A 129,364-nucleotide genomic window follows, 5' to 3' on the forward strand; every position below is an offset into this window, starting at 1 on the left:
TGATATATAGGTGTGGGATCTGTTATCTTGAAATCTTGAAAGGTTGTCTCCCTTAGACTCAATTTTACCCAAATAATCCACATTTTAAAAAATGTTTTCCCTTTTGTCTGTTACAATAAAACAGTAGCGTGCACTTGATCCGAACTAACATATAATTAATCCTTATTGGAAGCAAAACCAGCCTATTAAGTTTATTTAATGTTTACATGATTTTCTAGTAGACTTAAGGTGTGAAGATCCAAATTACAGAAAGATCCCTTAACCGGATAACCCCAGGTCTTGTGGATTCTGGATAACCGGTCCCATACCTGTATAAGCCAGAATTCTTGGGAACTGGGGTTTTCTGGATAAGGGATCTTTATGTATTTGGATCGCCATACGTAAAGTCTGCTTAAAAAAAAACATTTAAACATTAAATGAAGCTGATAGGATTGTTTTGCCACCAATATGAATTTATGCAGGTCAATTACAACCAAGTACAAGTTACTGTTTTATTATCACAGAGAAAAAAGGAAATAATGTTTTAAAATGTGAATTCTTTGATAGAAATGAATCTATGGGAGAGAATGGTTTCTGGTTAACAGACCCGTATGATGAATTTCATGGCTGCCTTTCTCAGACCATTGTGGAAACTGAATCAATGGCAGCTCCATTTTATCATTGTTTGGCAGATAAAGAAATAAACAATGAGATTTAAGTTTCCCATAGACGCGACGATTCTTCTTGCCGAACGAACAATTTTAGAGAAGTCCGACCAATCCTTCGAAATTATCGTGCGGTTAGTGGGATTCCAACGATCGTACATGTTACGATTTTTTTTAATTTGGCAACTATTGAAGTCGAAGTTTTTTTTAAAAAGACAGTACTTCGATTATTGAATATTCAAACTATTTTACTTCTAATCGAATTCTAAGTAAATTCGAAGTCGTAGTATCCTATTTGATGGTCAATGTATCCAAAAAATTAGTTCGAATTTTTTTACTTCGAAAATTCCCTAGAATCCACTTCGACCCTTGATAAATGTGCCCCATATTGTATTCATTTCTAGTTTATACGTATGTTACAGTGAATTAAAGAAACAAATTTGTCAGTGCCCACAATATAGTCCTCCTGTATGTTTGCAAGAATCCATATGGAAGTGACCCCCTCTCAGTGGAGACATTATCCAGAGACGACAATCAGAATCATCATATATTAATGACTGCTAGAGGTGCTCTTTTATACCAGCCTATGAAATACAAGTCAGCAATGCAATATGGAAGTCACCCATTTTCAGGGAACCAGGAAAAAATTATGTAAAATCTGGGAAAATGTAAAATCAGGGAAACTTGTTAAAGTAACTTTTTCTTCAAGTGCTGAAAGGATATAAGCACAGGAGTCAGTTTAACTTTGAGAGATATTTAGTGTGTTAATAACAAGGGTTAAGCATTGCAGTGTTAATGTTACACTATGGGGGGATGTGCAAGACTCTCTGTCAGTCACATACACAAGCTAAAGCAATAAGTGATTGGTGCAGGACTGGATAAGGGGCAGACTAATTGGAATTGACCATTTACAGACAGAACCATGGCAAAATATACATCTGGTTAGTATTATAAACCTCTTTTTTTCACAAATAATAACATTCATAGTGGAAAAAAAACAGTTTTTGGGTAAATCAAAAATGTGGGTAAAATCCAGAAAATCGAAGTTTCACTGTGTGTGTATAGCCAGGCAGCAGGACATGTGTATTGTGAAGCTTCTCTGTTATACAGAGAATGTAGAATTATATGACTTGTGTTCATATGGCTAAAAAGCACCCAGATGTAGAGTCCCGCAGTGGGTCGGGTACCCGCAAGTTACCCACAAAAACCTGCGGGGTGTGGATATAGACACACGGATCGGCAGTTCTGCGGGTCGCGGGAGGGGGGGTCTTCTCAATTTTTACTCCTTTTTTCTGATCACGTCTACTTCGGATTATGTCACTTCCGGTTTACAATGACAACACTTACTGTTTTACTCCTTTTTTCTGATCACGCCTACTTCCGATGATGTCACTTCCGCTTTACAATGAAAGCACTTCCTGATTCTTGATGGTCAGCGGGTCCGGGTTGGGGATAAGATACTTGCGGGTCGGGTAGTGGGTCCAAGTGGGTAAGGGTGCGGGTACAGGTTCCAAAAAATGGACCCTTGCAGGACTCTACCCAGATGTGCCACCTCCAGTTCATTTGAAAAGGAAATACAACCTCACTGATTCTGGTCCTTTTAAGGTCGAACACTCTTGAAACAGTGGCACCAATGTTGTTATTGTGCAGGTTTCATTGAAGTTAATGGGAGGTGACTGGTGGCTTTTCTGCTAGCTGAAATGTGCTGGTGATTATATAAGTAATAGAAGCACCACCTATAGGTGGCAATAACACAATCTGGACACACCGAATATAGTGTTACAAGTGAGAAATTTAAAAAGGAAATCTTTTGAACTTTCTGTTAGTTTAAAGGGACAGTATACCCCCATTTTCAACATTGCTGCAATAAATAGGGCTTGTGCTAAAATTACTTTCTTCCTGTTCAAATTAGGAAATATATATATTTTTTTTTTTGTAACTTATAATTTTATTAAGGAAATATATTTTTTAAACAGGGCAACATTTGAAAATGAAACTATAGCCACATTCTACTTCCTGATGCAGTGAAACAAAGCAGTAGCCCACTGAAAGAGTAAGTTTAGCATAAGCCCTATTTCATACCTCCCAACATTTTGGAAGCAAAAAGAGGGACAAAAAGATTTGCAGCACAGAGCGCGGTGAATTTTTTGACCACATCCGTTTTTGTGGCCACACCCCCTAATTACCATGTCCATTTTAAAAAATTTGGCAGGTTATGAAAGTTTGAACACATTTCTGTGGTTTTATGTGTTCTTACAGTTTTGCGAATGAAGGTGAATTGCCCTTTAAGATGCAAGTCTTACTTCTCCCAAGAGATCTCCTTATCTAAAACTGTTACAAAAGTACCTATTTTGGGCTCTCTGCCAAAAGCCAATTAAGTTAGAAACTTTGTATTGTTTTCTGGCTGTTCAGTGCAGGAGATCAAAGAGAAAGTCGGGACATTTTAGTACCAACCCCTGGTTGAGCTGTCAAAAGCGGGACTGTCCTGCTCAAAATGGGACAGCTGGGAGGTATGCTATTCATTGAACTGGTTTTGAAAAACGGTGAGACTGTGCCTTTAACTTTACTCTGGAAATGGTTCTGTTTGTGTTTCCCACCAGATCTTTATTAAATAGTAAAGTACAAGACATACTGTATTAATAACAGCTACACAGTGTGGGTTAATGCAGCTATGAAAAATAGTGAGACCACAGAATGGAGGCACCCAAGAAATAATATTTATTTTTAGTAAACGCTCTATTAAATAATATTTATTTTTAGTAAACGCTCTATTTCTTTTCAGTATAGGGCTTTTGTGTCTATATAAAGAACTGAACAATGTCTTCTTGGCCTATTTGCCTTTCTTATTTTATTTCAACTTAGATTCCAACCTCAAGTATATAAATCCTGGGGACACAATATGCTTATTAAACAACCTTCAGTTGCCTTGAACATTAATTTAAAAAAAAAAAAAATTGACCAAACTCCCAACCACAAAAGGCCTTAATTTACTAAACAATCGGAGTGAAAAAAGCACATGCTTGAAAAGTCACAACAAAACCATGTGACAATTCAAATCATGCGACTTTCCCGAATTTGTCGCTCAACAACAATGACTAAATCCAGAAAAGGCGGGGGGTTTTTTCCCAGCAACCTTTTTGGATTTTTTGCAACAAAAAAGCCCGTCCAGAAAAATTCAACTGTTAATAAACGTACCTCTAAGTTTCTTTTCATAATTTCTCATTTATTTGAACCATTATAGGTTCAGATCTAGATTTACAGTTCTAGTGATTCCGTATTGCCCGTTACTCTGCCTCTATGAATGGTGAAGTTAGTGAGGCCTGTACAATTAATGGAGGAGACTGACAGAAATGCACTGGAGATGAATCCTGAACAAATTCTTTTTATTAGAGCAAACATTTGGGGGGGGGGGGGCTTTAAACGGTAGCAGTTTTGTATAGGAACCAGCAGATCGATTTGAGAAGCAAAGCAAATTTATAATAGTGATTCCTAGCTGCATTAAAGGCAAATTGGTGAAGCTATAAAAGAAATTGCAGCCATACATGGGGGCCTCCCAATGGTTTGCCCTATATGTTGCCAGATATGTGGCAGATTAGAAACTGGCATCAGATGTGTATCACATTGGCACAGCCTTCTCCTGACAGATCTGCATTGGTCACTACTAGGGTATTAAAGTTGCACCAGGTGCCATATGATTGGTTCTGCTTATTTAATGAACTTGTATCTATTTGTGAATGGTCATCTTAAGAACTCAGTTGTGCCCCTGATCTGTGGAGTGATAACCATGTGCATGCAGCTCCCTTATTTTCATTGTGGTCCCACTCTAATTTTTAGCAGGAGCAATCTCCTAAAGGACCAGTGGGCTAATTGGGGTCTTAGCTTATTAGTATGGGGGGGTTCAATGATAAGTGAAGACAGCCCTGCTCCAGTGTGGTCACAATCTACTCTTCTATAATGTATAAGGGCACTTTTGTCAGTCCTCTGATTGGAAGCAGGTGCCATTCCACTGCCACATGTAGTTTCACCCACACGTCACATTGTCACCTATTTTTTGGAACAAGGGGATGGCACCAATCGTGGCCTTTGGTATGTTCTGTTACTCAGCCTTGTTTCTTTTGTATTTTTGATACTTTTCCCCTGATGAAGACTACCTTGTGGTCGAAACGCGTACGTCTATTTATTGTATGATGTTATTTTGGCTTATAATAAATGTTGAACTTTTTATGGCTATAGAGTGTGAAATCCTCTTTTTCATTTTATACTGATGTTTTTGGGGACTTTAATTAGGAACTCTACGCTGGATTAGCACCTCGTCATCTTCTATTTGGGTGTGCACCTTCTAAACTTATTTTGATATGTTCTATTACTCAGCGCTGCCCTGAGGTGCCACCCCCCCGGCTAAAGTATCGGTGGAATTTTGGCTCTTAAATTTACCGGGGGCAGCAGAGCCCCTATATTTACTGCCAGTGCTTCCCATAGGTTGGCATTGGGATTGCATTGAGGCAGAACCACGTACAGTTCCTACACATTAGCTCCTGATAAAATCAAAAGGACTGGAGCCAGGATTCAAACTACAAGCATCAGCAGCAGTGTCCGGAGAAACAAAAATACACGAGCCAATCCAATGCATCCTGCATATACAGTAACAAGGCGGTGACTGGGCTCCAGCACAGAAGGTGGAATATTTATATAGTGGACCCATCAGCTCTCATATTAAAAAGAACATTTGTCACACTAAAAAGTTTATATGGACAATTTGACAAAAATAAGAAGTTTGAAATACTGATAATTGTTCCCCAATGGGTGTCGGTGCTCCTTTGTTTTACCTACAGAAGAACAATGAATCATTTTTACAGTCACAAAGCAAAGAGCCAGTTATACCTGATGCTAGAAGTGTATAAAGTGTATATAATATAGGCGCTGCTCCACCGAAATCCATTTTAAAAATGCTCCGTCAGGAAACAATAAGAGGGATCAATAAACAAATCCTTTCTTTGCCTACATTACTATTTGTTACAGCTGAGAGCTTGTTGTTTCTACTTAGCACATCTGTTTTTGGCTTGTTAACAAGAGTTGGGCCATATTGATTGAGAAACTGGCTTCCCTTCACTGCCCAATAACCTCTACATCACTGCAGCAAGTTCTGGGAGGGCTTTGTGTCCTTTATGTTTTGCTATGAACACAATAACCTTGTTGTTATACAATAGTGAGAAATATCAGCGTTTGTGTCACTGGAAGACCCAGTTCCAGGGTGTTGAACCACGACAATGTGAATGGAGGTCACAGGAAGGGATATTGCTATATGCAGTTGGTCTTAATAACGTGAGCTTAAAAGGAGAAGGAAAGCTACCAAGGCAGTTTATTGCCAATAAATTAGCCACAATAGTGCAAGTTATAACACTATATTTATTCTGCAGAATGCTTTACCATACCAGAGTAAACAGCTCTAGAATCTCTCTCTGTTTGTTTCGGATAGCAGCTGCCATATTAGCTTAGGGGCCGATTCACTAACTTCGAGTGAAGGATTCGAAGTAAAAAAAACTTCGAATTTCGAAGTGTTTTTTGGGCTACTTCGACCATCGAATGGGCTACTTCGACCTTCGACTTCGAATCGAAGGATTTGAACTAAAAATCGTTCGACTATTCGATAGTCAAAGTACTGTCTCTTTAAGAAAAAACTTCGACCCCCTAGTTCGCCATCTAAAAGCTACCGAAGTCAATGTTAGCCTATGGGGAAGGTCCCCATAGGCTTTCCTAAATTTTTTTGGTCGAAGGATAATCCTTTGATCGTTGGATTAAAATCCTTCGAATCGTTCGATCAAAGTATTTGCGCTAAAATTCTTCGACTTCGATATTCGAAGGATTTTAATTCCCAGTCGAATATCGAGGGTTAATTAACCCTCGATATTCGACCCTTGGTGAATCGGCCCCAATGTGTGACATCACTTCCTGCCTGAGTGTCTCCCTGCTTGTTCATAGCTCTGGGCTCAGATTACAGCAGGGAGGAGCAAACTGAGCATGCTCAAGCCCTAGCCCTGTAGGTTTTAGATAAAAACAGAAAGTCTGATACAGATGCCCATGTGTACACAATAGAAGGAAAGAAATGTTGTGTTTCTTTTGACAGAGGACTCAGAGCAACATTACTTTGAGGGTTTACTGGTGTATTTATATAGACCTTTCTGATAAAACTTACTTAGTTTTAACTTTTCCTCCTCATTTAATTATAGCATCATAAAAAAAATGATTGGTACCATCCAGTTGGTAGGTGGCCATATATTGGCTGACACTCTCTGCCATTGAAGCAGTCAGCCTTGGAGTTGAATGTATGGATCTCATACACAGTTTGGCTACCTTTCTACTTATTCAGACTTTGGAAGTTTAGAAAGTGAAAAGTAGCTGCAGCTCCTCTTCAGTTCCTCAACCAAGTCAAATACAGTTGTCATTTTAATTGGCTCGCTTGGCAAGTGGATCCCTTTCCAATATGGCCACTCACGCAATGGGCAAAATCAAACTGATGTGATTATTCTCACCCTGCGCTAAATAATTAGAGCATAGAAGCATCTGGTAAAAGCACATGTCTCCATGACCCAATGTTTCCAGCACCCCAGAAGAGAAGTACTTATTCTGATGTCAGTGTGCCTTTAATATAGTGTTTACAATAATGTCCTGTATGTGGAAAGGGAGCAAGTTAGCTGCGCATTAGAACAAATCACTCGTATTTGTAGGTTTGAGGCAAATGATTTATTGCATTAAAACAAGTACCGTGTAATCAAAAGAGAATTATTCCTGTGTGCATGTCTTCTCACTGGGTGCGCTACCAATCCCAGAACCCTTAGCTAGCTGCCAGATGGAACTGGATAAATGCATCACATACAGAAATACCATTAGAATGCCCTACTGCCAGGTTTACTTTGTAGACTTAATAAGGCAATAATCTGCATTAAAACTTATGGTTCAGGTACAATACAACATTGGGAAATGACAATTGCTCAAAATGACAAGGATGTCCAACCAGCTGTAACTGAACTGCACCTCTCAGAATCCCATTAACAGCTAAAATCATTTTGGATTGCTGGGAATTGCAGCCAGGAATCCTGCACTGGGGCCCCTGAAATCATATCCATCAACTTGTATTTCATTTCTGAGCTCTACTACAAATTAGGTGCAGTGGTATATCTGTAACTAACTGCACCACCAGAGGACAAACCTGCCTTCAATACAAATAAATGGATGCAATTTCCAACTGCACTGGCATAGTGAATACAACTGTGGATGAGGCCACAGCAAGAGGCTTCCCAGTTGAACATCCCTGGTGTATGGCTTGCACAGCATGATGGCCAGTGTTAAATAAGTCCAGCTAAATCTTGTATATAACACAGTGTGAACTCCCCTCCCCCACACCACAAGGACATGCTTCCAAAGTAAAGGAAGAGAATCTGAATATAATCATTTCATTTGTACAGCATGTAGATTAGATTAAATATTTCAAATTCACATCATAAGATTATGCCAGTGATTTCCAACAGACATAGGTGCCCATTTACAAAGAGTTAGGTGCAGCCCTTTGAGACACATGTATTGAAGACACACGGAAGTCTTGTATTTGTCTCCTGCCATAGCTCCCATAGCACCTTGCTTGCCCTGAAACCCCCAACTTGCTTGTTCTGAGTGTGCCTCAAACACCCATCCCTCTTATACACAGCGCTAGTGAATGCAGAACTGTATAGAGAAAGACGAAACTCATTCTAGGAGAGCAGAGAGTGCTTTCAGCTTTGCACCCTGCCCCAATTTCATAGGTGAGCAGACCATGTATTAACCATTTAATAGACACCATTGAAAACGATGTCATGTATATAAGGGTCCTTTATTAAAGAAAAGCTACTTTGAGTTGCATTGAAGGCTGCAGCTGGGAACTACATGAGAGCAATGTAACTGCACAGTAACTTCAGGGCTTGCTCACAGTGCTTGTGGCTTGGGTGGAGGTGTAAGGAAAGGACTGAGAATTGCAACCAGAATGTACAACCAACCAACTTACAAATGACATGTGCTTCAGCTTTAAATAAAGGGAAACTGTACCCTATGTATAAGTAGTATTCTCCCTCAGATAGAGCAGTGCTGGGAGCTGTAGTGCTGCTTATCCCTGGTCTAAGGTCAGTGCTTAATATGAAGGTTCCCGCTGATATGAATAAATACAAATATGCAGTGAGCGTACATTCTACAATAAGATGCTCCCCTCATACTGTACAGTCTGTGTGAAACCAAAAACAATTTGTAATTCTACCTGTTTAACCAGCCACATGGGCAGATAAACTGCCTTTACCCATATAATACAATGTCACCCTTCTATAATACATCAGTATCTAGGCCAGTGATCCCCAAGCAGTAGCTCGTGAATAACATGTTGCTCCCCAACCCCTTGGATGTTGCTCTCATTGCCCTCAAAGCAGGTGTTTATTTTTGAATTCCTGGTTTGGAGGCAAGTTTTGGTTGTATAAAAACTGCCACATAGAACCTCTTGTAGGCTGTTAGTCCTCATAGGGGCCAATCACAGCTCATAACTGGCACCCCAGGGACTTTTTTTCATGCTTGTGTTGCTCTCCAAAGCTTTTTAAATTTGTAAATGTAACTCACAGGTATAAAACTTAGTGGACTCCTGATCTAAGAGGACCATAAGCACTCACCAAAGCCAACATTTGAAATTTACCCAACCACTGCAGGTTAAAGTTGGGTGCGAGTCAGACTGGGGAAGTAAACTCCTCCTCTGTTCCCAAAGATTCCCTGTTTAGGAACTAAAGGCATGTACAGAAGTAGTGAAAAGAGCAAGAAGACGTGAGTACGGGTCGGGTGCAGGGCCGAAAATGGTCAGGTGTGGGTTAAGGGTTTTGCAGGTGGAGTTCTTCATTACCCATCACTAGTGCCTAAGGATACTGCCAGACAATCTGATTCTTGGCCTGCATTTATACAGAGGGGATTTCAGTGCTGATGAAAATAAGCCTCATAGATAGACATGGTGATGACAAGTGAAGCACTACCTATAGTGATCTGAGTGGTGATTGGCCTATCAGCTCCATGTCTTGCTTAGGAAACAGTACCCTACATAACTCTGTGAGAAGAGGCAACAGGCAGATTGATTAGCACAACTGCCCCCTCATAAATGGCACTTGAATGGCTTATTTTCCCTGACTGCTTGAAAGATTTAGAAAAGTTCACAAAGGATTATCTGCGGCAAAGCAAGATGAATGTGGCCACAAAAAGTGCTCTGGGCTGAGAGCATTAAAGGGATTCTGTCATGATTTTTATGATGCAGTTTTTATTTCTAAATTACACCATTTACACTGCAAATAATTCACTCTATAATATAAAATTTCATTCCTGAACCAGCAAGTGTATTTTTTTAGTTGTAATATTGGTGTGTAGGCTCCATCTCAGGGAATTTTGCCTGGTCATGTGCTTTCAGAAAGAGCCAGCACTTTAGAATGGAACTGCTTTACAGCAGGCTGTTGTTTCTCCTACTCAATGTAACTGAATGTGTCGCAGTGGGACCTGGATTTTTACTATTGAGTGCTGTTCTTATACCTACCGGGCAGCTGTTATCTTGTGTTAGGGAGCTGCTATCTGGTTACTAGGGATGCAACATATCCACTTTTTTGGATTCGGCTGAACCCCTGAAACCTTTGTGAAAGATTCGGCGGAATACCGAACCCTAATTTGCATATGCAAATCAGTGAGGGTAGGGTTGCCACCTTTTCTAGAAAAAAATACCGGCCTCCTATATATTTATCTTTTTTACCTATTAATAACATTGGGATCAACCATCATTTTTACCGGCCAGGCTGGTAAAATACCGGCCTGGTGGCAACCCTAGAGGTGGGGAAAAAGAGAGCTGCGTGGCTAAAAAATGTTTTACGTCCTTGTTTTGTGACAAAAAGTCACATGATTTTAAGGATTCAGATTTGGTTCAGCCAGGCACAAGGATTCGGCCGAATCCTGCTGAAAATGGCCGAATCCCGAACAAAATACTGGATTCGGTGCATCCCTACTGGTTACCTCCCATTGTTCTGCTGTTAGGCTGCTGGGGGGGTGGGTGATATCACTCCAACTTGCAGTAAAGAGTGACTGAAGTTTATCAGAGCACAAGTCACATGACTGGGGGCAGCTGGGAAACTGCCAATATGTCTAGCGCCATGTCAGATTTCAAAATTAAATATAAAAAATCTGCTTGCTCTTTTGAGAAACAGATTTCAGTGCAGAATTCTGCTGGACAGGACTATTAACTGATGCGTTTTGAAAAAAACATGTTTCCCATGACAGTATCCCTTTAAGGACAAGCTATGGCAACTAGGTGTGAGTGGCGCTGGCATGGAGGGCAGGCAGATACATTTAGAAAGAATTGTCGTGTATGAGTATGTAGGACATGGGTGGTAAAATCTAACTCCAGCTTATCCGGCAGTTTTCAGGCCTTGGATGCCCCAGGCCGGAGCTCATGAAGTTCCGTGGTACCACACAAGCCTGACATATACTGGTGGCTGGGCCCCCTCTCCCAATGAATGTACCACAACTGGGTGGGTACAGAGACAAAATGAACCGTACTGAATTTGGCATCTAGAAAAACAAGGGATACAATGAAAAGTTCTGCTAGAAAGTACCTCAAATCCCAGGAACTTTTTTTAGTACATGAGAGAGAAAAACAACATCAATTTACAATGTTAAAAAAAAGGACACAGGGTAACTTTGGCCTTCACATAGAAAATGTCCATTAACAGGAATGGAAGGGCTAAAGAGTATGTGCAGCATGTCTATAGAATCTCCGTGTGTGTCTGTATAAGGTTTGGCACACTGATCTCTGAGGCAGTCCTTTAGCATCCGTGGGGCGGAGTCACTGAGGCTGCTGCTCATTGGCCCACGTTCAGAGCCGTCACAAGCGCTGGCGGTGCTTAGACTGATACAATGCTGTCTCTCTGGTACTCACTGTAGTCATTGGCTTTTCCACTCACAGAAGCAGAGAAGGAACCTGCTCAGAGAAATAAAGAAATCACCTTAGTGCTCAGCCAGACAGAAAGGACCTGCTTGGGAACACAGAAGCCTCACTATTATTTATAACACTTTTCAAATTGTTCCACAACTTCAAACTGGGTAAAGATCAGGGCTTTGTTACTGTAGGACACTGGAGTAGCTATAGAGACAGCAGAACCCACAGTTGCAGGAGGGAGCAGACCATGTGACCTTCCCAGACACTCTCCTACCTGAAAGCTTGTAGGTTTCATGAGCCGACAGTGAGACACAAGGTCAGTTGCTGGGAGTGCGGATTGAAGGGTAGTTCTGCCACTGCTTTGTACATTCACTTTTTTGTTCCTGAGCCACTACATTATTACTTTGACCTCATGTTTGGGATCATTGTCCCAAGCTTTGCTGTATTTCCCTGAATTTTAGGGATGCAACAAATCTCAGATTTGGTTTAGGATTTGGCCAGATCCCAGCTTTATTTTAGGCAGGAATCTGCTGTATCTGAGTGACTGGGCAAACCAAATCTGAACCCTTAAAGGAGAACTAAAGCCTAACTAAAGAAGTAGCTAAAATGTTGTACATTATATGTTGGGTTTCTGTACCAGCAAGAGGCAACAACAGCCCTTCAGCAGTAAAGATCTGTGTCTCCAAAGATGCCCCAGTAGCTCCCCAACTACTTTTCTGCTGATTCACTGCACATGCTCTGTGCTACTGTTACTTACTGAGTTTATGGACCGACTCACAATATACAGTACACAATATAAGGCTGATTAGTAATTAATACAGATAATTACTACATGGCAGGACAGAAACCAGTAGGGATGCACCGAATCCAGGATTCGGTTCGGGATTCGGCCTTTTTCAGTAGGATTCGGCCGAATCCTTCTGCCCGGCCGAACCGAATCGGAATCCTAATTTGCATATGCAAATTAGGGACGGGGAGGGAAATTGTGTGACTTTTTGTCACAAAACAAGGAAGTAAAACATGTTTCCCCTTCTCATCTCCAATTTGCATATGCAAATTAGGAATCGGATTTGGTTTGGTATTCGGCCGGATCTTTCGCGAAGGATTCGGGGGTTCAGCCGAATCAAAAATAGTGGATTCGGTGCATCACTAGAAACCAGTGCAACTAATATCAGAATTTAATAATCAGCCCTGTAGCATCAGCTTATATTACAGGCCAACCTCATTTTCTGCTTGATAATTTGTTATGACCCCTAAGCTTAGCTTCTCAACAGCTGCTCAGAGCCCACTGAGCATGTGAGTGTCGCAGACACTTTCCAAGATGGTGACCCCCTGTGACAAGTTTGAAGTCCTGGATCATTGCTGCTATTGAGAAGCTGAAACTTTAGGCGGGTGCAATAAGTTCAGTATATAAAATATGCCATTTTTAGCCACATTCATTTTTAGGGTTTAGTTCTCCTTGAGTATAAGAATGCACAAGTGCCTTTTCTTTTGTCACATGACAACACAAGCTTCTTGCACTTCCCTCTAGTTGCACTAAGCACCATTGTGCCGGTACAGTCTGATCTGATGAACTGCTTGCAAGTGCCATGGGGGAAGCCTGGAGCTACTGCCATCTCAAACATGGTGATATTTGCAGGTTTCCACAGGCTTGTTGGGTGTGTCAATAGCTTAGCAGACTTACAACTAAAAAATAACCAAACACATGCTATTGTTGTTTTAACATCTCACGCCAGAAATAGGGTACTCTGACATTTTGGTCACAGCTTGCATCTGAATGACATAAACACGCACGCGCAATAGTGGCCATTTTCAAGCACTGGATAAAACACTGCACTATGAGAAAAAACATGTATTTGTGTTCCTTAACCTTTCTACTGTGTCTAATTTTCTTCTTGTTAAATACTGTAGTATTTTGGATGAAAAGAGGGACTTTTAGTACAACATCTAGGTTGTAAATTCATGGGACTTAAAGGGGTGGTACACCCGTAAGGTAACTTTTAGTATGTTATAGAATGGCCAATTCTAAGCAACTTTTTTTTATTGGTCTTCATTATTATTATTCTTTATATTTTTATAGTCATTTGCCTTTTTCTTCTGACTCTTTGCAACTTTCAAATGGGTGTCGCTGACCACCTTCTAAAAACCAAATGCTCTGTAATTGTTATTGCTACTTGGTATTCCTTATCTTTCTATTTGCACCCTAGCAACCAGATTGCTTAAAATTATTAACATTATTACTAACATGCATTTATATAGTGCCAGCATATTTTGCAGCGCTGCAAATGCAAATTGAAGAGCTGCTTAAAAAAAATGTTGAAATAACTCAAAACATGTAAATAATAAAAAATGAAAACCAATTGCATATTGTCTCAGAATATCACACTGTACATCATACTAAAAGTTATCTCAAAGGTGAAGCACCCCTTTAAGATGCAAGCCGTCAGTCATCTTATAAATCTTAATGAAGCATAGGGTCTGGACTGGGATTCAGAATAGGCTCTAGCATTTAAAGTACACAAAGGCCCACTAAACAGTGACTTCCTATGGCATCTTACAGCTTTTGCCAGAACCCACAGGTTGCCAGCCCAGGCCTGCATGGGGCCATATTATTTTACACCTGTGAATGAGGTGCCTTGTGCAGGCGAACCTCTCGAACACAAGAAAAATGTTAGGAAAACAAAACAAAACAAAAGTATTGTTACCTATCATCCAGGACCCTAGTAGTCTAGTCAGAAGGATGCTCAGGACAAGATCTGTTTACTTCAAACCATTCATCTATACACCTGAAAAGAAGAGAAAAAATAAAGATCAGGCCACGAAGTAACACAGTAACACACTTCCCATTCCAAGAAAGATGATATAAAATAGCAGGAAAGATGGGATATGTGAGTAAGGGAGGCAGAGGGGATGAAAGTGACTGTAGATCTGTAAGCACAGAGAGAGGTGGAAGAGTAGGTACAATCAAAGTAAGATGCATTTATTGATATAAAGGCAAATACTCCTATTCTGGGTATTGTTTTAGTGTCACTTTAGCCCTTTATCGGGTACACTGGCAGCAAATTTATTTGTCAGGAGTTACAAACATTATGCAGAACAAGAAAGAGTGTGAAGATCTATCATCTGTTTCTCAAGGCTGGATACATACATACATACACATATACATTAAGTAACTGACCTTCCTAGATATGTATTGTTCACCTGTTATTTGAGCACTGCTGGCCAAATGAGAAGAATTGGGAAAGTTGGAATTGCTATTGACCTCACTGCTGGTTCTGACAACCATTAAAGAGCTTGTTCACCTTTGAATGGCCGGGTCTTTTTATAACTTGTGTGGGGGGCATCAATATTGCGAGATCACCAATGGCTTTTTATAACGTAGGGGGGTTACTGTTTTAGCTCTTATGTCTGTTTGGCTTTTTTACTGTGGGGTGGGCGAGATGTGGAGTGGGGCTGGGGGGCGGGGACCAGGGGGCCCAGAAAATGTTGCCGTACAGAGCCTTGTGATTTCTGAATGCGGCTGTGTGTGTGTTTCCACAACAACCAACAGTACTTGCTGTGCCAGCACTTTACACAAGAGGTGTTTCTCAACTAAAACACACTGTAGAAAACTGCTCCATGTGTCATTACCTTCACCCCCAAATTATACATACCAGGCTTAATTGCTGACCAAGAATGTGCTACACAGTAATGAATGAACAATAAGAGGCAAGTTTATCAAGGCCAAGATTTCAAATTTAATATGAGTTTTTTAAAACCCCCATAAATTCGAAATGTCAAAATTTATTAATAAAACCGAATTTTTAATACTCTGGACGAATTTAAATGACCTAAAAACACTTAGAGTTCCCCCCCCCCCGATAAAAAACTCGAATGTCAGGAAGGCTGCAAACATCTCCAAATTGATCCCTTCACCTCTCCCATTGACTTAAACAGTAAGGGCTAAAAGCCTGGCGAGGCATTTTCAGGCGACTGTTGAAAAGCGCATCGCCTCGTGTGGTTAGCACAGGCGTTTTTACATAGGCGCCCATACAAAACTGTCGCCTGCGCCGGTCGCGGCGACTGGCGCGGCGCTTTGTCGCCGCGACCGCAAACGCGTGGCTATCTCCCCGTGTGGAATAGCCCTAATACGACAGGTTTTAGGTGGCGAATAGTCGAATTTGAATTCTTAAAGAGCCAGAGTATGATAAATCTCAAAAAGCAAATTAGATTTTTTCGAAAATTCTAACTTAAATTTTCAATTCAACCCTTGATAAATCTGCCCCTCAACATAGTGTCAATTGTTTCTGATTGCTACAAACAATAGAGATTTCTCAGGAAACACTTTGCTGTTGACTAATACAGTTAGGTCCATAAATATTTGGACAGACAATTTTTTTTCTAATTTTGGTTCTGTACATTACCACAATTAATTTAAATGAAACAACTCAGATGCAGTTGAACTGCAATTTTCAGATTTAATTCAGTGGGTTGAACAAAAAGACTGGCAATGACAGCCTGAAGTCTTGAACTCATGGACATCACCAGATTCTGGGTTTCCTCCTTTTTAATGCTCTGCCAGGCCTTTACTGCAACGGCTTTCAGTTGTTTGTTTGTGGGCCTTTCTGTCCACAGTTTACTCTTCAACAAGTGAAATGCAGCTCAATTGGGTTCAGATCAGGTGACTGACTTGGTCATTCAAGAATATTCAATTTCTTTGCTTTAATAAACTCCTGGGTTGCTTTGACTGTATGTATTGGGTCATTGTCCATCTGTATTATGAAATGCCTCCCAATCAATTTGACTGCATTTAGCTGGATTTGAGCAGACAGTGTCTCTGAACACCTCAGAATTCATTCGGCTGCTTCTGTCCTGTGTCACATCATGGATAAACACTAGTGTCCCAGTGCCACTGGCAGCCATGCACGCCCAAGCCATCACACTGCCTCTCACATGTTTTATAGAGACGTGGTATGCTTTGGATCATGAGCTGTTCCACCCCTTCTCCATACTTTTTTCTTGCCATCATTCTGGTAGAGGTTGATCTTGCTTTCATCTGTCCAAATAATGTTTTTCCAGAACTGTGCTGGCTTTTTTAGATGTTTTTTTAGCAAAGTCCAATCTAGCCTTTCTATTCTTGATGCTTATGAGTGACTTGCACCTTGCAGTGTACCCTCTGTATTTACTTTCATGCAGTCTTCTCTTTATGGTAGACTTGGATATCAATATGCCTACCTCCTGGAGAGTGTTGTTCACTTGTTTGGCTGTTGTGAAGGGGTTTCTCTTCACCATGCAAATGATTCTGCGATCATCCACCACTGTTGTCTTCAGTGGACGTCCAGGCCTCTTTGCGTTGCTGAGTTCACCAGTGCTTTCTTTCTCAGGATGTACCAAACTGTAGATTTTGCCACTCCTAATATTGTAGCAATTTCCTGGATGTTTTTTTTTCTGTTTTTGCAGCTTAAGGAAGGCTTGTTTCACCTGCATGGAGAGTTCCTTTGACTGCATGTTGTCTGTTCACAGCAAAATCTTCCACATACAACACCCCCACCCCTCAAATAAACTCTAGGGTTTTATAGCCCCTGAATTGAAGTGATTGTGTTTAAAAAAAAAAAAAAAAAAAAAAAGGCTTTCGTTCCTCACATTTTTATGCAATCTTTTTGTTCAATCCACTGAATTAAATCTGATAGTCTGCAGTTCAACTGCATCTGAGTCGTTTTATTTAAAAATCATTGTGGTAATGTACAGAACCATTAGAAAAAAAGTTGTCTGTCCAAATATTTATGGGCCTAACTGTATGAAAGTAGAACAGTAGCAAGAGGTAGAGATGACTTACCCTTTATGATATATACATAGACATGGCAGTCTTGCTATCGTGTCCCCTTGCTGCAGTTCTTCCAGGCATATTGCACACTCACCAGCATCTTTAGTGAGGATGTCCTCTGTGAAAAGTCAACAACAGAACTGTTATAATATGTAGTGGATAGAGAGCTGAATTAGAGAATAGCTTACACACACACACACACACACACATTCTTCATTCTGTCTAAACAAATATATCCCAATTAAAGTTTGTTTTGTGCCACAACCAGAGATTACAGTTCTCTCATTTTAATACTGAATGAGAAAAGCTTTTTCTCCCTATAGAAACACTATGTTTGCCTTTATAATATTTGAGGACAGCAAGGGAATGTTCCTTTGGCCACACCCTTTAATTTCAAAATATTCAAAATATTCATATTCAAAGGTGTAACCACACATATTTGCTGTCTTATTCAAAATGATTCCTATACTTTGTGCCTATTATCCCAGACAAGTAAGCGACTGCAGGCTGGGCAAACTACCCAAACAGGGCTGTAATACACTGCAATAGGTTTTAGGGATGATACAGACAAGAAAAGCTAGTCAGTACAGATTAAAGAAACAGTAACACCAAAACATTAAAGTGTTTTTAAGTAATGAAAATATCATGTAGTGTTTCCCTGCACTGGTAAAATGCATCTGTTTGCTTCACAAACACTACTATAGTTCATATAAACAAGCTGCTGTGTAGCAATGGCTGAAATTGAATAAAGGCTATATAGCACAGGATAAATAGTGGATAACAGATAACACCATTATGCTCTACAGAGCTTATCTGTTATTTGCTGTGTAACCTGAGCCTTTTCGCCTTCGAATGGCTGCCCCCATTGCTACACAGCAACTTATTTATATAAACAATAGTAGTGTTTCTGCAGAAAACACAGCAGTTTTACCAGTGCAGGGCAACACTACTTATATTTTTATTACTTTAAAACACATATTTTTTGATGTTACTGTTCCTTTAAGTCTGCATATAAACACAAAAAGCAGGTAACCCAGGTAACCCTGGCCCGTCCATCACTAGAGATCGACCTGCTGCACCCGCTGGACCTGGCATCCCCAAGTATGGCACCCGTTATCCAGAATGCTTGGGATCTGGCGTTTTCCGGATAACAGATCTTTCCATAATTTGGATCTTCATACCTTAAGTCTACTAGAAAATCATGTAAACATTAAGTAAACCCAATAAGCTGGTTTTGCCTCCAATAAGGATTCATTATATTTGTTTGGATCAAGTACAAGGCACAGTTTTATTATTACAGAGAAAAAGGAAATCATTTTTTAAAACAACACTACGAGAAACCCACAGTTCATACCTTACTTGTGATCCTAACCACTTAAATGAGTTCTTTATATTACTTTGATAACAATGGTACATTGGTGCAGTGGCACACAAAAAGATTTCAGGCATTTTGCCATTCTCCTTGAGAATCTCCTTAAAAAGTCCTACAAGATAGCAGTAGGACTGGTACCAGGCCAAACAGGCACCCTTACTTTAGATTTGCATTCTCACAATGTAAGAAAACATTTTTTACTTTTTAAGGAGCATTACTGAACCATGTGACTTGCCCACAAGGTACCATCTGATTGGTCAGGGCACGTGTACAGAGCCTTTAGCAAGGTGATCAAGTGCAGACAGAACACCAACCATGCTCAGGATCAAGACAGAGATACAAGATCCTTCTTCGGTCTCATCCAATTCAACTGACTAGGAGTCCTTGCAGCCTTCCCATCTTCTGCTCCCTAAAAACTCTGGAGGTACAACCTGAAGAGCAGACTCAATGGAGCTTATTATGAATGTGCCAGTTTATTACGGGATATTATACATACAACAGCATATCTTGTGATGCCCATGTTTGATGAAAATCACTTTATCATTGAGGGAGTGCAAATGGCAAATCATCCAGTAGGTGGCAGTGTAATGATAAGAAATGGTTGCAGAGAAGCTTAGCTCACGATTGGTTTACTCTTTCGCTTTTACAGGAAAGAAGGAATCTACATAGCAATAAAGGGGAGGTTAGAAACAATATAAAAAAGCAGTCTTGGAGCTTGACGTGTACTTTAAAATAATATGAAGCAACTGTTATAGGATCCCTCATCCTGAAACCCATGAATTACTAGAAGCTTGCCTCCTATTTTACATAAATAATTTAAAAAAAATTAAAAAAATAATTTAAAAAAATGATTTAATTATTTGTATGAATAAATATTGCAGGCAAAATAATCCTATTGGATTGTATTTTTAAATTAATTTCTGACTCAAAGAATGGTGATCCAAATTAAGGCATAACAGATCCTATACCTGTACTACAATAATGGCACAAGCTGTCTAAGGGCAGTGGCTGACTGGGAAATTTGTCTTTTCCACATTAGTAATTTCCAAATTATTATTTTTTTTACCCAATCCATGTACAGGTATAGGATCTGTTATCCAGAAAGCTCAGAATTAAGGGAAGGCCATTGCCCACAGTAATCAAATAATTTAACAATTTTTTTAATTATTTCCTTTTTCTCTGTAATAATCTGTGTTATCAGTAGCTTGTACAGGTATGGGATCCGATACCCACCGGAAACCCATTATCCAGAAAGTTCCAAATTACGGAAAGGATGTCTTCCATAGACTCCATTTTATCCAAATAATCCACATTTTTAAAAATGATTTTTCTCTAATCCTTATTGGAAGCAAAATCAGCCTATTGGATTTATTTAATGTTTACATGATTTTCTAGTAGACTTAAGGTATGAAGATCCAAATTATGGAAAGAACCGTTATCTGGAAAACCCCTGGTCCCAAGCATTCTGCATAACAGGTCCCATATCTATAGATACCTAGAGAAGTTGTCAGGTTGATAAAAGACTGTAAGACATAAGGGGATGTTCATTGTTGCTGTTTATGGGATCAGAGAAGGATGTTGTATCTATGATGCAGGAGATTTGATCTAATTATAATTGCAGTTTTTTGATACTGTGCCAGTACACAAGGTAACCTTGTCTAGTGACTTCCATATTTAAAAATATAGGGGGAAAATGGTCCATGGTATATGCTCTAATGATCTAATTGTGACTTTCCCTGCTTATTTTCTATGAATTCCTTAATGGTTTTTATTGGTAATTATTTTAGCATTTAGTTAGGGATTTCTCTTACTCTGCTGGCCTGTTTGACAATTTATAGTCAACGTAACTCTGCAGAGGGAGATATATTAGTACTCCCAGAAACAATTGTGGCTCAAATCATACAAAAGTGCAGCAATAACATTGTGATTGTGTCTTTTACTTCAATCTCAAAAATAAAAACAGTTACAATCTCACTACCTATGAAATTGAATGGACACTGTATCTTCAACATTCAAGCCAGTTGAAAATCAAGATTGAGAATTTTTTTTTTACAGAGATTTTGTGGTTGCTTGAAAACTAATGGAAAATTTCAAGACTTTTTTTCTCCACGATTTGTCACTGCAACTTAATGCTCAAAATTGCATATTAAAAAAAACATATAGCAGGGAAAGTCACATTTATCCACAACTAGCTGCCCGCGCAATTCCCATTTAAAGCAAAATTTAAAGCAATAATTTAATTTTCTTTATGCAGCAATTGGTTGTTCTGCACAGAAGCTGCTATACTGCTACGTTCAGTGACTAATAATGAACCTCAAAATCAAAAAGTGCCTGCATTTGACTAGTTATCTATCATGAAAAACAAACTTCAAAGAATACGGTCATGATTTTTATGGTGTAGTTTTTTTTTTTAAACTATTCAATATAAAATTTATTCATGAACCAGCAAATGTATTTTTTATAGTAATATTGGTGTATAGTGTAGGCAGCCATCTCAGGTCATTTTGCCTGGTCATGTGCTTTCGGAAAGAGCCAGCACTTTAGGATGGAACTGCTTTCTGGCAGGCTGTTGTTTCTCCTACTCAATGTAACAATGTGTCTAAATGGGACCTGGATTTTACTATTGAGTGCTGTTCTTAGATCTACCAGGGAGCTGTTATCTTGTTTTAGGGAACTGTTATCTGGTTACCTTCCCATTATTCTGTTGTTATGTGGATGATATCACTCAAACTTGCAGTACAGCAGTAAGAAGTGACTGACGTTTATCAGAGCACAAGTCACATGACTGGGGACAGCTGGGAAACTGACAATATGTCTAGCCCCTTGTCAAATTTCAAAATGAAAACACAAAAAAATCAGATTTCAGTGCAGAATTCTGCTGGAACAACACTATTAACTGATGTGTTTTGGAAAAAAAAACATGTTTACCTGTGACAGAATCCCTTTAAGAAACCTGCCGCAAGCAATCTATGTGTGGCATTAAGTATTAGCAAAATACCACCTTGTATTAAAAATATAAGTACTTGGGAGCAAAGCAAAAAATCAGTGTGCCTTTCAGTTAATAGAGGGAGTGGAAGTCAGTGGAATCACTATGTAAGGTAGAGAAAACACCCAGGGGCACATTTATCAAAGGTCGAATTTCGAAGTTAAAAACTTCAAAATTCGACCATCGAATTGGCCAAATTCGATCGTCGAACATTTGTTTTTGAATTTTTTTGGCCGTTTTCGGTCGAAGTAAAATCGTTCAATAGATCAAACGATTTTCACAAAAAAAACAAAAAACTTCGACTTTTTAAAACTTAGCCAAATTTTGGCTATAGGTTCTAGGAGGTCCCCATAGGCTAACATAGCAATTCGGCAGGTTTAAGGTGGCGAAGTCGAAGTTTTTTTAAAGAGACAGTACTTATATTTTCAAATGGTCGAATATTCAAAGTATTTTCAATTCGAATCAAAGTCAAATTTGGCCTATTCGATGGTCAAAGTACCCAAAAATTACTTCGAAATTCAACGTTTTTGAATTCGAAAATTCACTTTGAATTCACTTCGACCCTTAGTAAATGTGCTCCCCAGTGTCCCACTACCTTAAGGTTATAATAATCATTAAAGGGTATCCTGCCATCAATATGGATTTCCCAGTGCAATACTGTCCTTATAGAAGGGGAAAAACGTATCACCATAGAGCAGCATGGAAAAAAAGTTTTGCTGTGTTTCTGCGCTTCCTGAATAATAGCCATGATTTATTTATACAGCAACAAAAATCTTTACAATCAGTGTATAACAAACAGGGGGCCTAAAAACAAACAGTAGAATTGGAAGGCCCAGGGGAACAATCAATAAATGAGGTTGATGCTATTATTCTTTATGATGTGTTGACCTCTGGGGATCAATAGGCTTCATTAACCCAGTGCTGGCACTGGAAATCACAATTGGAGGATCACCCTTGCACAGCAAGAAATACAGAAAATGTGTCCTCTCTCACGGAATTAGACAGTTCTGTGCTGCAAGAGTGTGAGAGGGTTTTTTTTGTATGTGTGCTCCTCCATTACTAGTGATACCACATTCCTGACACAACCTCAGCAGAAAACAAATTTAAAACATAACATTTTTACATACTATAAGGCCTGTAATTATCATTCATTTACTGGATTTAACAGATCATAAAACATAAAAACAGCAATGAGGCACGTGCATAAGTCTATGTACCCTGTCAACTACTGACTTGTCACTTGCAACAACCCCTTAGGCAGAAATGACAAACCTTAAACTGCCTAACAGTCCTTATTCTTGCTTATATATTATATATTTTTCTCTCCATGCACAATGTCACTAGTTCAGAAATATTCTTAGGTCATCCGCCTGCACTGCATGTTTTAAGATCTAACACATTTTCAATAGTATTCAAGGTAGAACTGCACTGGATATTCCCAAAACCCAACCTCTTTTCAGCTCAAAGTAAAAGTAACATCAAAAAAATGAGTGTTTTTATAGGATGAATATATAATGTACTTTTGGTTCTGCACTGGTAAAACTGGTGTGTTTGCTTCAGAAACACTACTATAGTTTATATAAACAAGATGCTGTGTAGCCATGGGGGCAGCCATTCAAGCACAGGATACACAGTAGATAACAGATAAGTTCTTAAGAATCCCATTGTATACAGAGCTTATCCGTTATCTGCTGTGTATCCTGTGCCCTTTCTCCTTTTTTAGCCTTGAATGGCTGCCCCCATGGCTACACAGCAGCTCGTTTATATAAACTATAGTAGTGTTTCTGAAGCAAACACACCAGTTTTACCAGTGCACCACAAAAGTACATTGTATTTTCATTACTTGAAAACACTATTTTTTTGGTGTTACTGTTCCTTTAAGTTTCTTCATTGAGGGTCAATGGCATTTAGAATTTGATGATACTTACAAGAATATATTTTTCACTCTTCCCACACAGAATTCCTGTGGCTGTCACACTACCCCAAAGTATACCCATTACCATAATATGAAAATAGAAATTATATCCATTACCATGCAATGTGTTCTTTTTTTTTCAAAATGCAATAATTTCTCATGTTTTCTCTCCAAACTTAGCACTGGTCATTTACCCAAAGGGCTACATTTTTGTTTCATCAGATCACAGTGCTTCTGTGTAAAATACCTCCGGCATACGTAAGCACTGTGCTCCGTATTTAAGAAGCTGAGTTTTATGATAAGATTGCTGGTAAAGTTACCTAATAACATTGAAACCGTGTTAGTGCACACATTTTTGTAATGAACTTTTGCATAACTGACACGCCTAAATGTCTACAGATCTTGTCATTAATTCAACCTTTGTTCAACAGGACCACAGTAAATGGGACTTGTCCTGAAAATGTGTTCTGCCTATGCCTTTAGAAAGAAAGCTACCGAAGCAGTTTATTTCTAATAGATTAGCCACAATAGTGCAAGCTATAACACTATATTTATTCTGTAGAATGCTTTACCATACCTGAGTAAACAGCCCTAGAACCTCACTCTGTTTGTTTAGGATAGCAGCTACCATATTAGCTTGGAGTGACATCACTTCCTGCCTGAGTCTCTCCCTGCTCACTCATACTGTAGCTCTGGGCTCAGATTACAGCAGGGAGGGGAGGAGAGAGGGGAGAAAGGGGAGGAGGAGAGGAACAAACTGAGCATGCTCAAGCCCTAGCCCTGGCGGTTTATGCTGAAAACTGTTAAATTCAGCAAATATATAGTTGCACATTAAAAGCTGCAGAAATAAGCCATCAAATTAAGGGTTAATGTCATACTGGGTTTATTCTTGCCTTGTGTATAAGCACAGGCTGAGAAGCAGGCCCTCCACTCATATCTTGTTTGTGTGTCCCAGGAGCTGGCCTCGCTGCAGATACATCAGGGATCCCCAACCTTTTGGGGGGGAACACTAACATGAACAATTTTATTGGGGTGCCAAATAAGTGCTGTGATTGGCCATTTTAAAGCCCCTGTGTGGCAACCTACATCGAGGCTCTATTGGCAGTACACCTGGATTTTTATACAACCAAAACTAGCCTCCAAGCCAGGAATTTAAAAATAAGCACCTGCTTTGAGGCCACTGGGAGCAACAACCAAGGGGTTGGAGAGCAACATGTTGCTCATGAGCTACTGGTTGGAAGTCACTGAGATACATGAAGGTGATTTAGTTGCTGAAATGTGTGAATATGTATTTCAGCCCCACAATGCGCTTCCTGTGTGTGCACCCAGGCCAGAAAAGAAGACTGAAGATATGATGCATGTGTGGCATTAACCTTGATTGGATTCCATGTCCAGCCTTTGAGCAGGGGTGGCAAACTTTTGGGAAATTTCTGTGTGACTACATTTAGACCTTTAATTTGTAAGGCACTGCTATCTGTATAGCAGGAGTCAAATTTTAAGAAGGTTTTAGTGAAAATTAGGGTGCACCGAATCCAGGATTCGGTTCGGGATTCGGCCTTTTTAAGTAGGATTCGGACGAATCCTTCTGCCTGGCCGAATCGGAATCCTAATTTGCATATTCAAATTAGGCATGGGGAGGGAAATTGCGTGACTTTTTGTCACAAAACAAGGAAGTAAAAAAACATTTTCCCCTTCCCATCCCTAATTTGCATATGCAGTATTCGGCTGAATCTTTTGTGAAGGATTCGGGGGTTCAGCCGAATCCAAAATAGTGGATTCGGTGCATCCCTAGTGAAAATGCAAACAAAATTGCAGCCTTTGTAGATGGATTTTCTAGACATGTCCCTGAATTATCCAGCGATCTGGCAACCCTACACTACAACCCTATATCGCAATGCAAATAGACTGAACAGTAACTGTATATAGAATACAAGCTAAGTAAAATTGCAGCTTACAGTTTAAGTACAAACCAACCTGACTGGGGTTTGATGAGAATATGGAGTCATTCTGGGCTCATATAAAGACTATTGGTGGCCTATTCCTCCTCTGCGCTATTCTTTCATTCAATCCTTGCTCACAGAAAAAAAGAAAACACCCCTTTAGGATCTGTTCCCTTGCTATGATTTTTTTCTCAGATATGTAATTTATGCTGGCATTTAGACATTTCAATTAAACAGAACATCATGGATCAAGAACGAGCTGACTGCATTGAAAATGAAGATATGTCTGCCATCCCATGTTATCGGTGGTATTTAAAGGTCATCTGAATGAACACTCTGACAGAAAATGATCAGTGCAACAGAGCGTTCAGTTAGTTAATGCACAAGGAAGGCATATATATCTATAAATCATTAGACGTAGAGAACTGCTATAAAGTTTAATTGTGTGTATACCTTTCTTCATCCATATTAATGTGGTATTGCATATTCCCATCATGCCATCCAGTTTACTGTAACTGCTTAATCTCAATGATTAGAAACAAGCAGATCCACTTTAAACAATTTTCTGATTACTGGATTTAACTCTTTGGAACCATTATGTCAACTTCATCTAACATTATGGGGCAGATTTATCAAGGGTCGAATAGTAAATAATTTTTTTTTTTTTTTTTTGGTCAAAACTCTTAAAATCGAATTGTGAATTATCCAAACTCAATTTGAATTTTAATTCAAAATTTAATTTAAATCCGATATTTATCAAACCTATACCCTGGGAATAATTTGAAATCAACACCTTAAACCTGCTGAGTTCCTGTATAAGTCAATGGGAATTCGAGTATTTTCCACCTTAAACCTGCTGAGTTCATGTAGTAGTCAATGGCGGAGGTCCAGTGACCAATTTGAAGATTTTAATAGCCTTACTGAACTTTTTTTCGGAGAGAAAAAACTTAATTTGAGTTTAGTCGTATTCGAAAGTTTTCGAGTCTGTAAAATCTGTTCAAGTTTTAGACATTCAAATATTTTCTTAAATAACAAGTAAAAAAAAAAAAAAAAAAAGTACCTGAATTTTAAATTTGACCTTTGATAAATCTTCCCTTATATCTTGTCCAATCTAGTTAACATTAAGGGCAGAGACACACGGTCAGATTCGGGGAGATTAGTCGCCAGGCTAGTCGACTAATCTCCTCTCTTCGGGGCGACTTCCAGCGGCTAGAATGTAAATCGACGTCAGGATGGCACTCAGAGAACTTCGTTTTCTGAAGTCGCCCAAATTTGCCTCACAAGGAAACTTCGGGCAACTATAGTTAATAGTTACAAATACTATAAATAGGCCCAACCAGCGAGCTGAGATTGATAATAAAGTTAATGGCAAGGAAAACTACTGAACGTTATTTTCCTATTATGGCTTATTATTTAACAGGGAAGTAGTGCATTTGCAAGCAGTAGTACCGGAATCCATTTGGTGGGACTTTATAAAATAACTGGCATACCTACATTAATGTGGAACAGAGCCCTTTGGAGCAGGCTGATGGCCTACAGACGTCCAGTTAATCGTCTACTGCTTACAGAGACGCACAGTAATGCTTTGTTCTCGAGTTATTTTAACATAAACTAGAGCCTGGTTTTATTCAATACCCGTAGAAGCATCCAGAGCTAAAGCGTGCAGCTGGAAGTGAAATGTAAACCTAACACCCACATCATAAGTACACTAGATGAATGGAATATTTTAAACATCTGCTTTGAGTGGGCAGAAAGCTTTAGTGTATGTAACAGTCCTGTAAACCATTATGAGGTTCTGAGAAGTCCCAAGAAATCTGTTTTTACATTTTTATGCATTTTAAGGTAAAAGTGTTCATTTACGATTAATAACTGCAGCAATGGGTACAGAATGGAGTCCATTTAAACCCCATACACAATGCAGTCTTCTCTTACTTGTACTGCCTGATAAGTGGCACAATGTGATGCATGTTCTGCTGTAAGCGAAGAGCCCTCCTTGTCTGTGATATCTTTATGTTGCAGTTGAAATGGAAGAGCGTGTAAGTGCAGCCCATGACCTGCATTTATGATCATCTTAATTATCAATACACCATTGGTACCTTTTGGGGAGTGTAATCTCAAGTACTAAACGCTACTATGCATTTTCAGATACATTTGGCACAATGTTCTGGGAATGTATAGTTCATATTGAAATGTTGCTTATCTGCTAGTTATTTTTCATTAAAGTGATACTGACACTAAAAAATTATTCTTTAAAATATTTATGTATATATTAAAAGTTACCTATAGCTCATGTTGATCACTTTGCACTGAAATGTCTGTTTTTTTAAGTAATTGTTACTTGAATTTCCTCAACCTGACTGTTTTGCCAACCTGACTGCCCCTTCACAACATGCCAGTTAGTTAATAGTTATTTCTAATGCTATCAGACTACTGAAGCTCAAATATGGCAGCCCCCTCATGGAGGAACATGGGGGATCAGATGGGTAATACAAAAACATCTGCAAATATTGTTATGGCAAAATTATGGATATCATGCGAAGACAATATTATGATAGATGTAAAAAAGGTTTAATTTCTGGTGTCAGTATCTCTTTAAAGAAAGAGCAGGGCACATAACTCAGTTTATTATATACAGAGCTTTCTTCAGAGTGTGAGCTGACATATGGGTAAGTTGGGAAATTCTCCATTAATAAGAGATGCATCTCACAAACAGTGGGTTCTGTTGCATTTGCTATCTGTGGAGAATTTTTTCAATTTACCGTGGCAAAGAAAATGTGACTATTCCTTTTCATATACAGGTATAGGATCCCTTATCTGGAAACTCGATATCCAGAAAGCTCAGAATTACGGAATCTCCCAGACACTCTATTTTATCCAAATAATCCAAATTTTTAAAAATGATTTCCCTTTTCTCTGTTATAAAAAACAGTAGCTTGTACTTGATCCCAACTAAGACATAATTAATCCTTATTGGAAGCAAAACCAGCCCATTGGGTTTATTTAATGTTAAAATGAATTTCTAGTAGACTTAAGGCATGAAGACCCAAATTAGGGAAAGATCCGTTATCCGGAAAACCCCAGGTCCCAAGCATTATGGATAACAGGTCTTATACCTGTATACAACCATGGACAGAAGGGCCATTCTGCATCAGTAATCTACATTTCGCACAATACAATGTATGTTGAATAAAGGTCAAACGTCCACATTTGGTTTCATAAATGAAGCAGATTTCAACCATATTGCACAGCTATCTAGCTATATATATATATATATAACACCTTTTGGAGTCAAATTTAGTAAACCATCCTGTAATTATGCTGCATCACAGAAAGTCTATCCAAACATAAGATGTTATGTGCTGATCATTTCAGCAGGTGCAAAAAAAAAAAAAAAAGTACAGCTCATACTCACTTCCCCTTCCCCCAAACTTTCCATCAAAGATTTGCCTTATTTAAAGGAGAAGAAAAGGTTACAACTAAGTAAGCTTTATCAGAAAGGTCTATATAAATACACCAGTAAACCCTCAAAGTAATGCTTCTCTGAGTCCTCTGTCAAATGAAAAACAGGACTCTACCTTTTAGTGCAAACACAAGAGCCAGGGTGTCAGAGGATCGGCTGATACAGCACACTGGGAGGCACATTTATTAAAGTTCGAATTTCAAATTCATGTGAATTTTATTTTAACTCTTTTAAATTCAAATATACAGGTATAGGACATATTATCCAGAATGCTTGGGACCTGGGGGGGTTCTGGATAACAGCTCTTTCCATAATTTGGATCTTCATACTCTAAGTCTATTAGAAAATCATGTAAACATTAAACAAACCAAATAGGCTTGGTTTGGATCAAGTTCAAGGTAATATTTTAATATTACAGAGAAAAAGGAAATCATTTTTAAAAATGTGGATTATGTGGATAAAATGGAAAGGAGCTTTCTGGATAATGGGTTTCCGGATAACTGATCCTACACATGTACTCAAAATTCGATTGGGGGGTTATTTAATAAATCGAATATCTAAAACGCTAATTTTACCAACTCAAAAACTCTAATCAAATTCGACTAAGTTCGAAGCAAGGCTAGTAGTAACATGTCCAAATTGATGCCTGGACCTCTCCCATTGACTTATACATCAACTCAGCAGGTTTTAGGTGGCGAATAGCCAAATTTGAATTTTTAAAGGGCCACTGTTTGATAAATCTCCAAATTTGAATTCAAATTGAGTTTGAATAATTCACAATTCGAATCTGAGAGTTTTGACCATAATTTTTTTTTAAAATAAATCTGCCCCGAGTGTTTGTGTAAGCATTCTAACACACTTGGGGTAGATTTATCAAATTAGAACTCACTTACTTTCTATTCATTCCTATGAAATTTTTAGAACTATATTTATCAAATGTTGATCCATTGATAAATACGATTCTAAAAAATCCATAGGAATGAATATAAAGTAAGAGAGTTTTTCTCCGGTTAGTTCTCTCACATTTTGGTAAATCTGCCCTTATAGTCATCTTGGCTAGAAATGACCCTACAGTGTGAACTAGTTGTGAGACTAAATTGCAAAGTATTCATTTTTTTTTCCTTTAAAATATTCTAAAATGTGTTAATATTCTAAAATGTGTTAATATTCTAAAATGTGTTAATATTCTAAAATGTGTTAAAGAGATGATATAACTTTTACTTCATAGCTTTAAAGTGGACCTGTCACCCAGACACAAAAATCTGTATAATAAAAGTCCTTTTCAAATTAAACATGAAATCCAATTTCTATTTTTTATTAAAGCATTCATGGCCATTGTAAGCTCATTTAAAAATCTCAGCTGTCAATCAAATATTGTCTGCCCCTCCTCTATGCCATGGGCATAGAGGCGGGGCAGGCAATTACTTTCACTTTCCATTCAGCACTTCCTAGATGTCACTGCTCTCTCCACATTCCCCTGTTCTCGTTAACATTTAATTGTGTAGCCAGGGCATGGGGATGGACATCGGGTCCCCCATTCTGGTGCACAAACAAGATTCTGAGATGATACAAGACTTGTCTTAATAACAGTGTCCACAAAATGGCTGCTGCCTGCTTGTTATAATTATGAATTCCCAGACTGAAGGAAACAAGATTCAAATAATTTATACAGTGTAATTAAAGTTCATTGTGCTTGACTAATGTGATAAAATAGGATTTTGAATATTTTTTTGGGGTGACGGGTCCCCTTTAAGTTCTACCTTCAGTTTATCATAAACAACAATTATTACTTACCATTGTAGGTTATTCTTGGCTTTGTCAAGCACATGACAAGGTGCAAATCCATTTCATCTGTGGGAATGAATTTTGAGCAGACTGGGCACTTAAAACCTGTTAAAAGATATATATATATATATTTGTTAGCAATATAAATCTCTCAACTTAATGAATTTGTATCTAAAGATGGTCATAAACATCTTGTTTGGCAATCTGGGCCCAAAAGGTGGGCATGACATTGAACCCCAGTCCAGTATGCTTGAGCCAGGAGCCAAATTAAAATTAATCATCACCTTTGGTTGGATATGATAAACTCTTACTTTGCTACTTTTCTTCATTTAGGGGCAGATTTATTAGGGGTCGAATAGTAAATTCGAATTTTAATTTTTTTTATGTCAAAATTCACACATTTTAAATTTGAATCCCCCAATTTAAATGTAAATTCGAATGTGAGATTTATCACATCTCGACCATGGAAACAGGTCTAATTCGAATATTCGGCACCTAAATCCTGTCGAGTTCATTTTCAAGTCAAAGGCAGAAGCCCATTTGAATATGTTAATTGCCTTCCTGACATTTGAGTTTTTGCCCATATGAGGACTGCGAATATCCTTGACCCAGTGCAGCTTCCAAAGGTCCCTTTCATGGGCATACACACAAATTATGGACATCTTTATTTGGAGCCAAAGAAACTGCTAATAAGTATTTGAAGTATGAAAGGAAACCGGAGTAACAGGATAAAAATCAGCCGAAGGCAGGGAGAGCGTACAAACTCCATGGCGACAGTGCCAAGACGCTAAAGACTATCATACAGCCTGATAATTAGCTTGACAATCCATACTAAATAAATTTTTCCTTCCCTTATACTGTACACTTTCTGTGAACTTCCGGTTTTGTATGCTGTTACTTTGATACATGGACAGTCATGTGAACAGTACAGGCAGGAAAACAAGGCATTCGGCTTTAGTTTCACTACATCAAAACTAAACAAAAAAAGATTTCCTTTGTACTGTCAGTTCCCCTCATAAGGTTCAATGTGAAATAAAATGTGGAAGTGTTTTCTATAAAATTGAGTGCCTGCTAGGAAGCCTCCAGTTCAATTTGAGCATAATGCAAAAATATGGATGCCAATTAGCATTGAATTTGGCTGCAGCTTGCATGTGGCCAATCACATGCAAGATGCAGCAGGTTTTACTGCTTTACTGCACTAAGCATCAATTACAACATCAGCATTACAACGTTGTTAGATGTTTTGTCCTGAAGACCCCTTTTTTGTAAAAAACTTGAAGGCAAATAACAACTTTACTGTATAGTCTCCAACACTCAAATCTGTGCAAGAGTTACTTTACATCATGCTGCATCCGATAATTGGTTTAACCAAAGGAGCAAGTGCCCTTTATACAGAAAGCATGACATTTATTTTGTTCAATTAAGAAACACCATCAAATATCATTTTTGCATTTTAGGATTCATTTTTGTAGGGGTACTATGGCAAAAAATTAAAGTGTAATATAAACCTTCTCATGGGGAAAAACCTTTCTAAATAAAAACAAGGAAAAATTCTGTACTGCTTTTATCAAGTGAATCTTCAATATCCCTCCCTCAGCAATCAGTCTTTCTACATACAGCTGTCAGAGTCAGATTCTGACTGACAAGTCAAATACATTGGCGTGTGCTCCTTTGCCTAGACAATGTATTAGAGCCAACTGTCTTTCAAAATAACCTAAATCAACAATTGTACATTGTTAAATTGACATTTTCTATACCTTCGCTGGAAACAAGCTTAGGTTGTTAACTGGCTGACACCAAATGATGGAGTTGTGCCCCTTTTAAGCATATTTAGCTAAACCATTTGTGATTCAGGTTTTTTTCCCAACTCTACTCTACAATATAAAACTCAATATATGTTTCTCTTTAAAGAGTTTCAAAGAAATACATAAGGTTAATTGATTTCTTCCCAGTAGGTTTATTTATATGATCAGTCATTCTTATGATGTATTTTCACCTAGCCAGTTTTAACTCTTTCATCTATGTGCACATTTATTAGGGAAAGCGTGGGCACTGACCAAAGACCAAAGCTGCTCAGTTGCCAAATGTGAGGTAAGTTCTCATTTTGCAGCAATAACATAATATGACATCAGAAATATATTGAGCACCCCGTAGAGTTAGTCCCATAAAACAATACATGTGTGCAGGGCTATAAAAATGTCACTGATATGCATATACATCTGAAAAGTGCTGCAAATCATAGCACACACATTAGAGGTTCATCTTTATTATATCATCTTAAAAGCACAAACGTAAAAGACCAGAGAGAGAAGCATGACAGATAGCTTTACTCATTTTGTTTTTCCTCGGGAGCCCCACGTCCCGGGTCAGACACCGGGAAAAAAACAGATAGGCAGCCCCTGGCTCTTGTGGGCGCCTTCCTGCTGCGGGCTCCCGGAAAAAGCAGCCATCGCACAAACGCACGTACGCAACAATATTCCTTCCTGCCAGGGCTGTCTGGAAAATAAAGTGCGCGCATGTGCAGAAGCTCACACAGCAGTGGCGGTGCCCCCAGTCCGAGCCTGCCAAAGTCCACTCGTATGTCACTGTTTCATAAGCTTATAGGGTTCTAGCTTTCAATTTAAAGGAGAACGAAACCCTAAATATTAATGTGGCTAAAAATGCCATGTTTTATATACTGAACTTATTGCACCAGCCTAACATTTTTAGGTTCTCCATAGCAGCAATGATCCAGGACTTCAAACTTTTCACAGGGGGTCACCACCTTGGTAAGTGTCTGCCACACTCACATAGTCAGTGGGCTCTGAGCAGCTGTTGAGAAGCTAAGTTTAGGGGTTGTTGTAAATTGTTAAGCAGAAAATTAGGTTTTTCTGTAATATAAGTTGATGCTACAATGCGGATTATTAAATTCTGATGCAAGTTGCACTGATTTCTATGCTGCCATGTAGTCATTATCTGTATTAATTACTAATCAGCCCTATATTGTGACATTTCTATTCTATGTGTACTGTATATTGTGAGTCGGTCCCTAAGCTCAGTAAGTGACAGCAGCACAGAGCATTTGCAGTGAATCAGCAGAAAAGAAGATGGGGAGCTACTGGGGCATATTCAGAGGAACAGATTTTCCCTGCTAAAGGGCTGTAGTTGCCTTGAGCTGGTACAGAAGCCTAAAACATAATGTACAACATTTCTAGCTACTTATTTAGTTAAGCATTAGCTCTCGTTTAAGTATCCAGGCACTTGTAATTTCAGAAAACACGACGAACCATAATCTCTGCCAGCTGCTTGTTTTATACTTAGATATTTTATCTCAGTGTCCACTGCTAGATGCACAATTGATATTGATTTTTAATGAGGGCCAGATAACATTTACACTATGCTTGGAAGATTATTTTGTAAGGGGACATGTGTAAAAAAAAAACAAGAATGCTCCATTATACTCCCCTAAAAATATAAGGAATGACCTTAGAAAAGCTGCGTTTTGTGCTGCTTTATTAAACATTTTCCACCAAAAAAGTTCCACTGGCTGCAGCCTACAGTAATCAGCACTATGCACCGATCAGCAGCAAAATCAACCTGACAGGGAACTGCAGCATATGTTTGCCTGTGTGAATGCAGGGCTGTGATTGGCTACTGAGCTTTTGGCAAGGACTATTAGGACACACCAGGCCCGGACTGGCAATCTGTGGGTTCTGGCAAATGCCAGAGGGGCTGCTATAAAGTCCCATAGAAAGTCAGTATTTAGTGGGCTGGTGGGGGCTGTTTGGGCCTCTTTGTGGGCTGATTGGGCCTCTGTGTACCTGAAATGCCAGGGCCTATTTTAATTCTCAGTCCGGACCTGGGACACACTTACAGTATTTGAAACAAAGACAGGCACCAGAGAGGATTTACAGGGAGATCCAATTAAGGGGTAATAATGTTTTTTTGGGGGGGGGGATCAGGCCATTTGTCAATTACGGTAAGATTTGGGGAAAATGCCTATTTCTGCCTTAGATATTCTTAGAACTTTGGGTGAATGGCTGATATTTTCTGTAATGTTATGAGCTAAGAGGTCCCTGACCAAAAGTTCGACCTCCAATAGGCTTTGAACTGCTAGCTAGTGTCTTTCCTTCCTTCCAGTGTTTACTTTTTGTACAGGTATGGAATCTAATCTGTTATTATGAAAGCTTGGGACCTTGGGTTTTGCAGATAAAGGATCTTTCCATAATTTGAATCGCCATATTTTAAGTCTGCTAAAAAACATTTAAACAATAAATAAATGCAAGAGGATTGTTTTACCACCAATATGGATTCATGAAACTTAGTTACAGGTATGGGACCTCTTATACAGAATTCTTGGGACATGGGGTTTTCAAGACAACGGCTCTTTCCGTAATGTGGATCTTCATAGCTTAATTCTACCATTAAATCATTGAAATATTAAATAAACACAATAGGTTGGTTTTGCTTCAAATAACAATTAATTATATTTTAGTGTGGATCAAGTACAAGGTACTGTTTTATTTTTACAGAGAAAAAGGAAATAATTTAAAAAAAATTGGATTATTTGGATAAAATGGAGTCTATAGGAGACAACCTTTCCATGATTCGGGACTTTCTGGGTAACGGATCCCATACCTGTACCATCAAGTACATGGTACTGTTTCATTATTACAGAGAAAAAGGAAATCATTTTTTAAAATTGTAATTATTTGCTTAAAATGGAGCCTATGGGAATGGCATTCCCATAATCTGGAGTTTTCCGTACCTCTAAAATTGTAAATAGACTATAGTTTAAACAAATAATTCCATTTTGAATTATATTCTTTTCTCTGTAATACTAAAACAGTACCTTATACTAGATCCAATATAAAATACATTTAATCCTTATTTTAGGCAAAACAATTCTATTGGGTTTAAATAATGTTTAAAATGTAAAAAAATGTAAAAAATGTTAAATGATTTTTTCGTAGACTTATGGTATGGAGATCCAAATTACAAAAAGACTCCTTATCTGGAAAACCCCAGTTCTGTGGTTTCTGGATAACAGCTCCCACACCCCCATATAGGGTTATTGGTCTTTATTTTAGAAAGAAAACTTGATTGGTTCCCTACGGTTACATATATTATACACACAGACTATTTAAAGGCATAAGGATGCTGTACATAAATCTCAAGTGCCAGTGTTACATCCTGTGCTCTCATTTGTATAAATGGAAGGGGAATTCTCTCTTCCACTAAGCCTCTAAGACTCAAGTCTTTTTGGCATTCAGACAGAAACAATGCTCTGTTTTGCAAGTCAGAAAGGCACATGAAGCTCTGAAGATGCATGGACGCTTCACTTGCCAAGTCTTGAGCACTTTTCTGTCTGCCATAATGGCAATGAAAATCATTATAATAATAGCAACAATGATGAATTATTATAAAGTGCTGACAGATTTCTTTTGACTATTAGGCACACAAGTACGTGTAACAAAAGACAAACTGTAAACTTATATTACAAACCTCTAACAGCTTTAAATGGCAGTGTTTTATTTAATGATTAAAGGTGGAATCAAACTCAGGACCACTGGACCACCCTGCTACATTCACCTCATTGAAGTGGACCTGTCACAAAAAACTGTATAATAAAAGTCCTTTTCAAATTAAACATTTTATTAAAGCATTCATAGCCCTTTTAAACTCATTTAAAAATCTCAGCTGTAAATCAAATATTGTCTGCCACTCCTCTATGCCCTGGGCATAGAGGCGGGGCAGACAATTACATTCAATTCAGCACTTCCTAGATGTCACTGCTCTCCCCACATTCCCCCGTTCTCTTCACCATTTAATTGTGTAGCCAGGGCATGGGGATGGACATCGGGTCCCCAATTCTGGTGCACAAACAAGATTCTGAGATGATTCAAGGCTTGCCTTAATAACAGTGTGCACAAAATGGCTGCTGCCTGCTTGCTATAATTTTGAAATCCCAGACTGAAGGAAGCAAGATTCAAATAATTTATATAGTGTAATTAAAGTTCATTTTGCTTGACTAATGTGATAAAATAGGATTTTGAATATTTTTTTTGGGTGACGGGTCCCCTTTAATCTGCATGGAGTTTGTATGTTCCCCATGTTTGTGTACGGTCCATTCATGTTCTCCAGAAAACATAAAGGCAGGTTCGTTGACTTTTGATAATATGGATGAGAAAGAGAGCGAGAGAGAGATAATGTGGTAAGGAATTTGGGTAAGTAAGTTCCACTGAAATTTCTGTAAAGAACAGTGTAAATATACTAGCACTATATAAAAGGACAATAAAAATGTATTTGGTCTCTATTTAGTGTTAATATGTTTGGTCTGCAATTGTCCAGTTTAAAATTTAGGCTGGTGGTGAGGGGCACTCAGTAATCCTTGCACGTGAACAGTAGAAGATGGCTTACATAAAAAGGGAAAGGAAAATAATACAAATGTAATCTGCTTTGTGGCTGTTGAAAGTACAGGTATGGGATCCTTTATCTGGAGCATAGGGCAGCAAAGTATGGCACACACAGGGAACATAGGACAAGCAGCACCCAAAGAGCATAGGGCAGGCAGAGTATGGCACACATAGGGAGCATATGTCAGGCAGAGTATGGCACACACAAGGAGCATAGGACAGGCAGAGTCTGGCACACACAGGGAGTATAGGACAGGCAGAGTATGGCACAAACAGGGAGCATATAGCAGACAGAGTATGGCACACACAGGGAGCATAGGACAGCCAGAGTATGGCACACACAGGGAGCATAGGACAGGCAGAGTATGGCACACACAGGAAGCATAGGACAGGCAGAGTATGGCACACACAGGGAGCATAGGACATGCACCGTATGGCACACACAGGGATCATAGGACAAGCAGCACCCAAAGAGCATAGGGCAGGCAGAGTATGGCACACATAGGGAGCATATGTCAGGCAGAGTATGGCACACACAAGGAGCATAGGACAGGCAGAGTCTGGCACACACAGGGAGTATAGGACAGGCAGAGTATGGCACAAACAAGGAGCATATAGCAGGCAGAGTATGGCACACACACAGGTAGCACAGGACAGGCAGAGTCTGGCACACACAGGGAGCATAGGACAGGCAGAGTATGGCACACACAGGAAGCATAGGGCAGGCAGAACAATGCAGGACACAGGGAAACCTATCAGGACCACTCTAAGATGTGCTACATACAGTAACAGTGCTGGTGCCCCTTCAGCAGTTTGTATGAGTGTGAACAGGTGAACAATGTGGGCAGTTTCAGTCTGGGTCTCAGGTGTGAACAGTACAGGGCTTTAGGGTGTGAACAATAGAGGTGTCAGAAGTGCAAACCATACAGGGGATCACAATATGAATTTGATGTTTAAACAATGCAGGGGCCAGATAATCTCTGTAGTTATACATTTTAAATCTTACATATGGTAAGCAAACACACATGCAGACTTTCATGTGGGGGGGGCACACAAGGAGGGGCCGCAAATTGGACAACCCTGCACTAGATTATACAGCTAAAAGTATACACTTGAACTGTGTTGGCAAAGTCAATTGAAATATATAAACTGCAAAATTCTAGTAAACTAATACAGAAAAAAACCCCTTAAATGCAGAGAAGCGCAGCGGAGCTCCCGGTCATCTTGCATTGCTTAGCATAGCCTTTTGGTCTCATCTCCGATTTGTGCACGCGCAGTTGAAGCCGATTCCTGACTTGGCCCAACTGCGCATGCTCCCGCAGGCTTAGTGTCTGCGGAGACCCGAAGACAATACTAAGTGCTGCGAGATGGTGACCGGGAGCTCCACTGAGCTTCTCTGCATTTAAGGGACAGATTTTTTTTAAAGAGTTTTTTTTTTACTAATGCACATCGCGGGAGGGAGAGAAGGGGGCAATGCCAGAAAGTTTAGGGGGGGGGGACTTTTATTAGGGGGGATTGTTCTCCTTTAACTTCCCATATTTTCAAAAATGCACACAAAACATACCACCCATGAAAATAACTTTACATAACCACATCATGCACACGGACTCAATTTTAACATTTAAAGGTCATGATACTGATACTGTCATGGGAAAAAAACATTTTTTTCAAAATAAATCAGTTAATAGTTCTGCTCCAGCAGAATTCTGCACTGTAATCAGATTTTTTTATATTCAATTTTGAAATCTGACATGGGGCTAGACATTTTGTCAATTTCCCAGCTGCCCCAAGTCATGTGACTTGTGCTTAGATAAACTTCAATCACTCTTTACTGCTGTACTGCAAGTTGGAGTGATATCACCCCCTCCCTTTCCCCCCCAGCAGCCAAACAAAAGAACAATGGGAAGGTAACCAGATAGCAGCTCCCTAACACAAGATAACAGCTGCCTGGTAGATCTAAGAACACCACTCAATAGTAAAAACCCATGTCCCACTGAGACACATTCAGTTACATTGAGAAGGAAAAACAGCAGCCTGCCAGAAAGCATTTCTCTCCTAAAGTGCAGGCACAAGTCACATGACCAGGGGCAGCTGGGAAATTGACAAAATGTCTAGCCCCATGTCAGATTTCAAAATTGAATATAAAAAAAATCTGTTTGCTCTCTTGAGAAATGGATTTCAGTGCAGAGTTCTGCTGGAGTAGCACTATTAACTGATGCGTTTTGAAAAAAACATGTTTTCTGATGACAGGATCCCTTTAAGTAAAATCAGACACCATATTAGAAATGTGAGCATAGTAGTAACATTTGATTTTTTTACTACCTAGTTATGCAAAGACAGCCTTGTGAATGCCAAACAAGCATTTATCTGTCTTCGCACATATAATTAGAAAATGAAGTAAAAGATTTGTCTGCAGATATCCCAGGAATGCAGATAAAGCACACTTTATAGCATAAAAAAAACAACTACTTTTGTCTGCCAACCACTGCAACCCAGGCAGCCATACCTACACTGATATTGTTCAAACTACTTTAGGACAGTTAGAGTGATTGTCAGCTTTTATTTTTTTTAAAAAAATTTCACTTAACTCAACCTATATAATGGATGAACTTTGACGAGACAGTCCAATATAGTAGCAGTGTTTACTTTCCTAATAAAACAGAGCTTTTTCAATACCTCCCAACATTTTAGAAATAAAAAGAGGGACAAAAAATGTGCCGCGCACAGCTCACGGATTATTTTGACCAAGCCCATTTTTGTGACCACACTCCCTAATTAGCATGTTCATTTTACAAAATTTTTCAGGTTATGAAAGTTTGAACATATTTCTGTGTTTTTCAGTTATTACAGTTTTGCTAATGAAGGTGAATTGTCCTTTAAGCTGTAACAGGGACCTGTTATCTAAATTGTTACAATTACTTATTTGCTTATCTCAAAATTGTTACAAAAGTATCTAATCTGAACCTTGTAGCTGTTCTGGGCTCTCTGCCAAAAGCCAATTAAATTTTTTTAGCTGTTTGGTGCAGAGAAATTCGAGACTTTCCAGTACAAACATGGGTCTGCGGGTTTGAGCTGTCAAAAGAGGGACTGTCCTGCTGAAAACGGGACAGTTGGGAGGTATGCTTTTACTGCAGGCAAACCACAAGCAGGCTCATGGCACACACTGCAGTTTTCAATCTGCACTTTTTAGTTGCATGAAAACCACCAAAAATCGCACCATGCTGCCTGTTACTGCCATGAATGGGAAGCACCTTTTAGAATCATTACTGGTGAAATCACGTAACAGTTTCTGGTTTTCTGAATGAATCCATGGTTATGACTCATGATTCATCTCTGTATTGTATTGGGAGAGGCATCCAAGGTTCAGGTTCCCAGTGCACATGGGTAAATACTTATCTTAAAGAAGGGTAAGGGGTACAGTCGTACAAATTATCATAAGCCAAAATAAAGAAAAAGCTCTGGTGAGGTAATGATTAGTTCATCTTTGAATATAATGGGTTTGGAGGGGGGAGGATTTTATTTTATTTTTTTTTAAACAGCAGCCGAACCTCAAATTTTTTAGCACATTGCTTTATATTTAGAGGAGTATAATGAACTGGGTGTGTACTTTACACAATATGTCCCCTTAAATCATGCATGTATAAACAAAAAAAAAATTGCAATTTCAATGCAACCTTTAATGAGGAGAATGTCATTGAGGAACCCCAAAATGAATAGTTAACCAACAGATAAATACTACAACTCTAAGGAAGAAGTGTGGAAGCAAAACAACAGAACTCTGTCTGTTAATTGGCTCATGTGACCTAACATGTACGGTTTGTTTGGTTGCACTGTGAATGATACGATCCAAGGGGGCTGCCCTTATTTTTTAAAATGGCAATTTTCTATTTAGGATTACCCAATGGCACATACTACTAAAAAAGTATATTATTATGAAAAAGGTTTATTTATATGAAGCAGGGTTTTACATATGAGCTGTTTTATCTTTTTATAGAGACCTATATTGTTTGGGGGGTATAGTTTTCCTTTAAGTAACTCACTAGTCAGTTGGAAAAACTCTGTGACTGAATACAACACCATTCTAGGTCATAATCAACCTAGTTTTTAAAACCAAATTTTTTTTAGGAAGAAACTAAACTTGCTGACCACTAACTTGAATTGCCAGCATCACAGACCTATGATGGCCAACATGTTCATCCTATATAATAAAGTTGAAGTGTCTCTGCGTCCAGTCCCTGTGTCCGTGGGATTGCGCTACTGCGCATGTGCCCCACGGACCGTCTCAACTGATGGCGCGACCGTTACTCACCAGAGGGCGTTTCACTGGGCGGGCCAATGGGAGCGCCCAGTCATTCCTCGGCAGTGGGCATGGCTAACGACAACCAATAGCCGGGCGGTGGTGGGAAGACGCTCTGTGGGCGTGGCCTGTTGCGGCCAAGGGGAGCCGGAAATTCCTTTTCAAAAATGGTGTGCGATGCGCATCCTTGTGTCCGTGACGTTATTTTGGCGCGAAGGTCCCGCAGTAAATGCAAAGGAGGGGCAGGGTTATTTTTCTCATTCGCCCGCAGCGCCTGTGACGTGTGAGGAGGGGGCGGGGCTTGGATGCTGTACCTCATGACGGACACGTCTCCCATGTGTAGCGGAGGCGGCGGCCATGTTGTCCCTATTGTTTCAGCTGTTTGTGGGTAAATTATGACTGTGACAGGGAGGCGGGGGTTGTAGTTACACAACAGCGAGAAGCCGAGTCATTTGTGTCCGACTGATTCGTGTCATTGTTCATCCTTTAAGTGGGGCGGCGACAATGTTTTAAGGGCAACAGAAATATGAGTTTTATTTATAACTCCCCCTCCCATTGGCTCCAGTGAGTGACCGGCAGTAACTGCTCCGAGATAAATATCACATTTGCCTGTTTTTATGTCTTGCCCTTTACACTGAGTGAGAAACATTAGGGGCTAATGTAATAATAACCTGCTGGGCTGTCTCATGCCCAGAGGCCCCTCAGCTGGACGCCCTGTATTTACTCTCATGGGGCTCAGGGTATGGGGGGTAATTAGGGACGAGAAAAACTCTGGCACTCAAGGCAAGTGAAATGCAGGGGTTCCCCCTTGCTTTTATTTCTTGTGTATGGGGGGTAATTAGGGACCCCATAGAGGCACCACAATGTAAGTCATTTATTCTGGTCATTAAGACTCAGCCCAGAGGGTCACAATATAATCACTTAGGTGATCATGGCCTAAGGGAAACACTTCCAATAACTGGATGAATTATAACAGGCTCTTTGAAGGGAGTGGAATTTATGTAATTGTTCCAGACAATGTGAGCGGCCTGTGAGTACAGATTGTAATTACCTCACCAGACATTAAAGGGAAAGTTCTGCCTCTGTATAAGACATTCCTGCACTGTCACCCTCTGTTCTGCCAAAGTATGTAACATTCCTGCACTGTCACCCTCTGTTCTGCCCGAGTATGTAACATTCTTGAACTGTCACCCTCAGTTCTGCCCAAGTATACAACATTCCTGCACTGCCACCCTCTGTTCTGTCCAAGTATGTAACATTCCTGCACTGTTACCCTCTGTTCTGCCCAAATATGTAACATTCCTGCACTGTCACCCTCTGTTCTGCCCAAATATGTAACATTCCTGCACTGCCACCCTCTGTTCTGCCCAAGTATGTAACATTCCTGCACTGTCACCCTCTGTTCTGTCCAAGTATGTAACATTCCTGCACTATCACCCTCTGTTCTGCCCAAATATGTAACATTCCTGCACTGTCACCCTCTGTTCTGCCCAAGTTTACAACACTCCTGCACTGCCACCCTCTGTTCTGTCCAAGTATGTAACATTCCTGCACTGTCACCCTCTGTTCTGCCCAAGTATGTAACATTCCTGCACTGTCATCCTCTGTTCTGCCCAAGTATACAACATTCCTGCACTGCCACCCTCTGTTCTGCCCAAGTATGTAACATTCCTGCACTGTCACCCTCTGTTCTGCCCAAGTATGTAACATTCCTGCACTGTCACCCTCTGTTCTGCCTGAGTATGTAACATTCTTGAACTGTCACCCTCAGTTCTTCCCAAGTATACAACATTCCTGCACTGCTGCCCTCTGTTCTGCCGAAGTATGTAACATTCTTGAACTGTCACCCTCTGTTCTGCCCAAGTATATAATATTCCTGCACTGTCACCCTCTGTTCTGCTCAAATATGTAACATTCTGAACTGTCACCCACTCTTCTGCCTAAGTATACAACATTCCTGCACTGCCACCCTCTGTTCTGCCCAAGTATGTAACATTCTTGAACTGTCACTCTCTGTTCTGCCCGAGTATGTAACATTCTCTCTGTTCCATGACCATGTGAGCGATTCTTACACAGTAATTCTCTGCCAGTGATAATAATAGATATATATAATCCTATATAATAAAGTTGAAGTGTCTCTGCGTCCAGTCCCTGTGTCCGTGGGATTGCGCTACTGCGCATGTGCCCCACGGACCGTCTCTGGCGAATTTTTTTTAGACTAGAACAATTCTGTTTTTATAAATGTTTGACTACATATGTTCTAGCGCCCGTTAATTTAATGGGCTTAATGTCTAGTAGAACATAAAGCTGATCCTCACAGATTTAACTATTCCGGAAATGATTTCATTATGACCCTTTCTACTGGCAATATTAGTTGGTTGAGATTACACAGTCGTGTGCTTAATTATATCACTGTTGTGTACAATGGCTAGGACCTAAATAGCTATAGAACTAAATAGAATTGTGTCTACATACTTTTGGCCACACATTTGTATACCACTAGTTTTTCTGAAAAGATAATGACAAAAATACAGAGAAATTGCTTGGTGTGATAAAGTAAAGACTAATTTAAAAAAACCCATAAGACATGGGTGTGCGGCATAGAAAGTAGTATAGTATTTAACGTTGTATTCTCATTTAAGATCTGTGTAAAACCAACACCATAAAAAATATAAAATTGTTGGGAACAGGAGTCCCAGTTCTCCCAGTAGCTGGTCTCCCAGAATCTCATCTCCACCAGTGCAAACCATCCTTACTGCAACTGCACTTGTCACACTACCTTCATCTAAGCCCTTCATTACTAAACTAGTATGATGTAGAGAGGGATATTCTGAGACAGTTTGCAGTTCGTTTTCAGCTTTGCACTGATTCGACTAAAAGACTGCAATATGAATAAGAGAGGCTTAAATAGAAGGATGAGGAAGCAGCAATAATAATAAATGTGTAGCCTTACAGAGCATTTGTTTTTAGATGGGGTCAGTGAGCCCAATTTGAAAGCTGAAGTCAGAAGACGACGGCAAATAATTCAAAAACTACAAGAAAGAAAAAAGGAGGGTCAATTAAAAAGTTGCTTAGAATTAGCCATTCTATAATATACTGTATATCGTTATTTTAAAGGTGAACCACCCCTTTAATTACATGGTTTTGAAAATTCCATAGGTCTGACATCAAAATTTCAGTGGGGTGGAACATTTTCCTTCCACCAATGTTGGACCTTTTGAATGGATATAAATACAGGTATGCTGCCCAGAAACCCCCATATGATCTATGTACCATGGATATCAGTCAAATGAGCATGATGCAAAATGTAATCTGCTGATGTATAGAATACTGTACAGGATTGGCCTGTGAAACTCGATATACTGAGCAGCAGCAATAAGCCTTTTACCTTGCTTGACTGTACCCGGGCAGACGTAGTTCTGGGTGCAGGCAAGGTTAGGGGCTGATGCAGTCCACAATCTGAACAATATATATCAACTGACAGTAAAAATAAAACTCAAAGAACTATCTACAGTCACAACAAGTACTTTAGATTAAATCTTCTTCTCCGGTATTGTACTGTATATACTTTGTTATACATTAATATAAACTTCCTTTCTTTAGACAGTCTTTAGACATTTTCTATCAAACACATACAACCATAATATTTGTGTATAAACATACTACAGAAAAGCAGGGCCTGTATTGTTTGTATTGTTACAAATCAAGGGAAAATGACAGCCATGCAACAAGAAGAAGCTGTCTTACTTACTTATATTTCAACAATGACAAAGAAACCACCAGTTCAAGGTGGAAACTATAAAACGTACAAAGTAAGCACATAGTGAATTGGCTGAGTTACGTGAAATGATTAACAGTTGCTTCTCAAGTTTATGTCCTAAATGCAATGGTGGGGGCATGTTTTATAAATTAATACATTTTCTTTATAATTGAACCTTAATTTATTGTAATGGAGAAATTAAAAGCCTGCAATATATTTTATAGTAACATGGTAATAGTTCAACCTTAAGTCTTCATATAACCTGCCCAACTGCTAATTGATCCAAAGAAAGGCAAAAAAAACCCATTTGAAATCACTCCAATTTGCCTCAGAGGGGGGAAAAAATCCTTCCTGATTCCAAGATGGCAATCGGACAAGTCCCTGGATCAACTTGTACTATGAGCTATCTTCCATAACTCTGTATTCCCTCCTTCGCTAAAAAGCCATCTAACCCCCTCTTAAAGCTATCTAATGTATCAGCCTGTACAGCTGATTCAGGGAGAGAATTCCACATCTTCACAGCTCTCACTGTAAAAAAAACCCCTTCTGAATATTTAGCGGAAACCTCTTTTCTTCTAATCGGAACGGGTGACCTTGTGTCAGCTGGAAGGACATACTGGTAAACAAAGCATTAGAGAGATTATTATATTATCCCCTTATATATTGTATACTATATATAGTGCAGAAACCACAGAGATTCTAGGGCAGGGTTGCCCAGGAAGTCGATCGCGTTCTACCAGTAGATCCCTGTCAAGTTCCTGGTAGACCGCGACCTAGGCACCGGCATTGGAAGTAAGCAGAGTGGCTGTGCTGAGAGAAGGAAAATGGAGAGCTGGGCAGGCTGAGAGCAGAATGAAGGAAAGGCGGGGCTGGCTGAGAGCAAAGGAGAAGGCGGGGCTGGCTGAGAGCAGAGGCAAGCATGGGCACAGAAGGAAGGGAGGCGCACTTTTGAGCAGCAAGCACGTTGGACACAGAAGGTAGGGCTAAGCAACAAGCACGGACACACAAGGGAGGGATTAGCAACAAGCACATACACACAAGGAAGGGGTTAAGCAATACACACAGACACACAAGGAAGGGTTTAAGCAACAAGCAAACATGGAGGGAAAGGGAGTGTGTTTAAACTTTCATAACCAGACAAATTTTGTAAAATGAGCATGGTAATTAGGAGGTGTGGCCAAAAACATTGTGGACAAAAAATTGCTGCGCATTACCAAGGTAGATCTCCTGATGGGGGCCAGGTGTCAAGAATAGATCCCAGTGTAACAAAGTCTGGGCACCCCTGTTCTAGGAGAATAAGCATGCAAGTCTGCTGGTGCCTAAATGGTACTGAGTAGTGATGAGTAAGGCTCATTGACTTCAATGAATTTGCCGAATGTTTGATGTTTCGCTAAACAGGTCAGATTCGCCCATCGCCAGTGCTGAGTATCTTGTTATAACAGTATCAAAAATGGAAGCAGAAGAACCGGTTTCTTTCTGTTAGGTTTTATTTTACCTGATAACAAAATGGTTAACTAGGCTGAGAGAACTGAACATCCATATCAAGCTACTTTTAGCCTCTGCAACTGCATTTCTGCTCATAGCATGAAGTCGTTTTATATTTCAAAGCTCGCCTGGTCTGACTTATATTTCGGCTCTGATTCATAAAGGAATTTTCAAAAGAATTGCGCTGTAAATGAAACTTTCCATAGCAGGGAAAACTCCTTAGACTTACCCTGTTGTTCAGAATACCATAAACCTACATAGTACTAATACTGTGCCAGTAAAGGTATTCCCTTGCAATAAGGGAAATAAAACATTAGGCTGAGACAATTTCTATATGCTAATAATAGTTCAAAGTACAGTACTGTATGAACATACTTGCCAGCAGTACTGAAAGCAAGGTCCACTTTTTTAATTCGATTTTCAAATGTATTGCACAACATTTTGTTCTTACTTAGTGTAGTCCCACTTTGGTAGGACTTTGCAAAAGGTAAACATACTATATAATGAACTATTAATAAAATACTATCAGGTAATTTCCACCCAGGTGTATCGCAATGTATTTAGCTTTCACAAATTTCAGCAGAAAAGTAGTGAAGTAAAATGCCGGGGCCCCTCTTCAGATCACTTATCAATGAGAACTGCTGCAAGACTTTGGCACCAGATTTGCCTTTGCCATCATTTAGATGGAATTCTGCAAAAGAAGCCGCCATCTGTAACAGTTAATGTTGCTACTTGTCCAAAATGCAAAGCAATTTTCTAGTCTGACATCACCCTGACGGGTTCTGCCTAATGCAAAAAATAGTAGGACAGATACTTTATTTAGAATGATTCATGGTTTGTATAAACCCGCATTAATAGTTTGTACATGGAGTCATAATTCATTGCAAGATTAGAGATAAAATATTCAGCAATACTAATGGCAGCGCTCTAACAGGAAAAAGCATGCAGTAAGAGATCAGTTTTTTAGAGGGAAAACATCAGTTTAGGAGTGCAGAGGATGCCCAGAAAGGGTGTTGGCTATGGGCACCTAGGCTGAAGGCTCTGGCTGTTGTCAGCCTGTGTATTTTTGCAGACTGAGAGAAGCAGATCTACTCCATTCCCCCGCTCCATTGATTTGAATCCGATAAGCCATGTGCCCTCACACACAGGCTGAAGTCTGCCCATATACATGTAAGGATGCCCAAATACATGAAATGATCTGATAAAATCTGCTGACAGAGTCGGCACCTTATTGGTCCATGTTTGGGGCCCTCCAACGGGTTTCCCCAATCAATACCTGGTCGAAAGTCGGCCAGATGTCAATTGGACATGGGTAAAAATCCTGTCGGAACATCTGTTCCTTGATGCAGTCCCGCGATCTGACCGCCCGTATTGCTTTAATTATAATCAGATCGTTGGGCCCTAGGGTCAGCCTGATATCACCCACCTTGAAGGTGGGCATATCAGGTAGAGATCCGCTCACCAAAAAAGTGGATCTCTATGTGTATGGCCACCTTGAGGGGCAGGTTTATCAAGTGTTGACATTTTTTTATTGTCAAAACTGTTAAATTCAACTAGGAAGTGATTTGAATTAGATTTTCAAGATTTATCATACTCTGGTCAGTCATCCAAAAGAAGGTCACAGCAGTCAGCACAAGATCAATAAATATACCTGCCCTATGCTCCCTGTGTGTGCGCCATACTCTGCCGGCCCTATGCTCCCTGGGTGTGCCATACTCTGCCTGCCCTATGCTCCCTGTGTGTGCCATACTCTGCCTGCCCTATGCTCCCTGTGTGTGCCATACTCTGCCTGCCCTATGCTCCCTGGGTGTGCCATACTCTGCCTGCCCTATGCTCCCTGGGTCTGCCATACTCTGCCTGCCCTATGCTCCCTGGGTCTGCCATACTCTGCCGGCCCTATGCTCCCTGGGTGTGCCATACTCTGCCTGCCCTTTGCTCCCTGTGTGTGCCATACTCTGCCTGCCCTTTGCTCCCTGTGTGTGCCATACTCTGCCTGCCCTTTGCTCCCTGTGTGTGCCATACTCTGCCTGCCCTTTGCTCCCTGGGTGCGTCCTACTATGCCTGCCCTGGGGTTTTGTAAACATTTCGAAAGTGTTGTCAGGGGGCCGCTAACAACACTGGAGATTGCGGTGTTATCCACAGGGGAGGATGAGGGATGTGAATATGTATTTTTCACATATGAGTGATGAGGGATATATATATATATATATATATACACACACACACACACACACACACACAAGTACCGGAGGCTCTCATAGAGATAATTATAAGTGAATTTATTCAGTCTTCACATATTCCCCTACATCTTAGTGTTTCGGTTCCTTCTGAACCGTCGTCAGGTTCAGAAGGAACTGAAACACCATAGACAGTTGTTTCACCTGGGTGCCAGAGCTAAGAAATAACACAAGCAATGCTGAAGAATGGCACTCACAGGACTTGCTAAATCAATCTTCCAAAGGTTTATTTCTCTCAACGTTTCAGTCCCCCACAGGGGGAACCCCCGAATCTTTCACGAAATATTAGGCCGAATACAGAACCGAATCCTAATTTGCATATGCAAATTAGGGGTGGGAAGGGGAAACATTTCTTACTTCCTTGTTTTGTAACAAAAAGTCAGGTGATTTCCCTCCCCTTCCCTAATTTGCACACGCAAATTAGAATTCGGTTCGGCCAGGAAGAAAAAGGCCAAATCCCGAACCGAATCCTGGATTCGGTGCATCCCTAATACATACACACATCACTAAAAATTTTAAATATTTAAGATGCAATGAATGTCCGATATTATGCTGAAACAGTATGAGCCACACTAGTGTTACTTTGAGTTGACTTACTGATGAAAAGTTCAGTTAAGCTGGTCATGCACTGCCAGATCTGGTTATCTGGTGATGTTGACGAGTGGAATGGATTGGCCCCCCGTTCGTCTGGTTGTCTACAGAAGCTCATATAATAGGGACTGCACTAACACACCAATGCTGTCCTCGTCCAAAGGGATTTTCAAACCTGCCTAATTCACATCTGCCCAATTTCCAGCCAGATATAGGACAGGAAGGCACATTAGCAGGCCCCATTCAAAGCCCAATAAGCCGCTGACTTGGTATGGAGGACCATTTAAACCAGGGGTGCCCGGTCTACCAACCGATCACTGGTCCTGGTAGACTGCGGGAAAAATTGTCGTACACAGGACATTTTTGTCACACATAAAGCAGTTATAGCGTGTGAAAAACAGTTATCACACGCAAAAACAAACGTTATTGCTTGTGAAAAAAGTTCTTGCGTTAAAAAAGTTATCACACGTTAAAAGAAGTTAGTTTGTAAAAAAGTTATTGTCTGTAGAAAAGTTATTGGGCGTAAAAAAGTTATCACACGTAAAAGTCGGCCATGGATTTCAATGTATTCTGGCGACTTGGGGTATTGGGGGTAATTTTGTATATGGAATTCCTCTGTGCCATCCTGTTATGAGTTGATCTCATGAAGGCATCAGGTGGCAAGAGTAGATTGCGAGGTGACAATGTCTGGGCACCCCTGCTTTAAACACTGCAATTACATTGCAAAAAAATTTTATGGAACATACTAAGGATGAGTTAAATACCTTATGCCAATAAAATGGTGTACTTGCTGGTGTAAAATAAACCGTTTATTTTAAAGCTGTCGCATGCAAGCACGAAGATGTCTGGTATATTCAATGCCTTTTGCTAAAATGTTTAAGGTACTAACATTTCTGAAGCATTTATGAAAGAGCTCATTTTATAAAATTCCTATAAAGGCATGTACATTAGGAATTTCCTGCTAAAAGAACCTTTGAGGGAGCGGATTCTTGAATGCACCCCGTTTGTTTACATGGTACACATCAAACAGTGCCCACCATGCTCTGTTATAATTATTGATGAGACATACCGTACTTTTCAGATGAATGTGACTTCTTAACCATATAACTGCTGGTCATGAATATTAAATAAACAAACAATCATACAATGTACTGTATATTTTAAAGACGTTCCCTTGGAGGGAAGAACAGTTTAAATAGTTGATTGTAAAAGAGCCTAGAAAAGATATGTGTACAGTATCTGCTTCTTTCCTTTAAGGTAAGGCCACACTGGGCGTTTTTGGGAGATTTGGTCGCCTAGCGACTAATCGCCGCGTCTTTGCGGCGACCAATCTCCCCAAACGCCAAGGAACTTCGGGCGACTTCGGAAAACGAATCGCCGCATGTGATTATCGCCAGCGATTTTTATTTTAAGCCAGCGCAGAGTGAGGGAAGGCGTTTGGGGAGATTGGTCGCCGCAAAGACTAGGTGATTAGTCGCCAGTCGACCAAATCTCCCCAAAAACACCCAGTGTGGCCTTACCCTTAGTAGTCACCATTGCAAGCAGCAGCAAGGCAGAGTACTTATCTGTGGCAACACCTGTTAAACCAGATTAGCAGACCTAAAGTAGCATAAGTGCAACTAATCCACATGTGACGTGGGCGAGTAGTCAAGCCTTTGCTTAAGGCCACTGCCGGCTCCACAGCAGAGTTATAACAATTATTTTATCTGTAAAGTTAAAACTGCAGCACAAAATCCTGTAAAGGTTTAGCACTAGACAAGTGAAAGGAGGAACTTAGAGATGAGAAGTACAGGCCTGAATAGACTGGTTTTAACTTCAGGGTGTTTTACCGGAATAAAATATTATAGTACAGAATAAAATGGATTTGTACACTGTACACTTTCAAAACCCCGACTTGGTCATTGAATATTATCATAGAACAAAAAAAGGTGTTTGTATTTAGAAATATCATAACATACAAAGAATTCTGGCAACTGCCATAGATAGTTTGGGTTTTATTCTTGACCTCAGCATCACTCTCAGGTTACTTAAATGTTCTCAACATCACTCTCATTTCAATTAAATGTTATACTATGTCTTAATTAAATGTTTACATTGCAGTTAAAGGGGAACTACTACATACTGAAATAAGAAGCTTTCTAAATACATTCAATTAAAAATTCTGTATCATTTCTGCAATAATCATGTTTATCTTCACTATTCCTCTCTCAGCATCTGTTTCTCCTCATTCTGTCTTCATTCAGAAGTTAGGTGTCAGATGAATGATCCAATATATCTTATAGGGGACTCCTTTTGCCTAGAAGATGTATTAGAGCTCACTCTATTAAAATCCCCAGAAATCAGGTCTCTCTACATGCAGAATTTGTGCAAAAGGCAGTTATTTTGTTAGATTTTCTTTGTACTGGAATCAGTTATTTGAGTGACCTCGAATACATCTGCTAGGAAAGGAAGCTCCCCCTATAAGATATATTGGATCATTCATCTGCTCTCTAGTGTTATGTGTAAGGTCTAAGCAGCAGAGAGAGAAGAACTGAAAATGAACTCTTATAAAGGAGGATATTGTTATCAAAATACATATAAAGGCTTTCAAATGCAAGGTGACCATACACCTGAAAATCTACTGTTTGGTACCTATTTGTGGCCCATATCGGGTTGATCTGCTAGGGCCAACAATTGGATCATAATGGAAGTCAATGCAGGCTATTGGTGCCTCTCATTCAGCAATCAGCCCCTGTCCACTTACTAACCGGGGGACACAGAGTTGTATGCACAATGTGAATTCGGAGACATTTGGAGCATTCAAGGGAGAAAAAACTTGCTAAAAATCTCACATATACTGTATACATGCAATAACATGTTTTTTACAGAGTTACAGGTTCTGCTGCCTACAAACCTAAAATAATGTTTTGACTAACAGGTGTCAATATTCCTTTAAAGGCAAAAAAATAAAATCCAATTTTTACATTCTTTAATGAAAAATAAATCTATCTACAATATACTTTAATTTAAAAACGTGTACAGTTTTTATAATAAACCTGACTGTATGCAATGAAATCTCCCCTTTGTTTTACTTGCTCTGACTGCTGCAGATAAGAAACTTCAGACAGTCCCTAGCTGCTCTGCAGGGAAAGGATCATACTTTCAAACGGCAATTGAGCAGCTTTGTTTGTTTCCCTGTAGAACACCCAGCAACCATGAAGAGATTTGTATCCACAGACCCAGTGAAATCTGCATATTCTGATTATTAATCAGTCTTGCTGTATCAGCTTCTATGGCAGATATTATTTCACTTGTGCTGTTTTGATAATTTATGACGATCCCTAAGCTTAGCCAAGACAACACTGAGCATGTGCATGGTCTTGCAAAGATGTTTAACTAAGTTAAAAGATGGTGACCCTTTGTGGGCAACTTTGAAAGCATAAATCATTTGTTTAATTAGGCTTCTGATGCAGTAAGTTTATGTTTAGTATACAAAATACAGCATTGCTACCATTATTCTATTTTAGACTTTAGTTCCCCTTTAATCAAATGGCATTAGTCAATACTTTGGTTGGCCTAAAAAAGTATTTTCAGGCCTAAGCAGCTTAAGCATCCCAAGCAGAACATGTATCCAGGTCTCTGTTCTGTATTTTAACCCTAAATACAGAGGCATTAAAGAAGCATATAGGGACCATGCATAGGTGAATATGCAAGCAAATAAAACAGAAGTATTTATGATTATTTTCATGAATAACCTGCATGGGTTACACTGTGTTACAAACCTATTATATTTGCAGGATGCTGTACTTCCTTGAAATGCTAATGTACAAATAATATTTCACCTGTGAAAGAGGAACAGAGAAACTACTGAAACCACTTTATTTCTGGTACTAGAGCAGCTTCAAGATACAGCCCCAGCACTTCACAGAGCACTGCAAGTCATTATTTCTAATGGGAGCATTCTGAATTCTGGAGCTCTGTGAAGAGTCGAGGATGTATTTTTGGCCTGCTATATTTCTGAAAATAGAGAGATTTCAGTAAAATATCAGCTTGAATGTTAATGCAAGGGTGTTAATATTGTTTTAACTAATTTGAATTCTGTGTTCTCTTGGATCTGCAGAACAGGAACCAGATAACAGATTCACTTCTGTGTAGTAGGGGTTTTCTTCTAAGTTACAGAAAATAACATTGAAAAATATGTCTTTGTTGAACTTCACTTGTACTTTTGTTTTGTTGTTGCCCTGCATACTCAAAGGCTGGGGGCACATAGAGCTCTCAGTCTGCATTTTTTTTTTGCAGTTTTGCAGGCTGACAGAAGCAGATGATCTCCCTTCCCCAGTTTCATTTATCTGCACTATTTTAGAACTTCCAGTTACGTCCAGGTACACTTAGGGGCAGATTTACAAAATTCGAGTGAAGAATTCGAATGTAAAAAACTTCGAATTTCGAAGTATTTTTTGGGTACTTCGACCATCGAATTGGTTAAATTCGATCGAATTCGATCGAATTCGAACGATTCGAAGTAAAAATCGTTCGACTATTCGACCATTCGATAGTCGAAGTACTGTCTCTTTAAAAAATACTTCGACCACCTACTTCGGTAGATAAAACCTACCGAAGTCAATGTTAGCCTATGGGGAAGGTCCCCATAGGCTTGCCTGTGATTTTTTGATCGAAGGATTTTCCTTCGATCGTTGGATTAAAATCCTTCGATCGAACGAAAAATCCTTCGATCGAACGAAAAATCCTTCGATCGATCGATCGCAGGATTTGCGCAAAATCGTTCGACTTCGATATTCGAAGTCGAACGATTTTAGTTCCCAGTCGAATATCGAGGGTTAATTAACCCTCGATATTCGACTCTTGATGAATCGGCCCCTAAGTGAAGGTCAGCCCAAAAATGCAAAAGCAGCCACTTTTGGGCCAACCTCCGGTCTGCACGTAAGTGGAAACTGCAATTAAAGGGAATGTCAACCCAAAAAATAATGTTTTGTCTAGAAAAAGAAAATATAATTCTTAGCAGCTTTGTAATATACATTCATTACACCTTTTCTATGGTGTTTTAAGTTATTTGTATATGTATTGCTATTGGAAGCAGTGTTTGTCTGTCCCTTTCTATTCTTTGCACTGGTGGCTCAGACTAGAGTCCTGCACTGGGTCGGATACTCATGGAATACTCGCAAAGTGGTCAGGTTTTGGGCAAAAAGTCCCCCATTCCCTGGGCATGTGGCAGTCTGTTGGGTACCCAGCCATGTTACCCCAAAGGTGTGGGCTTGATCCTTCTAACTGTCCCCTGTGGTTTTGGTAGTTTTTTCTATTTTTGTGCAGATTTGGTGCTGGAGTGATGCCACTTCCGGCGCCAATGTGACATCACTTCCGGTTTCGTGTATCCCTGGGTCAGAAGGTTAGTTTGCCTATTGTGGGTCGGCTCGGGTAATGGATCAGTTGGGGAAAATTGAGGGTTGCAGGTCTGGCTTTTTGGTCACCGGTAGCAGGTATGGGTCGGGTATGGGTATAAAAGAATAGACCGGCACAGGACTCAAACTGCTGATACAAGGTAAACAGTGTAATTTAGAAACAACAACTAAATCATAAAAATCAGGACAGAATCCCTAACAAAATGATTCATGAAAATGAATACAGTATATTAAAATGGTAGTGGATGAAGGGTTCAATAATGACTAAATTCGTGACTAACGTTTCTACAGGCAAAGACTACAAAACTGTAACATACTGTTCTCTCGTTAAGCTTTGTTACCTAAACTGCACAAAACCCTTGCGAACAGAGTAGCAAACGAAGATGCACCTTTGAAAAATAATAAGGTTAATTGTTTGGGGAAACTTGTAGCATGCCTGCCCTGATGTATCTTTGCACAGTACCAAACAATGCGAACAGCTATCAAAATGATCTGAGCCATCATCTAACCCATATTTTAATAAATAGGAAATAAGCTGCCAATGCCAATTAAAAATCTGTCCTGTGAAAGAATGCTGGCTTGCCTTGGCTCTAGAGATGCAGCATTTGTAATCTTTAGTACCATACTTGTTTCTCAGAAGACTAGTGTTCATTTTAAACCCTTGCCCTAATAGGTACTTCCATAAGGCATGCCAGGAAAGTTTAGATCTTTAATAAGATGGAAAGATCCCCTTTATCTGCCAACACCACAAGACCACTGACACTAATTCAATTACAGAGTGGTGGGCAAAGTACATCCTAGTCACATGTAAAGCTGTTTTTTTAACATACAGTATGTGGACATAGCAATTTAGATATTCATTCAAACAATATACAAGTATGGGACCAGATTATGAAAATGTTGTTCCATTAGACTCCATTTTATCCAAATAATCCAACATTTTTAAAATGATTTGCTTTTTCTCTGTAATAATAAAACAGTACCTTGTACTTGATCCCAACTAAGATATAATTAATCCTTACTGGAAGCAAATCCAGCCTAGTGTGTCTATGCTTACATGGGTTTTCTAGTAGGCTTAAGTTATGAAGATTCAAATTAAGTAAAGATCAATTATCAGGAAAGCTCCAGGTCCCAAGCATTTCGGATAACAGGTCCCATACCTGTATAAAGATCAAGGTGAAGTAACGGAACATTTTACAATTGCTATTTCCACCTGTGAAAAAAAGTCTAGGCTCGAATACCTAATGTTGCCTGACTCTTTGTTAAAAGAAACTTATTTTAAAAAGTGGCCACTTCAAACATTTGCACCAACATTACTATTAAAGACGTCCATACGACTTTTAGGTACCCGCCCAATTCAAATGAACCTAAGAGCAAGAGTGCTAGCGAAGTTTCACTAGGCAGAAATGAACACTAGTGAAAATTCGCTAAGATGCAACTTTGCATTTTAGTGAATTAGCGTAGTGGTAACGAATTTGCGCCTGGAGCGGAGTGTGGCGAAGTGGTCGCTGGCGAAAATTCGTCTGAATTTGCCCCCTGGTGTTCATGGGCAAACTTTTGTTGTTTTTTTAACAGCATGATAAATAATAATGTCAGAGGCATACATAGGCTGGTTCTCCAAGACCCTCAATAATCACGTTTTCTATGTTAATCAATATTCTAATCAATTGCACCAGATTCTAATTGTAGATATTCGAGCTAGTGATACATGTAGGGTGTAATTTTTCCACATGCAAAATTTACAAAATGTAAATGCTGCATAATATTGGTTATATTACCTTTAGCTCTCAGTATTGCTGAAATAAAGATATAGGGGTAGATTTATCAAAGAGTAAAGTTAGAAACCTCCACAGTCCGCAGAGTGAAATACCGCCTCTCTCCATTCATTTCTATATATATATTTATATATAGAAATGAATGGAGAGAGGCATATTTATCAAAGGGTGAGTGAAAGTTCACCATTTGATAAATACACCTTTAAAAATCACATAGAAATGAATGAAGAGAGACGGTATTTCACTCTGCGGACTGTGGAGATCTCTAACTTCACTCTTTGATAAATCTACCCCTAAATATCTAAATGCTGATACAATCAAAAATTCCCATGGGAGTACTTACTTTTTCACATCACTATATTGCTAGGCTAAATGTTACCCTACGGGCAGACCCGGATTTGTGGCAAGGCCCAGGCCGGCAAAATTTTAGGGGAGGCTTGCTGCCCAGCTGCATTTCCTGAGGAGCACTGGGATGTAACCCCCCCAAGTGTGTCGGCACATGCGCATGGGGAGGGGACATGAAGGTGGACAGCGTACGCTAGGACCATGTGGCCTAGGGGTGTTGCATGGGGGGAATCCAGTCCTGCCTATGGGATTTGCAAGTTACCTGGCAATTTTTCCAGAGAAGACGGACAAGCTGAACAAAAGTAGAAATAGACGAATATGAACAGGTTATTTACGTCTGTAAACAATGCACACCTTCATTGCAGCATCTTTGTGGTGTATGTTTGTGGCTTTCGTATATCTAAATGTTTAAATAAGTGCAACCTAAATAATATGAAAAAAGCAAATAGTTTGGAGCATACAGTACTTAATTAACAAGCCCCAACCTAAAATTACCAACCTCTGCATTTACAGCCTAATTGCCACATTGTTTAAATAGCAGGTAGGATTATTGATTTAGCTGTGGATTACAGGTATCATAAACACAAAGACAAAGCATGTGTGCAGTGTGTATTTTTCTCAGCCAACTCTCAACATGTATCCCAATGTCAGTGCCAACTACTTTAAATGACATACTCAAGATCTTGAAAGATCATTTCCCACTGAAGATCCCTATTTATTTTCAAACAAATTATCAGGAACAGAACTTTGGCAGGAATTTGTTTCTCATAAAACATGATAAATGACTATTTGTGACTAAGTAAAGTATTTGCTCCAGTTACGGGACCTGTCATTTGAGATGGAACAGTTAAAGCATTAACTTTCATAACAAACAGATTGGGCTTTATATAGTACATATAGTTGCATAGTTAAATTGGGTTGAAAAAAGGCGAAGTCCATCAAGTTCAACCCCTCCAAATGAAAACCCAGCAGCCATACACACACCCCTCCATACTTTCACATAAATTATATATACCCATATCTATACTAACTATAGAGCTTAGTATCACAATAGCCTTTGATATTCTGTCTGTCCAAAAAGTCATCCAAGCCATTCTTAAAGGCATTAACTGAATCAGCCATTACAACATCACCCGGCAGTGCATTCCATAACCTCACTGTCCTGACTTTCACTGACTGACTGAGAGAAAATCTCACCAGTTATGGTATTTTGTAACTGGAATATTTTATTTTTAGTATTCCCTTGCTATAAAGTGTTTTTTTTAAAAATAATTATGTCTTTGCTTTTGCAAAACAACTAACCAAGAACAAAAATAAATTCAGTGCTCAATAGAGAGAAATAGCTGCTCTCATACAAGCAGCTCACTCATTGCTATAGCCCAAATGTAGCATTTAATACATTTACAGCTGTTTTGACTGTACCACCAGGAATATTTCATTTGTCTTATCCCTAGCATGCTACTCAACACTTTATAGATTACCATTCAGATCCAACCCCAGAGGAGCTCACAATTGAATTGGCTTGCATTCACAGATGTCATTGAGCATTAAGGAAACATAAAGAGCACAATGAAATTATACAAACACTGACAGTATTTAGATAAAATGGTATATTACAGTCAGCTATTAAATATACATTTACAGCAATGAGATATTGGCAAATGAAAGCGGCATAGCTAAGTATGGTGCTGTTATACAGTTTTTGCCTCCAAATCATCACCGTTTATTTAGACCAACAAGATGCACTTGCTATGCAGGGTTCTGCTCTCAACCGATTAAAATATATGGGGCTGTGGCATAAGGGACACATGGCCGTATTTACATACATTCGTCGCCCCTGTCTCCTCCCCATTATTTGTGAATATTTTCATCACCTGGACCGGGGCAATGGGGATTGGTGCATGGGAAATTTAAAAAATGATTGTATCTCAAACGCATCGCCAGTGTTTTTGAACCAATGTGGGTGTGGTTGGGCAGCATGCCACCCCCCTAACATCCTGCTGTCCTAGGCCTGAGCCTAGGTGACCATTCCACAAATCCGGGCCTGAAGGGACATAAAAGCAACAAATATAAATATAGGGTTTTGTACAGGTTTATTCACAAGAAGTCTGTTTGGTGATGTAGGCAGCCATCTAAACATGCCAGGTTGTATGTAAAGTCTCTGCAGCTGGCATTCTGCAGATAAGCTGTAAAGTGCTTTCAAGTACCCAAAGGCATTTACTGGCACAAAAAAACAGATTAGTAATGTTACAAGGATTACACTGTGATCATTAAAGGGATACTGTCATGGGGGGAAAAAAATTGTGTTTCAAAATGCATCTGTTAATAGTTAATTCTAGGGATGCACCGAATCCACTATTTTGGATTCGGCCGAACCCCTGAATCCTTCCTGAAAGATTCATTGAATACCGAACCGAATCTGAATTTGCATATGCAAATTAGGGGTGGGAAGGGGAAAACCTTTTTTACTTCCGTGTTTTGTGACAAAAAGTCACACGATTTCCCTCCCCCTCCCTAATTTGCATATGCAAATCAGGACTCGGATTCGGTTCGGCCGGCCAGAAGGATAAGGCCGAATCTGAATCCTGCTGAAAAAGGCCAAATCCTGGCGAATCCCGAACCGAATCCTGGATTCGCTGCATCCCTAGTTAATTCTGCACTGATATCCATTTCTCAAAAGAGAAAACAGATTTTTTTTATATATATATGCCCCCAGTCATGTGACTTGTGCTCTGATAAACTTCAGTCACTCTTTACTGCAAGTTGGAGTGATATCGTCCCCTCCCCCCCCCCACAAGCCTAGCAACAGAACAATATGAAAGTAACCAGATAGCAGCTCCCTAACACAAGATAACAGCTCCCTGGTAGATCTAAGAATAACTAAGAAAAATAAGATTTACAGTACTGGCATACTAGTTCTGCCATGCCAGGGCAGTAGATTGTACAATCAGTGTGTATGTGAGAATAGGGATTCTATTGCAGGTAGCTCGGGGAACAACCCTGCATGTAGTGCTATCAAGATCCTATTTTCCATTGCAAGAGATCTAAAAATGAAATGGAAGGGAAAAATGTAAAGTGTTTTATAGTATATCCAGCAATAAGAATGTTAATTGTGTGAATTGCACTTAATCTCCTCCAGTGCAGATGACAAAACATAGAAAAATACCTTTGCAATGGTTGCAGTGAATTGTCAGAGGTAAAATATTTAAATTAAATAAGCCCCGGAAAATGCAGGAGATGGCAATATCCGGCACTCATGTGATTTGTATGTTTTACCACCAGTAATACGCACGGATGCCAATGTAAAAGCACTTTCCAAAGTTTTGTTGGCCTCTGCGAAGAGCTGTGAAGTAGAGGTGCCGTTGCTTTTAAAGGGGTGGTTCACCTATAAATTAACTTTTAGTATGTTACAGAATTTCCAGATCTGAGCAACTTTTCAATTGGTCTTCATTAGATATTTTTAATAGTATTGAAATTATTTGCTTTCTTCCCCTTACAAAGGGGGGTCACTAAACCCCATCTAAAGATAAATGATCTGTAAGGCTTCAATGTATTGTTACTGCTACTTTTTATTACTCACCTTTCTATTAATGCCCTTTCCAATACATATCCCAGTCTCTCATTCAAATTAATGCAGGGTTGCTATGGTAATTTGGACCCTACCAACCAAATTAAAGAAACTGCAAACTGGAGAGCTGCTGAATAAAAAGGGAAATAACTCAAAAACCATAAAAGGATAAAAAAATGAAAAGCAATTTCAGATTGTCTCAGAGTATCAATCTTTACATCATACTAGTTAATTCAAGGTGAACAACCCATTTAAAGCACACCAAAAGATGTAAAAAAAAAAGTGAAAATTGTAATTCGAAGCAATTTTCTATTATAAATGTTATGACATTTTTCATTGGTATTAAAAGTTATTTGTTAATGTAATTGCAGTCGAAATCAGTGTTGAGGTGCTCATACAACTTAAGATCTGCTTGTTTGACAAGGTCATTAAACAAGCAGATTTTTGCCTTGATTTTTCAGACAGATTGCTAAACAATGTAGCAGAATTCAATTAATTAACCGACCTGAATCTATTGTAAGCTACGATGTTTTCAGAATCAAAGCCAAGAAAGAAAGGTATAATCACTGTTTTCAATCACTAAAATAAAACAATATAATTAATGTATTCAATTAACATTTATTGGAAAGTTGATTATAACTATATTATGCAAAATACAGTTTTAAGCAATTTGCGTTTAACACTGGCTCTCAATTAAATTTCTACGGCAATTGCTGCAAGTGCAGCACTATAGGGTGCCCATCAGTACTCCTTCACGTTGAACTTTGTGGCAGGGCATTTCAGCACTCTGCAGTGGATATAAAATGCCATATGTTTTTGCTCTACTGCCCATGTGAACAACCCAAAGCAGCAGTGAGCAAGCAAGATTGTACCATTAGCTCCCTTCAATAGTAGGTAGTTGGAGAACCAGCCAAGGGTCTTGGTTAGTGATTATAATCACTGAGGGGTGTCTAACAATTTGTCAACCCCCAAGTGATTAAGTCTTCCACATTCCTTTTGACGATCAGAAGCTGAATTGCTCTAAAATAATCATTTTCTGCTTCCAGGTATATTATGGCAGAAAAAGAGAGCAATGGGATTGTTCACCAAATTCATAGGGGCTACACCCCGTTTATAATTCTACAGAAAATATGGCTATGATACAATTATATGAACTGGAAACAATGTGAAGATTAATTATTGGAAGCACATTTATTCACCCTTATTTTAGCTTTTTTTATTGTACATCTGTTGTATTATCAATATACTTTGGGGCCCATTTACTAAGGGTCGAAGTGAATTTTTGAATTAAAAAACTTTGAATGTCAAAGTAATTTTTGTGTACTTCGACCATCGAATAGGCCAAATCCAACTTTGATTCAAATTGAAAATACTTCACAAATTCGACCAATCGAAAATCGAAGTACTGTCTCTTTAAAAAAACGTAGACTTCGACACTTTGCCACCTTAAACCTGCCGAATTGCTATGTTAGCCTATGGGGACCTCCTAGAACCTATAGCCAGTATTTGGCTAGGTTTTGAGAAGTCGAAGGATTTTTTTGTAAAATCGTACTATCGTATGATTAAATCGTACGATTTCGAAGTGCGATCGAACTATCTTAAAAATCCTTCGACTTCGATGTCGGACTACACTATTCAATGGTTTTTTTCACTTCGAAATTCGACCCTTGATAAATCTGACCCTATGTGTACAAAATGAGACTGTTTTGTTGTTCAGGATTGGTGCCCAGGCCAACACGCTGCAAAGTTGTTCTCACAGATTTTATAATGTTTTCTCAGGACAGAATGTTACTTGCAAATTGCAAAGTGAATTGGGTTAAGAGAATATAATTTAGTATATTTAATTTCCTTGAATAGCTTCCTTGGATCTTTCTATACAATCTAGCAGGAAAATTATCCTTAATTTTATATACCTGTTTATTGCAAGAGATAGGATCAGCTGTTAAAGATTTGGAGAGCAACTGCCATAAGTCCATGGACAAGCCAACGACTGGATCATAATATGGGCCTTGCACAATGGGAATTTCATACCTGGGGATGCAGATTGGCAGAGTCCATTCGTGGGCAGATAAGTTGCAGAATAGGTTTGAAGCAGAATTAGAACTGTAGAATCTACAGCCTTGGCACAATAGTACATTTGTATTTATGTATATTTTTATTTGATTTATTTGTATACTCACAACTATTTCTATAGTAATGAAATGCAGAACAGTAAGTAATAAGAATACAAGATCAGTGTTACATGGGGAATTTTGCTTTCAGTTCTGGGAAAAATGACAATCGCTACTCTGTGATATCAAATGGAAGAAATTGGGGCTTCAAACCTGCGGTTATCATTGTGAACTGTGCCAGTGTTCCTTTTGTTCCTGTAACTAGCCCCGTAAAGGGTAGAATATCAGTTCAATATAAACACACAAAGATGGCAAAAATGCAGCGGCCTATCCAATTTACTGCTAGCCAATCAGTTGCATCCCTTCGTAGGCGTCTACCAATTTGACAACTCAGCAGTTGTGCCTATACAGTGGGGACACTTCAGTATACAGTAAAAATATCTACTTAACTGTATCAATCATGTCTGCATGCATAGCCATCTTTATGGAAAAAAGTGTTGTATTGAAGGATTCCAGTTGGCTGGCTAGCAGTAGAAAAATTTAATTAAGTAATAAAACCCATGATGCAGCCTGCAGGCGTAGCCAAGCAATTTCATTAAATTTGCCTTTATAAAATGTAAGCCTGAAAAGGTGTATCTCTCACATGTGCACTTTCTTATAGCATAATAGAATGATAATAGTACTTGTCACGTCGGTGACTGCTGAAATTCGACTTGCACAAAGGAACCATTAAATTTAATAAATTTTTTTCTAGTGACCGTAAGCTCCCAGTTTGGCAAAAAAGGTATGCTCTAAAAATATCCATTTCAGAATCTGTATTTAGAGTTCCCATTTTTGCAATTATCACATAGCATGCAATGATGAACATGTGTGGTCTGTGAGCATACCATTTATAGGATAATGAAATGGATGTCTGACCCAGAAGACGATAACCTTTTGTAACCATAGCAAGAGCTATGTCAGATGGAAAAAAATGCAGTTTCTTTTCATCTGACGGAAGTACTACATTGTTCTGCAGATACCAGCAGTCACTTCTTGACCATATTATTATACCTATACTAATATAGATTATTATTACTATATATATCCATGTGTGTACCAACCCTTAGCAGGATAGGCAGCTTTCAGCATACAGATTAATATTCAAAATCTTTCTATACAATGCTGCAGATGTATTTCAAGGCCACCTCCATCCATACGTTATAGGCTTAGATGTTATAAATTACTCATTACGATTGCATTGACGGCTCAATTTTAGGGCAGGAGATTGCGATAAGCCACTGTTATCATTAAACTACAATTTAAAATGTTTGGCATGGCAGCTGTAGTTCGTTTTGTTGAACAGTATAGTATTATAATAATGTGAAATCAGATATTTCTCATCACAGTATTCATTATATGTAACATATGCAAGTTGCTTATTGAACCTGAAAAATATCTTAACAGCTGATAAAATTGTGTATAATTTATTCAACAGGCTGCATTTTTATAGAGAAAAAATACCACCATCTACCAAAATAGTAAGAGGCAATATCTGCCTATTTTTGCCAGAATCCTTAAAATTGTATCAGTTTTGATGATTGATCAAACATCTTCCCACTTATTATACTTGCTTTTTCTCACCAGAAAATGTTTACCAAACAAACACTATTGTTTCACATGAGCATAAATGTTACATGACTACAGTGAATTATATCAGTGGACCATGCAATAGAAAAAAATAACACTGCTTTTATTTTTATACAATTAAAAAAAGTGTTAATTTTGTGCATCATTAAAATCCTTAGTATACAACGGAAAGTTGTGCTCACCGCCCATTTTTAAAACCATTAGGCGGTGCAATGAGGCTGAAAAGGATTGAATTATTCTTCTTTTCCTACTGATAAACACTAAAAGAAAATAATGATCCTTAATCTTGTAAATGCTATGTATAGAAGTGTGCATTATTTCTTTCAAAGTCACTTGCCCTTTCATTTGTTCATGCACCCACAGACAAGAGCAGGTGGTTACGAGTGATAAAACAACTCATTTAAACAATTTACCACAGTAATGTCTGTTATTTTTAAGGCTCACACAAACCACTATTTTGTCCTGCATTCTCCTGAGCTTAATTTTCCACAGGGGAGCAAAGAACATAATGCAGTCCAGTCTTCCTTACAGGCCGGTACTTACACAGTTGTATAAAAGCCCCAAACATAGGTGGAACACATCATGTTCAAAACACAAGGTGAAACAACCGTTTAATGAGCACTAAAGCTGGCCATAGATGCAAAGATCCAATCGTACGAATCATCATAAGATCGCACTTTCCCATCTCCCGACCTGCCACTAACCATTCAGATCAAATAAAGTACAAAAGAACAAATCAGCCGATGTTCTGCCCCTGACAACAATCATACGAAAGTTATGTCCGACCAAAGCTGGCAACAGTCTCCCTCTGAAAATCGTATGATCGGCAATACATGTAGAGATATTACCCGCAGCTGACAGAACTCTTTTAACCTGTCCGATCGCCCAAACGACCGATCTCCGCCGGACGAAAAATGTTGGGACAACATTGAAAATTCGAATTCTAATTTTCATATTTTTTTTAAATGGTCAAAACTCTAAAATTTAAACACGATTTGAAGTTTAATTCCGATTTCGAGATTTATCAAACCTTGCACCTTTAAAAATTTGACTATTCAACACTTAAAACCTGCCGAGTTCATGTATAAGTCAATGGGAGAGGTCCAGTGACCAATTTGAAGATGTTACTAGCCTTCCTGATATTCAAGTTTTTTTCCTGAGAAAAAACTTGATTTGGAGTTTTCGAGTTTGTAAAATTTGAGTTTTACATATGCAATTTTATTCCTAAATAACCTCCCAATCAAATGAACATCAAATTTATTAGAGTTAAAAAAAACTCACATGAATTCAAAATACAACCTTTGATAAATGGGCCTCTTAGTGTTCAGTGGCATAACTGTAGAGAAAGCTTCCTCTAAAGTCATTCTGCTCCCTGAAAATTCGCACACATGGGCGTTGGTAAGCGGGGTGTGAGTCCTTTACTGAACGCCAGAGTTATTTTGTGTGTGTTGGATACTGGGCCCTTCTGTAGATTTTTTTCACTGGGGTCCCGACAACATTTTATTATGTGACAGTTAGGGGCAGATTCACTAAGGGTCGAATTTCGAAGTAAAAAATACTTCGAAATTCGACCCTCGAATTGAAATCCTTCGACATCGAAGTCGAAGGATTTAGCGCTAAACGTTAGTTCGATCGATCGAAGGATTTTTCGTTCGATCGAACGATTAAATCCTTCGAATCGAACGATTCGAAGGATTTTAATCCAACGATCGAAGGAAAATCCTTCGATCAAAAAAAGTTTAGCAAGCCTATGGGGACCTTCCCCATAGGCTAATATTGACTTCGGTAGGTTTTATCTGCCGAAGTAGGGGGTCGAAGTTTTTTTTAAAGGGAAAGTACTTCGACTATCGAATGGTCGAATAGTCGAACGATTTTTCGTTCAAATCGTTCGAATCGAAGTCGAAGGTCGTAGTCGAAGGTCGAAGTAGCCCATTCGATGGTCGAAGTACCCAAAAAATACTTCGAAATTCAAAGTATTTTTCATTTGAATCCTTCACTCGAGCTTAGTGAATCGGCCCCTTAATGTTACTCACTCGGCCATAAAAAGTAGCAAGTCGAATCAGCAAAATTAAAATATAAATAAAATTGCTCAGAGTAAAATGACAACAACTAAACCCCTGGAAGAGACACTGTCCTAAGGTCTGATGTTTGTATAAATGTTCAACAAGCAGAAATAATTATGTGAAGCAAAAAAATGTCATCTGAATACTGCCCCACCCATGTTTATTCTGGTTTAAAGGAGAATCCAACCCTTTAATAAAAAAAACCTGTACCCCCCCAGGGGAAATTCAAAGGGTTAAATTCTCCTCTAATGGGGCTCTTTCAGGCTGGAGAACCCCCATACACTGCTTCTTAGGTTAATATCATACGTGGTCAGGCCCGGACTACATCCAGGGTATGTAGCCTCTTTTCCTTTTCGTTCCTAGGTTCTGGACAAAAAGAAGGTACTACAATAGGCTGATTCACATGAAAATCAGATACCACCTTGGGCAAAAAAGTCGGAACCGTACGTAAGGTCACCTTATCTCTATGGAAGACCATTAACTCCGGAGCAATCGAGAGCGCACTCAGCTCCGACACTCTCCTGGCCGAACAGATGGCCAATAAGAACACCACCTTTGACGTCAACCAATCCAAAGCTACCGACCTCATAGGCTCGAACGGAGCTACCTGAAAGGCTCTTAAAACCAAATTAAGATCCCATACCGGTACAGGTGGACGAAATAAGGGAGTAACGTGAGCTGCACCCTGAAGAAACGTCTTTACATCATCTCGTAGGGCTAACCGCTCCTGAAATAAGACTGATAAGGCAGAAACTTGAACCTTTAATGAAGACAGCTTGAGACCGCCGTCCAGTCCCTGCTGGAGGAACTGCAACACATTGCTAATCTGCAACTGCTCGAATGGAGCCTGATGTCTCTCACACCACATACTGTAAGCCCTCCAGACCCTATAGTAGGCCTTAGCGGATACGGGCTTCCTGGCCTTAATCATGGTCTCCACCACCCTATCTGAGAATCCCTTCCTCCTCAGGATAGCTGTCTCAACTGCCACGCCGTCAAAGACAGTAGGGCAGGATTGTGGTGAAAAATTGGACCCTGACGCAGCAGGTCCGGCCTTAACGGTAGTTTGAACCAATCTCCGTCTGCCAGGGAGATCAGGTCTGAAAACCAGGCTCTTCTTGGCCAAAAAGGAGCCACCATCAACAATGTCAGTTTCTCTCTCCGAAACCTTTTTAGGATCCTTGGAATCATAGGAATTGGTGGAAACACATACGCCCTGTGATAACTCCAAGGAAACGTCATTGCATCCAACGTCATTGCATTGAAAGTACTGTTTCTATTTTTGCAGATGATACTAAATTGTGCAGAACTATAGGTTCCATGCAGGATGCTGCCACTTTGCAAAGTGATCTGTCTAAACTGGAAAACTGGGCAGCAAACTGGAAAATGAGGTTCAACGTTGATAAATGCAAGGTTATGCACTTTGGCAAAAATAATATAAATGCAAGTTATACACTAAATGGCAATGTGTTGGGAGTTTCCTTAAATGAAAAGGATCTAGGGGTCTTTGTAGATAACACGTTGTCTAATTCTGGGCAGTGTCATTCTGTGACTACTAAAGCAAATAAAGTTCTGTCTTGCATAAAAAAGGGCATTAACTCAAGGGATGAAAACATAATTATGCCTCTTTATAGGTCCCTGGTAAGGCCTCATCTGGAGTATGCAGTTCAGTTTTGGACTCCAGTCCTTAAGAGGGATATAAATGAGCTGGAGAGAGTGCAGAGATGTGCAACTAAATTGGTTAGAGGGACGGAAGACTTAAATTATGAGAGTAGACTGTCAAGGTTGGGGTTGTTTTCTCTGGAAAAAAGGCGCTTGCGAGGGGACATGATTACACTTTACAAGTACATTAGAGGACATTATAGACAAATGGCAGGGGACCTCTTTACCCATAAAGTGGATCACCGTACCAGAGGCCACCCCTTTAGACTAGAAGAAAAGAACTTTCATTTGAAGCAACGTAGAGGGTTCTTCACAGTCAGGACAGTGAGGTTGTGGAATGCACTGCCGGGTGATGTTGTGATGGCTGATTCAGTTAATGCCTTTAAGAATGGCTTGGATGATTTTTTGGACAGACATAATATCAAAGGCTATTGTGATACTAAACTCTATAGTTAGTATAGGTATGGGTATATAGAATTTTAATTAAAAGTAGGGAGGGGTGTGTGTATGGATGCTGGGTTTTCATTTGGAGGGGTTGAACTTGATGGACTTTGTCTTTTTTCAACCCAATTTAACTATGTAACTATGTAACTATGTAACTCCCTCTGCTCTTGGATCCCTGGATCTTGCCAGGAACCTCGGTAGCTTTGTATTGTGGCGGGATGCCATCAGATCGATGTCTGGCTGACCCCACCTGTCTACCAGCAGGGAGAACATCTCCGGTAGAAGTTCCCATTCTCCTGGATCCAGGCGGTTTCGACTTAGATAATCTGCTTCCCAATTTAGAATTCCGGGTAAATGAACCGCTGATATCACTACCCTGTGGTGCTCTGTCCACTCCATTATCCTCTGTGTCTCTTTCCATGCTGATACACTCCTTGTGCCTCCCTGATGATTCAGGTAGGCCACTGCAGTAGCGTTGTCCGATTGGACCTTTATGTGTTTGTGCTTTAACTGATCCTGCCACTGTACTAAAGCCTGGTAAATGGCCCGAAGCTCTAAAATATTTATGGGCAGTTTGGACTCCGCGGGAGACCATGTGCCTTGTGCCCACATCTGATTGAGCCTTGCCCCCCATCCGGTCAGGCTTGCATCTGTTGTCAACAGCGTCCACTGTGGGTCCTCCCATGACTGCCCCTGAGCCAATCTTGATGGAACTGTCCACCAATTCAATGACTCTCGTGTTATCCTGTCTAGCATAATGGTCTGCTCTAGCGAACCCCTCTTCCATCTGCGGAGAATGCACAATTGCAGAGGTCTTAGATGATATTGGGCCCAAGGCACCGCCTCCATTGCGGCCAACATTAACCCCAGAATCTGCATGCAGAATCTCACTGTGGGTGTGCGTTCCTGGCGAAGCCGCTCTACCATACTCCTGAGTCTCGACTGCCTCTCGATGGGCAGAATAACTCTCTGTGAGCTTGTGTTGAACACTAGCCCTAGGAACTGTAAAACCTGGCTTGGCACCAGGGATGACTTTTGTTGATTGATCATCCACCCAAAAGATTCCAAGGTCGTCACCGTGATGGACACATTCCTTGTGGCCATCTCTAAGGAATCCGCCTTTACCAATATGTCGTCTAGGTATGGGATAATGGAAATCCCTTGAAGTCGTAGCGTTGCTGCCATAGATGCCATGATTTTCGTAAATACCCTGGGTGCGGACGTCAGGCCGAATGGAAGGGCCACAAATTGGTAATGCTGCTGGAGGAAAGCAAACCTTAGAAACTTGTGATGTCCTGGCCAAATGGGAACGTGAAGATACGCGTCCTTGATGTCCATTGATGCTAAAAACTCCCCTTCTCTCATGGATCTGATCACTGAGCGAATGGACTCCATGTGAAAACGGGAGTATCTTATGAACTTGTTCAGTGCCTTCAAGTCTAATACTGGACGGAAGGACCCGTCCTTTTTCGGCACAATAAAAAGATTTGAGTAAAAACCGCCACAGCACTGGTCGAACGGAACTGGTACCACTACTCCTGATTGTAGTAGTGTCCTCACTGCTCCAAAAAAGGCCTTGCGCTTCGGTTCCTTTACCGGCACCCTGGATAACATGAACCGTCGAGGTGGAGGGGCCTGAAATTCCAACTTGTACCCCTCGCTGACCAATGTCCGAACCCAGGAATCGGACACCTCTCTTACCCAAATTTCCTGGAACCTCGCGAGCCGCCCCCCTACGTCTCGACCGAGGTCCCGTGACCCTGTGCAGTCATTGGGCAGGGGGCTTGTCAGAGACTGACTTGCTGCTGGACTTGCGGTTCTGCCACTGAGGTTTCCCTCATTGCTGGAACCTCCCCTTTGAACGGTATGAATCCGATGTCTGAGCTCTTCGTGGGGAACGAAAACTAGAGCCTCGAAAAAATCTTCCACGTTTCGAACCCGATCCAAATCGAGCCCTAGGCTGTGGCAATAAAGTACTCTTACCCCCTGTTGCTTGGGAAATTATCTTTTCTAGCTCCTCTCCGAATAGACGTTTCCCTCTAAACTGCAATGATGTCAGAGATTTCTTAGAGCTCAAGTCTGCTGTCCAATTCTTTAGCCACAATGCCCGGCGCACCGCCACTGAAGAGGCGGATGTCCTGGCGGTGGTCTGTATAGCATCTAGAATTGCATCGGTCAAAAAAGCATTTCCCTCTATAATCTTGGAAGCCAACGAACATAGCTCCTCTCTAGGAGTATCACCTCCCAATCCTTCTAAGAGAGCCTGAGACCACGAAGTAATTGCCCTGCTGGTCCAAGCTCCTGCTATCATAGGTCTAAGAGTGGATCCTGCTGAAATAAAGATCGCCTTAAGTGAACTCTCTAGACGTTTGTCTGTGGGATCCTTAAAAGCCGCCGCATCAGGAACCGGAAGAGCCGTGTTCCTGGATAGACTCGACACCGGGGCATCCACCGTGGGCGGCACACTCCATTTCTCCACCAACTCCTTGGCAAAAGGGTATGAGCGAGAAAAACGTCTTGACGGCTGAAACTTCTTCTCTGGGGAGTCCCACTCCTGTTGTATAATATCTTCCAGCTGTTCATGAAACGGAAACTCAGCCGTCTGTTTAGACTGGCGCTTAAAAGGTCCCTTATGGATTGACCCAGTAGAATTCGAGTCTCCCAATTCTAATGTTTCCTTCAGGGCCCTTATCAAACCCTCGACATCATGAGGAATCTCTCTATTCGGTTCCACGCTCCATTCGTCATCCTCAGATGACGAACCTACCTCCCCCTCACTGTGGTCAGATAAAGACTCCTCAGCAGAGGAGTCCCCTGAGACTAAGGAGGTCAGAGCCTTTCTCTTCAAAACCTGTTTCCTTTGTTTTGGGCTAGTGCCCTGCAAAAGGTTAGGTACCTCAGATAGGTGAGAGATAAACCTATCTAGAGAAGAGGACAGGCTTGCAATGCCCTGCAGGTTCGCCAAGGACTGGGACAACTGCACCGCCCATAATGGAGCTGGATCATTTAAAGAGGAAGACCCCAACACAGAGTTCCCCGCAGATTCCCCAGCAGAGGCACTGGCCGCAATTAATTTGCCTGTATTGGTATCATTAGGGGCAATAGAAGGAGAAGACTGCTCCCCAGCAGAAGTGCATGCCAGGCAAATGGCCTCCTTTTAACCCTTGGGCATTTTTGCATTGCAAGCCGTACATGAAAAATATGTGACCGCGGCCGGGGGCTTGGCCTTCCCTCCTCTGGTAAACATATTGATTATGCTCAAACTGGGCCTTCAACCTCTAGTTAAAGGCCTCTACTCCTCTCCCCCCCCCTATCCTGCCTCCAACAAGAAAAAACCCCACTGCACCCCTGGTACCTGCCTCCCGGTTGCCAGCAGCCAAGTAACCCCTTCGGTGAAGAGAAGAGAAAAAACGCTGCAGCCAGCCCTAGATACATCCGATAACTGCGCACAGAACCCGGCGCTCCCCCATGACGTCACCTAAATGCGCGCTTGCGCGAAAACGCGCCCGCGAAAAAAACGCGAAAACGCGCTGACGTTAATAAGCACGCAACCACTAAGGCATCAACCCAGAGGCAGGAAACAGTTAAGCACAGCGGGCGGAGGAGGGGGGCGGAAGTAAAGGGAAGACTTACCCGGCTCCATCCTTGCACTGGATATACTCTATACAAGCCGTGTGTCCCGGTTGTATCTCAGTACTACCTCTGCACGCCCCTCCGCTCCTGCCCTCCACATGAAGGATCTAGCGGCTCGACGGTCTGCTTCTTAGAAGTCTCACGACCCTACAGAGGTATCCCGCGTAGGGGGCTAACATAACGGAGCTCAGGTGTGTCCCTGACTCCTGTCTCACCCCTGGTGTCAGTGCTATCCACTGATCGAAGCATTCCTTGCGTAGGGTCTCTCTAGAGACCAAAGTCCTACCATCCTAGTCAAGGACACTGAAAAAACTGAGGTAGGAGGGTTAAGCACAGGGGATATAGGGAAGGGTAGGAGCAACATTTTATTTTTTGTCAGTGTCCTGCCTCCTGGTTGGAGGAGCTTAACCCAGTGGTTCCTGTGTCCCCCAATGACGTTAGAGAAATTGCATTTCCTTATCATTGCTTACGGTACATAGGACAGATTGTGGCCCAAATATGCACACAAATGTTTTGGGCCCAAATTTGCACAATGAGAGCATTGATATGTGGATGCCATACCTGTTACTGCTTACTGAACATTGCCATTTATTTGGCCAACACAGAAAACCCAAATTGTAGGAGAAAAAGAGTCCAAAGGAAAGGGAAGCAGTAAATAGTAATTAACCTTGCCACACAAAAAACACATTCAAACGTCTATCTGGCAGAAGCACTATTCATTAAACTCACATTGAAAAAGTTGTAAACAGTCTCTTTATTGAAACCTACTATTATTACTTCACTCAATGAATATATTATTACATCATCAATGAATAAGTGCAACTGAGAACAAAGTCTTTTTCCCCAGCATATTGACAGAGAAAAATGAATCTGAACTACTTCTACAATATAGGTTAGATTGGATTTCAAGTGGTTTTAAATGTTTTGTATTGTAAAGTTCAATACAATCTAGGCAATGGAGCTACTGGAGCAATTCAATCTACGGAGAAAACCATCTAATACAGTGCAGCTCCACAAACTACATATAGTGAGCTGATTATTTCACATATAGAAGGGACTTAAAGGACCAGTAACATGAAAAAAATTTTTTTAAAAAAAATGTTAGTTTAGAACGAAATAAAAACACCAAGACAAATTAAACGTTAAAATAGCGAAGCCTTTATTAAGACATAACTTACAGAAACTCCACTTCCTGTCCTGTTTTTTTCTATATGTGAAATAAACAGCCTTTAAAAATCCTGGTCCTTTAAAAATCCTTTGGACAGTCACATCAGGCAAGCAGGCCTCCAGTTGGACAACACTGATCTAATACACAACTTTCCACCGCACCCAAGGCCACGCCCTCAGATTAAAGGAAGAGAACATTAATTTGAAGCAGTGTAGGTGGCTCTTCACAGTCAGGACAGTGAGGTTGTGGAATGCACTGCCGGATGTTGTTGCAATGGCTGATTCTGTTAATGCCTTTAAGAATGGCTCGGATGCTTTCTTGGACAGACATGATATCCAAGGCTATTGTGATACTAAATTCTATAATTAGTATAGATATCTGTATATATAATTTCTGTGAAACTAGGGAGGGGTGTGTGTATGGCTGCTGGGTTTTCATTTGGAGGGGTTGAACTTGATGAACTTTGTCTTTTTTCAACCCAATTTAACTATATATGTAATTATGTAACTGAAGGTCCTGAAGATTGGCTCCCCAATTTCACTGCATACTGGTGGGGTGGGACATGGGCTTGGCCTGGCACGTCACAAGCTTGCATGTTATTCAAGAGAAGCAAGTTGACAAGCCAGGGATGCAAGACACTAAAGTGCCCTGTACTTACTGCCTTGCTTTTCATGTGTTTAGTACTGGGCCCTTTCAGTAATGCCCTCTGTACTTTGTAGCAGAATTTTCAATCTGGTGGAATGTGCAAAGTACAATAGCACAGCCCATGTGTAGGGGTACAAATGTGCATGAGCATGAGTAAATTCCCGGTGCGAGGGTGTCTCAACATGGCCGATCAAACCGGGAGTTCCATAACGGTGTGGGTGGCCTAGCTCTGGCAGTGGCTAATTTAAAGAGAAAAAAAAATACAGTTACCCCCAACTGGAATGTGGGCTATATTGGTTGGAGATAATATTTTTTAGAACAGGTGCCCTTTATAGGGATGCACCAAATCCAGGATTCGGTTGGGGATTTGGCCTTTTTCAGCAAGATTCAGATTCTGACGAATCCTTATGCCTGGCGGAACCGAATCCAAATTGTAATTTGCATATGCAAATTACGGGTGGGAAGGAAAATCACAACTTTTTCCCCTTCCTGTCCCTAATTTGCATTTGCAAATTAAGATTCGGACTCGATTCGGTATTCGGCCAAATCTTTCATGAAGGATTCTGGGATTCGGCCGAATCCCAAATAGTGGATTTGGTGCATCCCTACAATTTTGTGACCATTGTATTGCTAGCAATTGGACCTCTGTTCATAGTAAATGAGCTTGAATAGCTTTTTGCATGATGTATGCAAATTATACATTCATTGTATTAAACAACATGGAGATATTTAATCAAGAAGAATTGACATCATATAATAGATAGTCTTTATTATTTACTTTATTTCCCTTCTGCTGGCTTAATTTACCGTATTTTCCTCACCCACCACTTTTACTAGGGAGAAGACAGTACTGTTTTAGGAATACTTCCCAGTTCTTCTGTTTATATTGATCCATAAAATCACCACTGACATACAGTGCTTTTTTATTCAAGTAAAACGCCATGTTATACAGTCAGAGTAAAAAATTCCAAATAAATGAATAGAAAATTGCTCAATGTACTTGAATTTCATTAAACATATACTATCATATACTACAAACATATACTAGCAACTTGGCACGGCCTTTCCGAATCAATGTTCAAAAAGCATTGTATATCTGGGGTATTCTGATCTAGCACAAAATCAAGAAAACATTCCTGGTGCATAGCGAAAAAAAGTATATAATCTCACCAGTTTAGACATGGGGTATGGGGGTTCATTCCCCAGACCCACAGATCAAGGTAGAAGTACAGTACTAAACCATAGAAGAAACAGCAATCACTCACAAATCTCATGGACAGGCAAGTAAAAAAATCTGCAGAGTTTATTTTACACACACACACAAAGGCCCCCATACACGGGCCTATAAAAGCTGTCCACAGACCAAGTTGGCAGCTTATCGGGCCATGTGTAAAGCCCCCCAACGGGCTTTCCCGATCAACATCTGGCCGAAAGTCGGCCAGATGCCAATCGGGCAGGTTAGAAAATCCCATTGAATCGCGCCCGAATCTTTTCATTGATGCAGTCCCACGAACCGACCACCCATTTGGTCTCCATTCTGAACCGATCAATGGGCAATAGGGCCCACGATCGGATTAGCCCTATATCGCCCACTTCCATGTGAGTATATCGGGGAGACATCTGCTCGTTTGGTGACATCGCCAAACGAGCGGATTTCTACGTCTATGGCCACCTTTACACATATCATTTCATGCACTCAGGCACTTAGTCAAAATACTTAATTTGTGAGTGCCTGCTGTTTCATCCATGGTTTTATTCTGATCGTGTAAAATCATGGACTGTACACAAATTTGATTTTTCGCTTGATTTTATAAGTAAAAAGAAAAAAAAAATTAAGAATCTGGACACTGTCGTTATTTACTGATGTTTTGAGTATGTTTAAGCCCTGCATTTTTATAAACACAGCAAATGAGATCCAGAAATAGCAGGCTGCTATTTCGTCAGCCCAAACATACAGTCAAAGCAACCCAGGAGTTTATTAAAGCAAAGAAGTGGAATATTCTTGAATGGCCAAGTCAGTCACCTGATCTAAACCCAATTGAGCTGCATTTCAATTGTTGAAGACTAAACTTCAGACAGAAAGGCCCACAAACAAACAGCAACTAAAAGCCACTGCAGTAAAGGCCTGGCAGGGCATTAAAAAGTTGGAAACCCAGAATCTGGTGATGTCCATGAGTTCAAGACTTCAGGCTGTCATTGCCAGCAAAGGGTTTTTAACCAAGTATTAGAAATGAATATTTTATTTTCAGTTTTTTAATTTGTCCAATTACTTTTGAGCCCCTGAAATGTAGTGATTGTGTTAAAAAAGGCTTTATTTTAGTTCCTCACATTTTTGTGCAACCTTTTTGTTCAACCCACTGAATTAAAGCTGGAAGTCTGCAGTTCTGAGTTGTTTCATTTAAAATTCATTGTGCTAATGTACAGAACCAAAATTAGAAAAAAAGTTGTCTCTGTCCAAATATTTATGGACCTAACTGTATTAATATCACAATTACAGTACATACAGAAATGCTCACAGTACACCTGGGTGGGGGGGGAGAGATGGAGTATGTCACAATAGTATGTAATTTTTAAAGACACTAAATCCACCACTACTTAAATTTCAGAAAACACAAAAATACAAGCTATACCCAATGTTGTGTACACACAAACACATACATATGTACATACACTAATGACTGATGTAATTTTTTGGTATTGCAATAAGACATTTTAAATTAAAGGAGAACGAAAGCTACCGAAGCAGTTTATTGCCAATAGATTAGCCACAATAATGCAAGCTATAACACTATATTTATTCTGCAGAATGCTTTACCATACCTGAGTAAACAGCTCTAGAAGCTCTCTCTGTTTAGGATAGCAGCTGCCATATTAGCTTGGTGTGACATCACTTCCTGTCCGAGTCTCTCCTTGCACACTCATAGCTTTGGGCCCAGATTACAGAAGGGAGGGGAAAAGGGAGGGGGAAAGGGATGGGGAGAGAGGATCAAACTGAGCATGCTCAAACCCTAGCAATTTATGCTGAAAACAGGAAGTCTGATACAGAACCCCATGTGTACACAATAGAAGGAAATAAATGCTGTATTTCTTTTGACAGAGGACTCAGAGCAGCATTACTTTGAGCGTTTAGTCATGTATTTATATAGTCCTTTCTGATAAAGCTTACTTAATTGTAACCTTTCCTTCTCCTTTAAGGAGCAAATTTATTCGGTAAAGACTACTTGGGTAAAGCAACATTACTTTTTTTCAGGGAAGCATTACTATTCCTGTTTATGTTTTTATTTATTCATGGGTTCTTTCCCCACAATTGTTTATTATTTGGGAAAAAAATACAATTGCACAAGAAAATTTTTTTATTGCAACCACAAATAAAACCCATTTTTGCCCCAAGTGTCATTTTATGAGTTAACTAGTTGGGCTGTTCCAAAAAAATCCATTGGGATCCATGCAACATAATTTAGTATGATAATCCTGAAACCATGTCCATGTCAACATCACCACCTCATCCTCTCTCTTTTTTTGTCCTTTGCATTGTTTCCTATATGCTAATTGACCTATAGCAACCTTTGCACGTTTATTACATTACCCCCAATGCCATTCACTCACCATTAAAAATGTTGCCTTCAGAACCATGTCAGGCAGAAAAGAGTAATTTATGTAAACTGGTATCTGTTAAACCTGTCGTTTTTTAGAAACAAATGAATACTCCTAATCAGCCATATGTTTTGTTTTACAAAAATCCAGCAAGACAAGTATCTGCCAATAGCTTCCATCTAGGTGGCAAATTGTATTACTTAATCTATAATTACCAAAATGAATTATTGTTTCAAAAAGCAGAAGCCCATACATTTCTAATTTTTTACTGACAAATATGGACAGTCTTTGGTTGCTTTTTGCCCCTCTGGAAAAAAACTGCAGTGATTTAATATTGCATTGTGTCATTAGCCCTAAAGATGTATACTTCTGAATTAACTTTTAAGGAGTTGTTTACTAAACTCCAATTTTTTCATATAGAAGTCAATGGCAGATGTCCTCTTGACAATTGGAAGATATCATGATCTGCACTAGGTTTCATATAATACTCCAAATAATATGTGGTTTTCAGGTCATAGCCCTAAAAAATTTAGTTTTAGGGCATCAAATCCTTGAAAAAAAATATGTATGATTCGGATTTTTTCATGAGGAGTCTTGTGGAGTCTTTCCCCACACCAGATTTTTTCAAATGAATTTATTGATAAATATGGTAAAAATTAATAATAAGGCCCCCAGCACAGTGCGGCCAGGAATCCCATAGCAGTAATATTAAGGCACATTAGTGAAATGATCTGCCACTTGGTCTATAATGCTGCCAGTGTGCTGAAGGTGTTAGCAATAGACACATACTGGAACGTAGTGACACGCCGCTCTCGCATACTTCTTTAGGGCTGAAGGTGTCAATAGACGTACTGACGTGCCAGTACAGTAAACTAAAGAAGTATGGCATCACTACGTGCCAGTACGTGTCTATTGCTAACACCTTCAGCACAAAGGCAGCAGTATAGACCAAGTGGCAGATCATTTCACTAATAAGCCCAAATATTAATGCTACAATTACTCGATTCTTTAAATTTAATGTTAATGGTTCAAAGAATGTCAGGCTGAATGGTCGGCCCCCACACATTTTCACCTCACCAAATCTGGCCCTCGTTGCAAAAAGTTTGGGCACCCCTGATTTAAAGTTACTGAATAAAAAAATTTGTTCTACTATAATAAAGTCATCCAGTGTAGACTTTTATTGTAAACATAACACCTACCAGTCCAACATCTTTGCAAACCCGCATATTAAAGGAGACCTGTCAACCAGTCATAAAAAGCTGTATAATAAAAGTATTTTTCAAATTAAACATGAAACCAAAATTCCTATTTTAGTAAAGCATCCATAAATGTTATAAGGGCTTTTAAAATTCTCAGCTGCCAATCATATATTGCCTGCCCCTTCTCTATACCTTAGGCATAGGGGTGGGGAAGGAAATTACTTTCACTTTCCATTCTGCTCTTCCCCTCCCTTCTCATCAACTAATTGTTTAGCCAGAGCATGGACTAGGGCAGTGCTGTCTGTGGTACCGAGGGCCCATATTTTACTGGCATATGTGGTGGAGGGCCAATAATGGAAGTCTGTGTTGGCCACTCCCCCTCTGAAACCACACCCACTGTAAACCACACCCATGTTACCACAAGAACTTTTAAGATCATATCCACATTAACAGTTGTAGCACACCAAAAAACCAAATGGTTAGTGCTCACTGCAGGGAAATCCCTTATCACTCATATGTGAAAAATTGAAGTAATGTTAAAACATACCCATAAATCCATATGCCTCATCCTCCCCTGTGGATAATACAACAAGCCCCAACACATGATTAAACACCTTAGGGGCCCTTAACAACAATTTCCAAGTAGCGTAGGGCAAGCAGAGAATGGCACACACAAGCAGCACTGGGCAAGCAGAGAATGGCACACACAAGCAGCACTGGGCAAGCAGAGAATGGCACACATAAGCAGCACTGAGCAGATCCGGACTGAGAATTAAAATAGGTCCTGCCATTTCAGGTACACAGAGGCCCATTCAGCCCAAACAGCTCCCACCAGCCCATTAAATACTGACTTTTTATGGCATCTTTTTGCAGCCCCTGTGGCATTTGTCAGAACCCACAGATTGCCAGTCCAGGCCTGGCACTGAGTAAGCAGAGAATGGCACACACAAGCAGCACTGGGCAAGCAGAGATTGGCACACCCAAGCAGCACTGGGCAAGCAGAGATTGGCACACACAAGCAGCACTGAGCAAGCAGAGAATGGCACACACAAGCAGCACTGGGCAAGCAGAGAATGGCACACACAGGCAACACTGGGCAAAGAATGGTACACACAAGCAGCACTGGGCAAGCAGAGAATGCATACACAAGCAGCACTGGGCAAGCAGAGATTGGCACACCCAAGCAGAACTGAGTAAGCAGAGAATGGCACACACAATCAGCACTGGGCAAGCAGAGAATAGCACACAGGGAGGGAAGGCAGAACAGAGCAGGATACAAGGAAAGCTATCATTCTAATATGTACTACATACAGTGACACAGTGCTGGTGCCCCATTAGCATTTTGAATAAAGTGTGAACAGATGAACTATGTGGGAAGTTTCAGTCTGAGTGTCAGGTGTGAACAATACAGGGGATTACAGTCTGAATTTGAGGTAAAAAAATGCAGGGGCCTTTCGCTCGACGCAGCCAAGGCCTTTGACTCTGTCGAGTGGCCCTTCCTGTGGGAAACACTCAAGAAATTTGGCTTCGGCCCACGTTTTGTATCCCTGATTCGGCTGTTATATCAGAAACCTTCGGCCCAGATAAAAATAGGAAATCTGCTCTCCCCACTCTTTCCCCTTTCGCGTGGCACGAGGCAGGGTTGTCCACTCTCCCCCCTCCTCTTCGCTATTGCCATAGAACCACTAGCCCTACTTATACGACAGCATGAGAACATACACGGTTATAGGACTGGTCCCCTAGAGGATAAGCTGGCCTTATACGCGGATGACCTTCTCCTGTTCCTAGCGGATCCGCAGGCCTCTCTTTTAACAGCTTTACTGACACTTCAGAAGTTTGGGGTCTACTCAGGTCTGGTCATTAATAATGATAAATCGGTCATTCTCCCACTGGACACAATTCCTGATCCACCTAGTACTACTCAAGGCCTTCAGTGGATGTCCAAATTTAAGTACCTTGGGATATTCATCACATCTGATTCATCCATGTATATCGCTGACAATATACAGCCTGTGCTTAGCCAGTTCAAGAGTGCTATGGGGGTTTGGGCTACTCTGCCTTTGACTCTGTGGGGCAGAGTGAATTTATTTAAGATGATCTATCTCCCTAAATTCTTGTACAAGCTTCATAACTCCCCAATCTGGATCCCCAAATCTATCTTTCAAAGGATCAACTCAATACTTATACCCTTTTTATGGGCCAATAAGGTCCCGCGTTTCTCATGGATAATGCTCACCGCTCCAATTTCTAAAGGCGGTCTGGCACTTCCAAATTTACACCTCTATTTTCTGGCAAGCCAAATGTATTATATGCACAGCTGGATACACATGGATGAAACGGATACGGGCACTGTACTTCTGGCCCTTCAGCTAGGCTCATGGGAGGCATTGAGACATCTCCCTTATAGGAAACTGTGTGACTATGCAGCCTGTCCATCGACAATCACTACCCCGTTTAGGGCATGGACCCTCGCATGTCGTATCACCGGTCACCCCTCACTTGCTCAGTCCCCATTTACACCGCTCTGGGGTAATTCTCGTCTCCCTCACTTTAGGACACTACAGGATGTCCAATATTGGCCTGGATTGGGGGTTCGGACACTAGCCGATCTCCTTGTTGACAATATGTTTCCATCCTTTGAGCAACTACAAGCTAAAGTCGGAGGGGTTGGGATACAATTTTATAGGTTCTTACAGTTGCGCCATGCTTTTCATGCACAATTTGGCTCACTCCCCATCGAATACGCCTCCCCATCAGTCGCAACAGTGCTCCATAATCCACAAACGGGCAAGCTCACGTCACGTCTCTATAGCTCTTTGATGGACTCTGTCCCTCCCCCCTTTGATAAAGCCAAACGAAAATGGTTGCTAACTATCCCCCACCTTGGTGATGAGCAGTGGGATGATGCTGTTGATGGTTTGTATCGAGATCTTATCTCGATCAGAGACAGGATGATCCAGTTTAAATTGATACATCAGTTGTATTGCTCCCCATTAAAATTGCAGAGAATGGGGGTGAGGTTGGATTCCGTCTGTCCTAAATGTCAAGGGCTTGATGCCTCCTTTTTCCACCTCATCTGGGAATGCCCCTTAATCCATGAGTTCTGGAAGGGTGTGATACGCTACCTGGTCGATAATATTGCCTTCCCGAATGTCTGTAGTCCTGAGCTATGCCTATTGGGCCTAGTAGACGACCTTCTCCCGCTAAACAGGTCTAGAACGCTTGCTAAAACTTTACTCTTCTATGCAAAGAAAATAATTGTTATAAACTGGATGGGACATACTGTACCGACTGTGGACCACTGGGTCAACCTGGTTAATAAGATACTCCCTTCTGTTCGACTTACATATGAAGCCCGGGGTTCCTCTGGGAAGTTTGACGCGATATGGTCCCCCTGGCTAGACATTCACACTATTGAGGATGTGGGCAATTAAACTACTGTTTCAGCTACAGGTTTAGTTCCATCTTCTACTCCAGTTATCGTTGGGTCTGTGGAAGTGATGTTGGACCACTAACCCTCACTGTATTATGGAATGGAATGTATGTTAATTCGCGTGTCTTGTAAAATGGTGCATACTGCCGTCTTGCACCTTCTTTTCTCTCTTCTATCTTTTCTTTTCCTTTTGCCTTTATTGTTTGTATTGAAAATGAAAAATAAAAACTTTAAAAAAAAAAAAAAATGCAGGGGCCAGTTCATCTCTGTAGTGATACCTTTTAAAGCTTACATATGGTAAGCAGACACAGCATGTGAGGGGCCACAGAAGGGTTGAGGCGGACCGCAGCCGCCAGTTGGACAGCTCTGGACTAGGGTATCAGATGCCCCATTCTGACAACTAAAAACAAAAACAAAATGTAAATAATTTTTATAGTGTAAGGAAAGTTTATTTTTCTTGACCAACATCATAAAATAGGATTTGGGATTATTTCTTAAGGTGACAGGTCCCCTTTAACTCAACTGTGTCTCTTCCTTATATATTCTTTAAAAATCATGGATGTCAAGATTATACATTATAACAAATAAGGGTGGGGGATTTTTAGGTATCTTAAGGCACAAAATGTCTTAATGTCTTAAATATATTGATAATAGGTTGAGTGACGAAGACCTCTGGTATTTGTCTATATATTATACACCACCAGGTACTGTTGACGATTTTATTTATCATTCCATTTTCCAGAAAATTCCTGTGTGAGAAAAAAAAAACTTGAATTTTTCAGATTATTGCCCGAAAAACACTAAATATTCGGAATATTGCCCGAAAACCCAGCACAGATCAGGATATCTTCATGACTTCTGCCATTGACTTCTACATGAACTCTGCAGGTCTGAGTTGGAGTTCTTTTTTTTTTCAGACTTTTATTCAGACTCTTTGAGAAAAAAAAAATTTTTCCACTAAAAGTTCGGATTTTAGTTCAGTTCAGTACATATAATGCCATATTGTATCATCATTACCTTCCACACCTAAATTTCTTCTCATGTCAAATTCTATTCTTGAACTTTAATGTCCCCTATTAAACAGGAAACTCATTCAAACAAAACAACGCCTATGGATGTCTCTGATGACATTAATAATGCCAAATATCAACTGCACACTGCTAATGTTGCTTTAGATTTATATATATATAACAAAACAAAAATGTTATCTGTCTTATACATCGCCTTTGGAATTCTCTACTGGCTATATTCCAACCTGATTCAGTCTAATTTTTTCCATAGCAGACTCCTTATCATTGTCAGTATGTACAGCCCCCAGGTAGTGTGTGTGGAACAGCAAAGCTGCCTATCCCATAATGACATTTGAGCTTATATAAGTGATGCTTTTAGCTATTATTTCCCCCCCCACACACACACAAACATATTTACAGCACTGCAAAGTCAGGCAACTTCCTTATCTGTATGTAACATGTAAAAATTTAATTTTTTTTATTTTTGCTTCTTCTAATAAAAATCAGTACAGGTGTGGGAACTGTTATCCAGAATGCTCGGGACCTGGGGCTTTCCGGATAACGGATCTTTCCATAATTTGGATCTTCATTCCTTACATCTACTACAAAATTTTGTAAACATTAAATAAACCCTATTGGCTGGTTCAGCTTCCAATAAGGATTTATTATATCTTAGTCTAGATCACTTACAAGGCACTGTTTTATTCTTACAGAGAAAAATAAATCATTTTTAAAAATGTGGATTATTTGGAAAAAATGGAGTCTATGGTAGACAGCCTTTCCGTAATTTGGAACTTTCTGGATAACGGGTTTCCAGATAAGGGATCCCACACCTGTACATGGTTTTATGGTGTCACTAAATTGATCAAACTACTATCCCGACAGCTCTTTACACAAAAAAAGATTAATAAAATTTGGCTTTACTATATATATATATATATATATATATATATATATATATATATATATATATATATACACACACACACAATGAAGAACCAATTGCTATATACATGGATCAGTATTTCAGCTGTGGGCATAAAGTAATGTCTTTATACGAGTATCAGGTTCATCAATGTGAACATCTAGTCAATACAGATAGTATGGAGGATCACAGTGCCTTTTATAGCCCATACTTGATATCCAGTGCTGGATATTGGGTAAAATCCAACCTGCACCCGACCCTAATCTGCCCACCCTCAGCCTGCACCTGAGTTCCGGGTTCTTTTATAGACCGGCACCCAAACCACTCTGCCGCTGACGTGACAAAAAAGGGGCAGTGTAAGCAGGCGCGCGTCTATAAAAAAGGAAGTCGGAAGCCGGCAGTGCGGGCCAACCAGATACCCGCAGGTCGGGCGAGTTCGGGTCGACCTCGCAGTGCTCCTTGCGGGTGGCTCCTGCTCTCCCCGCCCGCCGCCTTCAAATCCCGGCATCCGACTTCCGGTTTTATAGTGTTGTGTCTGCTCGTCCCGCCCCTTTTGTGACGTCATCGCTGGGCGGGTCTATAAAAGGTCCCCCAGAAGCGGGTGCAGGTGGCCGCGGGTATTAGCAGGGCGGGTTAGGGTCGGATGCGGGTCAGGGGGTGCGAGGTTGGCCTGAACTCGCCAGACCCACGGGTATAGGGCTGGCCCGCACATCACTACTGGATATACTGTAGGTCTTTTATGGAAAAGGGTAACTGACTGTACCCATGAGTGTTTCTCAGAAAGTGTTGCTTACTAAATAGTGTCTCTCCTAACAAGGAAAACCTTAATCACTGAGGGTTCCGGAATGTTAGGCACTCCCAATTCAATTACTTTGGCTAATGCATAGTGCCAACATCTTACTTTCCTTTTCCAGGCAACCCTAGTGCAAAAATATGCAAAAGTCTGCCGAGGAACATTTGTGAAAGGTAAGTAAAATCACATAGGAAACATTTTGGCACCCCACCCAAAATAATGAGTCTTTACTTGTCCTTTATTGTGGCCAAGGTGGTGGGGCTGAACTTATTTTATGGTTAATAGTCTGCTTGGAAACATCTGGGGAGCACCATCCAGCTACGTGTTATGTGGTCAGAAATGATATCTTGGGATATGGGAGAGTCACCATGGCAAACAATTTCTGCAACTTGCACACTTTAGGCTTGTGATTTAATCGACTAATCGCCTCTTCTTCTTGATGACAATCTCCCCGAACTGCCTTTGCGTGTCTTGCCGTCCGCTATAATGAAAAGTCACCTGTGCTAAACCACACGCGGCGATTAGTTTTCCGAAGTCGCCTCACGAGAGATATTATCAGTAGCCGATATAAATCTTTAAACCCATCTGGTCCACTGAATGATTGATTAACATGGTACAAAAAATGTCTGGACAGTCCACACACGGTCCGAAAATCATACAAATCTTCATTTTATACCGTGGTATCGGTATTTGCGTCTATGGCCAGTTTAGCCACACAATGCAGTAACACAAGTAGTTTATATTTTGACACTATGTAAACCCTCTTTTATCCATAAGAAAAATACACAGTAGGCTGAGAAAACCATATGCAATTCAGCAAACATGTGATCCCCATATCACATTACATAAAAGCAACAGTCAAGTATGTGCCATGTCACAAATTAATTTTAATGGAATTCTAGTAGCTATTGATCTTTTGATGAACAGCTTCAAGCATCATCACATGATTTATCACAAGTATGCCTCCAAAAGTGCTATAAAATAGATTCCCTGCAGAAAAAAATCATATAAAATCAACAGTGAATACAATTCTAAAAGAACAAAATAAAAGAAAATGTTCACAGATTGAGAAAAAGTGAAAAGGGAAGACATTCTCAATGCCTCTAGCAGGAAAAAATTGTTGGCACATTCATACCCCCCACCACCACTTTCAAAAGTCCCATGAGTATTTTCCTAATCTGTTATTTTACACTGCATTTCTATCATGATGATATGAGTGCACCACCCACAGGTATGTCTCTGTACAAATATATAAACCAGCACAATAAAATAATACCTGCTTACTACGATTTTACTGCCAATTACAATTATAGGTCATAAAGCTTAGATTAATGGATAAATACTACATTACAGTTCTGCACACCTATGCATACTAACATAAAAACTACGAAGCATCTACTACCCTGTGCCCCTTATTCACATATAAACCAACACACCACACAAGTTGCAAATGGCCCATTAAAATGTGGATGATGATGGAGAGGTATAACACCTGCCCCTCTGGTATTCTGCCTTATTTAGATAATAAGGCCAATAGGTAAGAGTCACATGGTAAAAAGGAAAGCCATAGTATGCCCAGTGGTTTCCAGACATTTTGGGATCAAGTCCCCCTTAGACCCAAGACCCAACACTCAGCCAGGCCCCACTTAGGTCAGATATATGTAATTATCACTCTAGGATTACTCTTAAGCTGGCCATAGACGCAAAGATCTGATCGTACAAATCGAGGATTCGTACCATTTTCGGACCGTGTGTGGAAAGTCCTGACATTTTTCGCCCAGCGGAGATCGGTCGTTTGGTCAGACAGGTTAAAAGATTTCTGTTGGCTTCGGGTAATATCTCTGCATGTATTGCCAATCGTATGATTTTAAGAGGGAGACTGTCACTAGCTTTGGTCGGACATAACTTTCGTACGATTGCTGTCAGGGGCAGAACATCGGCTGATCTGTTCTTTTGTACTTTATTTGATCTGAATGGTTAGTGGCAGGTTAGGAGATGGGGAAGTCTGCTCATACGCTGATTTGTACAATCGGATCTTTGCGTCTGTGGCCAGATTTACGGACTAAATGCAGAAAATTTAAAGTTTAGTGATACCTTTTATTGGTTAACCGAATAAGTAACAATTGCAAGCTTTCGGCGCACACAAAATACAAATGAAAGTTGAAAAGCACATTATATATACTGTTAGATCACTGAAAAGAGTTTATGGGCAATCAGGCTTCTATGGGTGAAAACTGGATCCTTTAGAAATGATTAGTAATAATAATAAAGCACCGGTGTATATTCTGCAGCACTGTACAATAAATGGGTGTCTTGCCTTAATGACCTTAATGTTGCAACCCCCTCCCCCCCAATTTTCTGTGCAACAGTTTGGGAACCATTGCTTAAATGCGTAGTTGAACTTAAAAGTTAGTCTATTATAGACTGTCTTAGTCTTAACTGTTCTGCATTTTAAGCAGCCAAAAAACTATTGCTCCATGGGGCTAAAAGCTTGTTATTTTTTATCTTTTTTTCTGGACTCACTTCTATTGATGTCAGTTTCTAGGGTAAATTGGCAACCAAACAGCTAATGAGATTCCAAACTAGACAGCAGCTAAACAAAAAGCTAAATAAAATGGAAAAAAACTAATAAAAAAAACAAAAAAGTAATAAAAATAATGAAATGCATTGCAAATTGAATATCATGCGCTGCATCATATAAAGTTAGTATTAAAGGACACCTGTTGCAAAAAAATATTACCAACCAAAAGTACGGGCTCCGGTTGGGGATGACAGTTTTTTGTTTAAATTGCCCCCGGGGGGGGGGGACTACTGTTACTCCCAACCAGAGTGCAGACTCTATTAGCATGTAAATATTAGTCCCAACAGGATAATACACATATTAGCTGTACTTTTAGTAGGAAATAGTAGTGGAAGCTCCTTCCCTGGCCTCCTACTTCTATTAATAGAACATTTGTGTACTCTAAAGTACACTTGAAAAATGGCCCTTGGTGCCCGAAACATGTCGTGTGAACGCACAATAAAAACGTAATTTGCCGTTATTCTGCTCCTAGTGTGTGATTCCCCAAGTTCACAAATGTTCTATTAGCACGTACTTTTGGTTGAGATTAATATATTTTGCCACTAGGTGCCCTTTAAAGTGAACTAACCCTTTACGGTCAAGTGCTTTTTAGAGGTTTGAAAAGTAGTCCACTGGAGAGCCTTGCACTGAAGCCAAATGTAATTGTTATATTTAGTGCATAACAGAATCTATGAGGGCTTTCTTAGTTAAAGAATCAATGCTATTCTAGTGCATTGGTGTTATAGTAAGCTTTCACGTGTCTCTGTGGTTAGTCATTCTACATATTTCATGTTAGAAGCGCTCTATGTGTATAAATACACAAACATAGGCAATGTCTGTGCTTGCTTGACAATGGTTCTGCGCTGTACAGAAAGAAGTTACTATAAATATTAAAATAATTCAAGAGCTTGTGCCATTAGTACTAACCTAAAGACTGGAATGTGTCAATGCAAACCTGGGTCTGTCAATAGACATACGCTATTCCCATATTTATGTACATGTCAGAGGTGTAACTACAGAGGAAGCAGACCCTGCAGGGGGGCCCAGGAAGTACAAGGGCCCCATGAGGCCCCAATAATTTGCAATTTCAACATGTTGATAAAACTAGCCAACCTCTGGATATGTTTTGGGCCCTAAAATGAATTTGCTGTGGGGCCCAATAACATGTAGTTATGCCACTGGCACATGCTATGATTTCCTTATTAGTAATAAACATTAATTTAAAATGACATTTATTCACTCAAAATCCTACACTTCTCTGCTTGGTTGCAACTGTGGTTTGTCTTGGTGGTTACAGACAGTAAATAGTAAGAGGGAGGAAAGGACCATGGCTTATGACAGATGTCTTATGAGAGAGCGAGCCATATAGATTGCTCATAGATGCAAATGTAACAGCTGTGATATAATATGCCGAAATATGAAATAATTAACTTGTCTATGGAGATTCCTTGCTGTCTGCTTTACTATTTCAACTGGGCTACTCAAGTTAGCTCATTCAATTATAAATTACACAGACACCAACACAACAACCTGCTGTCATTTACTACATTACCAAAAACAAACCCACCACACAGACCACGTTTGTAATACCACAGCATTACGCTATCATCATCGCGGCATTAAGGGTAGGACTCCACGTGTGTTTTCGGCGCAATCCGATGAGCTGCGACAGACGCTGCACCTGCATCCAACAGTCGTGTCGCATACGATCAACGCTGCACAGCATGCGACAATTCTATTATTTATCTTATTTTTTGTCGCATGCATTTTGTCGCAGCGCGTCGGATTGCGCCGGGAACGCTTGTGGAGTCCTAAACTAGCCATGTCATGTATTTGCACCCCAGCTGTTACTGAATCACAGTTGCCAGCAATTTCCTCACGTCATCATCGGGCTGTCTGAGGATGCTGGAAGTTGTAGCCCCAGAACAGCTGAATGAAGCACAAACTTCCTACTCACACAATGTGTAAGGGCATCCGCTTTCACGTCACTCGCATGATGTCACATCACGTCAGCATACTCACCGCCAAAGAGGTGTGGGGAGAGGTGAGCAGGTAAGGATCCAATCATTAGCCTAGATTCACGCCCCCCATGTGCTCTGTCTCTGGGTCCTTCCTCGGGCGTGCTACTGCCAGAGTCCCGGGCTGCACCGGGGATACTAAGCGGGGCCTGACTGCGAATCCCCCCCACAGAGCGGCTCCTGGAACTCAGTGCTGCCGGCTGAACGCTGTCCGTGCCACTCGCCCCTCTCCCGGTCGCCCCCGCTGTCTCCTGCCCACTTGAATCATACGAGTACCTGGCGAGAGGGGACGACGACGAGGAGGCGACCCCAGAAGGGCCCCTGTAAGGCCCCCGGGCCGTGGTACTAGGAATATCCGATCCAGAGTAAGCCCGTGTCCGACCGTCCGCTGCCGGACTGCTGCTCTGCCGCCCACCCATCCCCGACACGCACGCGGTTGGTTCAGCACGCATCCACCGGGGGTGAAGGGGGAAGTGTCCTTGTGCTGTGCGAAGGCGCTAAGTCCGGAGTTCAGTGCCAGTCAAATGTTCGTGTATCGCACACTATTGCTTAAGCTCATTCCCCGTGCATGAACATGAGCCGGTCATACAGCAGCGGGACTAGTACACGACGTGTGTCGCTCTCTCCCACATTGGGCATTTAGCCGATGTCAGGTACACTGGGCAGGCTTTGTGGCAGCTCTACGGCAGGTACAGGTGTGCAGAGCGCTAAGTAATGACAGCAGCCCAGCGGTGTACACTACACAATGCCCTCCCGTGTCACCTATCCGGACACATTGTACATCGTGTCACAGGCCAGGTGTCCTTCCGCCGTCACATGCCTCTTCACTCCCCGCTGAGCGCGGAATCCACAGGGAGCCCGCCTATTCCCAATACCCAGGTGCCTGTGTGTGTGACCGCTCCGCCTACAAGAGACAACAGGCTGTTTGCTCACATGCAGTAGACAGAGCTGTTTGCCTCACATGTCCGTGCCGCAGTGCCAGCAAGGTTACCCGCGCGCGAGTTGATAGGAATGTACGGTGTGTATACAGGGACGCATGGAGCCTGGGCCGCCCCTCCTGTCAGCCAGACGGCAGTCCTCCCTCCTTATTATAAAAGACTTGTGTTCTGTTGTTATTCTTTCCTCAAGTGCAAAGCTCCTTGGCCTGGTTTCCCTCCTATCCCAGCGTGCTGTTCGCCCTCCCTGATGTCTGTCACTAGTAGGCCACACCCCCTCGCGTCTCTTCATAAAGCTTCGTGTCTTCCACTATCTCTGCGTGTTCCTACAGTCATTGTTCGTCTCCTTGGCTGCTGTTTGTCTTGTGGTTTGTTGTTTCACTTTCCCGTCTCTCTACGTGTCATTGCTTTCTTTTCCGTTCCAGTGAATGGAGTGTCATTGCTTTCTTTTCCCTTCCAGTGTGAATGGCAGCGCCTACGCACCTTCTGCCTCACTCAGCAGACTCCCTTTTAGGAGCCACAGCGGACATTTGCACAGGGATCACAAAATGCAGGGCCCTTTTTGAGAAAATGTTTTATTTAAAAAAAAAACTACAGCTCCCAGTAGCCATTGTCAGAAGAAGGTCGTGGGATTTGTAGATCAGCAGCAGTTGTTCGTGGGTGAATGCCATAGATGTGGGTCCCACACAGTGTCGGACTGGGACACCAGGGGCCAACCATACAACCTTAGACCAGGGGTCCACGCTCAATACTATTATTCTTCCTCACTCAACCTCTATTCTCCTAGTCTGTTTTCTTTACATACAATAATCTATTATTTCATCTATTTAGCCTCTTTGTTCTCATAGAAATAGGGAATGGCCATGAAATAGGCCAAATGTTGAGCAGCATAAGGGCCCACTGACACCTGGGCCCACCGGGAGTTTTCCTGGTATCCCTGTGGGCCGGTCCGACACTGGTCCCACACACACAGTCTATATCTGATGCCTGGGACTCACTCAAGCAACTTGCTGTCATGCATTTGTTGAGCCTCAGCACTGAGCATCCCTAGAGCTGTTGAGTATAGTCCCTCGGCAGCTGGGCTCCTGGTTACTTATATTCAGTTCACATTCTCCTTACTATGTACATTTATTATTGGACTGTCAAACCCTACCAGTCAGAAGGAAGCAGGCTGGTAACTGTGCTGGAAAAGGAAGTAGAAAGTTGACTGTGCAGTCAAAAATAACAGCTCTGCTGTGGAAGGTATGGGAAAGGGTCTCCCTGACAGGCTATATTTCCCTGCGTTCCAGTTAAACCGCAGGTCCAGACACAACCGATCCTTCTTTATTGGGCAGTCCTCGCGATGATGCATGGTGGAACGTAAGGGCTCTTTGAGCGCAAAAAAATGCATTCACTAATTGTACTCATTATATTCTGGCAGGCTGTCCCCAAGAGCATTTTGAGTTACGTTTTACTCCATTTGCGTTTGAGTGTGTTTGTTTAGACGCAGCATGTTGCACTTGACGCACATTCAGCTATCAATAGAATAGAGGGTTGTGTTTGGAACAGAAAAAAAACCCACTTAGCTGCGGCCAAAAAAAGTCTTTCAACGCAATATATGCCTTGTTTTGCTCTCAGTGTGCATTTGAAAAACTGACGCAAACGCCCGTATGTAAGAGCCCTAACAGTTCCACCTGGTTAAATGCATCTAACCGGAATGCAGGGGGAGCCCACTAATCAACAGACATCAAGAAGAACCCCAGGCACTCGTTTCATGAACATTTGGGCTGTGCTTATATGTGTTATATTGAGGAGAGCCCATTAAAGGGATACTGTCATGGGAAAATGTGTTCTTTTTCCAAACACATAAGTTAATAGTGCTGCTCCATAGAATCCATAGAATTCTGAACTGAAATCCGTTTCTCAAAAGAGCAAGCAGATTTTTTTTATATTTAATTTTGAAATCTGACATGGGGCTAGACATATTGTCAGTTTCCCAGCTAACCTGCAAGTTGGAGTGATATTACCCCCTCCCTTTCACCCCCAGCAGCCTAACAAAAGAACAATGGGAAGGTTACCCGATAGCAGCTCCCTAACACAACATAACACCTGCCTGGTAGATCTAAGAACAGCACTCAATAGTAAAATCCAGGTCCCACTGTGGCACATTGTTACATTGAGTAGAAGAAACAACAGCCTGCCAGAAAGCAGTTCCATCCTAAAGTGCTGGCTCTTTCTGAAAGCGCATGACCAGGCAAAATGACCTGTGATGGCTGCCTACACAGCAATATTACAACTTAAAAATATATACTTGCTGGTTCAGGAATGACATATTATATGGCAGAGTGAATTTTTCGCAGTGTAAACAGTGTAATTTAGAAACAAAAACTACATTATAAAAATCATGACAGAATCCCCCCCAGACGGACTGTACAAGGACATTTCAATGCGCTGTACCAGAGTGTGTTTTTACTATTTTTATTAAAATGTTTTAAAAGCGCTTCTGCACAGGATATTTGTCTTTTATCTCCCTACCAAGACAAGCAGGAATCAGGAAGAAGGAACCTGGATGAGAGATCGTCCTCTTTGTGTTTCATATTGGTTGAAACTCACTTCTTGTGAGTATATAATACCACTGGAGAGTAGCAATCCGGAGTTGTGTTGCTAACCTCACTACCCCTTCGTTACGGATCCACTCACCCATGTTTTTTTCTCTTTTTTTTTTTCTCTTGTTTAAAATAAGGGTTAAAAGGCTATAAATGAACACACAGGGTGAATAATTTATTGTAATACATAATCGTATATTTCTCTGTGTCACAGTGAAGGAGTGTTTTAATAAGTATTGGAGGACACTGTGGGTGTTTCTTATTTAATATTGAAATTACTACACTATATAAACTTTCTGTTATTTCCCCTCCCCTCTGAGGGATACAGCAACATCGTCTGTTTCTGTGAAATTTTTGTGTGGGCAGAGGAGGGCCCTAAAAGAATTTGCTGGACTTTGGGGGAACCTCAATCCCAGGACTCACTCTTTTACATTTATAATAATAATAATATCTGGCCATGATATAGTCATTTCAGAAACAACAACAAATAAAACTACATATGCTCTGGTATGAGCTCTACTGGGGCAGAACTAATACGAATAATGAAGAATATCTGTAATGCAAACTAGAAACTAGTCACTTTACCCTACATTAAAGGAACAGTAGCACCAACAAATTAAAGTGTTTTAAAGTAATGAAAATATAATGTACTGTTGTAAAACCAATCTGTTTGCTTTAGAAACACTACTATAGTTCATATAAACAAGCTGCTGTGTAAAAAAGGCTATATGGCACAGGTTAATATATAACAGATAACACCATTATGTTCTACAGAGCCTATCTGCAGTGTAACCTGAGCCTTTTCTCCTTTGAATGGCTGCCCCCATTGCTACACAGCAGCTTACTTATTTAAACTATAGTGTTTCTGAAGCAAACACACCAGTTTTACCAGTGCAGTTCAACACTGCATTATATTTCTTTAGAACACTTTCATTTTTTGATGTTACCGTTTCTTTAATATAATATTTCGACACTGTTTTATATAACATGTAATGATATGTATTTATATTCACCTACTGTTAATTACATGTTAAGTAAAGTATCTCAATAATGCAATTCAATCATTAAACTGGTAAGCTCTACTGGTCAACAACTATTGAGAATGGTGAAGATTCTCTGTAATGTATATATTTGTATACATATTTTTTTTACATAACAAACAAAAAATGGTTGGGAGCACCTTCCATCAATTGAGAAACATAAGTAGTGTGCAGGGTCAAATGGTATAGTGGTCCATTCCATTATGTGTTCCTTACACGCTTCTACCTATAACTATTTTGATTGAGTTTGATAAGACATACTTTGTTGGTTACGTTTTATATGTACACAATAGAGAACCAGGGATAATTATAGTGGGATGGTGCAAATGACGAGTCATTCTTTTATCTCCTTTTCCTTTACTCACGTTTTTATTTACATAGTGCCACAATTAATAGAACAAATGGGTAATTACAGTAATAAATACATAGTATAGTTGCATTAAAGAAAAAGAGCTATTGAAGATTCAAGAGGAAGGAGTATACATTAATTAGCATGTTGGTACTATTTAAATAAAGGATAATAATTCTGTTGATGCTGGAATAAATAGGCCTTTAAAGGGGTTGTTCACCTTTAAATTCACGTTTAGTATGATGTAGAGAGTGATATTCTGAGACAATTTGCATTTGGTGTTTTTTTGTTTATTATTTGTGGTTTTTGAGTTATTTAGCTTTTTATTCAGCAGCTCCTTAGTTTGCAGTTTCTGCCAACTGAATGCTAGGGTCCAAATTACCCTAGCAGACATCTGTTGATTGAAATAAGAGACTGAATCATGAATAGCTGAGGTCTAAATAGAAAAATGAGTAATAAAAAGTAGCAATAAAAATACATTTGTAGCCTTACATAGCATGTTTCTTAGATTGGGTCTGTGGAAAAAGTTAGAAGATAAAGCCAAATAATTTAAAAACTATAAAAAGAAAAAATGAAGTGCTATAGAAAAATTGCTTAGAATTAACTAAAATCTAAATTAAAATCTTACTTAAAGATGAACCACCCCATTAAGGATATGTCATAAGACATATAGATTACAGAATTGCAAAAGTATGTAGCAGCCTTCCACATATACAAACACAAAAAAATTGAAATGTTACTACAGAGTACGAGAAGATTGTTATTCTGAGGTTTTGATGCCACTTGATGGAATGTATGAATGTTTTGCTGAGTGCCACAGTGGGAAACTTATGGCACTATAAACTTTTCTTAAATTAATAAATGTTGACATATATATGTATAGCTATAGATATGTTACTAAAAATAAAAAATACATGTATAATATTTTATTCTGTTCTTTAGGTGCTGACTAAAGAATATCAGTAATGTAATTAAATCCGACTGGCTAAAGACTATCAGTAATGGAATTAAGTGAGCCTTGAAACATATTGAAAAAATTCTGTATTTTTGAAATAGTCATTTGTTTAAAGGAGAATTCAACCCTGTAGAAAAAAAACCCTGTACCCCCACCCCACGTAGCCCCCCCTCCCCCAGCCTAACTGCCACTCCGGCGATATGCCCAATACTTTATATTTACCCCTCAATACAGATTCTGGCATTGGACTTCACAGCAGCTATCTTACGGGTCATTGTGTCTTCTTCTGGCGCTTTGGCAATTTCCTTCCAATTCGGCGCATGCGCAGTTGTCCAAACCGGGCAAATTGCTCCAACTTCGCATGCGCAAGCATACCGATCTCCCAGTAAGCTTACCTAGGACCCGGAAGATGGATGCCATGAAGTCTGATCTGTGACAAGGGGTAAGTATAAATTAGGGGGCATTTCCCCGGGGGCAGTTAGGCTGGAGGGAGGGGGGGTACAGGGTTCTTTTCTACAGGGTTGAATTCTCCTCTAATGTCTGCTTGTTCATTGCCGTATATGCTAACTACGGGTTAATAAACACGGGACCGCTAAAAATCAGACAGATGTATTGTAGCATCATCAACTAAGTACAGGCAACACATTCTAGCAGAAAGCCCCATGAAGAAGAGAGAGATTTTTTACTGTTCTGACTTTTTTAATGCCATGTCATTTATGGGCAGATTTATTAAGGGTCGAAGTGAAAATGCGAATTTTCTTTTTTTGTCAAAACTCCTATTCAATTGTGAATTATCCAAACTCGATTTGAGTTTTAATTTGATTTTCGAGATTTATCATATTCTGGCCTTTAAGCACTCAAATTTGACTATTCGACACCTAAAACCTGCCGAATTACTGTATAAGTCAATGGGAGAGGTCTAGGTATCAATTTCGATCAAATTGAGTTTTTGATTTGAGTTTCAATTCGTCCGAGTTGAAAAAATTTGATTTAATAATACATTTTGATTGGTTGAATTTATGGGAGTTTGATAAATGTGCCCCCCAATGTTTTATAAAAATGTATACTGACAGCCAGAAAATATGAAGAGCTGCTATAAGGAGTATTGCACATAGGAAGGTGGTGCAAGGAACTTGCCTAATTTTAGAACTGGTTTTTATTCCAGATATAGGTATGACTCAATGGGAATTAGAGACAATGGAGGAAGAAGTTCCATGCCCTGTAGACCTTACACACTAATTGTTATCGACTGCTTTTCTGGTGAAACACTGGAATCCTGACTTTGGATGCATTTGGTAAGAAGTATTAATTTTTTCTTGAAAATGAAATATGCCCCGCAATTACTTGTACAGGGAGAAAATTAAGCTAATCCATTTTTAAAATAGAAAAATGGTATAAAGTAAAAACTAGAAAGCATGTGAAAAAAAATCATTATTTTTGGTGTACTGTTTGAGAACAGTTGAACTGAAAATTGTATTTAGAAGGTGAACCCCTTTAATAATGAGTTGAGTCATATATTAGGAGACTGAGAGGATTGTGAATGTACTTAGAACAACAGATGGTATAGTGAGAGAAGGAGGGATGGGGTGGGGTTGGAATTAACAGGAAAAGATAGAGCAGAGGAGATTCAGTTCAGCAACATGTATGTCTATCAAATTCTCTTCTGAATTATACAAAAATATACTTTTCTAATATAGTCTTCCTCCTCTATAGCATATTTTTTTTAAATGTTTCCTGTTTGCCTTGCATTTTGTTAATTCTAGATTAAACATTTACTTCCACGTGCTCTTCAGGGTATTGTGATGGTGAATTTGTTCAGATACGGTTGGCTACTGAGATACCAGGTTCACTGGCTATGTCAGAATTTTCTTCAGCTGACAAAAGTGCTGTTTTTATTTAAACCAAAATTTTTTCCTGTGGAATACTTACAAAACAAACTTTTAGAGGCCTATTTATCAAAGGTCGAATTTGAATTCATGCAAATTTTTTTAATTTGAATATACTCACAATTTCTACTGGGAGGTTTTGAACAATCTTATTCAATTCGTACAAATTGAATTTTTCTCCCAAAAAAAAATTGAATGTCATGATGGCTATTAACATCTCAAATGGCTCAGCGGACCTCCGCCATTGACTTGTACATGAACTTAGCAGGTTTGAGGCGGCAAATATTTGAATTTTTTAACTCCAAAATTCAAATTTGAATTGACTTTTCAGAATCTTTGATTAAGATTTATTGCAGCATGCAGCGTTTTGGGGTTACCCCATTTGTCAAGCATGCTTGACAAAGGGGGTAACCCCGAAACGCTGCATGCTGCAATTAATCTTAAGTAAGGTCTAACCTGCTTGCATTACCTGTGTGCCGGGGGAAATCTTGTCGCTACGTTTTGTCCAGACCAGCCATCTACACCATGAAACATGAAATGTAAGCACATTCAGTTTAATTTTAGAACATATATTCTGATATACTGGCTGAGCATTTGATTGTAAGTGAAAGTAATAGCAATCATGGGTAGACATTTCCTCTTACAGATGCACTGCCTCCGTTGCAGTCAGTTGACAATAAATTAGTACTCCACTTACTCAGGGAAAGTCAGACATTTCCAATGACAGGGCATTGTACTTACACACTGTCAAACAGGCAATTAAGTGCGGTACAACATAAATCATTAAAAGGTGCAAAAGAAAATGTTTTCTACTTGCAGACTGGCAGATTGCTTACAATATGATTCACAAATATATATCTAAAAATGTGTATTACTGTATATATTTTTATTTAAACTTCACAAGCGAGGTTAGCTAAATGATTTAACACTGAACAAATAAGTACAGAAAGAAACTTGTAATTAATTATTGTTGATGAGGAAAGATATAAGGGCACAAAACACAAATGTGATACTACATTCTATTCAACACTCCTTTTGTTCTTGCTAGCTTTATTGGTGAATGATTGTAACATTTATAGTTGTAAGACGCACCGGGAGATCTCTTGGTATCCTTACCTCGCGGCGTGTCTCTTCCTGCGCGCCCGGCGATGACATCATTCTTCTTAAAGTGTTGCTGGCATCACATTCCCTTTAAAAGGCCAGTTTTCTATTCTTGCAGTGCCCAAGCTGGTTTCAGATCTCTTCTCCTGCCGAAACGTTTGGATTGTGTTTTGAATTACTGGTTTTGACTTCTGCCTGACTTGTGACTCCGATTCCTACCGCCTGCCTTGATCCTTTGCCTGTCTCTGACTACGTCTTCTCTAAATCCCTGCCGGTACCTCGCTTAAGGACTTGATTCTAGTTACGCACTTCCTTGTTGGTTCCTGCAGCAGAAAGCCCGGGCCCCAGAAGGGCGTCGATGAACACTGGGAACCATAGGGTTCACCTGTGCATCTGAAGGTACCCATCACTGTACAAGGTTGCAGAGAACGTGCTTGTTACAGTTAGCTTGGGCCAAATGGGCCAGGCTGCTGCTTCCTCGACTATGGAGGGATTATTTCACGTAATGATGAAGCGTCTGGACAGCCAGGAGGCTCAACAGGAACATCTTGCTCAAGCCTTACAGCATTTCTGGGTCCGCAGCTCACTCTTCACAGTCTGCACCTTCAAAGGTGCCCAAGATTCCTGCTCCAGTCCATTTTGGGGGTGATCCGGATGCTTGTTGTGGGTTCCTGACTCAATGCAAGATCCAGTTCAATTTGGCCCTGGACCAATTTACGACTGAAAAGTGTAAAGTTTCCTATATGAGAAATGTGAGTTCCACAAGTCCACAATCTCTTTTTTGGGTTATATTGTTTTGTCCTCCAGATTTGAGATGGATCCTACTAAAGTTTCTGCTGTCCTTGATTGGCCCGTTACCACGAGTTTGAAAGCCATTCAACGTTTCTTAGGTTTTGCTAATTTTTTTTCATTAAATTTTTTTTCCAGACTGTGGCTCCTATTATGGAAAAAACCTTGTAAAGTTTCTTGGACCCCTCAAGCTCAGGAGTCGTTTGTGTCTCTAAAGAGACCTTTTAGTTCAGCTACAATTCTTCTCCATTCTGATCCTAGCCGACCGTTTATTCTGGAGGTTGACGCTTCTGAGGTGAGTGTTGGTGCCGTCTTGTCTCAACGAGCGAAGTTCCAAGGGACCCTTCATCCCTGTACTTATTTTTCTCATAAACTGTCTCCTGCTGAGAGAAATTATGCTGTGGGTAACCGCAAACTCTTGGCCGTTAAACTCGGACTGGAGGAGTGGCGCCATCTGCTTGAGGGGGCTAGAGAGCCTATTACCATTCTTACAGATCACAAGAACCTTGAATATATTTCCTCGGCTAGGAGGTTCAATCCTCGTCAGGCCCGCTGGGCTTTGTTCTTTTTCAGGTCTAACTTTTTAATTTCCTATCGGCTTTGTTCTAAGAATACGAAGGTGGATGCTTTGTCCAGATGCATGGTGCAGAAAAAGAGTAATCCAATCCTACCAGCTCTGATTATCTCCCCTGACTTAGTTTTGGCACCTACTTCCTTATCGTTGTCTGATTTGTCCAACCTGGAACATCCTCCAGAGTGTTCCTCGGGGAAGATGTTTGTATCTCAGCCAACGGTTGCTCAAGTTCTCGAATGGGCTCATTCTTCTAAGGTTTCTAGTCATCCTGGCATCAGGAAGACCCAAGAGTTAATCTTGAGGTATTGTTGGTGGCCTTCTCTTGCTAAAGATGCCAAGCGCTTTTTCTCAGCCTGCACAGTTTCTGCGCAACAGAAGACTCCCCGTTCCTTACCATGTGGTCTTCTCCAACCCTTACCTATACCTTTTCAACCCTGGTTAGATGTGGCTATGGATTTCATTGTCAATTTGCCTAAATCTTTGGATATGACTACTAGACCTAAACTTCCATCCGCTGCCGGTTTGGCACAAATTTTCATCAAGGAGATCTTTCGTTGCATGGTGTTGAACAAATCAGATTCTGGAACAATTCTTGCTATGTTTCATTTCTCAAAACCAGGACAATTGGGTTGAACTCCTTCCTTGGCCTGAGTTTGCTCATAATAACCTTCAACATGATCCCTGGGATTCTCTCCATTTTTCACTGTGTTTGGCTATAACCCTGCTGTCCTTCCACCTGATGTTTTCAAGACAGAGATACCTGCAGCAGATGCACTGGTTTGTGATTTTAAAACAATTTGGTCTGAAGTCGTCCAATCCCTTCTTAAAGCATTGTCTTCTCAGAAACTTGATGCCGACAAGCCTTGCCATGCTAATCTTACCTACCAAATTGGAGATTTTGTTTAGGTGTCCACCAAACACATCAAGCTTTGCCTACCTTCTCCCAAGTTTGGTCCTCGTTATGTGAGACCCTTCAAGATTAATGAAGTTATTAACCCTGTGTCTTTCCGATAGGATCTTCCTTCTTCCATGAATATCTCCAATTCCTTTCATGCCTCGTTGCTCAAGCCTTTTGTTAGGAATCATTTTTTGCGTGAGCAATTTCCTTCTGCTCCCATTGTTCTTGATATTCATCAAGAGTTTGAGGTTCAAAAGATTTTGAACTCCAGGAGGTTGCAAGGCAATGTTCAGTATTTGGTTCACTGTAGGGGTTTTGGTCCAGAAGAGAGGTCTTGGGTGAGAGCTGCTGATGCTCATGCTCCTCGGTTGAAAAATAAATTTCCTAACAAGTTTTGGGAGCCCCCGGAGGTTACTCCTTAAGGGGGGGTACTGTAACATGCGCTGGGAGATCTCTTGGACGTCATTCTTCTTAAAGTGATGCCGGCGTCACTTCGCCAGCGCCGTGCCATGCGTCATTACGTCATCGATGCCATGCGTCATTACATCATCAGTGGCCGCGGAATCCGAATTTTGCGACAAAATTCCCTTTAAAAGGCCAGTTCTATTCTTGCAGTGCCCAAGCTGGTTTCTGATCTCTGTTCATGCCGAAGTGTTTGGATTGTGTTTTGAATTACTGGTTTTGACTTCTGCCTGACTCAGATTCCTGTAACCTGCCTTGATCCTTTGCCTGACTCTGACTACGTTGTCTCAAAATCCCTGCTAGTACCTCGCTTACGGACTTGATTCTAGTTATGCACTTCCTTGTTGGTTCCAGCAGACTTCTGCATTGAAATCTGTTTTTGAAAAGAATTAACAGATTTTCTATAGTTTATTTTGAAATCTGACATGGGGTTAGACATATTGTCAGTTTCCCAGGTGCCTCAGTCATGTGACTTGTGCTGTGATAAACTTCAGTCACGCTTTACTGCCTGCACTGCAAGTTGGAGTGATATCACCCCTCCCTTCTCTCCCCCAGCAGCCGATCAACAGAACAATGGGAAGATAACAAGATAACAGCTTCCTGGTAGATATAAGAAGAGCACTCAATAGTAAAATCCCGGTGCCACAGCAACACTTTCAGTTACTTTCAACAACAGCCTGTCAGAAAACAGTTCCATCCTAAAGTGTCGGCTCTTTCTGAAAGCACACAACCAGGCAAAATGACCTGAGATGGCTGCCTACACACCAATATTACTTTTAAAAAAAAAAATACACTTTTGGGGTTAGGAATGAAATTTTACATGGTACATTTTACATGGTAGTGGGAATTATTTGCAGTGTAGAAATAAAAACTACATAGGGTTGTCACCTGTCTGGTTTTGACTCGGACAACCTGGCTTTTGAAGAGCTGCCTGGGTCAAAAGTGGCTACCTGGTTTTCCAAATTAGGAAAACCAGGCAGAATTTGGTATGATTGAAGCAGCGATCTGCCGATTGCCATGTCCCACCCCCTGCCTGGATTTAACTGGGTCAAAAGGTGACAACCCTAAAATTACACCATAAAAATCATGACAGAATCCCTTTCCCTGTGCTAATTATGATGTTTGTACATTTGTGTTAAACTGAAGGTTTCTGTTTAATATATCACATACACCAAGAGATCATTTTGCAACCGTGTTCTCTCATCAGATCTAAGCAACTTTTCAACTAGTCTTCATTATTTATTTTTTATAGTTTTTTTTTTATTTGCCTTTTTCTTCTGACTCTTTCCAGCTTTCAAATGTAGGTTACTGGACCCCAACTAAAACAAACGCTCTGTAAGGCTACACATGTTAGTGCCAGTTTTTATAACTCATCTTTCAATTCGGCCTCTCATATTCCAGTCTTTTATTTAAATTAATGCATGGTTGCTAGGGTAATTTAGACCTAAGCACTCTCTACATCATACTAAAATTTAACTCAAAAAGTGAACAACCAATTAACTTAAAATGGGTATGTAAAAAAAAATTAAATTTGCATTAGACATGGAAAAAAAAGAACAGCTGCAATTCACCTGTAATTACTGCAGATATTTCTGCTCAATAATTATATTACCGAGCATGTCATTTTGAGTTTGTTTGATAAAAAAGGAAATAGTATGAGTAAAGGTCAGAGATTATTGCAGTTGCTGTATTTGCATTAACCCATTTCTCCAATATAACAAAACAAATTTGCCCTTTTCGATTTCATGATTAATTCATGACAAAGAAAGGCTAATACACAGGAGGGTAGAAATATATTTTCCCCCCTCCCCATGTATTAAATCACAATTTTATTTTGTTCAGAAATAGAAATGCAATTTTTTGGGGATATTTCTAACTAAGTGACATGCCACCATCTTACTATGATTTCCCAAGATTCCCTTGCAGTGCTATCCTTATTATTTGCAAAAATAGAACCAAGCTATTTTTGCAAATAATCAGTATAGTACAATCGGAAATATTTATTATAGTACACCCGTGAAAGTCTAGAGAGAGCACAGCACTTACCAATGCAATTTCTTTCTGAACAGCAGCATCACCCACGGAGTTGGCACCACCCCTTTATTACCCTTTTTGTCCTTTTAACATTAAATAGGTGGACCCTTTCTACATAATCGTAATCAGTTTTCATGTCCACTTCTAGATTGTCAGCGTGTAGGTCAATTTGAAAATGTTTTCGTCTTGTGTCTGCTAAGATGGAAACTGCTCAAGTGACAAAACATCTTGATTTAATCCATGTGCCGTTGCCCTTAATGTACACATGCAAGAGAGTTTTAGGGAATGCTTATGTATGCTGGAAGTCATGTTGTTTAATGAACACATAACCATACATTATTTCCTGCCTGCCAGCACTGTGCCTGGAAGATTTTATTAGATGCCCAGATCATCATATACTGTGTAATGTTCCATTTAGATGAGTGAATTTGCTTTATTTAGCTTTGGCTGAAAGCTTCACTTGACTAATTAGAAGTCATTTCCCATGTTCTCTTCTAACAACAGCTTGCTTCCTGCATCATTAAACATGTCATTTATTTATGAAATTTCCACCAAAAATGTAACCAGCAAAAGTCAATGGATTTTTTTTTGTGTGATTTACTTCTCCATAGGAAAAGTTTTCTGTTTTAAACACTTCAAAGTTCAAGACACCAAGGTATTCAGAGATGCAGTACAGTGATCTTTCTTCCAGTGGATAAACCACTGATTTGGCTTTTTATGGTCCAGTATATTTGTGCATTGACTGCACACACATTTTTGGTCTAAAATCCAACCTGAGCTGGCAGTGACGGGCAGATTCCAGTCCTGTTTCACTGTGGGAAAGACCACTGAATGTGCAAGTAGTCTTACATTTCTCTTAAAGGAACAGTTACATCAAACAAATAAAGTGTAATGAAAATATCATGTAGTGTTGCCCTGCACTGGTAAAACTTACCTGTTTGCTTCAGAAACACTACTATAGTTCATATAAACAAGCTGCTTGTGTAGCAATGGTGGAAATTGAAAAATGGCTATATGGCACAGGTTAAATAGTAGATAACAGATAACACCATTATGTTCTACAGAGCTTATCTGCTATCTGCTGTGTAACCTGAGCCTTTCCTCCTTTGAATGGCTGCCCCCATTGCTACACACCAGCTCATTTATATAAACAATAGTAGTGTTTCTGAAGCAAACACAGCAGTTTTACATGTTTCATGTTACTGTTCCTTTAAGCTTGTATAACCACTAATTTTTGAGAAACTGTGCACAATTCATCAAGGTTACCTTTTGGCAGTAGTCTGAATACTCATAGAGGATGCTTAAAGTTTTATTCCAGCAACATTAGCGTGACTGGTGAAGCATTGCTGCTATATGCCCAAGTCCACTTTAGCCATACTGTTTGAGTACAGGGAGACAGTTATATGTCCATGTAAAGAATCTTTTGATTACTGAGCATCCTGCAAGCTGCATGGACATAGAAAATAACTATTTATAATAGGTATATCCAACATTGCCCTACATTTCTGTCTGCACTAAATCAGCCTGATACATTAAACATCTTGTGTGGTTTTAAAGTAAATTTCAAATGCAATTTCTATTTAAACCATTATTTGCCTGTCTTCCTGTTCTCCTGGTTCTGACAATGTAGCAGTGAAATTATGCAGCTCTTTATTTATGTCTATGGGGTATTTAAATGCATATCAATGGAGTATTAAAGGACCAGTAAAATGTAATTCGTTAGTATAGAACGAAAAAAACACAAAGACAAATTAAACTTTTAAATTGCGAAGTCTTTATTGAGGAATAACTTACGGAAACTCCGATTGCGCTCCTCTTCAGAAAAGGCAATCCATCGTGCGACGCTCGATTTCTCCTTCCTGCCTTCCTTATATGAGATAGCCAGGGAGGAGAAATCGAATCATCGCCATGTTGCCATTTCTGGAGGAGCGCAAGCAGAGTTTCGTTAAGTTATTTTTTAATAAAGACTTAGCGATTTCAAAGTTTAATTTGTCTTTGTGGTTTTTTTTCGTTCTATACTAACGAATTTTTTAAAAAAAATTGACGTTACTGGTCCTTTAAGCTCTTATTTTCACCCATTGACAAATAGGCATCCAAACATCTCATAGAAATATATAGAGGGTGGAACTGTGGTGAGCTCTAGGTTCACCTTTTGAAACAATTGTAGCATTGAGCCACTACTGCAGAGAACCAAATGGATGCCAAGATCCAGTGGAGGAAGATGAAGATATATAGAGGAATTCGGGAGCATGGAAGAATGTTGCTTTCTGCACATAATGACTTAAAGGGTATGTAAAGACAAAAAATAAAATCCCATTTTACTTTCTTTAATGAAATGTAAATCGAGAATCTCAAAAATACTTTAATTAAAAAATGTTTATGGTTTTTATAAGAAACTTGACTGTATGTAGTGAGATTTTCCCTTCATTTACTTGCTCTGACTGCTGCAGATAGGAAACTTCAGTTTGTCCCTAACTGCTCTTCAGGGAAAGGATCATACTTTCAGGGGGGACGGACTTCCCGGAACTGGAGCAGCTTTGTTTGTTTCCCTGTAGAACAGCTGCCAACCAAATAGAGATTGTTATCCGCAGCAGTCATGGCAAGTAAATGAAGGGGGGATATCATTGCATACATTCAGGTTTCTTATAAAAACTGTACAGATTTTTTAATTGAAGTATATGTAGAAGTTGGGTTTGGACACACCTGAACTTTCATCTGGTGGAGAAAGCATAAATGTGATATTCTTGGGGTAGTTCTCCTTTAATATCTAGTATTGCTGCTGATGCAGTTTTGAGGTATCTGTCAAGAAAGAATGGGTGAAGTCAAATGCCTTTTTAGGCGTCAGTCTGATGGCTTGTGTTTCCTTCTTTTCTTCTTATTAATTTATATTACCTTTTGTAATCAAAGAGAAAGAAATGACAGAAACCCTTATCATTATATTCTGGCAACAAAATATGACCAACAACACTGGTCATGTAAACCAGCCATAACTGCATCCAGTGCCTAGTCAAGGAGTTTGGACCTTTGGCACCCAAGGGAAGAGTGTTTATCTGCAGGTACCCCACAGCATGGCCCCACAGCACTTTATACATCTAAAATAATTAGTGGACACAGAGCAACTGACCCCAGAGGGTTTAGGCAAGGAACTGGTCTTATGAGAAGCTGCTCACTTGAAGAGGCAGATTTATCAAGGGTCAAATTTGAGTTCATGGGAGTTTTTTTATGAATTTGAAAATTCGAAATTGATTAAAAATTAGAATTTTTTAAAGTCGAGTAAATACTTTGGACACAAAAACTGGAATCAAATTTAACCAAACTAACTAAAAATCCTAAAAACTCTAAGCAGTTTATAATACAGCAGAATTTATCAGAAGCTGGAGATCCCTGACATATAGTGATCTCTCAGTGATCAGGATGATACTGTATATGGCATGTCATTGCTTGGCCAGCTGGAGTGATAATTGGAATACATCTGCTGCATACAAAATAACAAACGTGAACTTATAGCCTAGGATCTGATTGCCTGTGGAACTATAGGAAGAGCAGAATATACTATTCTGGTGCCAGTAAATGCTGCCAGTACTCCAGATGATAAAGCTCAGGATGGTAAACACGCACAGAACTAATAAAGTTCCCTACTATAAAGGTAAAACACCCTATCTGCCGCACTACAGGTGCATATGTGTAAAAACACACATACTATATGAGGACTATAAATAGGCAAATGCAGCTGTCACTCTATTTCTCAGATGAATTGGCTTGCTAGGCAACACCGAGTGTCTATGTATAGACATTGCATCACTGGGTAATATTATCCAAGAGAGGAGACATTCACCTGGGATATGATTATGATGCACTGTGCCTTAATCTTTTCACTGCTGGAGCAGCAGATCATTTGTGTGCAATGCAATACCACCTTATCTCTCTCAGTAATGTGTTACACTCTCCCAACAGGCATATGAAACAAAGAAACAAACTTTTTAAATGCCATGATGCCCATATATTTTTATTTAGGTAATTTTATACCTAATAGAGAGGGCTAATTATCTTTCTTGGTTGGGTACACGTACAGCAAAAAAATGAAAGTTGTACTCAACACTAAACAAATGTAAACCATAAGTCAGAGGAGCAATGAGGCTGGACCACAAAATTCATACAGAAAAACACAAGAGATTGTCTTCACTCTTCATTGTCAATGTTTTAAGGCTATTAAGACATTTGGTGATTTTATCTACTACTAGATGCCCTTCCCTTAAAACAAAACAGGATCCACATACTGCAATATATTCTAGCTGGCTAAATGTAAAATTCATTCCTGTTGTTGCCAGCCCTATACTCACTTTCATCTGATTCATTAAGGATTCTACTGGTTAATATTCAACAACATTAAGCCCATCATCCAATGTCTAGTTTCTATAGTTACCCTTTGATAAAAATTTATGTAAAAACTCCATAAAATGAATAGAGGTAAAGAATCACTCTGGTGGCTGATCCACTAGGTTCGTGCACCCACATATATACTAATAGGCAGTGGGCCCTGTCACCCCCCCACCTTCGGTTCCAAATTGCATACAAGTTCATTACTAAAGGATAACTCCAATTCACTGGGGGTAGCCAATGTGCTGGGCACTCCCTGACCAGGGCAAAATCCTGTGAGCATCTCTGCTGATATCCCATGGATCCTCTGTGCTGTCCTGAATATTGCATATGTGAAGTAGGGCAAAAATCTGAACTTTAACTAAAGTCTAAAGTAAACAATCATATTTACTAGGGGGTGCCTAATACATTTGGACTTTACCTTTATAACCAGAAGAGCGCAGTAGAGCACAGTACTCTGTAATATATACACACACGGGTATATTTATCAAAGAGTGAAGTTAGAGATCGCCACAGTCCACTAGAGTCAAATTCCGCCACTCTCCATTCATTTCAATGGGATTTTTAAAAAGAGTATTTATCAATGGGTAAAATGAAAGTTCATGATAAATACACCTTTAAAAAATCCCATAGGAATGAATGGAGAGTGGCGGAATTTCACTCTAGAGGACTGTGGCGATCTCTAACTTTACTGTTTGATAAAGACCCCACAGACCTTGTGTACCCAAGGTTCAAAGGTCCTTGCCAGCTGTTGTGGCATCCCTCAAATATACTCATGGTCGGTACTTGCCAAGTACAATGTATATTTTTTAATGGAAATCACATGCAAGCCAATAGAAGGCAATGTTTTCTTTGCAGGAAATTATTAACACATAAAATGAATACACAAACATTAACTACTGACCTGGCGATTGTGGATAAATATTTAATGTTGCCAAAAATAATTAATGATCATGTGTTTATACTGTGTAAACACAGTAAGTATCTGTTACTATACACAATAATACTGTAATTTATGGAGGCTATTTTACTATACATGCTATGGACTGTAGCCTATACTTTTATGGCACATTTACCCAGAGCAAAAAATAATTGGCAATAATCTATGGGCACCACCAAGGGTTCTAAAAAGCATTTGATTGTTTTTGATGTAATATGAAACAATAACAGAACAGATAAATGGATGGGAAGCTCAATTCTCAATTCCTGACAGCTAACACTTCAGCTGAGCATTATGATGCGGTGTAGTTAGATGGGTGACTGCAGCTGTCAGTTCAGCTTTTTCCTATGGATTGCTGGCAAGAGCCTGGCAAATAAACAGAAGTTCACATTTTACATGTCAATTGCTAGCAAGCTGCCAGGAAGGCAATCTGCTGAAAGCTTCTATGGAATCTGTCAGATACAGCGCAGTTCCCATTTCTTTCTTTCACATTTAGTTAGATCAAAATTTTCAGTAGCAAAGGCAAATACATGTCTGTATGAGAGAGTTCATCTTCATAGGAACTGACCTACTACTGTTGTGAATTACTAGGGCCCTGTGAGAGACAAGCTGCTAAACTACAAGAAGCTTTTATGCAGCTCACAGGTTTTGTTGCCAGAAATAAGGGTGTTCCATCAACTGTATGGAAGAAGTGACGGAGCAGATCTTTTAGGTTCTGGCATTTTGACAGTCACTTGTGAATAAAGATATACAGTATATATTATGCCTCCTAAATATTTAATCTGCCATTGGCCTTCCAGGTCCAGAATAGAAGAACTAGAAGGATATCTGATAGAGTTTTATCTAGACCCTGCTGGTTTTCCTGATAAAACAGAATAGGCAATGGCTTGTGAACCCATGAGGGTCAAAGCCCACTGGGAAACTGCACAATGTCAATTTTAATATATTTTAGCAAAATAAGTTATAGTATTTAAGTCTTGGGGGTCTAAAGAAGTATTGCTAAATGATCATGCCCTTTCCCATGAGTGGGGCTCCAAATCACAATATGAGAATAGTTTAATCTCTGGTGTTTTGAACTTGCATCTGACGTTGCATCATGTAATTGAGCATGCATGTTTTGACAAATCTGATGCAAATGTGTAGTATGTAGAAAAAAACAAGCTGTTTCTGGAGCTTGGTGGAAAATTGGCTTCTGACGTGCTCCCTTAGAGAGTTGCCCAGTTTCTGCCTGACGACCTTGTTTGACATCTGCCTGTTCCTGTTCACTCTGTCAGCTGTCCTGACTCCTGACCTTGCCTAGGAGAACTACTGCCAGCTCCTATACTTCTCTTCCACTGGTTCCCCCTCTGTCTGTATTTGGAGGGCATCCTGCATGAGCAATTGTAAGACTGTCCTTCTTACAGCCATTGGTACTGTGATTCAGTAAGTCTGACATATAAATATTTATTTTTAAAGAGACTCACCCTTATTTAGTTATGTATTTATTATATATTCAATATATTTTTTTTCCTTTTGAAAGTGCAATCTTCCTCTTTTTATAATTTAGTAATAAAACTATACTATAAAAATCATGACAGAATCCCTTTACCAATGTGGTACCCACTTGCTTCAAACCCATACTGTCACATTTCATTGGATTTATAATTTGACAAATGTCAAATGAGGGTCATTAGTTATAAACCACACAAACATGCTGAAATACTATGCATTTTTCTCACACCAAGCAAATATACAGTAGGCTCAGCTGTATCCTTTGTCAAACTGAAGAACAAGAACAAACAGCTCTCAGAATTTTTTACCCCTTTTTTGGTAACTCTTTAAGGAACCTACTTAGCGGCATATCGGAAATAAACATGTGAACCTTTCCAAAAATAATGCTGTGTGAAAAATAGCAATTAAAAGTTGCTTATCATCCTGCTCAAAATAGGTATTATTCATTTTACTTTGAGAAAAGAAAGAATCTTAATTCTCAGTAAGTAAAAATCTTAGTATTTCTAAAGCTATTCCATATTTCAGCATGCCAGTAATTTAGTTTTCACTATCTATTGCTCAGATACTATGCTCAAATTTTGACAATTACCCTTACTGCTGGCCTTGTTGCCACATACCTACCAATAGTGTCCTACCTTCATTGCTGCTCTCCCACTGTTGAGTAGAATGCTGTAATGACCATTCAATAAAGGTGCATAAAGAACAGTCTTTCCCTTAATACAGTAATAATTATTCTTTACACCTTCTTATTGATGTTTCTTACCCTCTGTCCCTGATTTTATATAATTAAGCAGACACTATTGTAGTCACAAGGGACAGGGTCTGTGATGATGGCAATGTCATCACTGCTTTAAGGCACTGGTGAGTCCAGGGCAAAGTTACCATTCCTGGGCCTCATCCCAATGAGCTTGTGGAAATACTGCCCTTCCCTCATTGTGCCCACATACACTTATGGCAGGACAAGGTGCAAAGTACAAAAGATATTGCAAAATATATTTTTGAACTTTGCACCATCCCCATCTGTAAATGAGCCCTAATGTCTCTTGATATAAACCACCTTTCTTTTTCCACATGGGTCCAGGGTTAGATTTAGTTGTGGCAGAGCCTGAAGCAAAAGAGAGGCCACCGGGTTTAAAGACTGACTGAACTAAGGCCCTTCATTTTGGTGCAGTTAAGCTCCTTTGTTAGTAAGTGTTATTGCTGCCACATACTATAACTATAGCACCTACTATTCCTGCAGTTTTCGCACTCTTTCTATCTATAGCTTACGCTCTTCAGGGCCATAGTATGCACATCAGCATGACAGCTTTGCTTGAGCTAGGAAACATATCCATGGCAAGGGCACAATAATTCAATTCCAAAATACACTCATATATCCCTTTTACAGACAGTATGCATTTTAGGGAGTCTACACAAATAGTCAACAAAATGCAAGTGTACCCAGCCAAGTGAAAAATGTGCTGATATGGTTTCAGCATAAGTGGAATGTAAGACAGATGGGTTCACAATCAATTACATTTATGTTGAGAATGCAAAATTGTATTATTTATAGACAGTGGTACAACTAATCAGGAACCCCCGCAAATCAATGATTCACTGATAGAATTTGCTTGGGCTCCATAACACTGTATCATATACCGAATGATTAGCGCATAGCTGCAAATATCAGCTGATTATTTACTATGTATTTATTATTCTTTATATAGCAGCAACATATTGTCCTGCTGTACAAATATGGCAGCCTCCTCATACAGAAACATGGGGCATCAGACAGGTAATGTAAAATCATCCTACAAATACTTCATGGCAAAGTTATAAGTAGCTTTCAAAGGCAATATTATGATAGATGGTAAAAAGAGTTTAAATGAAAACTATACCCCCAAATTACTATACCCCTGTCAAATTAAGTGACATATTAAAGAATCTTATTAAACTAGTATATATATTTTTTTTTTTTAAGTAAATATTGCCCTTTTACATCTCTTTCCTTGAACCACCATTTCGTGATGGTCTGTGTGCTGCCTCAGAGATCACCTGACCAGAAATACTACAGCTCTAACTGTAACAGGAAGACGTGTGGAAGCAAAAGACAGAACTCTGTCTGCTAATTGGCTCATGTGACCTAACATGTATGGTTTGTTTCGTACGTTTGTGTGCACAGTGAATTCTATGATCCCAGGAGGCGGCCCTTATTTTTTAAAATGGCGATTTTCTATTAATGGTTTCCCAACGGCACATACTACTAAAAAGTATATTATTATGAAAATGTGAAAATGATTTACTTACACAAAGCAATGTTTTACATATGAACCTGAACTGTTTTATGCAATATCTTTTTATAGAGACCTACACTATTTGAGGGGAATAGTTTTCCTTTAATTTCTGGTGTCAGTATCTCTTAAATTTTTTTTATTATTTATGTTTTTTAATTATTAAGCATTTTGGCCAGCAGCTTATTAAATTTGTAGCACATAATATCATATTTCTAGAGTCTAAATAACCCTAGAAACCAGGCTGACCACCACTATTTTTAAATTGATTACTGAAGCACTCAGGACACCATAGGGCTTATTTACAGATGCAAGCTCAAATGAAGAGCTCTAAAATGGACACAGAATGTAGCATGTATTCATGCTTTTCATGTGCGTTCATACATGCTTCTGTGCAGCTTGTGCCCCATCGACCTGCTTTGATATAAGCACAATCGTGCACACTGACTCAAGGAAACCCTGCAATTAACATCATTTTATCAGAGATATTTTCTCAGTGATGCCCAGACTTGCAGTAAATCACTTCCAGTCAGTCATTTGGTATGACCTAAGGGACTGCTTATTGCATCAAAAATCAGATATGTTTTCATTAAAATAGATAATACAAGAAGTGATTAGTTGCAGTTCTGAAGGTAAGAACGTAAAATAACAGGTGCAGAAGGAATCCAAACAAGCTATCATCTTTTCATTTTTTGAATACACATGTATGGGATCCATTATCCAGAAACCTGTTATCCAGAAAGCTTTGAATTACGGAATGGCTGTCTCCCATAGACTCCATTTTATCCAAATAATCCAAATTTTAAAAATGATTTCCTTTTTCTCTGTAATAATAAAACAGTACCTTGTACTTGATTCCAACTAAGATATAATTAATCCTTATTGGAAGCAAAACCAGCCTCTTGGGTTTATTTAATATTTAAAGTTTTTTCTAGTAGACTTAAGTTATGAAGATCCAAATAATGGACAGATCCATTATCCACAAGACCCCAGGTCCCAAGCATTCTGGATAACAGGTCCCATAACTGTATATATCCCCCCGGGCCCCTTCCACCAAGTACAATGTACAATAGTACAATGTGTGTCCTGCTGGTGCTAAATCTACTGTTACAGTTACAACACCAGCAGTTTACAGAGTCTAAACTGTTAGGTTGGGTGTTAATTAACAAAGTCTGGAATAGGGTATCCAGTCTGTCAGAGAAGGAATGGTGGGAGTATTATCACATAAAGACAAAATGTAGGAAATATTGTATTTGATTTGATGGAGTAAGACATAGAAGAGAAGCAGCAAAGTTCAATAGGACAGGCATAAACATAACACATTTTTTATCGTTGATTCAGTGTATGGTGATGTGTTGTGGCGCAGAGATCAGGAGCATATTTTTGTTGGTATAAACAAGAAGCAGGCTTAGGTCAGCAAAAATGCCTAGTTGAAAACAAATACATCTTGTATCACCATAAAACAAACATTTTTTATCAATAGTGCAAATAAAATATGTATTCTGTGAATACCCAGCTCAGTAGGAGTTGCAAAAAACTCTGTTCTAAGCAGGCTCTATGTATTTGACTCTCCCTCCCACTGCTGCCGTCAGCAGAGCCAAGGCCCTAACCCTTGTACTACATTTATAAAGTAAATTACACATTACCTGATATTTTAGATGACTCACCCTGTCACAATGGCACATCATTTTATGAAGCCTATCAGGGAACACTGGGGCTTTTTATGGTCACTATAATGTTGCTGCAATTACCTGCATATCTGATGCATATAAGTGAGTCTGATGCCAATATCCACTCCTGTATTTACTGGCTGGCCACTTGTCAGCTGCTGCTTTTAAGCCTGTGTCTATAAGGTATAATGCACCACTCCATGGGGAGGTGGGTAGAATACTTGCTGTACCAGATTTTATCTATAATAGATATGACAGCACATGACATGTATAGCAGAGGAGATAAGAACACTCTTAAAATAAAGGAATGATGTATTTTATCTAATCTCAAGAGGAAAACCAATGCTAACACAGCACAAGGGGTTGTGTATATATAAAAGACAAAGGACAGCATACCTATAGACAGGGTTGGACTGGGCCAGCCGGACACTGGGAAAAAACCCGGTGGGCTCCAGGCCCTCATGGGCCCCTGCCGGCCCATACCCCCTCCCAATCTGCCTGCTCCATATACACTATACTATTTGCAGCGTGCACGTCTTCCACGCATGCGAGCCAGCGTTAGGGTCATCCACACATGCGTGCCTTGCAGCACCATTCGCTCATGTGCGCGCGCCAGAGGTTTGTAACCCGGTGGGCCCCCCAACGTCCAGTCCGACCCTGCCTATAGAAACTAAATGCCTGGTTGCTGGCAGGTTAAGAATTGCAAACAATTTAACAAAGAATGCTGCACTCACAGGTTTTAGCAACAAAACAAAAATGTTTTTACTGAAAATTCAACGTATTAGTCACATAAAGTAACCTTCCTCAGGTAACAGGTATCCACTCCTTAAAAAACCTTTAAAAAAATGAGAAAGGTAACTATGGCAACCATTACAAAAAAATAGAGACTGCCAGCTCTATGGTATAATACACTACTTACTCTATGGTATACTGCAACACATACTCTATGGCAGGGGTCCCCAATATTTTTTACCCATGAGCCACATTGAAATGTAAAAAGAGCAACACAGGCATGAAAAAAGTCCCAGGGGGCCAAATAAGTGCTGTGGTTGACTATTTGATTGGTTAGGGATCACTGCTCTATGGTATAATACATCCTATACTCTTTGATAAAATGTACCAATTTTGACAATAGAAAAAAGGAAAAAATTGGATAGAAAGCGAAGTGCTCTTATAATGTGCGAGCATAGACAAAACAAATTGAAAAAAAAACAGTAAACAGATAAAATAACAAACAGCACTAAAACAGGGTCATACTGTACATCATGACAAGGTGGCTAAATGAGGTTTAATAGATTTGCATAAAGACTAGAGGTACCACACCAACGTACTGTTCATCACCAGAGCTCTGCATATCCAACAGAGGTTTACAATGCCAGTCAATCACAGCACTATATAGTGTATATATCACTAGAGGCATAATAATAAAAAATATTATGTTTATCTAAGCCTGGCAGCTAAACAATCCTCCCCAAACACTAAACACTACCCAAACAATAAATGCAATAGCATTCCCATGATCAGATATTTTCACATTATAATGAGTCATATCATATCAACCTCACATACAATAAAATGCATGCACCTTCTGAACTGAAAGCAACAACGTTGTCTACTGGCTGCTTAATATAATAGTAAAAACCCTTATGAACAATCATGCTTGCGGGCTGAGAAACATGTGGCACTTCTGTTCAGAAACTGCAGATGCTTATAAATATATGAAATATTTCAGCCATAGTTCAAATAACACCAGGAAAAGAAAATGGACTAAAAGCATTTATATAAAATGATCACTAAGGGGCAGATGTATGAAGGGTCGAATATCGAGGGTTAATTAACCCTCGATATTCGACTAGAAACTAAAATCGTTCGACTTCGAATATCGAAGTCGAGCGATTTAGCGCAAATCCTGCGATAGAACGATCGAAGGATTATTCGTTCGATCGAACGATTAAATCCTTCGAATCGAACGATTCGAAGGATTTTAATACAACGATCGAAGGAATATCCTTCGATCAAAAAATCTCATGGGGGACCTTCCCCATAGGCTAACATTGACTTCGGTAGCTTTTAGCTGCCGAAGTAGGGGGTCGAAGTTTTTCTTAAAGAGACAGTACTTCGACTATCGAATAGTCGAACGATTTTTAGTTCGAATCGTTCGATTCGAAGTCGAAGTAGTAGTCGAAGGTCGAAGTAGCCCATTCGATGGTCGAAGTAGCCCAAAAAACACTTCGAAATTCGAAGTTTTTATAATTCGAATCCTTCACTCGAGCTTTGTAAATGTGCCCCTTAGTCTGCAATTTTAATAAAATGTGATAACACTCCTAGAAAGTATGGTCTTTATTATTATTTGAGATTTCATGATAGAGCTTTTGGGAACGGGTCAGGAATATGTATAATCTAAAGCTCCATTAAACACAGTAGACTGACTGGGGCATTGATTGATTACTGAACACGGCAGATACTTTGAGCTTCATTTACTGGCACATGAAAAAACTAGCAAAGTAGGACATGTTTTTTTTCCCCACAATGCAGCATTTCCCCCCATAATATTATGCTCTAGTGCAAAATCTTGCCCCACTTCTGGGTTCATGTGATGTCATAAAACCAATGGAATACGTGTACCTGTTGATAAATCTAATGCAAGTTGCAACCAAGTCAGTATTTGTGTTAAAGTGACATGGGCATTCATTTACATGCCTCCCGGGACAGCAAGATTTTATGGGTGGCATGGCATTGTGTAGCTTTTTAACTTCATGGTAGGTGTAATCCCCAGTGCTTCAGCAGGAACCATCGCGCGTGCGAGTGCGCCTGGAGCAGGGACGCTGGCAAGGGTGGGTGTATGTGAGGACCCTGTGGCCTAGGGGCAAACAGATAGGGGGCGTCAAAATTGGCCTGTCTATGTCTGCCTGATTGAGCTGGTGAAAAAAACATTTACTCCTTTTAAATAGTAAGTGTAAAGTTTAGGTTGCCTTGAGCATTGCTGCACACTTAAAGGTGGCCATAGCTATACTGTAACAATTATGATCTTTCTTGGAAAAGATCTTTCCAAGAAAGAAAGGTTGTTTCAATACACACGTGTAGACCTGAATCGTCAAATATACAGGTAGAAACAATATAATTCTACCTGTATCTGACGATTCAGCACTAACAATGGCCGATGTTTGGGTGCCTTCAAAGGCACCCAATCAAAATTTTCCGTCCAGTCAGATCAACGAGCTGACTGATATCCAAGTCTTCTGCCAATATGGTTTGGCTCATTTCCCACCATACACGCACCGAAAATTGTATGAAAATTTGTTTTGTACGATATTATCTTTGTGCATCTATGGCCACCTTACGTTGCAACTTAAAGGGGTGATTCACCTTTATATAATAACTTTTCATTCAAACTTCATTATTTCTTTTTTTATAGTTTATTTATTATTTGCTTTCTTCTCTTGACTCTTTTCAGCTTTTAGATGGGGGGTCACTATTGTTATAGTTACTTTTTATTACTCATCTTTTTATTCAGGCCTCTCCTATTTATATTCCAGTCTCTTATTCAAATCAGTGCATGGTTGGGTAATTTGGACCCTAGCTACCAGATTACTGAAATTGCAAACTGGAGAGCTGCTGAATAAAAAGCTAAATAAGTTAAAAAAAACACAAATAAGAAAAAACAAGTACACTTTGTCTTAGACTATCACTCTCTACATAATACTAAAAGTACATTTAAAGGTGAACAACCCCTTTAAAGGAACAAATGTGGTATTGTCCCTAGAACCTGCCTAATTGCTATCAGTATGCATTTTAACTCATGCAAATTTAAGTGTTTTTTTCCACTTGGTACATGCTAGTACCATGACACCAAAGCTCTCCAAAGGAACAGTAATAGGGTTCACACTAATAATTATCCAGATTTGTAAGAATCCCTACTGACCTACTCTCGCACGCACATTTCATACATTTGTATTGTAAATTGAACAAGAGAATAGTGCACATCAGCCTCCATGACTGCTCTATTGAAAACTGTCTGCAAACCTTCATGGAAACTGGATTACTACTGTAAGACAACCATAACTGTTTCAGAATTATTTTATAATATATGATCATACTGTATTTGTACTATATCATCTGTAAAGCAGGACTAAAGTCTAAAATAGAATAATGCTAGAAATGCTGTATTTTTTTATTACTCATCTTTTTATTCAGGCCTCTCCTATTTATATTCCAGTCTCTTATTCAAATCAGTGCATGGTTGGGTAATTTGGACCCTAGCTACCAGATTACTGAAATTGCAAACTGGAGAGCTGCTGAATAAAAAGTTAAATAAGTAAAAAAAAACACAAATAAGAAAAAACAAGTACACTTTGTCTTAGACTATCACTCTCTACATAATACTAAAAGTAAATTAAAAGGTGAACAACCCCTTTAAAGGAACAAATGTGGTATTGTCCCTAGAACCCGCCTAATTGCTATCAGTATGCATTTTAACTCATGCAAATTTAAGTGTTTTTTTCCACTTGGTACATGCTAGTAGTAAACGGAACACTGAATTGCTCATTCAAACAGGTGTTTTTTGTACCTGTAATGCTTTTGTAATGTTTGAGACACAGGTTTAAACACTACAGCTAATTGATTCTATTGATTCTATTTATGTATATATCATCTAATATTGTAAGACCTGACTTTTTACATTACAATTATTGCTCCTCCATCCAACTTATGTATAAGGCTAGACATGTCAAACAGGCAATTTGCTATATGCTCCTAGAGCCTGGAGAAGTGCCCCTAGCTTTACAATGACTTACAGCATAAATATATATGCAGATAATACTATGACTGTCAGTGCTATATAAGCCATTTCCCTATTATTGCTATCAGGATATTTTTCCAGTGAATCATTGTATGAGCTTGTACCCTATTATATACATGTTTCATATCATAATTTGCATACATATGTTATAGAGTTTATATAAGACAATAATCATCCAATGTTTAAGTTAAGATGCTAAAATTTTAAGCAGAAAGTTGTATTATTGGTGTATATATTACTGCCCCCTAGAGGACAAGATGGCAAACAAGCTCAAGTTGAAACATTCAATGGTGAAAATATACTTGTATGTATGTATATCATAGCACTACATGTACACAGAGTGCTGTACATTTATACAATACAATAATACAATTTATACAATACAATGATAGTACAGTCAAGAGGGACAGATATTATTGCAAATTAATATAATTGCAGTGCTTAAATGACTAAACTGGTACAATTCAGAATGTTTGGAACATTGCCCTTTAAGGGGCAGATTTATCAAGGGTCGAATTTTGAAGTGCAAAAAACTTCGAAATTCGACCATCGATTAGGTTTGTTTGACATTCGAAGTAGATTTTGTAGGATTTTCAACAACGTACGATCGTACTACTTCACTTCGACTTCTAAAAACGTAGCCAAATGTTGGCTATATGTTCTAGGAGGTCCCCATAGGCTAACATAGCAATTCGGCAGGTTTAAGGTGGCAAAGTGTCGAAGTCGAAGTTTTTTTAAAGAGAAGTGAGAGAGAAGTGAAAGCATTTTCACTTCAAATCGAATTCGAATTTGGCCTATTCGATGGTCGAAGTAGCCAAAAAAAACTTCGAAATTTGAAGTTTTTCAATTCGAATATCTCACTTCGAATTCACTTCGACCCTTAGTAAATCTGCCCCTAAGTGTCAAGGCCAGACCGTATACAGGTATGGGACCTGTTATCCAGAATGCTTGGGACCTGGGGGTTTTCCTGATAACAGATCTTTCTGTAATTTAGATCTTCATCCTTAAGTCTACTAGAAAATCACGTAAATATTAATTAAACCCAATAGGCGGGTTCTGCTTCCAATAAGAATTAAAATTATCTTCGATTGGATCAAGTACAAGGTACTATTTTATTATTGTAGAGAAAAAGGAAATCATTTTTAAAAATCTGAATTATTTGATTATAATGGAGTCTATGGGAGATGGCCTTTCCGTATTTTGGAACTTTCTAGATAATGGGTTTCTGTATAACAGATCCCATACCTGTATATTGCTAGTGCTCCCAGGTAGTATAAAACTAGTTTTGAGGACACAGGGGGAGAGTTCCTTACGGATGAATACAAAGATGAATACAAAGCAGCAACAGAGATACTATAGTAGTGTTTCTGAAGCAAACAGATCCGTTTTACCAGTGCATTACATTTTTATTACTTAAAAACATTTTTGATGTTACTTTTGCTTTTTCTAATTTATTGATTTCTGTAATATTTAGAAACTACTTATTCAAAGCTAGTACCAGATTGCTGTATAAAACTGTCTAAAACTGTGAATATCTAAGAAACCACTTAAAACCATAGTTCATGGATTCATAGTTCAAAGATCCACTTTAAGATATACTGGTGGAGGGAGAGGTGGGAGCCAGAAAGGCCATTTAATAGTAGATTGCCTTATTCTAGACAGGATAGGACAAGGAGTGAATGAATGTTTTAGTAGTTGTTTGAAAGAGAAAGGAAATCTTTTTGGCAATCATGTAAAGAAAAAGGCAATAATATAATAATAGGTGGGAAAGTTCTATTATCATGATTAGAGACAAACACGTTTCAGTGACAGTGTAACAAAAACACTTATAGATAGAATTACAAAGGCTGTTTGAGTAGATCACTTACAAATAGAATTGAACAATGCAGCAGAGAGCCCAGAAAGAATCAAGCAAGTGATGAAAAACACCCATGAGGTCTTGTTATGGTCTTGGGAAAATTTATATCAAAAAATGATATAAGTCCCAAAGCTTTCTTCAAGTAAAAAATATTAATTTATTGAAGTACATTTTAAAAGAATTATAGCTGGTACATACTACCCCCCATATCCCACCTTACGCGTTTCGCACCCTCCGGCGCTTAGTCATAGGTGTGACACACCTATGACTAAGCGCCGGAGGGTGCGAAACGCGTAAGGTGGGATATGGGGGGTAGTATGTACCAGCTATAATTCTTTTAAAATGTACTTCAATAAATTAATATTTTTTACTTGAAGAAAGCTTTGGGACTTATATCATTTTTTGATATAAATTTTTCTATAGTTGATGGCCCTTTTGAACTGGGGCGAGTCCCGTGGGCTTGGTTTGATAATAATATGGACTCCCGACTTTGTATAGTCTTGTTATGGTCTTGATCAATCAATGAGGTGTCAGCTACACCATTAGGGCTCTTACTGACGAGCGGTTGAAGATGCATCCTTTGGAACTGAAAATATATTCATATTCATTTTACCCTTTATGATTTGGGCCCTGGTGGTACTGCACTATGACACCAAAGCTCTCCAAAGGAACAGTAATAGGGTTCACACTAATAATTATCCAGATTCGTAAGAATCCCTACTGACCTACTCTCTTGCACATTTCATACATTTGTATTGTAAATTGAACAAGAGAATAGTGCACATCAGCCTCCGTGACTGCTCTATTGAAAACTGTCTGCAAACCTTCATGGAAACTGAATTACTACTGTAAGACAACCATAACTGTATCAGAATTATTTTATAATATATGATCATACTGTATTTGTACTATATCATCTGTAAAGCAGGACTAAAGTCTAAAATAGAATAATGCTAGAAATGCTGTATTTTGTATACTAAACATAAACATGAACTTACTGCACCAGAAGTCTAATTAAACAAATGATTTATGTTTTCAAAGTTGGCCGCAGGGGGGTCATCATCTCGTAACTATGTTAAACATCTTTGCAAGACCAAGACCATGCACATGCTCAGTGTGTTCTGGGCTTCAGTTGGAGGTTAAGCTCAGGGATCCTCATAAATTATCAAAATAGCACAAGTCAAATAATTTCTGCTATAGAAGCTAATACAGCAAAACTGATTAATAATCAGAATATACAGAGTGCATTGGGTCTGTGGATACAAATCTCTATACAGTTGCCGGCTGCTTTATAGGGAAACAAAGCTGCCCGAGTTAAGGTGGGGGGCTCCCACTGCCGGTTAAATCAGGTGACTACAGCCCTAGCTTCCTACTGATCTTTACTAATCTTACTGATCTGAGGGAAAACTTGCATGTTCCAGTTACCCATTTTTTATTGCAATCCCATTCCAGTAACCATGATGTGCACCTTCAGCGTTCACCAGCTAGGTGACAGAAATGAACCCCATCTCAAGCATGGCTTCCAACATCTGATGATTTATGCACTAAGGCTAAGCACATGGTTGCATAATAAACAGAAAAATAAATATATATAAGCATAAAACATCTTTTAAAATTTAGTAACCATGAATATAATCTTGGATGCTGTGACGAAGTGGCTCTAGGGTATTTCAATCAATTGTACTAAAATCCAGAGGTTTCAATGTTTTTCTCCTAAATATTTAATTTTAAGGGACGTCTGTTATTGTTATTCATAGCAGTCACAGGTGTTGGAGTTGACCACTACCTGGTAAAACATGGCAAACACACATTTGGCAATATATGATGTATCAATATAATAGCAATCTCTAGATTCTGGCACTCTACAGCTGTACTGGTCTGTGCCTTTGATTAATAAAAACATTTTAACTATATGAAGGCTACAGAGTGGAGTGCTGCCTGGAATCTAGAGATTGTTAGTCCTGTGATATGAACACAGAGGGACCTGTAATCGGCAAACCCCCCCCCCCAAAAAAAAAAAAAAAAAAAAAACTAAGGCACTCAGTGTGGTTCTAACTTTTAGCAATTTTATATCAAAATAATAGCAGGAAAATAAACAGCACTCTCTAGGGCACCCTACAGGCCAAAAAGTAAAACTGCAGTGTTACCTTGGGCTCAGTTTCCTTTCTATTTAAAGTCTATTTATATGTACATGTTCTCTCTCAGTTAAGCCCTTGCAATGTTATGGTTCAGCCTCATTAAGTGGCCCATTTATTATGCTGTGTAAAACAAAATTAGTCGAAAAAAAATGGTGTAAAAAGCTTTGTAAAATTAATGGCGAACTTTTCAAGGTTATGCAAATGCCAGATTTTCCGTCATTATTTTACACTGCTTCAGTGCTTCAGTAGGTAATTTTTTAGCGGAAGTTGCTCAAAGAAAAAGTGTGTAAAAACATTTTTACACCATTTTTTACACGGTGATGCCTGGCAATGTGTGGCGATTAATCCCCCTGTTTTTTACACCACATAATAAATATGCCCCTCAATGTACACAGGGGTTGAACTGATGAAAGGCATCTGTGGTTCCTTGACCTCAGTACATATAATAAAGCAGGTAAAGTGGCATAATACACCCCAAGTTTTCTTGGGGTTTGAATCACACGCTGCAAGTGTCCAGTGTTTCAGGCTGCCTAAGGGGTGCTCCAAAGCATTACACACAGAACTCCCGAAGCCCCTACTCACCTGACTCCTTATACTGGTGAGACTCACCTGGGGACCTGCAGCACTTTAAATCTCCTCACTGAAGCAAAGGACTGCACTGTCTAGCTACCCAGTCTGTCTCACCACTCCAGAAAGTGCTTTTACAGGATCTGCTATCCACTGTGTGCACCCCATTCACAAAGTCCCGTTCACTAATTTATAGGCATACATTCCTTCCCCAAGGCATAGGTTACAGTTTTCAGGACTCCCTGAGCCAGTAAACGAATTAACCCCATGGGTCCCCTAAAGTTATCTCCTGTGGGAAGTTAGCTGGAGACTGCAAATGTGGAGTTGTTCAAGTGAAACAGTGGAATAGTATTAAATATTTATAGTATAGTGGTAAATGTGTGCTTTTATTTACATGCATATTAAACCTCAATCTTAAATTTCAAAGACCTAAAAAAATCTAGTCCTCAACACATTCAGCCAACGAAACAATATTTTCCTTACAGTGTCACCATTGGTTGAATAGGCACATGTATACACATATGAGCAGTAACACCACGGCAAGGCTTCAACCCTGTTACTGGTCATTCACACAACATTCCCACTGAGTTTAACGCCTTAGAGGAAATCAGATGTAATAATCTGCCAACTGGGTCCCCTTAGTGAGATGTCATCTCACATGTAACACAAAACATGACAAACGTGACACAGACAAAGACATCACACAAGAGGCTTAAACCGCACGTGTCTATGAAGTCCCATCCTTTGCTCATTTAACAAATAAACTTCCAGGACAAGGTAAAACCCATCTCAAGCGGTGACCAATTTTTTCCAGACAGGGAAAAACCCTTGACCTGGCAAAACCATAAAACTCTCTTTATAATTAACAGGGAATGGGTTCCATACACTTTATGTGCAGGAAGACAAAGCAGGCTGTGATCTTAGCACCTCTTGCCTTCTTGTTACACCCTTATCCTTTCGTATCTCACATTCTCTCACAATGTCACGCACATATATATATAGAGTGGCTGCCGCTCATGTTTCCAGAACCAGATGTTAACAAGCAGTCTCATACTTTGGAAGATGTTATTCCAGGTGAGGAGGGCTGATGGTGCTGAACAAAACTCTCAGAAGAAGATATGGACTTTGTGCAGCAGGTGGAGATGATGTTGAGGTGGAGGCCTGCTGGCTGCTGATTCTGTGTACCTGTGCTCCATGGAATAGAATGTTGTTATTGTTGGCTGGCTGACACACTTACATATATATTTACTTCAGCCAAGTGGAACTTAAAAATGAGAAGCCAAGAATGATGTCACCAGTCGTCCAACTGGCTTTTTCATTTATGAATTGAGAAAGCCGGAGTTAAAGCCAGACTTTAAAAAAAAATCCTGCTTTTTCTACTGCTTGATTTTGAAGAAACAAGAAGCATGAAGAGGGTCGCTCTGTGGTGCTTGCTTACAAGTGCCCTGGGGTGGTGCAGTTTTTTTTGCATCAGGTAAATCATTACAATCCTTGGGTGGTGCCCTAACATTTGGCACCTCCCCTGGATTGATGCTTTCCTTCTACTTTGACCTAGTGATTTGCAGCCTGTCAGCCCTTACCCAGTGGCTGCCTGAGTAGTCGCTCGCTGCTTGTCCTAAAATGTGCAGAAACCCAGCAGAAAGCAGTACAGCACTACAGATAAACCACTGTGCTCCTCCTGACCCAGCACCCAGTAATAGGCTGTGGGCCACTCATGTCACCCTGTCAAATCTGCCTTTTAGCTCTACTTATTGTCAGCTTATTTGCAGTAAGTCAGTTACACTGTGTTTTTATTAAATCATGCCTAATAATGCCTGTATGGCTCTGATCTTATATCCTTCCTGAACCTCAGGCACCAACATGAGAATGTAAGCATTAAGGGTAGGGGCTCACTTTATGTTGAAAATGTATTATATTTAACTCTTTACAAAATACTAATAGTAAAAGGGTCCCTTAATCTATTATACATCACACAAATAAAGACAAAACCAAATAATATCATATCCATATTTGGGGGCATAAAAAGAAAGTAAAAACCAATATGGCCAATAAGGCCAATGCAGAACCTTCTTGCAGGTTTAGTGGTCATTTTTGTCTGCAAATGCAGTGGGCTATGCACAATTTTGTTTTCCACATGATTACAGTGTCATTGAAGTTCGCGGCAAATCAGATCCATTTGTGCTGAAATTTTTTCTATGTCCAGTTGGAATCATGTCCAGAGTTCAGCATGAGAGTGAAGTGTTCTCTATATTTTCCATGCAACTGCACTTCAGCGATTGATGCAGACCTGTTTTGGAGGTGGTTGTAGCCCCAGGATTCCCAGGCCTTATAAGGCACAGCAGTGCACAATTCAGAACAGCAGGAAGGCAGCAGTAACCAATGCAGATATATTAAAGAACATGGAGCATGTTAACACAAGTACCTGCAAGTGTATATGTACTGAAAAGAACAGCTTCCACCTGAGTACAGGCAAATGGGCCAGATCTGAGACTGGCTCTAAAAACACGAAAATAGGCATTTTCGGAAGCTGTACTTTTCAGCACAGATACGCAGAAAAAAATGCAGGCTGAGAGTCAACAGTCCGTGTGCCCTTGGTCATAAAGGCAACAATACATTTGTAGCCTTACAGAGCATTAGATGTGGTCAATGACCCCCATCTGAAAGCTGGAAAGAGTCAGATGGCGATTAATGCAAAAGCTATAAAATGAAGGCCAGTTGAAAACTTGCTTAGAATTAGTCATTCTATAGCATACTAAAAGTTAACTTAAGGGTAAGGTCACACTGGGCGATTTGGGGAGATTTAGTCGCCGGCGACTAATCGCCTCTTCTTAGGGGCTACTAATCTCCCTGAACTGCTTCCACTTGTTTTCAGCCGCTAGAATGAGAAATCGCCTGCCGCATGGCACTGTCGGGGCTTAGTTTTCTGAAGTCGCCCGAAGTTGCCTCACGAGAAAACGAAGCGCTGCGGGTGCCATGCCACAGGTGAACCACTCCTTTAATAGTAAACAAATAAAAGTTACATTTCAGTTCAGTCTTATTCCGCTTACTATTTAGTTGTCCTTTCCTACCACTACTTTTATTGAAAAGGATCAGATATCTAATGAAGAGCTGTAAACTGAAGCTTTGCATACTGAAGCTACATTGTTTGAAGAGTCAGAACCAAGAGCGATTGGAGAGAACAGAGAGAGAAAAATTATTCTGCCCCATAAGGGCGTCATAAGGGCAACAGGCTTCTACAGCATTTCTCCAGAAAAGGGGAGGTTTTATTTGCAGACTCTTCAGACCCTGGATCAAGGAGAACTGAGCAGAGAATATGACAAGTGTTCCTGTAAATATTATATAATGTATGTCTAATGTACAATATGTGCTATTTCCTGAAAAAAGGGTTAACGAGTAGGTGTAACCAGGGCCGGAACTAAGGGTAGGCAGAGTAGCCACGTGCCTAGGGAGCAAAGCTGGGAGGGCGCCAGGCACGTACCTCCTCTGTCACCTACCCCAAGTCCGGTTCCCTTCTCTGCCCGACTCTGCATTTTTTCTTGCTTTTTTGCGCTTCTGCACATGCGCGCAAACTTCAATTCGCGCATGCACACGCGAATACGCGCAGGCGCCGCGAGTGCCGGGCCTGCCTAGGGCGTCTGCTCAGCGTGGCCCGGCACTGGGTGTAACAATTTCCTTCAGACACATATTAGGAAATACAATTAAGGACATAATGTTCTGAATCATTGTCATTTACTGTGGATATACTTTATATATAATATCAGTATTCTGATATATCGGATATTATAAGTATACTGGAAGGAGCACTGGAAACTAAAAAGTCAAATACCTGGGTGCTAATGAAAAATAAGTGTAGAATTGAATCAATCATAGTACTCAACAGGTCTTGAAAATTTGTATTTAAAGAAGCCCCAACATATATATATATATATATATATATATATATATATATATATATATATATACAGTATATATATATATATATATAATGTCCATATAGGTGTACGCACTCTTACTGGATTTGATGAAAGTGGGTGCGTAGGTCAAAAGATTAATACATCAGGACAAATGGACCCGCACTCCAAGAGATTTTGTGAAAATAGTGTCTTGTTTTTATTCACAGATGCATATCCGACGTTTCGGTCCCTATTGAGACCAAAACGTCGGTCCCAATAGGATTTTCACAAAATCTCTTGGAGTGCGGGTCCATTTGTCCTGATATATATATATATATATATATATATATATAGTATAGATCCAGAAATGACGGCACTCCGAGTTAAGCAACCAAATCAAATCATTCAAAACTAAAAGTACTTTTGATCCAATAAACACACCAGCCCCTATCAAGACTTTTGGCAAATTAATAAGCAGGGACATCAAGCAAAATAAGTGCCATACCAGTAGATTTAACAACCTTTCCCCTCCAGAACGTCAGGCTATCAAAACATTGAAAGCAGACAATAACCTGATTATTAGACCGGCCGACAAAGGGGGTGCCATTGTATTATTGGACTATACGTACTATAAAAATGAACTCTTAGGTCAGCTTTCAGATATGACCACGTACAGACCACTGCCGACTGACCCTACGATTAAATTTAAGAAGGAATTAGATTGTGTCCTGATAATGGCCAGAGAAGCGGGATGGTTGGATGACAATACATATGACTTTTTGGTTACGGATTACCCCTGCACCCCCATTATCTATACACTGCCGAAGGTGCACAAATCCCTATCTGCCCCTCCAGGCAGACCAATAATCTCAGCGGTTGGGTCACTATATCAATCGGTTTCTACCTACATTGACCACTTCCTCCAGCCAATAGTGCAAACAATGCCATCTTATACACAGGACTCTCGTCATGTGATCAAGAGACTTAATGAAATTTCCGATATCCCTCCAGACTGCATTTTAGTGACGATGGACGTCAAGAGCTTATATACTGTGATTCCCCATGATATGGGGATCGCGGCTTGTAGAAAAGCTTTACTTTCAACCCAATCCACCTCTGTGCCAACTGAATTCCTGCTTCAACTCTTGGAACTGACTCTAACACGTAACTTTTTCAGGTTCGAGAAATCTTTTTACTTACAGACCTCGGGGACAGCCATGGGAAGTGCCCTGGCACCTTCATATGCGAACATCTTTATGTTCGAGTTTGAAACAATGTACATCATGCCTTTAGTGGGTAGGGAGATACTCACTTATTTTCGTTATATTGACGATCTATTCATGATATGGACCAACTCCCAGGAGGCCCTGTTGTCCTTTTTCCATCATCTTAACAGCTTGGATACACCAATCAAGCTTACTCTAAACTTTGACACCAATAACATTGACTTTTTGGACCTAAATATTTTCTTTGAGGATGCCCACTTAGGCACTAGATTGTTCCGAAAGCTGACGGACCGCAATTCAATTTTGCATGCTAAAAGCAACCACCCCCCAGCTACTATTAGGGGGATTCCATATTCCCAATTCCTTCGAGTGATCCGCAACAACAGTTCGAGGGAAACAGCCCTGGCACAAACTAAAGAAATGTTTAATAGATTTCTGAATAGGGGATACTCTGTGGATGTTCTAAATGTGCAACTGGAGAGGGCATTACAGCACTCACAACCTACATTGCTTAAGAGTAAACCCACGACAGAGAGCCCAGCTGATCATTTGATCTTCACCACCACTTTTTCATCAGCATCCAATGGCCTATCTACAAGTATCAAGAAAAATTGGCCAATGCTTAATATGGATGAATCTCTATCTCTTCATCATGCGCCCAGACCACTGATGGGCTACAAGAGAGACCGTAGTCTAAGAGACATTCTGGTACGTACTGATCTTATAGGACTGCATCAACCTGCTACTAACTGGCTCACCGCACAGAAGAAACTAGGATGCTACAAGTGCCCTGATTGCGTGACCTGCAGGTGCTTACTTACCGGCATTGATTTTCCACACCCACACACGGGAAAAAGATTGAAGATTATGCATAGACTTAGTTGCACATCATCCTTTGTGGTGTACTTTATCACATGT

The 129,364-nt window shown here is 39.8% G+C and overlaps 1 protein-coding gene across 2 annotated transcripts; it reads right to left on the minus strand.

The window, feature by feature from the left end:
* Window positions 1-10,919: 10,919 nt before the first annotated feature.
* znrf2.S (zinc and ring finger 2, E3 ubiquitin protein ligase S homeolog) lies at window positions 10,920-90,992 on the minus strand. Of its 2 annotated transcripts, XM_018269320.2 has the most exons (5): window positions 89,615-90,985; window positions 30,884-30,979; window positions 17,429-17,534; window positions 14,319-14,399; window positions 10,920-11,655 (listed from the first exon to the last, which is right to left on the minus strand). In XM_018269320.2, the coding sequence occupies exons 1-4, from the start codon at window positions 90,060-90,062 to the stop codon at window positions 14,342-14,344; spliced, it is 708 nt and encodes a 235-aa protein (XP_018124809.1). In that variant the 5' UTR covers window positions 90,063-90,985; the 3' UTR covers window positions 10,920-11,655; window positions 14,319-14,341. The 2 variants fall into 2 exon arrangements, with proteins under 2 accessions (XP_018124809.1, XP_041423471.1); XM_041567537.1 differs by lacking the exon at window positions 30,884-30,979 and having other exon boundaries at window positions 89,615-90,992.
* Window positions 90,993-129,364: the final 38,372 nt, after the last annotated feature.

Source organism: Xenopus laevis, chromosome 6S (assembly GCF_017654675.1).
Source record: "Xenopus laevis strain J_2021 chromosome 6S, Xenopus_laevis_v10.1, whole genome shotgun sequence".
Classification (NCBI taxonomy): Eukaryota; Metazoa; Chordata; class Amphibia; order Anura; family Pipidae; genus Xenopus; species Xenopus laevis.

Coding starts and splice junctions, on each gene's coding strand:
- znrf2.S (XM_018269320.2), bottom strand. CDS start 90,062: ATGCGTGCTGAACCAACCGCGTGCGTGTCGGGGATGGGTGGGCGGCAG. Junction 30,980..89,614: donor CTCCCCACACCTCTTTGGCG/GTGAGTATGCTG, acceptor ATCTTTTAACAG/GTTTTAAGTGCCCAGTCTGC. Junction 17,535..30,883: donor GCCAAGAATAACCTACAATG/GTAAGTAATAAT, acceptor GACTTTTCACAG/AGGACATCCTCACTAAAGAT.